Source organism: Hyperolius riggenbachi, chromosome 12, assembly GCF_040937935.1.
Source record: "Hyperolius riggenbachi isolate aHypRig1 chromosome 12, aHypRig1.pri, whole genome shotgun sequence".
NCBI lineage: Eukaryota > Metazoa > Chordata > Amphibia > Anura > Hyperoliidae > Hyperolius > Hyperolius riggenbachi.
Genome location: NC_090657.1, coordinates 219,536,160 through 219,680,338, shown reverse-complemented (window position 1 = coordinate 219,680,338; position 144,179 = coordinate 219,536,160). Strand labels below are relative to the sequence as shown.

General features: G+C 46.1%; 2 protein-coding genes across 4 annotated transcripts; both read right to left on the bottom strand.

Moving 5' to 3' along the window:
* Nucleotides 1-33,002: 33,002 nt before the first annotated feature.
* PCYT2 (phosphate cytidylyltransferase 2, ethanolamine) lies at nucleotides 33,003-105,384 on the bottom strand. 3 transcript variants are annotated; one of them, XM_068262356.1, is made up of 13 exons: nucleotides 105,270-105,384; nucleotides 81,986-82,074; nucleotides 78,943-79,104; nucleotides 71,678-71,744; nucleotides 71,509-71,590; nucleotides 68,421-68,465; nucleotides 64,410-64,548; nucleotides 62,320-62,402; nucleotides 62,165-62,242; nucleotides 57,704-57,769; nucleotides 56,541-56,606; nucleotides 47,270-47,358; nucleotides 33,003-34,669 (listed from the first exon to the last, which is right to left on the bottom strand). In XM_068262356.1, exons 1-13 carry the CDS (start codon nucleotides 105,347-105,349, stop codon nucleotides 34,660-34,662), a joined length of 1,056 nt encoding a protein of 351 aa, XP_068118457.1. In that variant the 5' UTR covers nucleotides 105,350-105,384; the 3' UTR covers nucleotides 33,003-34,659. The 3 variants fall into 3 exon arrangements, with proteins under 3 accessions (XP_068118457.1, XP_068118455.1, XP_068118456.1); XM_068262354.1 differs by lacking the exon at nucleotides 33,003-34,669 and adding an exon at nucleotides 38,549-38,959; XM_068262355.1 differs by lacking the exons at nucleotides 33,003-34,669; nucleotides 68,421-68,465 and adding an exon at nucleotides 38,549-38,959.
* An 867-nt stretch (nucleotides 105,385-106,251) lies between these two features.
* SIRT7 (sirtuin 7) lies at nucleotides 106,252-132,823 on the bottom strand. Its single transcript, XM_068263891.1, has 10 exons — nucleotides 132,681-132,823; nucleotides 132,469-132,606; nucleotides 123,934-124,038; nucleotides 116,416-116,486; nucleotides 116,262-116,334; nucleotides 114,397-114,495; nucleotides 113,122-113,358; nucleotides 109,580-109,660; nucleotides 107,947-108,053; nucleotides 106,252-107,863 (listed from the first exon to the last, which is right to left on the bottom strand). Exons 1-10 carry the CDS (start codon nucleotides 132,756-132,758, stop codon nucleotides 107,668-107,670), a joined length of 1,185 nt encoding a protein of 394 aa, XP_068119992.1. The 5' UTR covers nucleotides 132,759-132,823; the 3' UTR covers nucleotides 106,252-107,667.
* Between the last annotated feature and the right edge of the window lie 11,356 nt (nucleotides 132,824-144,179).

Below are 144,179 nucleotides of genomic sequence, written 5' to 3'. Positions count from 1 at the left end.
TACAAATTGTACCGTATATACTCGAGTATAAGCCACATTTTTTGGCCCAAAAGTCGGAGTCTCGGCTTATACTCGAGTCACTAACTATAAATGTAAAATCCCCCCCCCCCCCCAAGCGCAACCCCACCATATGCACAGCAGAGCTGCGCAGCAACGGTTTTGTCCCCACCTGCCGTTCTTGATACCCGCAATAGCAGTCTTCTCCCCACCGTACATGTTATGGATGTGTGCCCTCGAGTGCATGCCATTCAAACTCACTGATGCGCGCTGTCAGATACTCTAACTTCCGAGCCTGTCAGCCCTGTCTCATCGCTATGACGCCCTCTAGTGGCACCTCATTAGAGGGATCACGTCAGTGATGCGACGGGACTGACAGGCTAAGGAACGGAGTGCAGTGCAGACCGGTAGAATCACTTACCGCTCTGCCTATGTGAAGACCACGGTGCTGCGGTGACCCGGAGTGCGGCTCTGTCAGTGTGAATGGCAAGCATGGCTTTCAATATACAAAGGCCCGCCCCCGCAACACGGAGCTCAGAAGTTAGAGGACCTGACAGAGCAGATCAGTGAGCTTGAATGGCATGCACCCGACGGCACACATCCATAACATGTACGATGGGGAGAAGACCGCTAGTATCACTCACAAGAACAATGGGGAAGACGCTTTACACAGCTGTTGATGCACAGCTCTGCTGTGTCTATGATGGGGGTGTTATATTTGGGCATAGTGGGGGCACACATCCATTACAAGAGGGACGACACAGCCACAGTATTATTCAACCTTACATTATCTCTTATTATATGTAAAGTGACCCGCAATAAACCCAGGAGTAAACTTATAGCATATGGTGATAGAACTGTGTAAATGTAGTGCCAATTCTACGTAGTTGGAATCTGCCTATGATTCACTTTCATTCAGTTGCCTTATACGGCATTTATTTACAGGACTTGTAGGCAAGATTCACCCTGAAATTCCACCTGCCATTTTCTACCCTCGGCTTATACTGGAGCTAATAGCTTTTTCCAGTTTTTTTCGGTAAAAGTTGGGGGGTCGGCCTATACTCGAGTATATACGGTATATCTAAGTCCTCGTGGCTTAGATGAAGTCATGGAGGGCATAGATATACTGTAGTGGTGAATGAAGTGGTTATACGAACCTTGAAGTGAGAGGAAAAATAGTTTGAGAAAAGCTTGTCCAATGATTTTCTTCCGACCATGCTCCCGGGTTTGGATGAGTTCATCTGGACTTGGTGTCCGTGAGTTAGGTCCACACGTGCTCAGTGGAACAAAGTGCTTGTTCATAAGGAAAAAAGGCGTGTTCTGTGTATTCATGCAAAAACGGCACCGGGAAACCAGGCTAACATGGACTCACAGGGTAAGATGTAATTCGTCCACCAGCTATTACTGGCAGCCGAATTACGCTATTTTTAAAGTATAAATCCTCTTTATTTTGAGCTGTGAGAGCTTCTTAGACCAGCCCCACCCCTCCCCCACCATTCAGACATAAGTCAATGATGACACTTTTCAGGCTCCTCCCATGACAAGGCAGTGGGCGTGTCACTGACCATTCCTCTGTGGGCCCTTTTCCACTAGCAATCGCTAGCGTTCACGCTGAACGCTAGCGATTGCTGAATCGCAATTACCGGCGATTCCCCGACGTTCGCGGCCGCGATTTTGCTATGCTATGCACTGCATAGCAAAATCGCGGCAATAATCGCTCCGCCGCGCGATCGCGATCCGGTCAAAAACGAATCGCGGTAGTGGAAATGACCTACCGCGATTCCTATGCTAAAAGCAAACTGTAGCGATTTGACAAATCACTAGCGGTTTGCGGTTTTGCGATTAAGCAATCGCAAACGCTGTAGTGGAAAAGGGCCCTTAGAGTCTACAGCAGTCTGAATTGTAATCCGAGTAAACAGCTCTGTTTGATTGGAAATCTCACTAATATTATAAATGTGAAAGTTTGGATGTTTCTTACTCAATCACACGACAATGGCATAACGGATTTGAATGAAATTTGGCACACACATAGTACATTACCTGGAATACCATATAGCAGTGGTGCCCACACTTTTCCAGCTCGCAAACTACTTAAAAATTCACTGAGGCCAGAAGATCTACCTCAGTATAGATTAGCTGGGTATATGTGCCTCAGTATAGGCTAGCTGGGTATATGTGCCTCAGTATAGGTTAGCTGGGTATATGTGCCCTCAGTATAGGTTAGCTGGCTATATGTGCCTCAGTATAGGTTAGCTGGCTATATGTGCCTCAGTATAGGTTAGCTGGGTATATGTGCCTCAGTATAGGTTAGCTGGGTATATGTGCCTCAGTATAGGTTAGCTGGGTATATGTGCCTCAGTATAGGTTAGCTGGCTATATGTGCCTCAGTATAGGTTAGCTGGGTATATGTGCCTCAGTATAGATTAGCTAGGTATATGGGCCCCAGTATAGATTAGCTGGGTATATGTGCCCCAGTATAGATTAGCTGGGTATATGTGCCCCAGTATAGATTAGCTAGGTATATGTGCCTCAGTATAGGTTAGCTAGGTATATGTGCCTCAGTATAGGTAGGCTGGGTATATGTGCCCCAGTATAGATTAGCTAGGTATATGTGCCCTAGTATAGATTAGCTGGGTATATGTGCCCCAGTATAGATTAGCTGGGTATATGTGCCTCAGTATAGGCTAGCTGGGTATATGTGCCTCAGTATAGGTTAGCTGGGTATATGTGCCTCAGTATAGGCTAGCTGGGTATATGTGCCTCAGTATAGTTTAGCTGGGTATATGTGCCTGTAGTACAGGTTAGCTGGGTATATGTGCCTCAGTACAGGTTAGCTGGGTATATGTGCCTCAGTATAGGTTAGCTGGGTATATGTGCCTCAGTATAGGCTAGCTGGGTATATGTGCCTCAGTATAGTTTAGCTGGGTATATGTGCCTGTAGTACAGGTTAGCTGGGTATATGTGCCTCAGTACAGGTTAGCTGGGTATATGTGCCTAAGTACAGGTTAGCTGGGTATATGTGCCTCAGTATAGGCTAGCTGGGTATTTGTGCCTCAGTATAGGTTAGCTGGGTATATGTGCCTCAGTATAGGTTAGCTGGGTATATGTGCCTCAGTATAGATTAGCTAGGTATATGTGCCCCAGTATAGATTAGCTGGGTATATGTGCCCCAGTATAGATTAGCTGGGTATATGTGCCTCAGTATAGGTAAGCTGGGTATATGTGCCTCAGTATAGGTTAGCTGGGTATATGTGCCTCAGTATAGGTTAGCTGGGTATATGTGCTTCAGTATAGGTAAGCTGGGTATATGTGCCTTCAGTATAGGTAAGCTGGGTATAAGTGCCTCAGCATAGGTTAGCTGGGTATATGTGCCTCAGTATAGGTTAGCTGGGTATATGTGCCCCAGTATAGATTAGCTGGGTATATGTGCCTCAGTATAGGTAAGCTGGGTATATGTGCCTCAGTATAGGTAAGCTGGGTATATGTGCCTCAGTATAGGTTAGCTGGGTATATGTGCCTCAGTATAGGTTAGCTGGGTATATGTGCCCCAGTATAGATTAGCTAGGTATATGTGCCCTAGCAGAGACGGGACAAGGTCCTCCAGCACCCAAGGCTGAGACACCAAAGTACGCCCCTCCATCCCTCCCACCCCAGCTGTCACACACTGATTGCTATTAGACTAAGAGGTGCCACAGGGCCCACAACCTCCCCAACACCTTAATCTCTAGCTATCTGGCTTGCAGTCACTGCTATGTATCCCCTTTTCTTATTTCTTTCTGCTTCATACACAATTAGGAATGACAGCTGAATGAATTTTGCGCCCCCTCCTACTCTGCGCCCTGAGGCTGGAGCCTCTCCAGCCTATGCCTCGGCACGGCCCTGTGCCCTAGTATAGATTAGCTGGGTATATGTGCCCCAGTATAGATTAGCTGGGTATATGTGCCTCAGTATAGGCTAGCTGGGTATATGTGCCTCAGTATAGGTTAGCTGGGTATATGTGCCTCAGTATAGGCTAGCTGGGTATATGTGCCTCAGTACAGATTAGCTGGGCATATGTGCCTGTAGGATAGGTTAGCTGGGCATATGTGCCTGTAGTACAGGCTAGCTGAGTATATGTGCCCCAGTACAGGTTAGCTGGGTATATGTGCCTCAGTACAGGTTAGCTGGGTATATGTGCCTCAGTACAGGTTAGCTGGGTATATGTGCCTCAGTACAGGTTAGCTGGGTATATGTGCCTCAGTACAGGTTAGCTGGGTATATGTGCCTCAGTATAGGTTAGCTGGGTATATGTGCCTCAGTATAGGTTAACTGGGTATATGTGCCTCAGTATAGGTTAGCTGGGTATATGTGCCTCAGTATAGGTTAGCTGGGTATATGTGCCTCAGTATAGGTAAGCTGGGTATATGTGCCTCAGTATAGGTTAGCTGGGTATATGTGCCTCAGTAAAGGTTAGCTGGGTATATGTGCCTCAGTATAGGTTAGCTGGGTATATGTGCCTCAGTATAGGTTAGCTGGGTATATGTGCCTCAGTATAGGTTAGCTGGGTATATGTGCCTCAGCAAAGGTTAGCTGGGTATATGTGCCTCAGTATAGGTTAACTGGGTATATGTGCCCCAGTATAGGTTAGCTGGGTATATGTGCCTCAGTACAGGTTAGCTGGGTATATGTGCCTCAGTACAGGTTAGCTGGGTATATGTGCCTCAGTACAGGTTAGCTGGGTATATGTGCCTCAGTACAGGTTAGCTGGGTATATGTGCCTCAGTACAGGTTAGCTGGGTACATGTGCCTCAGTATAGGTTAGCTGGGTATATGTGCCTGTAGTACAGGTTAGCAGTGTATATGTGCCTCAGTATAGGTTAGCTGGGTATATGTGCCTCAGTACAGGTTAGCTGGGTATATGTGCCTCAGTATAGGTAAGCTGGGTATATGTGCCTCGGTACAGGTTAGCTGGGTATATGTGCCTCGGTACAGGTTAGCTGGGTATATGTGCCTCAGTATAGGTTAGCTGGGTATATGTGCCTCAGTACAGGTTAGCTGGGTATATGTGCCTCAGTACAGGTTAGCTGGGTATATGTGCCTCAGTATAGGTTAGCTGGGTATATGTGCCCCAGTATAGGTTAGCTTGGTATATGTGCCTGTAGTACAGGTTAGCTGGGCATATGTGCCTGTAGTATAGGTTAGCTGGGTATATGTGCCCCAGTATAGGTTAGCTGGGCATATGTGCCTGTAGTACAGGTTAGCTTGGCATATGTTACTGTAGTATAGGTTAACTGGGTATATGTGCCTCAGTACAGGTTAGCTGGGTATATGTGCCTCAGTACAGGTTAGCTGGGTATATGTGCCTCAGTACAGGTTAGCTGGGTATATGTGCCTCAGTATAGGTTAGCTGGGTATATGTGCCTCAGTACAGGTTAGCTGGGTATATGTGCCTCAGTACAGGTTAGCTGGGTATATGTGCCTCAGTATAGGTTAGCTAGGTATATGTGCCTCAGTATAGGTTCGCTGGGTATATGTGCCTCAGTATAGGTTAGCTGGGTATATGTGCCTCGGTATAGGCTAGCTGGGTATATGTGCCTCGGTATAGGCTAGCTGGGTATATGTGCCTCAGTATAGGTTAGCTAGGTATATGTGCCTCAGTATAGGTTCGCTGGGTATATGTGCCTCAGCATAGGTTAGCTGGGTATATGTGCCTCAGTACAGGTTAGCTGGGTATATGTGCCTCAGTATAGGTTAGCTGGGTATATGTGCCTCGGTATAGGCTAGCTGGGTATATGTGCCTCGGTATAGGCTAGCTGGGTATATGTGCCTCAGTATAGGTTAGCTGGGTATATGTGCCTCAGTATAGGTTAGCTGGGTATATGTGCCTCAGTACAGGTTAGCTGGGTATATGTGCCTCAGTATAGGTTAGCTGGGTATATGTGCCTGTAGTACAGGTTAGCTGGGTATATGTGCCTCAGTATAGGTTAGCTGGGTATATGTGCCTCAGTACGGGTTAGCTGGGTATATGTGCCTCAGTACAGGTTAGCTGGGTATATGTGCCTCAGTACAGGTTAGCTGGGTATATGTGCCTCAGTACAGGTTAGCTGGGTATATGTGCCTGTAGTACAGGTTAGCTGGGTATATGTACCTCAGTACAGGTTAGCTGGGTATATGTGCCTCAGTACAGGTTAGCTGGGTATATGTGCCTCAGTATAGGTTAGCTGGGTATATGTGCCTCAGTACAGGTTAGCTGGGTATATGTGCCTCAGTACAGGTTAGCTGGGTATATGTGCTTCAGTATAGGTTAGCTGGGTATATGTGCCTCAGTATAGGTTAGCTGGGTATATGTGCCTCAGTATAGGTTAGCTGGGTATATGTGCCTCAGTATAGGTTAGCTGGGTATATGTGCCTCAGCATAGGTTAGCTGGGTATATGTGCCTCAGTATAGGTTAGCTGGGTATATGTGCCTGTAGTACAGGTTAGCTTGGCATATGTTACTGTAGTATAGGTTAACTGGGTATATGTGCCTCAGTACAGGTTAGCTGGGTATATGTGCCTCAGTACAGGTTAGCTGGGTATATGTGCCTCAGTACAGGTTAGCTGGGTATATGTGCCTCAGTATAGGTTAGCTGGGTATATGTGCCTCAGTACAGGTTAGCTGGGTATATGTGCCTCAGTATAGGTTAGCTGGGTATATGTGCCTGTAGTACAGGTTAGCTGGGTATATGTGCCTCAGTATAGGTTAGCTGGGTATATGTGCCTCAGTACAGGTTAGCTGGGTATATGTGCCTCAGTACAGGTTAGCTGGGTATATGTACCTCAGTATAGGTTAGCTGGGTATATGTGCCTCAGTATAGGTTAGCTGGGTATATGTGCCTCAGTATAGGTTAGCTGGGTATATGTGCCTGTAGTACAGGTTAGCTTGGCATATGTTACTGTAGTATAGGTTAACTGGGTATATGTGCCTCAGTACAGGTTAGCTGGGTATATGTGCCTCAGTATAGATTAGCTGGGTATAAGTGCCTTAGTACAGGTAAGCTGGGTGTATGTGCCTTTAGTATAGGTTAGCTTGGTATATGTGCCTTCAATATAGGTGAGCTTGGTATATGTGCCTCAGTACGGGTTAGCTGGGTATATGTGCCTTCAGTATAGGTAAGCTGGGTATAAGTGCCTCAGCATAGGTTAGCTGGGTATATGTGCCTCAGTATAGGTTAGCTGGGTATATGTGCCCCAGTATAGATTAGCTGGGTATATGTGCCTCAGTATAGGTAAGCTGGGTATATGTGCCTCAGTATAGGTAAGCTGGGTATATGTGCCTCAGTATAGGTTAGCTGGGTATATGTGCCTCAGTATAGGTTAGCTGGGTATATGTGCCCCAGTATAGATTAGCTAGGTATATGTGCCCTACTAGTATAGATTAGCTGGGTATATGTGCTCCAGTATAGATTAGCTGGGTATATGTGCCTCAGTATAGGCTAGCTGGGTATATGTGCCTCAGTATAGGTTAGCTGGGTATATGTGCCTCAGTATAGGCTAGCTGGGTATATGTGCCTCAGTACAGATTAGCTGGGCATATGTGCCTGTAGGATAGGTTAGCTGGGCATATGTGCCTGTAGTACAGGCTAGCTGAGTATATGTGCCCCAGTACAGGTTAGCTGGGTATATGTGCCTCAGTACAGGTTAGCTGGGTATATGTGCCTCAGTACAGGTTAGCTGGGTATATGTGCCTCAGTACAGGTTAGCTGGGTATATGTGCCTCAGTACAGGTTAGCTGGGTATATGTGCCTCAGTATAGGTTAACTGGGTATATGTGCCTCAGTATAGGTTAGCTGGGTATATGTGCCTCAGTACAGGTTAGCTGGGTATATGTGCCTCAGTACAGGTTAGCTGGGTATATGTGCCTCAGTATAGGTTAACTGGGTATATGTGCCTCAGTATAGGTTAGCTGGGTATATGTGCCTCAGTATAGGTTAGCTGGGTATATGTGCCTCAGTATAGGTAAGCTGGGTATATGTGCCTCAGTATAGGTTAGCTGGGTATATGTGCCTCAGTAAAGGTTAGCTGGGTATATGTGCCTCAGTATAGGTTAGCTGGGTATATGTGCCTCAGTATAGGTTAGCTGGGTATATGTGCCTCAGTATAGGTTAGCTGGGTATATGTGCCTCAGCATAGGTTAGCTGGGTATATGTGCCTCAGTATAGGTTAACTGGGTATATGTGCCCCAGTATAGGTTAGCTGGGTATATGTGCCTCAGTACAGGTTAGCTGGGTATATGTGCCTCAGTACAGGTTAGCTGGGTATATGTGCCTCAGTACAGGTTAGCTGGGTATATGTGCCTCAGTACAGGTTAGCTGGGTATATGTGCCTCAGTACAGGTTAGCTGGGTACATGTGCCTCAGTATAGGTTAGCTGGGTATATGTGCCTGTAGTACAGGTTAGCAGTGTATATGTGCCTCAGTATAGGTTAGCTGGGTATATGTGCCTCAGTACAGGTTAGCTGGGTATATGTGCCTCAGTATAGGTAAGCTGGGTATATGTGCCTCGGTACAGGTTAGCTGGGTATATGTGCCTCGGTACAGGTTAGCTGGGTATATGTGCCTCAGTATAGGTTAGCTGGGTATATGTGCCTCAGTACAGGTTAGCTGGGTATATGTGCCTCAGTACAGGTTAGCTGGGTATATGTGCCTCAGTATAGGTTAGCTGGGTATATGTGCCCCAGTATAGGTTAGCTTGGTATATGTGCCTGTAGTACAGGTTAGCTGGGCATATGTGCCTGTAGTATAGGTTAGCTGGGTATATGTGCCCCAGTATAGGTTAGCTGGGCATATGTGCCTGTAGTACAGGTTAGCTTGGCATATGTTACTGTAGTATAGGTTAACTGGGTATATGTGCCTCAGTACAGGTTAGCTGGGTATATGTGCCTCAGTACAGGTTAGCTGGGTATATGTGCCTCAGTACAGGTTAGCTGGGTATATGTGCCTCAGTATAGGTTAGCTGGGTATATGTGCCTCAGTACAGGTTAGCTGGGTATATGTGCCTCAGTACAGGTTAGCTGGGTATATGTGCCTCAGTATAGGTTAGCTAGGTATATGTGCCTCAGTATAGGTTCGCTGGGTATATGTGCCTCAGTATAGGTTAGCTGGGTATATGTGCCTCGGTATAGGCTAGCTGGGTATATGTGCCTCGGTATAGGCTAGCTGGGTATATGTGCCTCAGTATAGGTTAGCTAGGTATATGTGCCTCAGTATAGGTTCGCTGGGTATATGTGCCTCAGCATAGGTTAGCTGGGTATATGTGCCTCAGTACAGGTTAGCTGGGTATATGTGCCTCAGTATAGGTTAGCTGGGTATATGTGCCTCGGTATAGGCTAGCTGGGTATATGTGCCTCAGTATAGGTTAGCTGGGTATATGTGCCTCAGTATAGGTTAGCTGGGTATATGTGCCTCAGTACAGGTTAGCTGGGTATATGTGCCTCAGTATAGGTTAGCTGGGTATATGTGCCTGTAGTACAGGTTAGCTGGGTATATGTGCCTCAGTATAGGTTAGCTGGGTATATGTGCCTCAGTACGGGTTAGCTGGGTATATGTGCCTCAGTACAGGTTAGCTGGGTATATGTGCCTCAGTACAGGTTAGCTGGGTATATGTGCCTCAGTACAGGTTAGCTGGGTATATGTGCCTGTAGTACAGGTTAGCTGGGTATATGTACCTCAGTACAGGTTAGCTGGGTATATGTGCCTCAGTACAGGTTAGCTGGGTATATGTGCCTCAGTATAGGTTAGCTGGGTATATGTGCCTCAGTACAGGTTAGCTGGGTATATGTGCCTCAGTACAGGTTAGCTGGGTATATGTGCCTCAGTACAGGTTAGCTGGGTATATGTGCTTCAGTATAGGTTAGCTGGGTATATGTGCCTCAGTATAGGTTAGCTGGGTATATGTGCCTCAGTATAGGTTAGCTGGGTATATGTGCCTCAGTATAGGTTAGCTGGGTATATGTGCCTCAGCATAGGTTAGCTGGGTATATGTGCCTCAGTATAGGTTAGCTGGGTATATGTGCCTGTAGTACAGGTTAGCTTGGCATATGTTACTGTAGTATAGGTTAACTGGGTATATGTGCCTCAGTACAGGTTAGCTGGGTATATGTGCCTCAGTACAGGTTAGCTGGGTATATGTGCCTCAGTACAGGTTAGCTGGGTATATGTGCCTCAGTATAGGTTAGCTGGGTATATGTGCCTCAGTACAGGTTAGCTGGGTATATGTGCCTCAGTATAGGTTAGCTGAGTATATGTGCCTGTAGTACAGGTTAGCTGGGTATATGTGCCTCAGTATAGGTTAGCTGGGTATATGTGCCTCAGTACAGGTTAGCTGGGTATATGTGCCTCAGTACAGGTTAGCTGGGTATATGTACCTCAGTATAGGTTAGCTGGGTATATGTGCCTCAGTATAGGTTAGCTGGGTATATGTGCCTCAGTATAGGTTAGCTGGGTATATGTGCCTGTAGTACAGGTTAGCTTGGCATATGTTACTGTAGTATAGGTTAACTGGGTATATGTGCCTCAGTACAGGTTAGCTGGGTATATGTGCCTCAGTACAGGTTAGCTGGGTATATGTGCCTCAGTACAGGTTAGCTGGGTATATGTGCCTCAGTATAGGTTAGCTGGGTATATGTGCCTCAGTACAGGTTAGCTAGGTATATGTGCCTCAGTATAGGTTAGCTGGGTATATGTGCCTCAGTATAGGTTAGCTGGGTATATGTGCCTCGGTACAGGTTAGCTGGGTATATGTGCCTCGGTACAGGTTAGCTGGGTATATGTGCCTCGGTACAGGTTAGCTGGGTATATGTGCCTCGGTATAGGTTAGCTGGGTATATGTGCCTCGCTACAGGTTAGCTGGGTATATGTGCCTCAGTACAGGTTAGCTGGGTATATGTGCCTCAGTACAGGTTAGCTGGGTATATGTGCCTCAGTATAGGTTAGATGGGTATATGTGCCTCAGTATAGGTTAGCTGGGTATATGTGCCTCAGTATAGGTGAGCTGGGTATATGTGCCTGTGGTACAGGTTAGCTGGGTATATGTGCCTCAGTATAGGTTAGCTGGGTATATGTGCCTCAGTATAGGTTAGCTGGGTATATGTGCCTCAGTATAGGTTAGCTGGGTATATGTGCCTTAGTATAGGTTAGCTGGGTATATGTGCCTCAGTATAGGTTAGCTGGGTATATGTGCCTCAGTATAGGTTAGCTGGGTATATGTGCCTCAGTATAGGTTAGCTGGGTATATGTGCCTCAGAATAGGTTAGCTGGGTATATGTGCCTCAGTATAGGTAAGCTGGGTATATGTGCCTCAGTATAGGTAAGCTGGGTATATGTGCCTCAGTATAGGTAAGCTGGGTATATGTGGCTCAGTACAGGTAAGCTGGGTATATGTGCCTCAGTATGGGTTAGCTGGGTATATGTGATTTCAGTATAGGTTAGCTGGGTATATGTGCCTCAGTATGGGTTAGCTGGGTATATGTGATTTAGTATAGGTAAGCTGGGTATATGTGCCTCAGTACAGGTTAGCTGGGTATATGTGCCTCAGTATAGATTAGCTGGGTATATGTGCCTCAGTATAGATTAGCTGGGTATATGTGCCTCAGTATAGGTTAGCTGGGTATATGTGCCTCAGTATAGGTTAGCTGGGTATATGTGCCTCAGTATAGGTTAGCTGGGTATATGTGCCTCAGTATAGGTTAGCTGGGTATATGTGCCTTAGTATAGGTTAGCTGGGTGTATGTGCCTCAGTATAGGTTAGCTGGGTATATGTGCCTCAGTATAGGTTAGCTGGGTATATGTGCCTCAGTATAGGTTAGCTGGGTATATGTGCCTCAGTATAGGTTAGCTGGGTATATGTGCCTCAGTATAGGTTAGCTGGGTATATGTGCCTCAGTATAGGTTAGCTGGGTATATGTGCCTCAGTATAGGTAAGCTGGGTATATTTGCCTCAGTATAGGTTAGCTGGGTATATGTGCCTTCAGTATAGGTAAGCTGGGTATATGTGCCTTCAGTATAGGTTAGCTGGGTATATGTGCCTCAGTATAGGTAAGCTGGGTATAAGTGCCTCAGTATGGGTTAGCTGGGTATATGTGCCTCAGTATAGTTTAGCTGGGTATATGTGCCTCAGTATAGTTTAGCTGGGTATATGTGCCTCAGTATAGTTTAGCTGGGTATATGTGCCTCAGTACAGGTAAGCTGGGTATATGTGCCTCAGTACAGGTAAGCTGGGTATATGTGCCTCAGTGTGGGTTAGCTGGGTATATGTGCCTCAGTATGGGTTAGCTGGGTATATGTGCCTCAGTATAGTTTAGCTGGGTATATGTGCCTCAGTACAGGTAAGCTGGGTATATGTGCCTCAGTACGGGTTAGCTGGGTATATGTGATTTCAGTATATTTAGCTGGGTATACGTGCCTTCAATATAGGTTAGCTGGGTATATGTGCCTCAGTATAGGTTAGCTGGGTATATGTGCCTCAGTATAGGTTAGCTGGGTATATGTGCCTCCAGCCTCCAGTATAGGTAAGCCGGGTATATGTGCCTCATTATAGGTAAGCCGGGTATAAGTGCCTCAGTATAGGTTAGCCGGGTATATGTGCCTCCAGTATAGGTTAGCTGGGTATATGTGCCTCAGTACAGGTTAGCTGGGTATATGTGCCTCCAGTATAGGTTAGCTGGGTATATGTGCCTCAGTACAGGTTAGCTGGGTATATGTACCTCAGTATAGGTAAGCTGGGTATATGTGCCTCAGTACAGGTTAGCTGGGTATATGTACCTCAGTATAGGTAAGCTGGGTATATGTGCCTCAGTATAGGTAAGCTGGGTATATGTGCCTCAGTATAGGTAAGCTGGGTATATGTGTCTTCAGTATAGGTTAGCTGGGTATATGTGCCTCAGTATAGGTTAGCTGGGTACATGTGCCTCAGTACAGGTTAGCTGGGTATATGTGCCTCAGTATAGGTAAGCTGAGTATATGTGCCTCAGTATAGGTTAGCTGGGTATATGTGCCTCAGTATAGGTAAGCTGAGTATATGTGCCTTAGTATAGGTTAGCTGGGTATATGTGCCTCCAGCCTCCAGTATAGGTAAGCCGGGTATATGTGCCTCATTATAGGTAAGCCGGGTATAAGTGCCTCAGTATAGGTTAGCTGGGTATATGTGCCTCAGTACAGGTTAGCTGGGTATATGTGCCTCCAGTATAGGTTAGCTGGGTATATGTGCCTCAGTACAGGTTAGCTGGGTATATGTGCCTCAGTATAGGTTAGCTGGGTATATGTGCTTTCAGTATAGGTTAGCTGGGTATATGTGCCTCGGTATAGGTTAGCTGAGTATATGTGCTTTCAGTATAGGTTAGCTGGGTATATGTGCCTCAGTATAGATTAGCTGGGTATAAGTGCCTTAGTACAGGTAAGCTGGGTGTATGTGCCTTTAGTATAGGTTAGCTGGGTATATGTCCCTTCAATATAGGTTAGCTTGGTATATGTGCCTTAGTACGGGTTAGCTGGGTATATGTGCCTCAGTATAGGTAAGCTGGGTATATGTGCCTTCAGTATAGGTAAGCTGGGTATAAGTGCCTCAGTATAGGTTAGCTGGGTATATGTGCCTCAGTATAGGTAAGCTGGGTATATGTGCCTTCAGTATAGGTAAGCTGGGTATAAGTGCCTCAGTATAGGTTAGCTGAGTATATGTGCTTTCAGTATAGGTTAGCTGGGTATATGTGCCTCAGTATAGGTTAGCTGGGTATATGTGCCTCGGCATAGATTAGCTGGGTACATGTGCCTCGGTATAGGTTAGCTGGGTATATGTGCCTTCAGTATAGGTAAGCTGGGTATAAGTGCCTCAGTATGGGTTAGCTGGGTATATGTGCCTCAGTATAGTTTAGCTGGGTATATGTGCCTCAGTACAGGTAAGCTGGGTATATGTGCCTCAGTATGGGTTAGCTTGGGTATATGTGATTTCAGTATATTTAGCTGGGTATACGTGCCTTCAATAGAGGTTAGCTGGGTATATGTGCCTCAGTATAGGTTAGCTGGGTATATGTGCCTCAGTATAGGTTAGCTGGGTATATGTGCCTCAGTATAGATTAGCTGGGTATAAGTGCCTTAGTACAGGTAAGCTGGGTGTATGTGCCTTTAGTATAGGTTAGCTGGGTATATGTGCCTTCAATATAGGTTAGCTTGGTATATGTGCCTCAGTACGGGTTAGCTGGGTATATGTGCCTCAGTACGGGTTAGCTGGGTATATGTGCCTCAGTATAGGTAAGCTGGGTATATGTGCCTTCAGTATAGGTAAGCTGGGTATAAGTGCCTCAGTATAGGTTAGCTGGGTATATGTGCTTCAGTATAGGTAAGCTGGGTATATGTGCCTTCAGTATAGGTAAGCTGGGTATAAGTGCCTCAGTATAGGATAGCTGGGTAGAAGTGCCTCAGTATAGGTTAGCTGGGTATATGTGCTTCAGTATAGGTAAGCTGGGTATATGTGCCTCGGTACAGTTTAGCTGGGTATATGTGCCTTCAGTATAGGTAAGCTGGGTATATGTGCCTTCAGTATAGGTTAGCTGGGTATATGTGCCTCAGTATAGGTAAGCTGGGTATAAGTGCCTCAGTATGGGTTAGCTGGGTATATGTGCCTCAGTATAGTTTAGCTGGGTATATGTGCCTCAGTACAGGTAAGCTGGGTATATGTGCCTCAGTACGGGTTAGCTGGGTATATGTGATTTCAGTATATTTAGCTGGGTATACGTGCCTTCAATACAGGTTAGCTGAGTATATGTGCCTCAGTATAGGTTAGCTGGGTATATGTGCCTCAGTATAGGTTAGCTGGGTATATGTGCCTCCAGTATAGGTAAGCCGGGTATATGTGCCTCATTATAGGTAAGCCGGGTATAAGTGCCTCCAGTATAGGTTAGCTGGGTATATGTGCCTCAGTACAGGTTAGCTGGGTATATGTGCCTCCAGTATAGGTTAGCTGGGTACATGTTCCTCAGTACAGGCTAGCTGGGTACATGTGCCTCAGTACAGGTTAGCTGGGTACATGTGCCTCAGTACAGGTTAGCTGGGTATATGTGCCTCAGTATAGGTAAGCTGAGTATATGTGCCTCAGTATAGGTTAGCTGGGTATATGTGCCTCAGTATAGGTTAGCTGGGTATATGTGCCTCAGTATAGATTAGCTGGGTATAAGTGCCTTAGTACAGGTAAGCTGGGTGTATGTGCCTTTAGTATAGGTTAGCTTGGTATATGTGCCTTCAATATAGGTGAGCTTGGTATATGTGCCTCAGTACGGGTTAGCTGGGTATATGTGCCTTCAGTATAGGTAAGCTGGGTATAAGTGCCTCAGTATAGGTTAGCTGGGTATATGTGCCTCAGTATAGGTAAGCTGGGTATATGTGCCTCAGTACAGGTAAGATGGGTATAAGTGCCTCAGTATAGGTTAGCTGGGTATATGTGCCTCAGTATAGGTAAGCTGGGTATAAGTGCCTCAGTATAGGATAGCTGGGTATATGTGCTTTCAGTATAGGTTAGCTGGGTATATGTGCCTGTAGTACAGGTTAGCTTGGCATATGTTACTGTAGTATAGGTTAACTGGGTATATGTGCCTCAGTACAGGTTAGCTGGGTATATGTGCCTCAGTACAGGTTAGCTGGGTATATGTGCCTCAGTACAGGTTAGCTGGGTATATGTGCCTCAGTATAGGTTACCTGGGTATATGTGCCTCAGTACAGGTTAGCTAGGTATATGTGCCTCAGTATAGGTTAGCTGGGTATATGTGCCTCAGTATAGGTTAGCTGGGTATATGTGCCTCGGTACAGGTTAGCTGGGTATATGTGCCTCGGTACAGGTTAGCTGGGTATATGTGCCTCGGTACAGGTTAGCTGGGTATATGTGCCTCGGTATAGGTTAGCTGGGTATATGTGCCTCGCTACAGGTTAGCTGGGTATATGTGCCTCAGTACAGGTTAGCTGGGTATATGTGCCTCAGTACAGGTTAGCTGGGTATATGTGCCTCAGTATAGGTTAGATGGGTATATGTGCCTCAGTATAGGTTAGCTGGGTATATGTGCCTCAGTATAGGTGAGCTGGGTATATGTGCCTGTGGTACAGGTTAGCTGGGTATATGTGCCTCAGTATAGGTTAGCTGGGTATATGTGCCTCAGTATAGGTTAGCTGGGTATATGTGCCTCAGTATAGGTTAGCTGGGTATATGTGCCTTAGTATAGGTTAGCTGGGTATATGTGCCTCAGTATAGGTTAGCTGGGTATATGTGCCTCAGTATAGGTTAGCTGGGTATATGTGCCTCAGTATAGGTTAGCTGGGTATATGTGCCTCAGAATAGGTTAGCTGGGTATATGTGCCTCAGTATAGGTAAGCTGGGTATATGTGCCTCAGTATAGGTAAGCTGGGTATATGTGCCTCAGTATAGGTAAGCTGGGTATATGTGGCTCAGTACAGGTAAGCTGGGTATATGTGCCTCAGTATGGGTTAGCTGGGTATATGTGATTTAGTATAGGTAAGCTGGGTATATGTGCCTCAGTACAGGTTAGCTGGGTATATGTGCCTCAGTATAGATTAGCTGGGTATATGTGCCTCAGTATAGATTAGCTGGGTATATGTGCCTCAGTATAGGTTAGCTGGGTATATGTGCCTCAGTATAGGTTAGCTGGGTATATGTGCCTCAGTATAGGTTAGCTGGGTATATGTGCCTCAGTATAGGTTAGCTGGGTATATGTGCCTCAGTATAGGTTAGCTGGGTATATGTGCCTCAGTATAGGTTAGCTGGGTATATGTGCCTCAGTATAGGTTAGCTGGGTATATGTGCCTCAGTATAGGTAAGCTGGGTATATTTGCCTCAGTATAGGTTAGCTGGGTATATGTGCCTCAGTATAGGTTAGCTGGGTATATGTGCCTCGGCATAGGATGTACCTCGGTACAGGTTAGCTGGGTATATGTGCCTTCAGTATAGGTAAGCTGGGTATATGTGCCTTCAGTATAGGTTAGCTGGGTATATGTGCCTCAGTATAGGTAAGCTGGGTATAAGTGCCTCAGTATGGGTTAGCTGGGTATATGTGCCTCAGTATAGTTTAGCTGGGTATATGTGCCTCAGTATAGTTTAGCTGGGTATATGTGCCTCAGTATAGTTTAGCTGGGTATATGTGCCTCAGTACAGGTAAGCTGGGTATATGTGCCTCAGTACAGGTAAGCTGGGTATATGTGCCTCAGTGTGGGTTAGCTGGGTATATGTGCCTCAGTATGGGTTAGCTGGGTATATGTGCCTCAGTATAGTTTAGCTGGGTATATGTGCCTCAGTACAGGTAAGCTGGGTATATGTGCCTCAGTACGGGTTAGCTGGGTATATGTGATTTCAGTATATTTAGCTGGGTATACGTGCCTTCAATATAGGTTAGCTGGGTATATGTGCCTCAGTATAGGTTAGCTGGGTATATGTGCCTCAGTATAGGTTAGCTGGGTATATGTGCCTCCAGCCTCCAGTATAGGTAAGCCGGGTATATGTGCCTCATTATAGGTAAGCCGGGTATAAGTGCCTCAGTATAGGTTAGCCGGGTATATGTGCCTCCAGTATAGGTTAGCTGGGTATATGTGCCTCAGTACAGGTTAGCTGGGTATATGTGCCTCCAGTATAGGTTAGCTGGGTATATGTGCCTCAGTACAGGTTAGCTGGGTATATGTGCCTCAGTATAGGTAAGCTGGGTATATGTGCCTCAGTATAGGTAAGCTGGGTATATGTGTCTTCAGTATAGGTTAGCTGGGTATATGTGCCTCAGTATAGGTTAGCTGGGTACATGTGCCTCAGTACAGGTTAGCTGGGTATATGTGCCTCAGTATAGGTAAGCTGAGTATATGTGCCTCAGTATAGGTTAGCTGGGTATATGTGCCTCAGTATAGGTAAGCTGAGTATATGTGCCTCAGTATAGGTTAGCTGGGTATATGTGCCTCCAGCCTCCAGTATAGGTAAGCCGGGTATATGTGCCTCATTATAGGTAAGCCGGGTATAAGTGCCTCAGTATAGGTTAGCCGGGTATATGTGCCTCCAGTATAGGTTAGCTGGGTATATGTGCCTCAGTACAGGTTAGCTGGGTATATGTGCCTCCAGTATAGGTTAGCTGGGTATATGTGCCTCAGTACAGGTTAGCTGGGTATATGTGCCTCAGTATAGGTTAGCTGGGTATATGTGCTTTCAGTATAGGTTAGCTGGGTATATGTGCCTCGGTATAGGTTAGCTGAGTATATGTGCTTTCAGTATAGGTTAGCTGGGTATATGTGCCTCAGTATAGATTAGCTGGGTATAAGTGCCTTAGTACAGGTAAGCTGGGTGTATGTGCCTTAGTACGGGTTAGCTGGGTATATGTGCCTCAGTATAGGTAAGCTGGGTATATGTGCCTTCAGTATAGGTAAGCTGGGTATAAGTGCCTCAGTATAGGTTAGCTGGGTATATGTGCCTCAGTATAGGTAAGCTGGGTATATGTGCCTTCAGTATAGGTAAGCTGGGTATAAGTGCCTCAGTATAGGTTAGCTGAGTATATGTGCTTTCAGTATAGGTTAGCTGGGTATATGTGCCTCAGTATAGGTTAGCTGGGTATATGTGCCTCGGCATAGATTAGCTGGGTACATGTGCCTCGGTATAGGTTAGCTGGGTATACGTGCCTTCAATACAGGTTAGCTGGGTATATGTGCCTCAGTATAGGTTAGCTGGGTATATGTGCCTCAGTATAGGTTAGCTGGGTATATGTGCCTCGGCATAGATTAGCTGGGTACATGTGCCTCGGTATAGGTTAGCTGGGTATATGTGCCTTCAGTATAGGTAAGCTGGGTATAAGTGCCTCAGTATGGGTTAGCTGGGTATATGTGCCTCAGTATAGTTTAGCTGGGTATATGTGCCTCAGTACAGGTAAGCTGGGTATATGTGCCTCAGTATGGGTTAGCTTGGGTATATGTGATTTCAGTATATTTAGCTGGGTATACGTGCCTTCAATATAGGTTAGCTGGGTATATGTGCCTCAGTATAGGTTAGCTGGGTATATGTGCCTCAGTATAGATTAGCTGGGTATATGTGCCTCAGTATAGGTTAGCTGGGTATATGTGCCTCAGTATAGGTTAGCTGGGTATATGTGCCTCAGTATAGGTTAGCTGGGTATATGTGCCTCAGTATAGGTTAGCTGGGTATATGTGCCTCAGTATAGGTTAGCTGGGTATATGTGCCTCAGTATAGGTTAGCTGGGTATATGTGCCTCAGTATAGGTAAGCTGGGTATATTTGCCTCAGTATAGGTTAGCTGGGTATATGTGCCTCAGTATAGGTTAGCTGGGTATATGTGCCTCGGCATAGGATGTACCTCGGTACAGGTTAGCTGGGTATATGTGCCTTCAGTATAGGTAAGCTGGGTATATGTGCCTTCAGTATAGGTTAGCTGGGTATATGTGCCTCAGTATAGGTAAGCTGGGTATAAGTGCCTCAGTATGGGTTAGCTGGGTATATGTGCCTCAGTATAGTTTAGCTGGGTATATGTGCCTCAGTATAGTTTAGCTGGGTATATGTGCCTCAGTACAGGTAAGCTGGGTATATGTGCCTCAGTACAGGTAAGCTGGGTATATGTGCCTCAGTATAGTTTAGCTGGGTATATGTGCCTCAGTACGGGTTAGCTGGGTATATGTGATTTCAGTATATTTAGCTGGGTATACGTGCCTTCAATATAGGTTAGCTGGGTATATGTGCCTCAGTATAGGTTAGCTGGGTATATGTGCCTCAGTATAGGTTAGCTGGGTATATGTGCCTCCAGCCTCCAGTATAGGTAAGCCGGGTATATGTGCCTCATTATAGGTAAGCCGGGTATAAGTGCCTCAGTATAGGTTAGCCGGGTATATGTGCCTCCAGTATAGGTTAGCTGGGTATATGGGCCTCAGTACAGGTTAGCTGGGTATATGTGCCTCCAGTATAGGTTAGCTGGGTATATGTGCCTCAGTACAGGTTAGCTGGGTATATGTGCCTCAGTATAGGTAAGCTGGGTATATGTGCCTCAGTATAGGTAAGCTGGGTATATGTGTCTTCAGTATAGGTTAGCTGGGTATATGTGCCTCAGTATAGGTTAGCTGGGTACATGTGCCTCAGTACAGGTTAGCTGGGTATATGTGCCTCAGTATAGGTAAGCTGAGTATATGTGCCTCAGTATAGGTTAGCTGGGTATATGTGCCTCAGTATAGGTAAGCTGAGTATATGTGCCTCAGTATAGGTTAGCTGGGTATATGTGCCTCCAGCCTCCAGTATAGGTAAGCCGGGTATATGTGCCTCATTATAGGTAAGCCGGGTATAAGTGCCTCAGTATAGGTTAGCCGGGTATATGTGCCTCCAGTATAGGTTAGCTGGGTATATGTGCCTCAGTACAGGTTAGCTGGGTATATGTGCCTCCAGTATAGGTTAGCTGGGTATATGTGCCTCAGTACAGGTTAGCTGGGTATATGTGCCTCAGTATAGGTTAGCTGGGTATATGTGCTTTCAGTATAGGTTAGCTGGGTATATGTGCCTCGGTATAGGTTAGCTGAGTATATGTGCTTTCAGTATAGGTTAGCTGGGTATATGTGCCTCAGTATAGATTAGCTGGGTATAAGTGCCTTAGTACAGGTAAGCTGGGTGTATGTGCCTTAGTACGGGTTAGCTGGGTATATGTGCCTCAGTATAGGTAAGCTGGGTATATGTGCCTTCAGTATAGGTAAGCTGGGTATAAGTGCCTCAGTATAGGTTAGCTGGGTATATGTGCCTCAGTATAGGTAAGCTGGGTATATGTGCCTTCAGTATAGGTAAGCTGGGTATAAGTGCCTCAGTATAGGTTAGCTGAGTATATGTGCTTTCAGTATAGGTTAGCTGGGTATATGTGCCTCAGTATAGGTTAGCTGGGTATATGTGCCTCGGCATAGATTAGCTGGGTACATGTGCCTCGGTATAGGTTAGCTGGGTATACGTGCCTTCAATACAGGTTAGCTGGGTATATGTGCCTCAGTATAGGTTAGCTGGGTATATGTGCCTCAGTATAGGTTAGCTGGGTATATGTGCCTCGGCATAGATTAGCTGGGTACATGTGCCTCGGTATAGGTTAGCTGGGTATATGTGCCTTCAGTATAGGTAAGCTGGGTATAAGTGCCTCAGTATGGGTTAGCTGGGTATATGTGCCTCAGTATAGTTTAGCTGGGTATATGTGCCTCAGTACAGGTAAGCTGGGTATATGTGCCTCAGTATGGGTTAGCTTGGGTATATGTGATTTCAGTATATTTAGCTGGGTATACGTGCCTTCAATATAGGTTAGCTGGGTATATGTGCCTCAGTATAGGTTAGCTGGGTATATGTGCCTCAGTATAGGTTAGCTGGGTATATGTGCCTCAGTATAGATTAGCTGGGTATAAGTGCCTTAGTACAGGTAAGCTGGGTGTATGTGCCTTTAGTATAGGTTAGCTGGGTATATGTGCCTTCAATATAGGTTAGCTTGGTATATGTGCCTCAGTACGGGTTAGCTGGGTATATGTGCCTCAGTACGGGTTAGCTGGGTATATGTGCCTCAGTATAGGTAAGCTGGGTATATGTGCCTTCAGTATAGGATAGCTGGGTAGAAGTGCCTCAGTATAGGTTAGCTGGGTATATGTGCTTCAGTATAGGTAAGCTGGGTATATGTGCCTCGGTACAGTTTAGCTGGGTATATGTGCCTTCAGTATAGGTAAGCTGGGTATATGTGCCTTCAGTATAGGTTAGCTGGGTATATGTGCCTCAGTATAGGTAAGCTGGGTATAAGTGCCTCAGTATGGGTTAGCTGGGTATATGTGCCTCAGTATAGTTTAGCTGGGTATATGTGCCTCAGTACAGGTAAGCTGGGTATATGTGCCTCAGTACGGGTTAGCTGGGTATATGTGATTTCAGTATATTTAGCTGGGTATACGTGCCTTCAATACAGGTTAGCTGGGTATATGTGCCTCAGTATAGGTTAGCTGGGTATATGTGCCTCAGTATAGGTTAGCTGGGTATATGTGCCTCCAGTATAGGTAAGCCGGGTATATGTGCCTCATTAATAGGTTAGCTGGGTATATGTGCCTCAGTACAGGTTAGCTGGGTATATGTGCCTCCAGTATAGGTTAGCTGGGTACATGTGCCTCAGTACAGGTTAGCTGGGTACATGTGCCTCAGTACAGGTTAGCTGGGTATATGTGCCTCAGTATAGGTAAGCTGAGTATATGTGCCTCAGTATAGGTTAGCTGGGTATATGTGCCTCAGTATAGGTTAGCTGGGTATATGTGCCTCAGTATAGATTAGCTGGGTATAAGTGCCTTAGTACAGGTAAGCTGGGTGTATGTGCCTTTAGTATAGGTTAGCTTGGTATATGTGCCTTCAATATAGGTGAGCTTGGTATATGTGCCTCAGTACGGGTTAGCTGGGTATATGTGCCTTCAGTATAGGTAAGCTGGGTATAAGTGCCTCAGTATAGGTTAGCTGGGTATATGTGCCTCAGTATAGGTAAGCTGGGTATATGTGCCTCAGTACAGGTAAGATGGGTATAAGTGCCTCAGTATAGGTTAGCTGGGTATATGTGCCTCAGTATAGGTAAGCTGGGTATAAGTGCCTCAGTATAGGATAGCTGGGTATATGTGCTTTCAGTATAGGTTAGCTGGGTATATGTGCCTCGGTATAGGTTAGCTGAGTATATATGCTTTCAGTATAGGTTAGCTGGGTATATGTGCCTCAGTATAGGTTAGCTGGGTATATGTGCCCCGGCATAGATTAGCTGGGTACATGTGCCTCGGTATAGGTTAGCTGAGTATATATGCTTTCAGTATAGGTTAGCTGGGTATATGTGCCTCAGTATGGGTTAGCTGGGTATACGTGCCTCAGTATAGTTTAGCTGGGTATATGTGCCTCAGTACAGGTAAGCTGGGTATATGTGCCTCAGTATGGGTTAGCTGGGTATATGTGATTTCAGTATATTTAGCTGGGTATACGTGCCTTCAATATAGGTTAGCTTGGTATATGTGCCTCAGTACGGGTTAGCTGGGTATATGTGCCTCAGTATAGATTAGCTGGGTATAAGTGCCTTAGTACAGGTAAGCTGGGTGTATGTGCCTTTAGTATAGGTTAGCTTGGTATATGTGCCTTCAATATAGGTGAGCTTGGTATATGTGCCTCAGTACGGGTTAGCTGGGTATATGTGCCTTCAGTATAGGTAAGCTGGGTATAAGTGCCTCAGTATAGGTTAGCTGGGTATATGTGCCTCAGTATAGGTAAGCTGGGTATATGTGCCTCAGTACAGGTAAGCTGGGTATAAGTGCCTCAGTATAGGTTAGCTGGGTATATGTGCCTCAGTATAGGTAAGCTGGGTATAAGTGCCTCAGTATAGGATAGCTGAGTATATATGCTTTCAGTATAGATTAGCTGGGTACATGTGCCTCGGTATAGGTAAGCTGGGTATAAGTGCCTCAGTATGGGTTAGCTGGGTATATGTGCCTCAGTACAGGTAAGCTGGGTATATGTGCCTCAGTATGGGTTAGCTGGGTATATGTGATTTCAGTATATTTAGCTGGGTATACGTGCCTTCAATATAGGTTAGCTGGGTACATGTGCCTCAGTACAGGTTAGCTGGGTATATGTGCCTCAGTATAGGTAAGCTGAGTATATGTGCCTCAGTATAGGTTAGCTGGGTATATGTGCCTCAGTATAGGTTAGCTGAGTATATGTGCCTTAGTACAGGTAAGCTGGGTATATTTGCCTCAGTATAGATTAGCTGGGTATAAGTGCCTTAGTACAGGTAAGCTGGGTGTATGTGCCTTTAGTATAGGTTAGCTTGGTATATGTGCCTTCAATATAGGTGAGCTTGGTATATGTGCCTCAGTACGGGTTAGCTGGGTATATGTGCCTTCAGTATAGGTAAGCTGGGTATAAGTGCCTCAGTATAGGTTAGCTGGGTATATGTGCCTCAGTATAGGTAAGCTGGGTATATGTGCCTCAGTATAGGTAAGCTGGGTATATGTGCCTCAGTACAGGTAAGCTGGGTATAAGTGCCTCAGTATAGGTTAGCTGGGTATATGTGCCTCAGTATAGGTAAGCTGGGTATAAGTGCCTCAGTATAGGATAGCTGAGTATATATGCTTTCAGTATAGATTAGCTGGGTACATGTGCCTCGGTATAGGTAAGCTGGGTATAAGTGCCTCAGTATGGGTTAGCTGGGTATATGTGCCTCAGTACAGGTAAGCTGGGTATATGTGCCTCAGTATGGGTTAGCTGGGTATATGTGATTTCAGTATATTTAGCTGGGTATACGTGCCTTCAATATAGGTTAGCTGGGTACATGTGCCTCAGTACAGGTTAGCTGGGTATATGTGCCTCAGTATAGGTAAGCTGAGTATATGTGCCTCAGTATAGGTTAGCTGGGTATATGTGCCTCAGTATAGGTTAGCTGAGTATATGTGCCTTAGTACAGGTAAGCTGGGTATATGTGCCTCAGTATAGATTAGCTGGGTATAAGTGCCTTAGTACAGGTAAGCTGGGTATAAGTGCCTTAGTACAGGTAAGCTGGGTGTATGTGCCTTTAGTATAGGTTAGCTGGGTACATGTGCCTCAGTACAGGTTAGCTGGGTATATGTGCCTCAGTATAGGTAAGCTGAGTATATGTGCCTCAGTATAGGTTAGCTGGGTATATGTGCCTCAGTATAGGTTAGCTGAGTATATGTGCCTTAGTACAGGTAAGCTGGTTATATGTGCCTCAGTATAGATTAGCTGGGTATAAGTGCCTTAGTACAGGTAAGCTGGGTGTATGTGCCTTCAATATAGGTTAGCTGGGTATATGTGCCTCAGTATAGGTTAGCTGGGTATATGTGCCTCAGTATAGATTAGCTGGGTATAAGTGCCTTAGTACAGGTAAGCTGGGTGTATGTGCCTTCAGTATAGGTTAGCTGGGTATATGTGCCTCAGTATAGGTTAGCTGGGTATATGTGCCTCAGTATAGGTTAGCTGAGTATATGTGCCTCAGTATAGGTTAGCTGGGTACATGTGCCTCTGTATAGGTTAGCTGGGTACATGTGCCTCAGTATAGGTTAGCTGGGTACATGTGCCTCTGTATAGGTTAGCTGGGTACATGTGCCTCAGTAAAGGTTAGCTGGGTACATGTGCCTCAGTAAAGGTTAGCTGGGTACATGTGCCTCAGTACAGGTTAGCTGGGTATATGTGCCTCAGTATAGGTAAGCTGAGTATGTGCCTCAGTACAGGTTAGCTGGGTATATGTGCCTCAGTATAGGTTAGCTGGGTATATGTGCCTCCAGTACAGGTTAGCTGGGTATATGTGCCTCAGTATAGGTAAGCTGGGTATATGTGCCTTCAGTATAGGTTAGCTGGGTATATGTGCCTCAGTATAGGTTAGCTGGGTATATGTGCCTTCAGTATAGGTTAGCTGGGTACATGTGTCTCAGTATAGGTTAGCTGAGTACATGTGCCTCAGTATAGGTAAGCTGGGTATATGTGCCTTCAGTATAGGTAAGCTGGGTATATGTGCTTCAGTATAGGTAAGCTGGGTATATGTGCCTTCAGTATAGGTAAGCTGGGTATAAGTGCCTCAGTAAAGGATAGCTGGGTATATGTGCTTTCAGTATAGGTTAGCTGGGTACATGTGCTTTCAGTATAGGTTAGCTGGGTACATGTGCCTCGGTATAGGTTAGCTGGGTACATGTGCCTCGGTATAGGTTAGCTGGATACATGTGCCTCGGTATAGGTTAGCTGGGTATATGTGCCTTCAGTATAGGTTAGCTGGGTATATGTGCCTCAGTATAGGTAAGCTGGGTATAAGTGCCTCGGTATAGGTTAGCTGGGTATATGTGCCTTCAGTATAGGTTAGCTGGGTATAGGTGACTCAGTACAGGTTAGCTGGGTATATGTGCCTCGGCATAGGTTAGCTGGGTGTATGTGCCTCGGTATAGGTTAGCTGGGTATATGTGCCTCAGTATAGGTTAGCTGGGTATATGTGCCTCAGTACGGGTTAGCTGGGTATATGTGCCTTCAGTATAGGTAAGCTGGGTACATGTGCCTCAGTATAGGTAAGCTGGGTATATGTGCCTCAGTATAGGTTAGCTGGGTATATGGCGGGCACACGTTATAACTTACCTCCTTCCAGCGGTGGAGTCCTGGTCTCCACTTCCTCAGCCTGGAGGGCAGATATGCAATTTGGCGGCTGAGGGAGCCCTGCCATATAGGCTAAACTGCAGCCATTCTTACACTATTAATGGCAGGGTTCTCGAACTTTGCACAGTTGGTCACTGGGTGACTGGGATTAATATTCAGAAAAGTGGGTGGAGCCTACAAAAGCCAATCAAAATTTACCTATTGATTTTCAAGGGGAATATTTCATTGCTACCATTCTTGCACAGTTAATGGCACAAGCCTCAAACCTGGTACAGTTGGTCATTGGGTGACTGGGGTTCAAATTCAGAAAAGAGGGTGGCGTCACGAACAGCCAATCAGATTTGTTTCTTTTAATTGCAAATTATTGATGCCAATGACCGCAAAGCTCACAAACTGTGTGTGTGTGTTTAGAAAAAGCGGGCGGAGCCAACACCAGCCAAATACACGCCGGGCCATCAGCTAGTGTTAAATAAATGAGCCGTAAGGAAAATGAAATTAAACACTCTTTAAAATTTGTTTATTAAATTATGTTTCATACACTTTATATCTCACATTTCAAGAAGCCGTGCTTCAGACAGTTTTCTAACATTGACACGTAATAATGATCCAGTTTCCGATAAATTCTTTAGGCTCACACAAATAAATAATTAAAAATGACATTGCAAGACTCTATTTATACAGTTTGATCAATATTATTTTACTTTCGTACTGAATTGTATGCTACAAAAAAAAAAAATTGAGATAGAGATTGGTCAATGGATCTGTGAATTGGGCAAATCTTATCTGTTGTGTTGAATCACGTTTATTTAATTTTGCCTGTAGAGATGGAAACAGATTCAATTAGTCAAAATTGGCAAACCTCTATTTGCCCCACGTAGGAGATTCTGCTATAAAGCGTCGATCTACCCAAAATGAATACGTCAGTTTTAGATACCATTGGTTAGACTCAATCAAAACCTTTGCTTTGTTGTGCTCTCAGCTCCGCCCACACGAGTCTCTTTCTCCAAATTAGTCTATTTTATTCCGTTTAAAGAGAGTCTGAAGTCATAAAAAATACCTCTTTTTACTGGCCAGTTTTCTTAAGCAATAAGATCATAGCTGAAACGCTGCATCCCTGAGGCAGAACGAGATATTTATACCCCCAAAATCCTCGGGGCAAAATTCCATGACTTTCCAGGTCGTGGATTTTGCTGCCCAGGGGAGGCAGAGCTTTGCGCTGTAGCTCCGCCTCTAGTTCGGTCAATCTCCGCCTCTACCCGCCCCTTTCAGTGAAAGAAGACTGACGCTAGCAGGGGCATAGCTACTGCGCAAAGCTCTGCCTCTACCCGGAAGGAGCCCCGAATTTTGCCCCAGGGATTTCAGGGGTATAATTGCATCATTCTGCCGCGGGAATGCAGTGTTTCAGCTATGATGTTATTGCTTAAAGAGAACCCGAGGCGTTTGACAAATCATATTAGGACACAGAGGCATGTTTTGTGTACAGTGACCAGCCTCTGTGGCTGTTGTGCCTCCAGCGCCCCCCGGGCTCTGCTGTCCCCTATAAAAGTGCCAGGCTAGCGACAAGCTTGCTATTTACCTCTGCCTGTCAGTCACCGCCGATCCCCCGCCTCCTGTATAGCGTGGCTCCCCGGCCTGTGTCCCTTCCCTCCCCGCCTCTCTGTCCCTTCCCTCCCTGGTGTGGAGACTTCTGATTGGAGGAAGCTTAAGGAGGCAGGGAGGGAAGGGACACAGGCAGGGAGCTGCTCTATACAGGAGGCGGGGGATCGGCAGTGACTGACAGGCGACAATCTGCTTGTCGCTAGCCTGGCACTTTTTTTTAAAGTGAATGGGAACCGCATTTAAAAAAATGAGACAGATCCTTACCCAAGGAGAGGGAAGGCTCTGGGTCATATAGAGCCTTCCCGCTCTTCTCCTGGTCCCCTTGGTCTGGTGCTGGCTCGCCCGGTAGCAGTATTTGACTAAATTAGTCAAATACTGCTTTACCCGGCTGAAGGAGGCTTCCGAAGTCTTCAGGGAGCCAGAGTGCTCCTGAAGAAGGGCGGTCCTGTACTGCGCCTGCGCAAGCACGCTCACGCCTGTGCAGTATGGAGCCGCACGTCTTCGGGAGGACACGGCTCCCGAAGACTTCCAAATACTCTTTCGGCGGGGAATTGAAATGGGGAGGAGCCAGCACAGGATCGAGGGCACCGAGAGAGGAGACAGATGGCTCTATACGACCCAAAACCTTCCCTCTCCTTAGGTAAGTATTTGTTTTAAAAATGCGGTTCCCATTCACTTTAAGGGGGGACAGAAGAGCCCGGGGGTGCCTCTGTGTCCTAATATGATTTGACAAACACACCTCGGGTTCTCTTTAAAGTGGTCTGAAAGCCAGCATTTCTACTTTGCTCTAAAGGATTCCTCACAGCTTGAAAGCTACTATCCCAGATTTTTTTTTTTTTAGCAGAACATCACTGAAATGATTAAACAAACGCTTTTTGTTCTGCTATTCAGCTTCAATCCGCATCCAAATTGTAGATAACAGTATCTTTGTTTACATTCCAACGTTGTTACAATGTGTGTAAAAACAGTGTAACAAGTGAAAAGGAACTCTGTGCTTCAGACACACACATACAGTTCAGAAAAGCTCATTAGAAGATGTTAATATATAATAAAAAGCAGCTGGAATAAAATGCAATGGCAGCTTTTAGGACACGATAAACTACACTTTGGAAACTTGTAATTTGTAAACAGACAATATTACTTGTGCACAAAAGCAAATATGATAACTATATGAGTAATAAACAGTAGGAAAACACATTTTTTATTAAATGTTATGTCGGAGTTCAGACCACTTTAAGATAAATGGCCAGAAAAAAAGAGGGTTTTTGGGGGGGGGGGGGGGGGGGGGCTTCAGACTCTCATTAAACTCCTTGTTAGAGCCTACGTGAGTCAATATAAACTGACGTATGATTCAGCTGTCTCAATAGGACCGGAAACTCAATCAGATATTTGGGGTGGATTATCTTTTTATGGAGAACCAAACACAAAAATGTGTATCTATACTACCGTAGCTAGCATCTCCACTATGAAGCTGATCTAATGGGAAGTGTTATCAACCTGGAACTGCTTTTTATCCTGTTATTATAGTTAGAGTGTTTTTGAAAGGCCCCCAATTCGGCTGTCTATTGCTCTGCCTGAGTTTATCACTATCAACTGAACTCCATCCCCTGTGAAAAACTGGAACATTAAATTTGAGCAGTATAGAACTAACCATTCGATGAGAAAGTAGATAATCAGAAGATAGCGAAAAATCCAATAGATTTCATGATAAAATCAATTTGAAATCTGTCTGCGGTGTGTGGGCAGGTAATAATCTAATCTAATCAACGAGGGATCTATCAGATGGTCGATCTGGTGGCAATCGACAAGAGTATGGTCGTACACCTAAACCGATGCAATTAACATCTAACTGACCTTTATTCAGGACAGTCAATGGCTCACAAGAGGCAAGAAAATGTAAATAAACAGGAGAGACAGCTGTGTTGCACAGTAAGGAAATTGAGAGTTTAGATTCAGATTCATCATTTTTGTGAGCGTCTCTTTAATGAAACGGTCAAATCTCAGAATTATGTATCACATAAATACATCCTTCATTCGCCACAGAAAATATCCTGCGTATAAAGTGCATTGCATCCAATTATACTGTATAATTCCTGTATACAAGGAAATGTCACATAACATCGGAATTAAATTGCTCCGAATGGGAAAAAAAAAAATTAAAAAAAAAATTAAAATACTGTCTTTTAAAACATTTAGAGGTAAAACTACAGATTTGCCTATATATGTATAATTAGTTATTAAAACTGTTATCCATGGCAACCATATATACGCACAACTGCAGGAAATCTCATTGGTTGCTTTGTTTCATGGAGCTAGGCCAATCACCTTTTACTTCCTGCGAATTCAGATTGGCCCAAATCCTAGCCGCATACAATTTGCAACGAAGCTGCAATTAGCATCCATTGGCTTCTCATGCATGATCTGTCATTATCTACCCTGGTAAAACCATACGAGGTCTAAAAAGTGACACACACTGTGCAACCTAATCCTTCAATCGTCTGGTGAAAAATCTGACCTTCGGCTACCCTTCCAGTCCTCACATCCATCAAAATTCTTAAATGTGCTTAGTGCCACAAAAATGCTCAGAAATTACACTTTTATATATCTGACGGCACCTGGTCTGTTGATCCATCAGGGATTCCCTCCTCTACACTTGGTCTCTTCTACCAGACAGTGGCGCCTCTACTGTTAGCAGGGTTGCTGATCCATCAGGGATCCCCCCTATACACTTGGTCTCTTCTACCTGACAGTGGCACCTCGTCTGTTAGCAGGGCTGTTGATCCATCAAGGATCCTCCCTCTACACCTGGTCTCTTCTACCTGATAGCGGCGCCTCATCTGGTAGCAGGGCTGCTGACGTGGACAGGAATCCCCCTCTACACTTGGTCTCTTCTACCTGATAGCCGCACTTCCTCTGTTAGCAGGGCTGCTGATGCGGACAAGAATCCCCCCTCTACACTTGGTCTCTGCTACCTGATAGCGGCGCCTCATCTGGTAGCAGGGCTGCTTATGTGGACAGGAATCCCCCTCTACACTTGGTCTCTTCTACCAGACAGCGGCGCCTCCGCTGTTAGCAGGGCTGCTGATACGGACAGGAATCCCCCTCTACACTTGGTCTCTTCTACCTGATAGTCGCGCCTCCTCTGTTAGCAGGGCTGCTGATGTGGACAGGAATCCCCCTCTACACTTGGTCTCTTCTACCAGACAGCGGCGCCTCCTCTGTTAGCAGGGCTGCTGATACGGACAGGAATACCCCTCTACACTTGGTCTCTTCTACCTGTTAGTGGCGCCTTGATGTCGGGAAATTTGGACATAGGGTAAAGCCAAAAAACATCTCCCCCTGCTCCTGCAAAAGCCCCGGCAGCGTTAATTACTATTTTCCCTGCAGGCCGCCAGGGTTTCATGGGTATGACGCAATTTGTTGACTAAATTACACTGTCTTTAAAGTAATTTGTGCTCCTTTTTTGACGGCACCCAAATTACTGCCTAAGCGCCACTTTAGCTGTTTTTTGGGCCTCCAGGAAATCGCAGGGACACCATAATTAACACTGTAATCGCGGTAGCCTTTTCCACTGCATCAATTGCGTGCGTTGCAACTTTTTACCTGGGAAAAACTGCAGCAGGCAGTTCGATAATGCATAGGTAGTTGTCTATGTGACCGCATGAAAATCGCACAACAAGGTACTATGTCATTTCCATGCGATTTCCCTATGTGTTGCAAAGCCCCACCCCTTGTTTACACCCCTTTATTTGCCTACAAAGAAAAAAAATAAATTTATAAAAGTGCCGCACATAACGATGATCGCATGAACATCGTGTCGCAGCGCCAGGAAACTCGTATTCTAAAATAGCTGTGAATCGTGTTAAAAAGAGCTCTTACTGTCACCTGCAGGGACAAGGACTCCATCCCCCAGGTGACCTTTCAAGGCAGATCTCTCAGCGACACATAAGGACTGTTGTACACAGGCTAGAGACGGCCCCCTTACTGTACAGCATGTGACAGGGTAGCAGCTGTGTGCAGAGCACTCGGGCAGAACGATGCATCTGCCTGACTTATAGCTATTTTACGCAATGCGGTTGTAGCAGCGTTAGTGTAAATCGGTAGATTAAACACCATCTAAAGAAATAAGCATCCGCAATTAAATCGAAGGAATTGTGCGTATGACAATATTGCGTGTGACCTCTAACCCATTGCTAATCATATCTTTACATTTGTTCATTCCACAATTTTGGAGACGCTATAGGGTTGATTCACTATCTACAGGGGTAAGGAACCTTTTTGGCTGAGAGAGCCATAAACCCCACATATTTTAAAATGTAATTCCGTGAGAGCCATACAATATTTTTCAAACTGGGACAGTAGGGCTCACGTCCCTGTTGACATGGTGATGTGTATACAGTTGATCCGCCAGGCAGTGGAAGTGTCAGACACGTCATCAGCTTCTCTTGGGTTTCAGCAACATCAGCAATTTCCCCGAGAGCCAGACAGGAGAAATACTGACTAACAGCTTGTACAATTAGCTAGCTTACTTGGGGGTTGGTTCACTTTGTAGGACGAGATCCCCAAACTTTGATTGGCCCAATGGGCTGCCTGTCACTTGGCAGGCAGCCTCTTGGGCCAAATTGCGGAGATCTCGTCCTACAAAGTCACTGGACCTGACAGGGTCCAGAGTGGGACAATTGGAGCAGCCGTTCGTTTTGGAGTAGGGTGAGTAAGTAAGTAGTGCATGCTACAGCAGTAGAGTGCCTATTTTGAAAATTGTATTTGCGCTGCCACACTAAGCTGCGCTGCTTGTATCGCATTGTAGCTTATTGACTCAACCCTACTGAGCCAGATGTAGCCTTTAAAAGAGCCACATATGGCTCCCGAGCCATAGGTTCCCTACCCCTGCACTATCACTATAGGCTCCCCTTACTGCACGCTTAGCGTGCCTTATCAGAGTTGATGTGCCTTATCAGAGTAGCATAGCGAGCGCTACAAACTTATGCCTGCTAATTGGCAATGACGAGAGCTCCACTCGTCCTGCCCTGAGCCCCTGCGGGTCCAATCACTTTACAGGACATTATCCCCGCACTTTGATTGGCCCAATAGGCTGCCTGTCACTTGACAGGAAACTTGACAGGCAGCCTATTGGGCCAATAAAAATGCGGGGATAATGTCCTTTAACGTGATTGGACCAGCAGAGGCTCAGGGCAGGACGAGTGCAGCTCTCGTCATTGCCAATTAGCAGGCATAAGTTTGTAGTGCTCGCTTTTCACGTTAACTCTGATAAGGCATGTTAACTCTGATAAGTGATTTGTTAAAGTGAATCAACCCCTTTGGAACCCAAATTTAATTAGAAAGGACCATTGTGCGTATCATTCTAAAAAAGATTCTTAGGATAGAAACGTACTGTTCCCGCAGATTAAAAGAATAGTAGAATAAAAGTTAGCATTGAAGGACATCATAATAAATAACACTTTACTTTTTGAATTAAGGCTACAACAAGGAAAAGGTATCTATTCTAGCCAGCTATGAATAACTGAAAGTAAAAGAAGTGATATATGAATTAGGCACACACGTTATGTCCTTCTGAGCTGAGCTCCGTTCAGTACAGTGTGACCAGAAATTCAAAGCACTCTCAAGCTCTTCTAGGGTGTCAAGACACTCAGGTTCTCCTCAGGGGTGGGGATTCCTGCCACACACGCCCATTTCCTTTTATCATGTGCACTCCCCCAAGGATGCACAGTAGCTTTTTTAAGTTTTCTCTTAAGGAAGCCCTGTTATAATGAGGCGTATGCAATCAATTATGCATCACAGGATCAGAGACTGACTCTCAGTTTTACAGCCATCCTCAGAGAGAATAAAAAAAAAATACACAGGACAAGTAACAATCTTCCGCAAGTCAGTCCGCACAGTTATCATACTTGAAGGATAAGCATTTAGGTTGCGGCATAAGCCCAGTTCTATCTTCTATGTAAATTCACAGCTGCTTCTCTATCAATATCAGCAAGCTCTACAAGCGAACAAAACTTAACCTAAACAACACAACGCAGAAAAACATCCCAACTCTCCATCAACCAATGTCAGAAATGCCTTCCCTGGCAACCCCTTTTCTAGGCTGAACCAAGGAACCTGATTGGATGCGACAGGCAACAGAAACATAAATAGTCTCTTTGCTGTCTTTGTCTTCTCCCCCTAGTGGCTACTGTAGGAAACACAGTGCCCACACTGACCTCCTGCAGAGAAGCAGAAACATTGGTATTAAAGCCCAGCTTCAAATCAGAAACCAAGAGATGTCATCATCGTTACATATCTTTTTTCTGCATGTCTTTTCTGCAAAGCATGATGGGAGCTGGCTATCTGGGCAGCAGTGAGTGGGTGGTTCCTTAGCCCTGAAACCTCCCTCAAAGACTAGTGTGCTGACTGACAGTATGCAGCAGCCTGCAGGCCCCGCCCCATTCCCAGCCTGAAGCAGAAGCAGGGCACCCTCCTAGACTAACAGCATTTGAAGGAAGAGCAGGGAACCTGCAATCATGTGACCAGATGGGTATTTGGCTGCTTTATCACAGCTGAAATGTGTCACAAGAGATGAAGGACTTGTCAAGGTACATAAACATGTTTTTTTTCTGACTTGCCCGGATTTAAGACTTTTTAAGTAGCACAGTCATTATCTACAAAGCTCCGCCCCTCTCCCCAAATTGGGGATCATAGGAGTTCTGACACATCAGTCTTGTTCTTCTTCATATTATTGTTCTTCAATTAAATAAATAAAACTTTCAATCAGCAGTAGATCAAGAAGTTACGCTATGTCTGAATTAAAATATTTAACAGGGCAGTGAAAGATTTACATCAAAAGCTTGTCGAGTTCTCCAACCAATCGATCGATCAATCATTTCTATAATCCCTACCTGGGACCCGCCAGAGTTTAACTCCATCTGTAGGACAAGACCAAAATCACTGTGAATTAAGATAAATAAGTGGTCCCAACAATGTGATTTTGGACAGATTGATAAAAAGTTAAAAGTGCCCAAACACAACCGAAAATCCCATATAAAAGCAAACCTGAAGTGTAAATAAACTTGTGATATAATGAATTGTTTGTGTCGTACAGCTAAGTAATAAAACATTAGTAGCAAAGGAAAATGTCTCATTATTTTCCAGTTCAGGAATAGTTAAAAAACTTGAGTTGTTATCTATGCAGAAGAGCTTTTGTGAAATCTTCCACCAACTGGATCGGATACAGTCCTGTTTTCTGACGGACTAAAACAGAAAATAAACAGTGATAGACAGCTTCAGATAAGGTTTTGCTGCAGGAAAGTTCAAAGGGGCATTATTTCTGCGAGTGTGGTTTTAAAACTGTAACAGAATTATGCAAAGTTATAAAAATAAAGCTATATAATTGAAAATAAAAATATGACATTTTCTTTGCTACTAATGTTCCTATTCATTAGCCGTACTACACATACTATTCATTATATCCTAAGGTTTTTTTTCCGCTTCAGGTTTGCTTTAAGGGATGCATGGATATGACACACGCTGGCTGAAGCAATCACTAGTGATAGTTTTGGCTGACAGTCTGACCTTTGTAGACATCCCATGTTCTGTGTTTGAGAAAACCCATGCGCACTGTAAATGGCTGGGTCTGATTGCTGTGTTCCTGTTGAGTGGGAGGAGCCTCCTGCTTATTCTCTCCCTCCCTATGCAGTGGCGCCAGAGTGCAAGATTCTGATTGGCTGCTGGGTAGACTGTCACCCGAAATCATCACAATTGATCATTTTGGGCGAGAAAGTCTAATGTCTGTATGGCCTACGTGAGTTGCAAATTAACCTCCCACAACAGATAAGGGGGACTGAGGTAGTGGGGTGCAGCAGGGAGGCGGTGACTGAGCTGGGAAGGATGAGGGAGGTCAGACCGGAGATTCATGTAAAACAGCAATATGGTGAAATAGGGTACCTGCAGGCCAACTCTCACCCCACAGTCACACAGAATGAACACAGAATGGCAGGTCCTCTTTAGAATGTCTGTCAAGTCAACGTTTGCACCTTCTGGTGTTTGGGCACCGTAACTAACCTGCTTAAAGCATACCACAACTGACATGTGGCATAATGAGATAGACATGGGTATGTACAGTGCCTAGCACACAAATAACTATGCTGTGTTCCTTTTTTTTCCTTTCTCTGCCTGAAAGAGGTAAATATCAGGTATGTAAGTGGCTGACTCAGTCCTGACTCAGACAGGAAGTGACTACAGTGTGACCTTCACTGATAAGAAATTCCAACTATAAAACACTTTCCTAGAAGAAAATGGCTTCTGAGAGCAAGAAAGAGATAAAAAAGGGGGAAATTCTTATCAGTGGGTCACACTGTAGTCACTTCCTGTCTGAGTCAGGACTGAGTCAGCCACTTACACACCTGATATTTACCTCTTTCAGGCAGAGAAAGAAAAAAAGGAACACAGCCTAGTTATTTCTGTGCTGGGCACTGTACATACCCATGTCTATCTCATTATGTCACATGTCAGTTGTGGTATCCTTTAACCACTTGTCACTAAAAGCAGAACTATACAGAGGAAACAGTAAGAAGATTAACATAGAACAAGCGTGAGGATAGACAACAATGATCACCAAGCTATAAGTGTTACCTGCAATAACGAGGACCCTGGCTTACTTGGTGGTCACATGACTCTCTGCTTCAGCATTGGCTGTTTGAGTAATGCACTGGGATGAGTCTTGTGACTGACCACCAGGGGGCATCCGTATCCTTGTTACTGCAGCTAAAAGGGAACTTCAAGTGAGAGGGATATGAAGGCTGCCATATTTGTTTTATTTTAACCCCTTCAGGACCTCAGGCTTACACCCCCCCCTAGTGACCAGGCCATTTTTCACAACACGGGGCTGTGCAGCTTTGTCAGCATGCTGCACAGCCCTACAACTCCGCACACACATGAATATTACCCCCTTTTATTGTCCTTAATAGGACACGCTTTATGGAGGACTCTGATCGCTGCTGCAATCTTTTTTTTTAAATTATTATTATTTTAAAAAGGCAAGGGTCCCTCCCTCCTTCCCCGTACTAAATCGCCATAGGACGGCGCCCGGCGCTGTTCCCCGCCTCTCACAGGCATCAGCCTATGAGAGGGAAACACATTAGAGCCGCTCTGAGGGACAGCCGAGTGTCCTCCGTAAACAAAGGGGATTTCTTTCCCCTTTCGGCTCTGATCGTGGAGCGGAGCTCCATGAGGGAACAATTGCGCATGCGCATTCCCTGGTAAACTGCAGCTCCAGAACTTGACGCCAATCGGCGTTAGGCTGCAGCCGTGGTCACGCCCATTGGCGTGACGCGGTCGATAGGTAGTTAAACACCAGTTGCCTGGCTATCCTGCTGATCCTCTGCCTCTAATACTTTTAGCCATAGACCCTGAACAAGCATGCAGCAGATCAGATGCTTCTGACAAAAATCTGACTGGATTAGCCACATGATTGTTTTAAGTGTGTGATTCAGACACTACTGCAACCAAAGAGATCAGCAGGGCTGCCAGGCAACTGGTATTGTTTAAAAGGAAATACATGTGGCATCCTCCATATCCATCTCAGTTCAGGTTCCCTGTAAGGAGGCCACACATGGGTCCGTTTCCAGATTATCATAAAAATGATAATATCTGATGGTTTTTATGTCAAAACCTACCGCAGAGATCAGTGCAGATATGACAGGATTTGTCCGATGATCCAATCGAAATCTTTGAAATCTGCTGCCTGAAATTCCTCCGTACTGTGCAATGCAGTACAGAACAATCAATTGTAATTCATTTGAAATGAAATTTTCTGACCCGTCCAATCACATTTTCGATTGATCAGATCCTGCAAAATAGGGCCAAGTCACATGGACGACTAACTCACTAGTAATTAGATCTATTGAAGTCTAGTTGCAGTAACTAACTGCTATGACCCATCATCAGGACTGAGTTATCCATGCGATGGGCCTTCATCAATCGATTGATCGATCTTTAGAGCAGAAGCAGATTTCAGGCAGATTCAATCAGTACCATCGACATGGCATACAATCTGTTATTTTATCGAGCCATGTATGGCCAACCTTTCTTTCTCATCTACTTGATAACCATCTCTAACCTCACACATGTTCAATTTTAAAACAACTTTGTTTTAGCACATATTTCTTTATTACTTAAAAGCACACCTGAAGTGAGAGGGATGTGGAGGCTGACATATTTATTTCCTTGTAAATAATACCAGTTCTCTGGCTGTCCTGCTGATCTTTCTGGCATCAGTAGTGTCTGAATCAAATACTTGAAACAAGCATGCAACTAATCCAGTCAGACTTCAGTCAGAAACACCTGATCTGCTGCATGCTTGTTCAGGGGCTGTGGCTGAAAGTATTAGCGGCAGAAGATCAGCAGGACAGCCAGGCAATCTGCATTATTTAAAAGGAAATACATATGGCAGCCTCTTTATCCTTCTCACTTCAGGTGCCCTTTACAGTAAACCTGAGATGTAAATATATATATATATAACATACATACATGAGGCTTCCTCCAGCCCCCTTCAGGCTCATCTGTCGCTCGCCGTCCTCCTGGGCCGTCTGGATCCTCCACTAGGTGGCCCGGTAATTTAGCCAGTCAAGGGAACTAAGCATGCGCGGCTCTGCCACACGCACCCCGTCGCGCTACCACTGCTGGAAGCCTTCTGATCGCTCCTGGCAACGGGAGTGCGACAGGGGAGTGTGATGGACTGCGCTAATTAACCCTAACTGGCTGAATTACTGGGCCATCTAGAGGATGATCTAAGCGGCCTGGGAAGACGGCGAGGGGCCAATGAGCCTGACCGGGGTTGGAGGAAGCCCCAGGTAAGTGTATAAATATATTTTTTTACATCTCTGGTACACTTTAAGATCAAGGCTCTGCTTCGCAGAGAACCAAAGACAGAAGCCGTTTCCCACCAGGCCACGCCCCCTGTAGTTATCTGTGTGTAGTGCAGTCTCTGCACAGAGCCCGGTGTCGGGCGTACTGCAGGCGATTAGATGTTAGGTGCAGGACTGAGGAGGAGTGTGTAGTGTTATTGGTGAGTAAGGAGGCGGGTAAGTATGTATATATAGGGGATGAGGGAGGCCTAGTTGTGCTGTTCCTCTAGGATTTTCCCTCGCCTCTGCTGGGCCTCAAACACCGCCAGTTCCTTGGCCTCCTTCTTCTGGTTCCGAGCCTCATACTCTAACCTGCGGGATGACATCATCACAAGCCTCGTCAGAAAGATGTACACAGGCAGACATACACCTCATGTCAGAGGAACAAACGCCATACGGCAGCAGTGATTGTTTCTAACAACGAAACATTAGTAAAGCGCTTTTCTACCATAGGACACAAAGGGCATAAGCTTGTCTCAGATCAGTACATAGTGATGTGCACAGGGGAAAAAGTGATGTGGTCAGAAATGCTTTTCAGTTCTGATTTAAATGTGTCCAGGGTTGGAGCTGTCTTGATTAAGTTTGGCAAGGCATTCCACAGGGTAGGGGTAGCATGAGTGAAAGCTCCGCCTCCAAAGGTTTCATTAATTTTTCCATTTACTAAAGGTGGTACAAGATTTAGAAAATGATCAGATTTTTTAGATCGTACTGTATGAAAACAGAAAAGCAAGTAGGTCCAACCGATCGTGAACGATCACATTATTTATCAATTCCTTAGGGCGACCATAATTGAAATCTACTCCCCCTATTTGGAAGCCATTCTCTGCCAGGGCATAGTTTTAACCAGTTCCCCACAGCTGCATCGTGTATATCCCCCCCCCCCCACCCCCCCACTGGCAGAGTACTGAGTAGTGTTCCTCATTCACCAATCACAGTGCCAGTAGTGAATGATGATCCGGCATCAATGCCTCGTCATTTAAAGCTCCTCACCACTTCCTGTGTGCTGTTCAGTACACAGGCTAGTATGGGGACATCTAGTGGGCATAAACAATAATACACCTTCAAATTTTAATAAACAACCCCCCCCCCTAATTTTAACCCCTTTTTTCTCCCTCCTATCTATATAACTATAGTTATTGTTAAAAAAAGAAAATAAAAAAAAGAGATATTTCTGTGCAGCAGCCTATCTTTTTCAAGTGTTGCTCCCCATGTGCAGTCTCTCCATTCCATTTCCATCCTCCTCTTCCATATCCAGCTACCTTCTTAGGGCCCTGTTCCAATGAATAGTGATACGAATGCGGCTACCTCTCTACATCACATCACTTCCGCTGCTGTTCGCGTCACTTCCGCATGGGAAGAGTCAGAAGTTTATGGAGGGGACGGCGGGTGGAGGCGGCTGTGCGAGAATCTGCAGCATCGGAAACTGTTCCATTGCCGTGCATTGGTTTTAGGACACCCGTGGTGCGATGCGGCTATGTAGCCCCATTGCACCGCATGTAATGGAAACGGGCCCTTACGCAGCAGCTGCCCTAGGCAGAAGCCCACTCGGCCTTTGCAGAAATAAGGTCTTGATTTTAGGGTATATATATATGTTACTTCTGTTCTACACTTTTCTCAACTAGACTGCCCAGGAAAAAAACCTGATAGTGTGTTTATTTTTAAAAGTGGAATTTTGAAAGTGATGATCTGGATGTAAAAAAGCAATATAAATGTCAACCTAAATAGACCTCTACGTGTCCCACCCTATTAAATACAGCCCCTTATAGCTGGTAAAAATATATTTTAAAGAGTCTCTTAAAATTCCGCTTTTTATTTCAAAAATGTGTTTAACATAATTCCCCCCCCATCCCTCACCTTTGTGCTCCCCTTCCTGCCTCTCCCCTCCAGCGTTTTTAAGTGTCGGGCCCGGCGGCGAAAGTGGGCGGAGACTTTCTGCGTTCCAGTCGCATGGGACGCTCCGCACTGTGTGCGGCTAGTCTGGTCTTCTAGCCGCACACAGAGCGGAGCGTCCCATGCGACTGGAACGAGGTAAGTCTCCGCCCACTTTCGCCGCCGGGCCGACACTTAAAAACGCTGGAGGGGAGAGGCAGGAAGGGGAGCACAAAGGTGAGGGATGGGGGGGGGGGAGATGTCCGCCCATCCCCGCTGTCCCCATAGCTCGCCTTCCCTGCTCTGCTCCCTCCGGGTGGGGGCACACCTGGCTACCTGGGCACATATACCCCTGACTACATATACTGGGGACATATACACCTGCCTACATATACTGGGGACATATACCTCTGACTACATATACTGGGGACATATACACCTGCCTCCATATACTGGGCACATATACACCTGCCTACATATACTGGGCACATATACACCTGCCTACATATACTGGGGACATATACACCTGCCTACATATACTGGGGACATATACCCCTGCCTACATATACTGGGGACATATACACCTGCCTACATATACTGGGCATATATACCGCTCACTACATATACTGGGGACATATACACCTGCCTACATATACTGGGCACATATACCCCTGACTACATATACTGGGGACATATACACCTGCCTACATATACTGGGGACATATACCCCTGCCTACATATACTGGGGACATATACCCCTGCCTACATATACTGGGCACATATACACCTGCCTACATATACTGGGGACATATACCCCTGCCTACATATACTGGGGACATATACCCCTGCCTACATATACTGGGGACATATACCCCTGCCTACATATACTGGGCACATATACACCTGCCTACATATACTGGGGACATATACCCCTGCCTACATATACTGGGGACATATACCCCTGACTACATATACTGGGGACATATACCCCTGACTACATATACTGGGGACATATACCCCTGCCTACATATACTGGGGACATATACACCTGCCTACATATACTGGGCACATATACCCCTGCCTACATATACTGGGGACATATACACCTGCCTACATATACTGGGGACATATACCCCTGCCTACATATACTGGGGACATATACCACTGACTACATAAACTGGGGACATATACCACTGACTACATATACTGGGGACATATACCCCTGCCTACATATACTGGGGACATATACACCTGCCTACATATACTGGGGACATATACCCCTGCCTACATATACTGGGGACATATACACCTGCCTACATATACTGGGGACATATACCCCTGCCTACATATACTGGGGACATATACACCTGCCTACATATACTGGGGACATATACCCCTGCCTACATATACTGGGGACATATACACCTGCCTACATATACTGGGGACATATACACCTGCCTACATATACTGGGGACATATACCCCTGCCTACATATACTGGGGACATATACACCTGCCTACATATACTGGGGACATATACCCCTGCCTACATATACTGGGGACATATACCCCTGCCTACATATACTGGGCATATGTACCCCTCGCTACATATACTGGGGACATATACACCTGCCTACATATACTGGGGACATATACCCCTGCCTACATATACTGGGGACATATACACCTGCCTACATATACTGGGGACATATACCCCTGCCTACATATACTGGGGACATATACACCTGCCTACATATACACCTGCCTACATATACTGGGGACATATACACCTGCCTACATATACTGGGGACATATACCCCTGCCTACATATACTGGGCATATGTACCCCTCGCTACATATACTGGGGACATATACACCTGCCTACATATACTGGGCATATATACCCCTGCCTACATATACTGGGCATATATACCGCTCGCTACATATACTGGGGACATATACACCTGCCTACATATACTGGGGACATATACCCCTGCCTACATATACTGGGGACATATACACCTGCCTACATATACTGGGGACATATACCCCTGCCTACATATACTGGGCATATATACCCCTGGCTACATATACTGGGGACATATACCCCTGCCTACATATACTGGGGACATATACCCCTGCCTACATATACTGGGGACATATACCCCTGCCTACATATACTGGGGACATATCCCACTGGCTACATATACTGGGCACATATACCCCTGGCTACATATACTAGGCATATATACCCCTGGCTACATATACTGGGGACTACTATAATCATGGCTACTTATACTGGGGACACCTATAGACCTGGCTACCTATGCTGGGGGTACCTATTTTGGGGGAACTGCTGTCAGATTATCTGCATTTTTTTGGAATCGCTGTTATGTATTTTGGGGAACAGCTGCCAGATTATGTGTATTTTGGGGAACTGCTGCCAGATTGTGTATGTTTGGGGGACCACTACTGCCAGATTATATGTCCTTTGGGTGTTACGTGTATTTTGGGTGATCCGCTGCCAGGTTTCGCGTATTTTGGGGAACTGCTTCCAGATTATGTGTATGTTGGTGGAACTGCTGCTGCCACATTGTCCATTTTGGGGGAACCACTTCCATATTATCTGTATTTTGGAGGAACTTCTACCAGATTATGTGTCTTTTTGGTGAAATGCTGTCAGATTACATCAATTTTTGGGGGATACACTACGGCAGAGCTCAAACTTCCTTGGCAGACCTTTTACATCACTGCTAAGGTCATGTATATTTGGCCCCACCCATGACCACGCCCACGGTGTGCTTGACCACGCCCATTTTTTGGCGCGCAGAGGTTCTACAGGTGAGTCCACTCACTTCTTTTCCCAGGACTAGACCCCTGGTTAGGGGAATGATGTTATACACATTTTTTTATATAAAAAGCGGAATTTTAAGAGACTTCAGAGTCTCTTTAACCTCCTGGGCGATAATCCCGAGCTCAGCTCGGGCTATACCGCCGCGGAGGATTTCTCAGGCCCTGCTGGGCTGGTTTTGCATTTTTTTTTGTTACTTTTTTTGTTGCTAGCTTGTAACATCCGATCACCGCCAATCCGCCGCTACGTTATAGGCCCCCCCGCCGAGACCCCGTGCACAACCTGGCCAATCAGTGCCAAGCAGCGCTGAGGGGTGGATCGGGACTCCCTTTGACGTCATCACGATCGTCGCCATGGCGACGGGGGAAGCCAAACAGGAAATCCTGTTCTGAACGGGATTTCCTGTTTGCGCTGATCGCCGGAGGCGATCGGAAGGGGTGGGGGATGTACAGCGGCTATCATGTATAGCTAGCGCTAGGCTAGCTACATGATTAAATTAAAAAAAAAAAAAAGTGCTGCCCCCCTGGCGATGTTATTGTATCGCCCAGGAGGTTAAGTGATGTGATGTCAAGAAGGAGAACAGATGGGGGCTGCACAACAGGGATCACAGGTTAAAGTGGACTTAAACTCTTCTGCAGGATAGACTGAACAACATACAGAAATCCACCCTGTATGTATTGAGAGAGTTTAGTCTAATTCCCCCTCACCTGTGACTAATCACAAGCTGTAATTCCATCTTCCAGCTGTGTCAGCCCAGAAATCTCGGCAGAGCAGCTAATATGTAAACACAGGATGTTAACCCTATGCCTGCTTCCATGAAAGCAGGAAGTAAACACACTGCAGATTTATTGCAGGATTTCTATTAGCTGTAACAAAACTCCAGGATGGAGCGCTGGCAGCCCCCGTACAGCAATATTTACAACCTGCACTCCTGCGCAGGATGCGGTATCAGCATTCCGATCAGCTCAGGCAGAAATAGCCGATCAGATCCGCTCTACTGCAAAGACGACTCACACCTGCACAGACGACTCACACCTGCACAGACGACTCACACCTGCACAGACGACTCACACCTGCACAGACGACTCATACCTGCACAGTAGAGCGGACCTGATCGGGCTCGGCTATTTCCACCTGAGACGAACACAAAGCCGCTGCTGCGCCTGCTACTGCGCCTGCGCATAGCTTGTTGGCGGATTGTTGGGGAGCCACTGATGGATCTCCGAAGCTCAAGAGGATGGGGGAAGATTCCTCAAGCTTCACCCTCCCGAGGTAAATATCCCCCAGGGGCAGTTTTTGTTTTCTTACCGATTCGCTTTTTCTGCTGTTGCTTATCTTTTAGAGCAGAGAGGAAGTTCAGAGTTCAAGTCCGCCTTTTACAACATGATATGAGGATGTACAGAGGCGCCAAAAGGATAAAATGTGCTAAAAAGTTTAAAACATTCAGGTGGCGGTGGTGGACCAGCCACACCAAAACATACACGATGCTGTCGCTTAAGGTAGTAATAATTTATTCACATACTCCTAGATAAAACTGCAACGCGTTTCACGGGTACAATCCCGCTTCATCAGGCAATAAACAACCGGAATTTCACACAGCTCTAGGTCCAATAACAGCTTGGCATCTCTGCGACATCCGGTTGTTTATTGCCTGGTGGAAGGGTGGTACACCCTCTTTTCCTCTATCTACAGAGAGCGACATCTTAGTCTTGAGTGAGGACAGGCCTAATCTCCCCACCTGCCTATACAGTGGTTTCCTCGAGGGTAACCCAGGTTTGTAAGTATAATACTTACGATTCATTATTCTTCCCTGTTCCAATACATACTACACTATATTGGGCTCTCGGTTTTCTGCTTTATTTTACAACATGAAAACGCCACTGATCACGTGACTTCACATAGGTTTTAGGCGTCAGCCAGCCAACTGGTTTGCAGCTTGGGAATTGTCCAATCAAATGCACTTCCTGTTCATGTTCATTGGCCCAGCTCCAAACCGCAAACAATCTGCATGTCAGCTGGAATCATAAGCATGTCACTGACCATCTCTGGTCCTGCATGAGTAGAGTGATGTACCTCTAAAGCAGTGCGCATTTCACAAGTGGGTTGTGAAAGGACACCCGAGGTGAAAATAGACTGACAAGATAAACAATTGTATCTATCTTCCTTCTGCTAAAAATTACTTTTTTTTACATATCCCACAGGTTTATTTTATATTTAAATCCACTTTTTTAAGTTTTTACTGTTTGATTGTTTCTGTTCAATGACACATTCATTGAAGTATGCCAGAGCTAAAATCTATTAACTATTGACCCTTTCTATCGCTTTCCTGCTTTCAGAAGCCATTTTCTGCTAGGAAAGTGTTTTATTGCTGTAATTCCTTATCAGTGAGGGTTATGCTATAGTCTGACCCGGACAGAAACTGTCACTTGCATACCTGATATTTAACTCTTTCAGGCAGAGAAAGAAAAAAATGAACACAGCATAGTTATTTGTGTGCTTGGCACTGTACATACACATGTCTATCTCATGGCACATGTCACCTCAGGTATCCTTGAAGCCCCATCCTGTTTATCTGTAGGATTTCCAATATAGCCTCAGTGCTGTAATAATCTCTTCACCCCGAGATTCCACCCACAGATCCTGTGTTCCCTGCAGCAGTCCAGTGCATAAAAAACCTCACAAGTGGCCACCACTACATAAAAATGAGATGGAATCAGGTACTAAAATCTTAAAGTGTACCTGAGATGAAAACAGTCTTGGGTTCCATACTTACCTGGGGCTTCCTCAAGCCTCTTTGAGGCCGCCTGGTCCCCTGCCGTCTCCCTGGGTGGCTCCTGCCCCCCTGCTGGATGGCCCGTAGCCTAGCAGAGTAGCGCTTCATTGCGAATGCATGTCCCAGTCGCGCGCACGTCACTGTTGTGTTCCCGTAGTTACCAGTGCAGATGCAGAACGCTTCCAGCTATGAGGGCATGCGGGCAGACAGGCATGCGCGATGAAGCGTGACTCAGCCAGGCTATCAGGCCGACCAGCAGGGGACAGGAGCTAACCAGGGAGTTGGCGAGGAACAGAGTCGCCTCAAGGGGGCTTGATGAAGGCCCAGGTAAGTATGGAACCTGAGACGTCTTTCGCCTCAGATTCCCTTTAAAAGACAACAAAGGTGACAAGTGACATGATGAGATAGACATGTGTATGTACAGGGCCATGCACACAAATAACTATGCTGTGTTCCTTTTTTTCGTTCTCTGCCTGAAAGAGTTAAAAAACAGGTATGCAAGTGACAGTTTCTGTCTGGGTCGGACTGGGTCAGACTATAGCATTACCCTCACTGATAAGTGATTATAGCCATAAAATATTTTCCTGTCAGTAAATGGCTTCTGAGAGCAAGAAAGAGATAAAAAAGGGTCAATTCATAGATTTGAGCTCTGGCATACTTCAATGAAGGTGTCATTGAGGAGAGACAATGAAACTCAAAAAACTTAAAAACTAGATTTAAACATAAAATAAAACTGTGGGATATCTAAAAAAAAAGTCCTTTTTAGGAGGAGGAGGATGGATACAATTGTTTTTCTCATCAGTTTATTTTCACCTCGGATGTCCTTTAAGCCAAAATGCATTTATTAGTACACACACACACAACACTTGAGGGTAACAGATCACTCACATTGTGGGTCCTTGCAGACAGGACCCTTTTACATCAAATCACATGTAAGTGAACATAAAGTGCCAGTGCAGATCAGTAAAAACTTGCCCACTCTCCAACCCGACCGGTTTCGGCCTTCCAGTATCATCAGGGGTGACACCGGGAGGCCGAAACCTATTGGTTTGGAGAGTGGGTACGTTTTTGCTCTGCTATGTTATTTACACGATTGCCATATTTCCTGTTGTCTTTTCTAGATGCCTGACCTGTTTTTGATGATCCTCTGCACGATGTCGTCAGTCGTCAGGTTATTCTCGCTGTTTATTGTCTGGAAAATGCCGCGGCTCTTCGGCTCCTGAAATACAAAAGAGCGGCTCTAGTGTTATAAAGACACAATATAATTCAACAATAACTTATTGACATTTTTACCCACTTTTCCACTAAATAAAAGCCTGGTGCTCGACACTTCAAAAACAATGGGGATAAGTGACTAAAAGGCTGGGAAACAAACCCTGGGAACATAAGAGATCCAGGAAATCAAGGTGTGAAGGATGTAGTAATAATAGTAGTAATAATAGTAGTAATAATAATAATGGTTTTGGCCCAGACTTTGGCTACGATTTATCCAGTGCTCTCCCTCTTTTCCGGTCAGCAGAGACGGATTATGCTGAAATGGGGCCCTAGGAAGGTGCCCACTTTTGATGGCCACCTGGATTTTTTTGTAAGATTTGGTAGTGGCTAGTGTCAATCGGCTCGTAGTTTCTCTCCAGGCCCTAGGCACCTGCCTTGTGGATAGTGACCACTGTCAGCATGCACACAGCTTATGTTGGTACATGTGGATATATTTTGTTAGCTCCCACGGGGGTTTAGTTTGACGCACTATCTGTCCCAAGAGAGGACGTTAGGATACAAGTTTCTAATCCCTTGATAGGCTTGACATACTAAATGCTTGCATGTTTGTACTATGCATGTTACAGGGCCAGCGTTAGGGCACGTACCAACACTGGAGAACCTATACGTGGTGTATGTGACTATGCAAGAAGCTTTATCCTTGTAACTAAGACCTCGGCTTTTAACTTAGCTGTAGGGATAGCATTGCTTCCTGCATGATTTGTATGAAAAAATTTGCATAAGAGTGTGCGGGGGGTTAAATGACTTTGGGAGAATTCTGCCACGTGGTGTATTGTTGGCACAGGCTTGGGGTCGATTTGGACTCCTATGCCCACCAAATCCAAATGAGGTGCGGGGGGCAGGTTCACAATGTCAGTCATCAGTAGAGATCAATGGGAGACGAAGATCCCCCATCTGGCAGCCCCTCATATGGTAGTGGAAGATTCTGCAAATATTGCGTAGTGCAACCATGGCAACATGGACCAACACCTTCTGGATGATGTCCCATTCTTATTCCAAACCACATCCTGCTCTGTAGACTAACACCGGACAGAAGGTTAGCTCCCCCTTCAGCCAAAACCTCCAGCACCACAGCCGAAAACCGAATCCAAGCAGGCTGGCCACATCCTCATCCAATAGCCACATTCACAACAAGGCGCAATGGTAGGGGGAACTCAGTGGCTGTTACAACTTCCCGGAAGTCAGTGAACTTGGCCCTAGATAGCGCAATAGGTATGCCAGATTTCTACGGTGATGCAGTAACCATTTCTAGAAACATCTAAATGACGTGTGTGTGTGGTGTGTGTGTATGTGTGTGTGTGTGTGTGTATGTGTGTGTGTGTATGCGTGGTGTGTGTATGTGTGGTGTGTGTATATGCGTGGTGTGTGTCTGTGTGGTGTGTGTGGATGTGTGTGTGTGTTGTGTGTGTGTATGTGTCTGTGTGGTGTGTGTATGCGTGGTGTGTGTATGCGTGGTGTGTGTGTGTGTGTGTGTGTATGTGTATGTGTGTGTGTGTATGCGTGGTGTGTGTATGTGTGTGTGTGTGGATGTGTGGTGTGTGTGTGTGTGTGTATATGCGTGGTGTGTGTCTGTGTGGTGTGTGTGGATGTGTGTGTGTGTGTGTTGTGTGTGTGTGTGTATGTGTCTCTGTGGTGTGTGTATGCGTGGTGTGTGTATGTGTGTGTGTGTGGATGTGTGGTGTGTGTGTGTGTGTGTATATGCGTGGTGTGTGTCTGTGTGGTGTGTGTGGATGTGTGTGTGTGTGTGTTGTGTGTGTGTGTGTATGTGTCTCTGTGGTGTGTGTATGCGTGGTGTGTGTATGCGTGGTGTGTGTATGTGTGTGTGGATGTGTAGTGTGTGTGTGTGTGTGTGTGGATGCGTGGTGTGTGTGTGTGTGTATGTGTGGTGTGTGTGCGTGTGTGTATATGCGTGGTGTGTGTATGTGTGTGTGGATGCGTGGTGTGTGTGTGTATGTGTGGTGTGTGTGCGTGTGTGTATATGCGTGGTGTGTGTATGTGTGTGTGTGTCTGTGTGGTGTGTGTGGATGTGTGTGTGTATGTGTCTGTGTGGTGTGTGTATGCGTGGTGTGTGTATGCGTGGTGTGTGTATGTGTGTGTCTGTGGTGTGTGTGTCTGTGTGTGTGGTGTGTGTGGTTTTGTTGCCATTATCACCTCTCCATTATAAAACCTTTTTCTGATGGGAAACAAATGTGATTAAAGCGTTGATTGGACATAGTTTGATCAGTGTATGGATGTCTATCAAAGCACTCTGACTCCCAATCGATTTCAGCATGAATTCTTTCGGGAATCAGCCTAATGACAACGCCACACCCAAGTGAAGATGTACCTCCCCTGAATACTTACCGTCGGTGTCTGCCTCTGTCTCCATCCTCTTCCCCACACGCTTGCGCCCCACGTGGTTGCTAGGGTATACGTGTGAAAGTGTGTGATGTCACACACGCTCCCATGTGTAATACACTGGCAATCACATGGGGTATGTGTGTGTGGAAGAGGGCGGAGACAGTGGCGGACAACAACAGGTTAAGCAATCAGGCATGAGCACAGGATGGGGCACATTTTACACTAGAGGGGACAGCGACAAGGATTCTGTCACATTCGTCCCGATATCACACGCCGTTACCACCGTGCACCCGATCACGACAGCCCAAGATTTTGCAGAATGTCCGACCGATACATGCAACCAATTTTAGCCCGTAATTTGTGACATCGTTGATCGGGCGTGCTCTTGGCAGTACCGATTCTCATTTGATTTGATTACAAATCTCAAATTGGACGGTCATTTGGTCGCCAAGTCGAGTAATGTATGGGCACCTTTAGGGCGTTCAAAGGTGGCGTTTGAACACGCGGCAGCATCTTTGCTAACACAGCCAATAATTCAACAAGTATCAGCAGCAGAGGATCGTCAAAACAGCCAGGAAAGTAGCCACTGTTTTCCAGTCACTCCAACGAGACTCAAGTGACGCTAACCAGCGTTTGATGTAAACACAGACATATTACAATCACAACAATCCAATAAAGCTCCATTCCAACAGCCCCGAGGGGGAGAAATACAGAGATGAGAAATGAAATGAAGTTTTATAAACCTGAGAATAAAAGTGATGTCTAATTGACTCTCCAGCCCCGCAGGCGACGCGTTCACAAAGCAAGCGGAGGAAATGTGACTTTATGAAAATGTATAAGCGGAAGGGAGAGAAACGACGTGAATTATAAAACCGCTGCCGTTCAGCAGGATGGTTACCACTGGGCCGAGACATCTATAAAGACAATATTCTGCAAACCACCTCTGAATTCTTTTGCGGGCAAATTCACTGTCCAATTCGATCATTTTATGGAATCTGTGGAAAATTGACAACACGGCCGCCCAATCAATTTTTCTATTGATTTTGGGCTGGAATCAGTTGAAAGGATCGATCGGGAATGCTGGTAAAATCTTGGTTGAAAGGGCTCAATGGGGTCAGGGCCGGGCCGAGGCATAGGCTGGAGAGGCTCCAGCCTCAGGGCGCAGTGTAGGAGGGGGCGCACAATTCATTCAGCTGTCATTCCCAATTGTGTTTGAAGCAGAAAGAAATAAGAAAATGGGATACATGACAGTGACTGCAAGCCATAACTAGAGATTAAGGGGTTGGGGGCCCTGGGGCATCGATTAGTCTAATAGCAATCAGTGTGTGAAGGCTGGGGTGGGAGGGATGGAGGAGGAGCCTCTTAGTGTAATAGCAATCAGTGTGTGACGGCTGGGGTGGGAGGGATGGAGGAGAGGCCTCTTAGTGTAATAGCAATCAGTGTGTGAAGGCTGGGGTGGGAGGGATGGGGAGGGGCCTCTTAGTGTAATAGCAATCAGTGTGTGGCGGCTGGGGTGGGAGGGATGGAGGGGCCTCTTAGTCTAATAGCAATCAGTGTGTGAAGGCTGGGGTGGGAGGGATGGAGGAGGAGCCTCTTAGTGTAATAGCAATCAGTGTGTGGCGGCTGGGGTGGGAGGGATGGAGGGGCCTCTTAGTCTAATAGCAATCAGTGTGTGAAGGCTGGGGTGGGAGGGATGGAGGAGCCTCTTAGTGTAATAGCAATCAGTGTGTGACAGCTGGGGTGGGAGGGATGGAGGGGCCTCTTAGTGTAATAGCAATCAGTGTGTGAAGGCTGGGGTGGGAGGGATGGAGGAGGAGCCTCTTAGTGTAATAGCAATCAGTGTGTGACAGCTGGGGTGGGAGGGATGGACGAGGGGCCTCTTAGTGTAATAGCAATCAGTGTGTGAAGGCTGGGGTGGGAGGGATGGAGGAGGGGCCTCTTAGTGTAATAGCAATCAGTGTGTGAAGGCTGGGGTGGGAGGGATGGGGAGGGGCCTCTTAGTGTAATAGCAATCAGTGTGTGGCGGCTGGGGTGGGAGGGATGGAGGGGCCTCTTAGTGTAATAGCAATCAGTGTGTGAAGGCTGGGGTGGGAGGGATGGAGGAGGAGCCTCTTAGTGTAATAGCAATCAGTGTGTGAAGGCTGGGGTGGGAGGGATGGAGGGGCCTCTTAGTGTAATAGCAATCAGTGTGTGACAGCTGGGGTGGGAAGGATGGAGGAGGAGCCTCTTAGTGTAATAGCAATCAGTGTGTGACAGCTGGGGTGGGAGGGATGGAGGGGCCTCTTAGTGTAATAGCAATCAGTGTGTGACGGCTGGGGTGGGAGGGATGGAGGGGCGCACTTTGCTGTCTCAGCCTTGGGTGCTGAAGGACCTTGTCCCGCCTCTGAATGGGGTGCATGGCAGTAATGGCGTTTGATATAGCGACGACCTATGGACCCCCAGCCGGTATCCCCCACCATGTGCTCCCTATGCCTATATGCAGTGTATAAAGGCTCCCCTGTCCGCTGGCATGACTCCAGGCTTCCTCCGGTTTACTCCATCATCGAGAGCGCTACAGTACCACATGACTCTGCACATGTGCCAAGTGTTACAGGTGCTCACAGTGATGGCGGACACCTGAAGAGGCCAGGAGCCGTGCACCGGTGGAAGGCGGGCCCTTATGGGCATGGGGAAGGGTGGGAACACACATGTACACTTTGGGGGGGCAGCCAGGTAGGTGGTGGCACTAGTCCAATTTCTGATGGATCGGTGTGCTGTGTGTAGGTAGAGATGGCCCAGCCTTGGAGAACTCATGGAGAAGCACATGATCAGTTTGATCAGCTGATAGATTTGTAAGCATCTGATTTGCTGGTCATGATCATGTGTTAAACCAGGAAGTCATCACAGCAAATCAGAGGCTTACAAATCTATCAGCTGATCAAACTGATCATGTGCTTCTCCATGAGTTCTCCAAGGCTGGGCCATCGCTATATGTAGGCAGGCAAAAGATCTATCTCTGAGGAATCTATTTCATGGTTGACCTCTCCATACATCAAGTACTGTATGAGTACCTTAGGGCCCTGTCACACTAGGGCGGTGCATCAAACTGAAGCACCGCTACCGCAGCTTAATGTAGCCCTATGAGGAAGTTCACACTTCCCACGTTGCGGTACGCTGCGCCTGAAGTACCTAATTTGATGCTGGCGCAGAACTATGTTACTGTGCGGGATCCACGGCGAGCTGCGTCGGCCCGGAATTCATGTTAGTGTATGGGGACGCTGGGTTTTTTAAAATTTGACGTCACAACATCGCAGCGTGCATGCACAGAAGCGTACCTTTACCATGCTCTTCTGTGCAACTTCCGCATACCCCGAAGCAGGAAGTGGCCGCAAGTGTGTGTCACTTCCTGCTTAGCTGCTGGCCAGACAGGGAACTAACTAACGAACTAACTAGTACTAACACAGTGTTCTCTGAAGGCCTGTTTGGTGGTGCGATGCGGTGCTATGGGCGCCACGCACCACATTGCTAAAGCCAGTTTACAGTGTGAAACCAGCCTTAAAGTGAACCAGAGATGAAGCACCTTCATGTATTTTACCATATATATCAGTGGGAAGATTAGAGAAAACACCTACCCTGCTTTCTGTTTCATTCTTTACTGCTCAGCTTGCTTGTTATCAGCCCTGATAAAATCCCTGGATGAGCATTCAGCCTGGCTTTGCTCAGGAATCATTATAGCTGAGTCATTATAGCAGAGCCAGAAGGGGGCAGGCTTGAGCTTGAAAAGACATCAGAGAAGACAAACTCGACTATAATGATTCCTGAGCAAAGCCAGACTGAATGCTCAGTTGGGGATTTTATCAGGGCTAATTAGAAGGAAGCTGAGCAGTGAAGGATGAAACAGAGAGCAGGGTCGGTATTTTCTCTAATGTTCCCACTGATCTATATGGTGAAATACATAAGGATGCTTCGTCTCTGGTTCACTTTAAGGGTTTACTCCAGTTTCGTACAAAAATCTCTTTATTGTGAACCAAAGTACAAAACCGTACATTTTCTTATGTGAAAACTGCTTGGGAATGTGATTGTTTGCTCCATAGCTATTTTCAAGAGAAATATATGCAAATCACAACTGTTCCTAAGCATGTCAGGAGGAAATCCATTGGTGTCTGGAGGAATGTCCTCCCCTTTGTCCTTTCAAGACTCCCTATTGGTACTTTCCTGTGATCGATGGCTAAACTGACAAAAAAGGTACCTCATGTCACTTTACTAACTTCCACTTTGCCTTATTACATCTTACTAAACTGTAAGCGTAAGAGCTCAATTCAAGGGAAAAAATAGTTTAGGAGAGGGTGGTGGTGAAAGGTGAGAACCTCTTCTGGATTTCCTATTGTAACAAGGAGGAAAGATGGGTTGACAGACGCCGCCTGCCACCTTTTCAGGATTTTTATTGCCATCTGGCATCCTCATCTGTGAGAATTCTGCGTGGGTTTCCTCCAGGCACTCCAGATTTCTCCCACATCCCAAAAACATACAGATAAGTTAATTGGCTTTCCACTAAATTGGGCATAGACTCACTGGAGATAGGACTATGACTACGGTAAGGTTAGACAGTGAGCTCCTTTGAGGACAGTCAGTGACATGACTATGTACTCTGTACAGTACTGTGGAAGATGTCAGTGCTATTTAAATACACACCTTATTTACTCGCGTATAAGCCTAATTTTTTCAGCACAACTAATGTGATGAAAAGTTACACCTGTAACGACTGGTGTCAGCTAAACAGATTTTCTGATTATTGGTGATCTGCAGTATCACCAATAATACAGACGCTATACCTGATTATGTGGTGATCTGCAGAATCACCAATAATGCTAGTATAGCCAGACACAGGACTACCAAGGTGAGATAGTGTTTGTTGCAACAGTAATGAGGAAGATAAGGTCTCCCAAGGAGCGGGAGACTACAGACAATACTGCAGCCAAGGATCATCTGAAGAGCAGGTGAGTCTGGCTGTACAACAGTAAAGGAGCCCCTGAGGAGCAGGAGCTACTGGGGTGCTGCAATGTTGATCGCCTGAGAAGCAGGCGATTCAGACAGTACTGAAGCCAGTGGACACCTGAGGAGCAGGTGCCACCGGTAGCTGCAAGGTAATCACCTGAGGAGCAGGTATTTGCCAACAGTACTACAATAAAGCTTCACCTGAGGAGCAGGTGACTGCTACACATCCCTCACCAGTGGCTAGGCCCACTGGCGAGGATAGCGAGGTCAGACAAGCAGAGTAGGCAATGTAAATCAGATAGGCAGAGGTACAGAGTCAGCAAGCAGGAGAATAGTCAAGGAAGGCAGAAGGTCATAACAGATAATACAATGTAATTAGTACTTTAAGCTATCAACAGAATCTGGCTAAGTGTGGATTCCCAGCTCCGGCTGGTTCTGGCACACTTTGGGATCTGAATAAGGTCTGAGCGCTCACACGTAAGCATTCGCAACAGTAGACACCGGGCAACTGACAGTCTGGTACTATATATACTAAGTTGCTCCGCAGCGCCGCCCCAGCCACTCAGCCAATCCGAAGTACTGTTGGAGTCAGCTGACTTGACAGATCAGCTGACTCCCCTTCTACTCGCATAAAGGTCCTGTTGCCTGGCGCACGCGTGCGCGTAGCCCTCAATCTATGTGCAATGGAAGGACCAGGCAGATCACTAGCATGAAACTGCACGGCAGAGGCCACCGGCTGATACGCGGAGACAGCCGCCATGCCGCCTGTCTCCGCGGCGGCATCTCCGCTATTCCTTACAACACCCCCCCACCTCCCCTTCGGCTTCAATGCGAGTCAGTGGAGCAGAACGGATGGTGGAGCAGGGTTTGTTACTGGCAGAGGAGTGTAAGGATTGTGCACTAGTGATCCTGCTCTTGCCAGCTGGCTCCCTGCTGTGTCCGTGCCCCCCCCATCCCCCGCAACATGGTGTGCAGAGTGTGCTGCTGAAGACTACCTGTGTCCCCTGGCTTGTGGAGCGGAGCGTGCAAACATCGTGTCAGCGGTGCAATGATTGGGGATTCTTCCTGTGTGGCAATTGCTGTGTCTCATATCTTAAGACACATCTGTATCATCCTTGGAGTACATCTGACTACTGTGGAGGGGGCTTATACATGAGTCAATGACTTTTTCCTGGGATTTGGGAGGAAAGTGGGTACCTCGGCTTATATGTGAGTATATACAGGTAATAATAATATTGTAGTAGTATATAAGACTGTGACTATGGTAGGGATTAGATTGTGAGCTCCTCTGAGGACAGTCAGTGACATGACTATGTACTCTGTACAGTGCGGCAGAAGTTGACAGTGCTATATAAATACATTATAATATGGTATGACTGTGACTATGGTAGGATTAGATTGTGAGCTCCTCTCAGGACATCAGAGACATGACTATGTACTCTGTAATGTGCTGCAGAAAATGGCAGTGCTATATAAGTATCAAAAAATAATAATTACCATAATTTCCTGTCCAGACAGGAAGTGGGGAAATCTCTCAGAGCGTGACAGAGACAGAAACATTTTTGATAATGTGGGGAAAGTTCAAACCACCTACTACTACTACTCCAAGGTAGTCCCAAGGTTAGGACTGAGCAAACATCTCCTTTAACAGGGACACAAACAGCATTAAAACTGTGAGAAGTTCTGAGTTACCTTTCATGCTATCCTAAACTATGTTTAGAAAGTTCCTGCAAATGGACATACCAAAAAGTCTTTTATTTTATTACGGTACATAGGTAACATTTTCAGAGCATCGTCACATCTGAGACTCACCGCATAGGGGTCAGACCCATCCCGGTCTGGTAGTACTTCCGTCTTCCCATGACACACCAGATCAACCTGAAGAGAGGAATATATTAGTGATGCAGATGACTGAATCAGGCTGTATCCACCTCTGACCCACCTGGGTTCTCATATATAATGAAGCACCCTATGCAATCTGCTTAAAATGGAAGTACTTATGACATTTACTCCCATTCTCCCCTTTTGGTATTTATGATGATGGGTGTATTAATGATGGGTGTATTTTTTAAAAAATAATAATAAGGAATCTTTTTTTGCTGCTGAGGCAAGGTATCAGGTGCAGTGCTAGTCATGCTGGGAGCCGATAAGCATCTCTCTCTATAGGGTATCAGGTGCAGTGCTAGTCATGCTGGGAGCCAATAAGCCTTCCTGATAAGAACAAGGGTTCCAGGGGGAAACACAAGACTCATGTAGCAGAGCCCTGAGACAGCTCACAGTAGTATGCACATACCCCCCTGGAGCCCCCTCCAGGATGATAATTTTTTTCTTGTAAAGGATAAAAATGCTCAGGGTCACACAGTGTCATGCAGAGACAAACACTTGCATAGGTGTGCACTCCCACAGCTAATGAGCATATTCAGGAGGGAGGGGCTGGAGGAAGGAGCTGGCTGGCAATTGACACATGCCAACCAGCATATGGAGGCAAGACATAAAAATGGCGACATCTGAAAACGAAAATTATAATTTTATTTCTTTATTTTAGAGTACTAACATGTATGTTTTATGTACTGTAACATTGTAGAACTCAGGTCCACTTTACAATTCTCAGCTGGTATGTAATGTACAAAGTTTGCCTCTTGGTGGCAGTGTGGAGATATTTGCCAATTTGTTTGGGGCCTGTAGGTAGCCACTAAAGTGCAGTCATATTCATAAGCATTTACCAGTGATCTCCACAATGGGCAATAATCACTAGCCATTGCCATAGCCATAAAGTGGTGATCAGCATGAGGTGAAAAGTCCAGTTTTGTTTTTTTGCCCTCTGAAGGAGCTAAGAGATAACTTATGTGTGCAAGTACAGTAATCTGTTCCCCCAACTGTGTTTCCAGCACCAATCAGGCTTGGTCTGTTTGTAGAAGTCCCCAACGCCACCAATGTCTTCTGCTCACACTAGATTCCAGAGAACCAGGACTTACCTTGAAATGGTCCAGTAGATCGGCAGTGACTGAATAGGGCGCACCAATGACAACTTCAGAAACATACTGCATGAGTAAAAGAAAGGGGGACATTTTAGGAACAGGAGACTAGGAGGTTGATTCACACAGCTTTTCTCATTAATTATCTCAACTTATGCCCAGTACACACCATATCATTTTCTGTTAGATTTTTCTGTTAAGGTGCTCTTACATCAGGCGACTTGGCGGCCGATCGACCATCCAATTCGATTATTATAATTGGATGAAAGTCGTTGCTGCCAAGTGCATACCCGACCGACAAAGCCACCAATTTCGGCACAGAAATTGGTCGCTTTGTCTATTGCGCATGCTGCAAGATGTCGGGACGAAGTTGCTTGGTCGGGTGTGCGGCGGTACGGCGGCAATTTCCGAGTGAGCGATGAGACGACGAAACCCCCGCCGCACTGCATAAATGTGCCCCCTTCTCCGTGCTCGGCTCCTCCAGCTTCACTGAACTTCCTGTCCCGGCAGGAAGTTTAAAAAGTAGAGCGCCCTCTACTGTTTAAACTTCCCCAGCAGGAATTTCAGTGAAGCTGGAGCCCTGGAGCTGAGCACGGAGAAGAAGACAGCGGAGACCGGGGGAGTCGCGCCGGCCGGATCAGGTAATGTATGCGGGGGGTTGTGGAGGCGGCAGCACCACCACAGATTGTGATTGGTTACATGTGGAAATCGATTCACAATCTGTTTGCAGTAAAGGCAGCCATACGATCCCTCTCTGATCAGATTTGATCACAGAGGGATCTATCTGTTGGTCGGATCTGATGGCAAATCGACCAGTGTATGGCCACCTTTAGCTTTTCGGTAAGATTTTCTATAATTAGATTATTTTCTGTAAAGTACTGGTAGACACTGGTCATTGTCTCTGGTGCATTGTCTTCTGGTTATCTCCTGCTGAGTAGAACAATGCTTAATTGCTAGGCAGATAGACGGTTATCCCTAGTACACACCATACAATTTTCTGTAAGATTTAAGGCCCATACACACGTCGGATTTTTCCGAACGACGGGTCGTTTGAACGTCCCGTCGTTCAGTCGTCCGCACGCCAAATCGGGTGTGTGTACAGTCTGTCGTTCGGGTGATAAGACTGGCCTTTAGCGATCCGCCTGTCGTTCGGAAAAATCCGACGTGTGTATGGGCCTTTACCTGCCATATAGATAATATCCAGCATGTTGGAAATGATCTATCTAACCATCTATCTGCTGTGCAATTAGGCATTGTTCTACTCAGCAGGAGACAATGCACCCGAGACAATGACCAGTCTCTACAGAAAATAATCTAATTACAGAAAATCTTAAAGAGAATCTGTATTGTTAAAATCGCACAAAAGTAAACATACCAGTGCGTTAGGGGACATCTCCTATTACCCTCTGTCACAATTTCGACGCTCCCCGCCGCATTAAAAGTGGTTAAAAGCAGTTTTAAAAAGTTTGTTTATAAACAAACAAAATGGCCACCAAAACAGGAAGTAGGTTGATGTACAGTATGTCCACACATAGAAAATACATCCATACACAAGCAGGCTGTATACACCCTTCCTTTTGAATCTCAAGAGATCATTGTGTGTTTCTTTCCCCCTGCAGTTCTCATGCACTGAAGTTTCAGGCTGCTCTTTTCTTCCTGCAAACAGCTTTGCCCTTGTCTGAATTTCCTCAGTATGTGAAAGCCCAGCCAGCTCAGAGGACGATTTATCCAGCTTGTAAAAGATAAGAGAGAAGCTGCCCTAATCTAAATAAAGCACAGGCAGTGTGCATAGAGGGGCCTGGAAGGGGGAGTTCATAGCAGAACCACAACACTGAAGAACTTGGCAGCCTTCCAGACACAGGCTGACAAGTCTGACAAGGGAAAGATACATTGATGTATTACAGAGACTGATAGCAGAAAGTGCTGCAGTAAGCCAGAACACATTAGAATAGCTTTTGGAACTTGTAGGATGATAAAAAACAGGATGCAATTTTTGTTACGGAGTCTCTTTAAGCCCAATCTACACGATACGATTCTTTATACGATTTAATTACGATTCTATTTACGATCCGATTAAATCCAACATGTCCGATCAGGATTCGATTCAATTCGATTCGCCATTGCAAACCAATAGCAAATCGAATTGTATCGAATCGAATCCTGATCGGACATGTCGGATTTAATCGGATCGTAAATAGAATCGTACTCGAATCGTATAAAGAATTGTATCGTGTAGATTGAGCTTAACAGAAAATCTAACAGAAAATGGTATGGTGGAAAACATGTTGGAAATGATCTATCTGGCAGGTAAAACAGAAAATGGTATGGTGTGTACTAGGCATTACTTATTTTCCACCTAAACTGTAAGGAGAGCTAATACATGAGATAAACAGATAAGGTGAGGATGCATGAGATGAACAGACCAGGGCCCAAATGCAATTTACTCTCTCCCGAGTTTTCTCAGAGGAGATCATTTTTCAACTTCTTTTTTTTTAAATTACTTTTCAGTTTTTTTTAAATCAAAAAAGTGCCAAAACGTTGGCGACAAAGCGTCATCAAAATTATTTGGAGTATATTCTTGCTTGCTGGGGGCTTAAAAGGCATTTCGTTGGCAAGGTGTGAAAATATCACTGAGGAGAAAATGTGCGAGATAAACAGTTAAAGGAGTCATCAAGCAAGTAATAGTACCCAGAGAACTACTTACCTGGGGCTTCCTCCAGCCCCGGCAGCCGCTATGTCCCTCGCTGCAGCTCTGCTCTCGGTGTGCAGGACGACCTCCAGGTCATCATCTGCTGCCCCTGCACGAGCACCCCTGTCCATCACCTCCATGTGGTCCAGAGTGTACTGCGCAGGTGCAGGAGAAGACACCTGGCGGGGCACCGTCGGGAACCGGAGAGCAGAGCTGCAGCGAGGGACATAGCGGCTGCCGGGGCTGGAGGAAGCCCCAGTTAAGTAGTTCTCTGGGTACGATTACTTGCTTGATGACTCTTTTAAGGAGAGATCATTCATGAGATAAACAGATGAGAGATATACAGAGAGATATATCATGAGTAAAGTCAAATAAGGATAGATTAACCATGAGTTAAAGAGAATCTGAAGCCATATTAAAAATGGCTTTTTACTTTATACACATGTGAGGCATGTTTGCCTCAGCAAAAACGCCGCTATCGCGCTGCATAACGAGGGGTCTTCACCCCCCAGTGCTGCCCCTGTGCGCTTCCGTGTGAGGCAGGGCTATGAGCTGCAGCCCTGCCTCACACGTGTCTGTCAGCGGCGGATCTCCGCCTCTCCCCGCCCCTCTCAGTCTTCCTTCACCGAGAGGGGCGGGGGAGAGGCGGAGATACGCGCTGACAGACGCGTGTGAGGCAGGGCTGCAGCTCATAGCCCCGCCTCACACGGAAGCGCACAGGGGCAGCAAAATCCACGACCAAGAAAGTCGTGGATTTTGCAGGGGGGATTTGGGGTGTAAAGACCCCTCGTTATACCGCATGATAGTGGCGTTTTAACAGGGGCAAACATGCCTCACATGTGTATAAGGTAAAAAGCCATTTTTAATATGGCTTCAAATTCTCTTTAAAGGGTTATATAAGCAGAAAACAAAATGAGTTGAACTGACCTGGTGCTTCTTGCACCCCCCTGGAGTCATGCTGTGTACACCCACCCAGTCCTTCAAATTCCCTCCAGCAAGCAGTGGCGACCCCCTTTAAAGCTGGCCGGTTGCAGGCTACTGCGAATGTGCCCTCCCGAGCCGTGCACACCCTGATTGCGCTGTCAGGAGCATTCTGCCCATGTGCAGTAGTGATTTTCCCATACTGCTCATGCGCAGAACGCTGTCATGCCACGGAGACGCAGTGAGAAGGGTCCCGGAAGGATGACTCCACCTGGAGCAAGAAGCCTCAGGTAAGAAACTTTTTTTTTATTTTGCTTAAATAACTCTTTAACTCATGTTTCTTTTTCCTCTTTATATTTCCTTTAAAGTGAAGGTCCAAGGTGAATGAAAATAAAAAATCTACTTACCTCGGACTTCCTCCAGCCCCCACTGAGCGGATCGTTCAGAAACAGCCTTATCAGTCTGCCGATAGACTGTACACACGCACTGCTGTCGCTGGAACGCCCACCCAGCGGGAGGGTCTGACGGATCCGTCGTTCATTGCCGTAGTGCGTGTGTACGCACCTTTACCTGGGGCTTCCTCCAGCCCCAAGGCCACGGGCTCCCTCACCGTCCTTTGGGACGCTTTTTTCCAGCAGAACGGTGAGGGAGCCCACAGCCCATAGGGGGCTGGAGGAAGCCCCCAGGTAAGTATACATTCTTGCTCTTCAATCATCTCTGGTTTTCTGTAAATACTGTATAGTTTGTTCTAACATCCCTTGTTGGGATTTTTACATCCTGATACACTCATCTTACTAGAGCTTGCTTTGCATGGACAGCTTTGTGAAATGATAGAAGGGACAGAGGCTCACCCTGCAGGCCAGGACGCTCAGTGTCCTCTCGTGGATGTTCATGATGGGGTAATTCTTTCTCTTGTAGTGATTGACCTCCTGCAGAGAGACAGAGTCAGCGCTCAGGGCGGGAAGCAGCGGGACACAGAGCGGAAATCGCACAGATCTCTACTGACCTGGTCGAAGTGGAGGCCCACAATGACATACGGCTTGGGAGCCAAGCTGTGAACCTTGTCCAGGAAGTCTATATGACCGATGTCTGCAGCTCTTCCGTGAAGGAATGTTTTGGGTGAAAACAATTCTAGTCATTGTTATAAAGAACTTTACTTGTACTGCACAGATGCCCAAACATCTAGCGATTCTGGCGGCCGATCGACCAATAGACAGGGATCTCTGATTGAAATCGGCAGACTGATTGGATTGATTTCAGCATTAAAGCGGGCCTGAACTCAGAACTTCCTCTCTGCTCTAAAAGATACGCAACAGCATAATAACCATTACAGAAAAACATTTCTTTGTTACAGCAGATACAAATCCTGCAATACATCGGCACTGTTTCTACTTCCTGCATTCATGGAAACAGACAAATTGATAACATCCTGTGCTTTCAAATGAGCGTATCTGCCATCTCTGCCATAGGCAGTCATGTGACATGAGGAGAGATCAAATTACAAGTTGTGATTAGACACAGACGAGGGGGAATTAGACAGGCTATACCAAGCATGGTCAAACTAGGCCCTCCAGCTGTTACAGAACTACAAGTCCCACAATGCATTTGCCTTTATGAGTCATGACTGTGGCTGTCAGAGTCCTGCAATGCATTGTGGGACTTGTAGTTCCGTAACAGCTGGAGGGCCAAGTTTGCCCATGCCTGGGCTATATTATCTCTAAATACATACAGGGTGCATTTCTCTATGTTTATCTTATGTCCTGGGCAAGAGTTCATGTCCACTTTAAATCTTTCAGGAATTGACCTTGTGAGGCCGCCTAGTCACCCCCATGCCCACTAATGTAGATGCGCCCCCCCAGTGCCCCAGCATTATTATTTTACCTGTCCAGCGTCCACACTCCTCTTCTGCATTCGCTCCCCATGTGGTTGCCAATGTACTGCGCGAGAGGCGGGTGTGTGACATCATACAAGCATGGCAGGTGCAATACATCGGCAACCACGTGGGGCGCAAATCTGGAAGCAGAGTTGTTTGTGATTATGCGCACAGCTGGCCACAAGCTTGTCGACGGACCTTCCGAAGGTGCCAGCGATAGTTCGGGGCTACACAGGAGGACTGCGGAGGTCTCATCAGTATCCAGAGACTTCCCCCTCCCAAGGTAAGTACCCCATAGGGGCATTTTTTTTTCCTTACAGGATCTCGTTAAAGGGGAACTTCAGCCTAAACAAACATACTGTCATCAAGTTACATTAGTTATGTTAATTAGAATAGATAGATAATATAATCTCTTACCCACCCTGTTTTAAAAGAACAGGCAAATGTTTGTGATTCATGGGGACTGCCATCTTTGTCATGGGGCAGCCATCTTTTTGGTCGAAAGGAGGTGACAAGGAGCAGGAGACACAGTTCCAACTGTCCTGTGTCCTGATAACCCCTCCCAGCTGCATGCGCTAGGCTTCAAATGTCAAATTCAAAATGTAAAAAAAAAAAATTGCCACAAAACAGCAGAATGAGAACAACAAAATCAGAAATCCCATCATGCTTTGCACAGCATCAGGGGAAAAAAGCCCGGGCAGTTTTCTTCTGTGCAGCTAAAAATGAGACTTGTATAAGAGAAACAAAGTTCTGATGCTGTGAATCTGTTAAAGAAACCCAAAGCCTTTTCAGTGATGTTGAGTCGATTTTTAGTCCGGAGGTTCACTTTAACTTGGTTTCACTTTTGCAGACAGCACTGAAAGGCTAGTGCTGGGAATACACCATGAGATTTTTTTGACAGATAGATGGTTCGGTAGATAATTTCCGACATGTCCGATTTGATTTTCCATCTTTTTTTCTGATCGAAATACGATCGGAAAATCGATCGGAGAGTAAATCTGCAGCAAAATCTCATTGTGTATTCCCAGCATTAAGCCTCAGTGTTTCATTTATGGGGAGACAACTGAGGGCAGAGCTCCTGCAGTCTATTCACAGCTACTGATAAGATCTAATTAGACTCTTTGATCTGGCTAAACAAACACAGAGAAGAGAAATTCTTCATCAACTATATGTGGAATAAAAACTTCTCAATGTGTGCTGTGCAAGAGTTCGTAAAAGGATACGGAAAAGGTCAAAGGCTCCGGCCACATATATGATAGTGTCTCCGGGTGCTGGCTCCTTCCCAGAGGCAAACTGCATAATCTTCTGAGACGTCTGCAGGAACTGGGAGACTCCAGTCCAGGGACTGTGGCCTCTGGGGTCCTGTATGGAACAAGAGGCATTACGATGGACAGCTAAACAATTTACTAACAAACAGGTGACACTGAGCAACATTAGTGAATGGTCACTGCAACACTGCAAGCAACCCAGGCAACACATCAGTCTTTAAACAGGAAGTTGTTAAAATACAAATGCCACTCAGTGTTCTTAAGCCCCTCTGGACCATTTGTTTTTGTACATGTATTTAATGTTTATGCATAGTTACATAGTAGGGTTGAAAAAGACATCCATCTGTCCTGAGGAAGTGGGCACACACCCACGAAACACGTTGCCAGTGCATATTAAGAAATATTAATTATATGAATTTGTCTTCATTGAGGTAAGTTACCTTTGTTTTATTGATACCTTGGGTGCCTCTTTCCCCCTTTCATCCATCCATTGAGTTCAACCAGAAAATACAGTACAAGACTTCCCTGCACCCTCATATATCTCAGTTGATCCAAAGGAAGGCAAAAAATCCTTGAGGTGCCCATACGCCTCTCCAGCCACCATATCGACCATCAGATAGAGGCCTCCAGGGCGGGGCCGAGGCGAGAGAGGCTCCAGCCTCAGGGCGCAGAGTAGGAGGGGGCGCACAACTCACTCAGCTATCATTCCCCTATTGTGTTTGAAGCAGAGAGAAGTAATAAAAGGAGATACATGGCAGTGACTGCAAGCCAGATAACTAGACATTAAGGTGTTGGGGGCCCTGGGGCGTCTTAGTCTAATCAGCATGAAATCTACTGGAAATCATCCTAGCACTGCCATCTCCGTCCTGCTGGCCTGAATCCTTCCCTCCTCCAGTGTTTATTTGAATTGCCGCCGGGGTCCCTGTACCACGTGACATCATGTAGTGACGTGACGTGCATGTGGCAGTGCCAAAAGTCATGCCTGCAGACAGGTGAGCTTGTAACGCCCACCATAGGGGTAAATATACACCTAGGGGGGAACCGGCTTGGGGCTCCGTCGGGCGTCAGAAAATCTAACACTGTCATGGCCGCACACTTGATCGAGGCCTTGCCTAATCGATCCCTTTGTTCGATTCTACCCAGAAATCGATTAGAGCGATTGGTTGGGTGGCCATGTTGCGGCATCAATCTCTACCAAAGTCGATCATTATGATCGAATAGGCCGGATATTAATGCTGAAAGTCAAGTAATGTATGGGCACCCTTACAAAGCTTGGACCAACTAGTCCTAGAGTGGAAAAAAAAATCCTTCCCGACTCTAGATAGCAATCCAATAAAATCCCTGGATCAACCTCGCCGGGAATGCTGTGTGTGTAACTCAGAAGTCAATACGATTCTTAATCCAGCAGTTATACATTACATTCCCCGATTAGTCGCCTTTTCCATCAAATGGGGCTTCCTGTTTAGCTGACATGCAATGCCCTGCTGACATCATTCCAGCCCCACCTGTCAGAACTCCTCCCACTACCAGTCTGAGCCAGAACTCCTCCCACTACCAGTCTGAGCCAGAACTCCTCCCACTACCAGTCTGAGCCAGAACTCCTCCCACTACCAGTCTGAGCCATTACTGTATCCCTAAAAAAAGGGGGAGGGCACAGCACCTTGAACCACATGTACATAAATTGATTTACCAACGTAAGTCATATAGCATGCAATTTTTTTTCAAATCGTTTTAACATCTGATGTGGAAAAAATGGAACATAGATAAAATTAGGACCTCAGCTGATTGAAATTTAATTGCAAATGGCAGCAATTTATATTGCTGGTGTGTGGGGAGGATCGTGCTCAGGTGACAGCAGAACGGCTTTATAGCGCATCAAGCAGCATGCTAGCGGCGCTTTATCGATTTTCAAACATATTCCGCTTTAGACCTGACCAACACTGAAAATAGTGCAAGTAAAAACAAAAAAAGATTATTGCTCCCTAGTAGGGGGGAAGTAATCAATCTTTTGCCGGGCTGTCGTTGCATAGCAACCATGATGCTGACCCTCATCAGGGATCCGCCCATTATCCAAGCAAAAAAAAAAAAATGGATTCTATGTAGGAGCCAGAACACAGTTCTGATGCTGTGAAACTGTTAAAGAAACACTGAGCCTTTTCAGGGCTGCTGAGTAGATTTTTAGTCTGGAGGTTCACTTTAAAGAGACTCTGTAACAACAAAAACCTCCCCTGGGGGGTACTCACCTCGGGTGGGGGAAGCCTCCGGATCCTAATGAGGCTTCCCACGCCGTCCTCTGTCCCACGGGGGTCTCGCTGCAGCCCTCCGAACAGCCGGCCACAGAGCCGACTGTAGCTTCAATATTTACCTTTGCTGGCTCCAGCGGGGGCGCTGTGGCGACTTTCGGCACGGAAATAGACGGAAATACCCGATCTCCGTCGGGTCCGCTCTACTGCGCAGGCGCCGGAGACTTGCGCCTGCGCAGTAGAGCAGACCCGACGGCGATCGGGTATTTCCGCCTACTTCGGAGCCGACAGCCGTCAGAGCGCCTGCGCAGGAGCCAGGAAGGTAAATATTACGTCACCGCTGCACGGAGGGCTACAGCGAGACCCCTGAGGGATGCAAGACGGCGTGGGAAGCCTCATTAGGATCCGGAGGCTTCCCCCACCCGAGGTGAGTACCCCCCAGGGGACGTTTTGTCGTTACAGTTCCTCTTTAAGTGTGTCAATACAGTTATCATAGAATACCAGCTGGTACCAAAATAATAAACATAACCACTGTCACAAAAAATGTAAAATGTAAAATATATTCATATAAAATGTAGATTTCTTCCAGAAAGAAAATGCACTATACATTATGTTTTACCTATGTTGCTATCCCTTACAGTAGATAGTAAAACGCTGACAGATTTGACAGGTTTTGGACTAGTCCTTCTCCTCATGGGAGATTCTAAGTATTAACTTTATTCATTACAACAGCATTCTCTGGAAAAGATTTATACAAAACTGTCAGCCGACTTTCCTATTTCGTTGCACACTATTTTGGCAGTTGAACTGATGAATTGCAGTTTAGCAAGTGCTTATTGTAACTAAAGAAATAACAGAGAACCCCCCATGAGGAGACAGACCAGTCCAAAACCTGTCGGAACGGTCAGATTTTATCTACCTGCTGGAAGGGAAAACAACATAGGAGAAAAATAATGTTTAGTGTTTTACTCTGAGAGAAATTTACATTTTCAAAGGACCTCTGTCGTGAAAATGTTAAAATATAAAATACATGTAAACACATACAAATAAAAAGTACGTTTCTTCCAGAGTAAAATGAGCTATACATTACTTTTCTCCTATGTTGCTGTCACTTACAGTAAGTAGTAGAAATCTGACATTATCGACAGATTTTGGACTAGCCCATTTTCTCATGGGGGTTTCTCGTGGGTTTTCTTTATTTTTAAAAGCACTTAGTGAATGTCAGTTGCTCCGTCCAACTGCCATAAAAGTGTGCAGCGAGCAGGGAGGCTGGCCAGCATCTGTGTATAAATCCTTTTCAGGGAATGTCTTTATACAGAATAAAGGCCATGCTGAGAATCCCCCATGAGGAGATGGGCTAACCCAACACCTGTCGGTAATGTCAGATATCTACTACCTACTGTAAATGACAGCAACATAGGAGAAAAGAAATGTATGGCTCATTTTACTCTGGAAGAAATGTACTTCTTATTTGTACGTGTTGTAAATTTTAAGATTTTCGCGACAGTGCCTCTTTAAGTGTGCAATTGAAATTTTACAACTTTTAGTGACATTTGTCCGGTAACTAAGTGTAATGATGGCTATATAGCTTCTGCGACCTCTTTTATCTCTATTTCATTTTTTGCTAAGTAAACGTAGTACTGTAATCTTCAGCCCTGTGTGGATAGCAAGATGCCCTCGGCAATGCAGACAATTCTAGGCTCCTATAGTGGAATCCACTCACCTTCCCAAAGTTGTCTTGATGTCTTTTATAATCTTGAGTAGCTTCCTGAAATTAGAACAGTAAACTAGCCACATAATGACGGCAAGGGCAATTATTCATTCACAGCATAATAGTGCGTGCGCTTATAGGTAAGTGTGCTTAAAAGACCTTAAAACTAGGCTCTAATCAGTAATATTATGAGCTTACATGACTGATTTTAGCCTTGTTATAAAATACATCAATTGTCAGATCCACTGTTTACATGATGATAATAAGCTATAGGTAGCTTGTACTTCTGTGATCAGTGCTTGTAGATGCTATCAGCACTTTAGTAAAAGGGACGATGATCAGCACAGAGAGTCAAAAAATCGGGGAACAGATTCAAAGCACTATATTCAGGCAGGGATCGGTACACACGGCAGCTAGTTTACTATTACATTATAAGCACAGAGTAACAGTTTATACTGCAAATAATGGGGTTGACATGTCCGTATCTTAGAAAGGAACTGTATTGAACATAATAACATAATGAATAAAATTGCTTATTGTTTACAATATTAATTTACAGATTATTTAGTCAGTGTTTGCCCCACTGTAAAATCTTTCCTCTCCCTTATTTACACTCTGAAATGTATCACTGGTGGTGATGTGTTTAGTTCTTGCAGGTGATCTGTATGGAATGTTCGTTACTGAGAGTTCTATGCGCAGAGGGAGATACTGCTTGCTTGGCAGTTGGAGACAAGAAATACGTTTTGAATCAGGATGATACCATTTATTGGTTAATGCCTTTTCTGCTAAGTTAGCCAATAAATGGTATCATCCTGATTTTACTGTTGGCTAACACGGTACAATACTCCACTGCTACTACTTGGCAGGTGGAAAAAGCTGCTATTTCTCACAATGCAATGAGGTTCACAGTCAGCAAACTGTCAGGACCTAGGTCATGACATCACACTGTGGGAGGGGTTTCACCACAATATCAGCCATACAGACCCCCCTGATGATCTATTCGAGGAAAGATTAAGATTTCTTCTGGGAAAGGGGGTCTCGGCTACTGATTGGGATGAAATTCAATCCTTGGTTTTAAAGTTTACCCGATGCAAACATTGAGTCAAAAACTGAATACTTACCCAACAAAAAGGTAGTCTCTGGATCCTATAGAGGTTTCCCACGCTGTCCTCATTGCCGCATGCAGACCCCCCCTCCCCCCAAAGAAATCTTGTGGGGTTTCTGATCTGGGCTGTGCTCAGGCAGCTACTGCACAGGCACACCTGGACTCGCACAGGTGCATCACGGCCAAGCTCATGCATGAAGAGGAGTGCGACCCGAATCTTCCAGAGGGTCCCGACAAGGGGCGGCAGGAGTGAGGAGGAGGACACCAAAAGCCCCAACAGAATCCAGAGGCTCGCCTCTCCTCTTAGGTAAATATGTGTTTTTGACTTGAAGTTCGGGTTTATTTTAACATTTTTAAAAACAAAAAAGCTACATGCCTGTGCCAGTGATTTGGGCACACCGGTCCTTTAGGCGTTTCCAAATGTCTGCCTCCAAGGCATATCTTCGCCAAGACGACTTCCAAGTATATGCCTTAAGAGGTCCGCAATGTGTGCAGATGAACATTCAGAAACCCCTGAAGACCTTTGTAGCTTGCAAATTAAGTTTTGCCCAAAAACGTCTTAAAGGGACACTTAAGTCAAACAAAAAAAATGAGTTTTACTCACCTGGGGCTTCCAATAGCCCCCTGCAGCTGTCTGGTGCCCTCGCTGTCTCCCTCCGATCCTCCTGGCCCCGCCGGCAGCCACTTCCTGTTTCGGTGACAGGAGCTGACAGGCTGGGGACGCGAGTGATTCTTTGCGTTCCTGGCCACAATAGCGCCATCTATGCTGCTATAGCATATATCATATACCATATAGCAGCATAGAGGGTGCTAATGTGTCTGGGAACGCGAAGAATCACTCGCGTCCCCAGCCTGTCAGCTCCTGTCACCGAAACAGGAAGTGGCTGCCACCGGGGCCAGGAGGATCGGAGGGAGACGGCGTGGGCACTGGACAGCTGCAGGGGGCTATTGGAAGCCCTAAGTGAGTAAAACTCATTTTTTTTTGTTTGACTTAAGTGTCCCTTTAAGACGTCTGCAGCAAAATTCTGAAACGTCTAAAGAGGTTGACGCCAGTCTAAGGGTTAAAAAGAAGATAAGATCAATAAAACAAGCAATGCATTATTGAGCTGTCTATAGAAAGGATGTCCCCCATGACCGATGTTTGGTGCTCGGTCTCGCCACTGTCCAGCTGCATCTCTGATCCAATATGCTGGGAGACAGATCCCGCATAAACAGAGGACGGTGGGTTCTCCCAGCATGCATCTGAGCCAGCAGCTTCCTGTAGGCATAATCATGTGACCATATTAGGCGCAGATTACCTGGTGACTGTACTTCTGCCATAAGGCCAAATCCTCACAGGTAGAAGGGATCCAAGAAAAATGAAAAGAGCAGTGATTAGGTCAGGTCTGCTATGACAGCTGCTCCGATGGTTATAGTTACATCCCAGCCCACAGTGTTTCAAGGTAAGCAAGTCCGAACCAGAGGACTGTATTTATTTCCAGACACAGCAAAGTCCTCGTTATCCGGAACGCAGGCAACCAGAAGTCTCAACCAGTGGATAATGGGGACTGTTTTTTGAGGGGTTTGCCGGCCACAATATACTCACCGAGCCTTCCGTGATGTCCAGTAGCTCCTGTCGGCTTTCTGGCATCCGTGCACGGTTCCCGGCTAGTCATGTGTCCTGACGAAGGTCAGGTGACACCCGCGGGAGCCGTACACTGAGGGTACCGGAAAGCCGCCAGGAGCTATAGGACGTCCCAGGAGGCCCGGCGAGTATTTTATCCTACCCGAGGAGGGAGGTGTGTGCTTTTTTTGGCCTGTTGCTCAAGTAACCCGGCAAGCACATGTATCTGGCCTCAGGGTTCCCTGCTAGTGCCAGACACTGAGGACGTTGCTTTATATGAATAGAGAAGAGGCAGGGAGTGAAAGGTTTCCTGATTTCAGCCTAGATGAGACTTCTCTCACCTCTCACACAATTAATGTCACCCTTGCAGACTTGTGATGTCCAATACTCACCACAGTGTGATGGGTCTTTGTCATGAGCAGCATACGGCCCACCAGATCTGTCGTGGACACGCCCTGAGTGCGCTGGCATTCCCTAAAGGTCGGAAGTCAGAAATCGTCAGTGCTTCCTGTGCAAGCTCCCGCCTAGCTGTATTAATACGATTTAAAGACGTCAACTGACCTGTATCTCCCAGCCTGCTTCACTTCCTCATAGGTATCCTTACCGTCCACCGTCAGAGTGATATCGTCTGTGGAAGAGACAGGAAGTTGCTAAGGAGGCAATATAGAGTAATTTCTTAAAGTGAATGGGAACCGCATTTAAAAAAATTAGACATATACTTACCCAAGGAGATGGACGGCTCTGGGTCCTATAGAGCCTTCCGGCTCCTCTTCTGGTCCCCTCGTTCCAGTGCTGGCTCGCCCGGTAGCAGTATTTGACTAAATTAGTCAAATACTGCTTTACCCGGCCGAAGGAGGCTTCAGAAGTCTTCAGGGAGCCCGAATGCTCCTGAAGAAGGGCGGTCCTGTACTGCACCTGCGCAAGCACGCTCACTCCTGTGCAGTATGGAGTCGCACGTCTTCGGGAGGACACAACTCCCAAAGACTTCCAAATACCCTTTCGGCAGGGGATTGAAACGGGGGGGGGTTTGGAGGGGGGAGCCAGCACAGCATAGAGAGCACAGAGAGAGGAGACGGAAGGCTCTATACGACCCAGAGCCTTCCCTCTCCTTAGGTAAGTATTTGCTTCATTTTTTAAAAAATTCGGTTCCCATTCACTTTAAAGGACAACTCCAACGAAAAAAGTAAGCAATTAAAATCTGACACGAACCTACAGGTTTTGGACTTGTCCATCTCCTCATGGGGGATTGTCAGGCTATTCTTTGTTTTCAAATGCATTTCCTGAACGGCAGTTTAACTGTAAAAATAGTAAGATACCAGCCAACCTCCCTACTCACTTGCACACTATTTTGCTAGGTAAACCTAGCAACTGCTGTTCAGGAAATGCTTTGGAAAACAAAGAAATCCCCGAGAATCCCCCATGAGGAGATGGGCTAGTCCAAAACCTGTCCGTTCTGTCAGATTTTAACTGCTTACTTGTTTCGCTGGAGTGGTCCTTTAGCAGATCAGTGGAGGAAATATTATAAAGATCTCTTCTAGGCGCTGAGGGATGGCAACTGTAACATGTGTCTGATGTAGTTGCACAGTTTGAAAAAAGACACACTTTAAACAAGATGAACTATTAAGGCTCATTCACACTAGAAACGCTTTTCTGAGCGTTTTGCGATTGATTAGAGTTGTTTAAAATAGCTCCCATTCACTTTCATTAATATTGTGTTAAAAATCACGGCTATTTTCGCAAACGCGATTGCGTAATCCTATCGATTTTTACAGCGATTTTAATGAAAGTGAATGGGAGCGATTTTTAAAAACGCTAATCAATCGCAAAACGCTCAGAAAAGCGCTTCTAATGGCATCAGATACTGGTCACATTAAAATTCCAAGCATTTATTTAATACTGTACCCGACTGGTTTGGGCCTTCCACCTTTATCAGGAGTATTTTACCCCTGCCAACGACAGAAGGCCCAAAACCGGTTGGGTCTAGTGTGAATGGGCCCTGAGAGCCCTTTTCCACAGACTAAGCTTTGGTTTGATTTTTGGATCAGGCACGATTTTCCGATCGATAGAGTACCATGACTGACATAGTTATTCCAGAGACAGAAGATGCATGAGCTCTCACACACAAGTGGATGTCACATATGCCAGCCAGCTGCCACAGGATCCAATTTCCTCAAGTGGTTCAATGTAAAATGCAGCAATTCCTCAGCACTACACTATTGTTGTATTTATCCAGAATTTCTGACTGCCTGTGGCCTGGGTGGCCACAGGCAGTCAGAAATTCTGGTTGAATAGAACAATAGTAAGTGCTGAGGAATTGGTGCTCAAGGACACAAAAAACACAATAAAATTTCAAGTATTTATTTAATACTGTACCCGACTGGTTTGGGCCTTCCACCTTTGTCAGGAGTATTTTACCCCTGCTGATGACAGCAGGCCCAAACCAGTTGGGTTGGAGAGTGGGCAAGTTTTCTATTACACCATGTGAGAAGCTCAAGAGGCAGGGGAAATTAACTCACATACAGCGAAAGAGGAGCAGCCAGTTAGGAGAGGGAGCGAGAGTAAACTCCCACATAGATGTTTTCTAAATACTGCTGAGCAGTAGCGTCCCTACCATAGGGCGGCAGGGGGCGCCCCGCACCGGGTGTCGGGCGCCCCAGGGGGTGTCATCAAGGCCTCCCACAGAGGCCTGTGCAAGACAGGAGGGGAAGCAGCACGGAAAGGAGGGGTGGCGGGGAAAGCGGCGGGGAGGGGGGCCGGACCCCCCACCTCCCTCACCTGGGTCCCCTCCTTCTGGCGCTTCCCCCTCCTAATTAGTCGCAGCGGGCAGCAGCGGGCAAGAGACTCACCTTCCTGCGTTCCAGGCGATGGCAAATAGCGTCATCGTCACGTGACGCTGGTCTCCGCCTTCTCCACCGCTCACTGTGCTTCCTGATTGGCGGAAGCACAGTGAGCGACAGAGAGGTCGGAGACCAGCGTCGCGTGAGGATGACGCTATGCGCCGCCGCCATCGCCAGGAGCAGGTGAGTGAGTCTTCTTCGCCGCTCCTGCCCGCTGCTGTTAATTAGGAGAGGGAAGCGCCAGAAGGAGGGGACCCAGGTGAGGGAGGTGGGGGGTCCGGCCCCCCTCCCCGCCACCCCTCCTTCCAGGCTTTCCTCACACTGGGGGCAATTGTACTAGCTATTCTGGGGGCAACTAAATTAGCTATACTGGGGGCACCTAAACTAGCTATACTGGGGGCAGCTATACTGGGGGGCAGCTATACTAGCTATACTGGGGGGCAGCTATACTAGCTATACTGGGGGCAGCTACACTGGGGGAAGCTATACTAGCTATACTGGGGGCAGCTGTACTGGGGGCAACTAAACTAGCTATACTGGGGGCAACTATACTAGCTATACTGGGGGCAGCTATACTGGGGGGCAGCTATACTAGCTATACTGGGGGCAGCTGTACTGGGGGCAGCTATACTGGGGGCAACTAAACTAGCTATACTGGGGACACCTAAACTAGCTATACTGGGGGCAGCTATACTGGGGGGCAGCTATACTAGCTATACTGGGGGCAGCTATACTGGGGGCAGCTATACTGGGGGCAACTAAACTAGCTACACTGGGGGCAGCTATACTAGCTACACTGGGGGCAGCTATACTAGCTATACTGGGGGGCAGCTATACTAGCTATACTGGGTGGGGGGCAGCTATACTAGCTATACTGGGGGGCAGCTATACTAGCTATACTGGGGGCAGCTATACTAGCTATACTGGGGGCAGCTATACTGGGGGCAACTAAACTAGCTATACTGGGGGCAGCTATACTAGCTATACCTGGGGGCAGCTATACTAGCTATACCTGGGGGCAGCTATACTAGCTATACTGAGGGGCAGCTATACTAGCTATACTGGGGGCAGCTACACTGGGGGCAGCTATACTAGCTATACTGGGGGCAGCTGTACTGGGGGCAACTATACTAGCTATACTGGGGGCAGCTATACTGGGGGACAGCTATACTAGCTACACTGTGGGCAGCTACACTGGGGGCAGCTATACTGGGGGCAACTAAACTAGCTATACTGGGGGCAACTATACTAGCTATACTGGGGACAGCTATACTGGGGGGCAGCTGTACTGGGGGCAGCTATACTGGGGGCAACTAAACTATCTATACTGGGGGCAACTAAACTATCTATACTGGGGGCAGCTATACTAGCTATACTGGGGGCAGCTATACTGGGGGGCAGCTATACTAGCTATACTGGGGGCAGCTATACTGGGGGCAGCTATACTAGCTACACTGGGGGGAGCTATACTAGCTATACTGGGGGGCAGCTATACTAGCTATACTGGGGGGCAGCTATACTAGCTATACTGGGGGCAGCTATACTAGCTATACTGGGGGCAGCTATACTGGGGGCAGCTATACTAGCTATACTGGGGGCAGCTATACTGGGGGCAACTAAACTAGCTATACTGGGGGCAGCTATACTAGCTATACCTGGGGGCAGCTATACTAGCTATACCTGGGGGCAGCTATACTAGCTATACTGAGGGGCAGCTATACTAGCTATACTGGGGCCAGCTATACTAGCTATACTGGGGCCAGCTATACTGGGGGGGGGGGGGGGGCAGCTATACTAGCTATACTGGGGGGGCAGCTATACTAGCTATACTGGGGGGCAGCTATACTAGCTATACTGGGGGCAGCTATACTGGGGCCAGCGATACTGGGGGCAGCTATACTAGCGATACTGGGGGCAGCTATACTAGCTATACTGGGGGCAACTAAACTAGCTATACTGGGGGCAACTAAACTAGCTATACTGGGGGCAACTAAACTAGTTATACTGGGGGCAACTAAACTAGCTATACTGGGGGCAGCTATACTGGGGGCAAATATACTAGCTACACTGGGGGCAAATATACTAGCTATACTGGGGGCAACTATACTAGCTCCACTGGGGGCAGCTATACTGGGGGAAACTGTACTAGCTATACTGGGGGCAACTATACTAGCTAATACTTTAAAATACAGTTAGCTCCGCCCTCATCTGGTCATGACCACGCCCATTTTTTTGCTGCGAAGCACGCCGCAGGTTGTGGCCACGCCCATTTTTAGGAGGGGGGGGGGGTGTCTTTTAATACCCAGCACCGGGTGCCAAATGCCCTAGGTACGCCACTGCTGCTGAGATCACGCAGCTGTGATGTGGTGAACATTTTCTTTTTTTATCTTAAATCTAGTTAGTTTGCATTATGCTCAGGGGTGGGGGAGGTTCAGTGGTAGAAAAATCTGAGAAACACAAGCTAATTATGCCACAACCTCAATCCCTCCAGACGCAGCTCATATCTCTGTGTTCTAAATATTGCACTTGGAATAAAAAGATCAAGTGACTAATTGTGGAATTTTAATCATTTTAATTAAGACACCTCCTAGTCATCTTTTTCCTAGTAAACAAATCCAGTTTCTCTCACCCTTAATTACAGGTTAGCTCTCCCATCCCTTTAATTAGATGAGTCATGCACCTCTGAAGTCTATCCAAATCTACGTCCTTCTCATAGCCTAGAGCCCAGATCCAATCTCAGTATTGTGGAGTTATTTCTATAGTAGCAGTATGACACTGGGATCCTGTATGTTTATCTTCTTGTTTATACAGCTCAGGACTTCATTCTTTTTTGAATCCGGTGTTTTGTTTAGTGTTAAAGGGGCACTATGCACATATTTTAAATGTTACAATTTTTCGCCAAACATATACAAATAAGAAGTACGTTTTTTTTCCAGAGTAAAATGAGCCATAAATTACTTTTTCCTATGTTGCTGTCACTTACAGTAGGTAGTAGAAATCAGACAGAAGCGACAGGTTTTGGACTAGTCCATCTCTTTATAGGGGATTCTCAGCAAGGCTTTTATTCTTTATAAAGATATTGCCTAAAGATTTAAACAATGATGCTGGCCAGCTTCCCTGCTCGCTACACAGTTTTTTGGCAGTTGGACAGAGGAACTGCCATTCACCAAGTGCTTTTGAAAACAAATAAATCCCTGAGAATCCCCTATGAAGAGATGGACTAGTCCAAAACCTGTCGCTTCTGTCAGATTTCTACTACCTACTGTAAGTGACAGCAACATAGGAGAAAAGTCATTTATGGCTCATTTTACTCTGGAAAAAACGTACTTCTTATTTGTCTTTTTGCACATATTTAAAATTTTCTCGCCATAGTGCCCCTTTAACCAGAAATAAGCGAGTTCTTTTTAAGATTAGTTTTAAATAACTATTCCCCAGGGTATCCCATTCTGCAGTGTACTTCCGCATTTGCGCCCCCACATGGTTGCCGGCATTATAGCACAAAGCACACGCACCTCATGTACTATATGACGGTAGCCACGTGGGTCCCGTATGCGAAAATAGGGCATGGACACTCAGCGCGGACGGCGGATAGATAAAGTATAACTGCACGGGGGCATAAAATATTAGGGGGGGGCGTCATTTGTGATTACTGCACAACGTTACTGCTGCGTACCCGATTGAGCATGCTGGCCCAACGTTTTCCAGCATGTCCGATAGATACATGTGGCCAATTTTGGCTCAAATTGTTGATCGGACATGCTCTTGGCGGCACCGATTTTCATCAGATTCGATAAATATTATCGAATCTGATGGTCGATCGGCCATCAAGTCTACAGATGTATGGCCACCTTAATTGTTCTGACAGAAGAGTAGTGAAATATGATTGGTTCATAAGAGTTACATCACCACCATCTATTGCACTAGGTGTGGTCGCAACCCGCGGTCCGGTTTTCTAAATCAGAACGTAAACGGATCAAAAACAGATCCGTGCTGCCCTTTTGCTATTAGTAATCAGTGAGTGGGGAAGCAATTCCCTTCCTTCCTCTGCTTGCCGCGTGACTTCCTGCAATGCTGTCCACTAGAGGGCGGCATTGCAGGAAGTCACGCGACAAGCAGAGGAAGGAAGGGAATTGCTTCCCCACTCGCCGATTACTATAGCGCACATAGCTGGAGGGGGAGCGGGGACACAGGTAAGGTGGCCGCTGCCCCCTCAGGCTACCTGGGGACACCTATTGGGGTGACATGAAGGGGAGGAGCTGGCAGTAGGAAATCCAGCTCTCCCTCCATTTTCTGTGTGCAAAATAGCCTGTGTAGAGGGAGATCTGTTTTTGTATTGCCCTCCACTACCCCTCCGTGTATCCGGGGTCCGTAAAGTCCTGACAAACCCAGTATCTCCATTTAGTTTTTCAAAACGTATCCATTTTTGAAGTGCGTGAAGACGGACGCTATTTTCAACATTGGTATCCGTGGCTCTGGTTTTGGTCGGGCCCAAAAAACGGACCCACGATACGTGTTCTTAAAGAGGAACTTCAGGAACATACTGTCATTAAGTTACATTAGTTATGTTAATTAAAATAAATAGATAATATAATCTCTTACCCACACTGTTTCAAAAGAGCAGGCAAAGGTTTGTTATTTCATAGGGGCAGCCATCTTTTTGGTTGAAAGGAGGTGACAGGGAGTATGAGACACAGTTCCAACTGCCCTGTGTCCTGATCACCCCTCCCAGTTGCTAGGCAACGTGAACAACATAGGAAATCCCCTCATCCTTTGCACAGCATCAGGGGAAAAATGACCGGGCAGTATTCTTTGATGGGGCGGAGCTTAGCTTCTTTTCAGCTAAAAATAAGGCTTACGTAAGAAAAACAAAGTTCTGATGGTGTGAACCTGTTAAAGAAACACCAAGCCTTTTCAGTGCTGCTGAGTAGATTTTTAGTCTGGAGGTTCCCTTTAAGAAATGATGGAGAAGGTCAGTAGTGGAATACTCACTTCCATGGACACAGAAGTCACAGTTATATTTGTCCAGTGTGTCCAGTGTGGTGACATAAGGAGCTCCAGGAACGATCTCGTCCACCCACTTAATGGCGCGCACCATCTTGTACCGCTCCTCTTGTGTGAAGACTGGCGGCCCCTTGTGGCGGGAAATCTCCTCTGCGGAAAGAGTGAGGGTATTGGTGCATTATTACTGAGCACTCGAAATATTTGATCAGATTTTACCTCATAAGCATGCAGGAAACAGGAAGTGGGTGAAATTCTCTGCTACATGGATACAGACAACAATAAAATCCTAGCAGAAGTTCCCGTAATCCTTTTCCTTACTTTATCTAAAAACTCCCCCCCTTTTTTTTTTTTTTTTTTACAATATTCATTTATAAAATACTGCGTCAGTGTTTGCCCATTGTAAAATCTTTCCTCTCCCTGATTTACATGCTGAAATGTATCACATGGCGACATGTTGCAGTTCTGCCAGGCGATCTGTACAGAATGTTAGTAAGGCCTTGTTCACATCATAAATCGCAATTCCGGCGCTTACCTGCTTGTTAGGTTTTATTTTAAGCTTTGTAAACATCTAAAATCGCAATCGCAAATGCCAGAATTTTGCGAGTGATGTTTTTTCCCCTCCTGGCGCTTACCTGCGTGCTACGATTTTTTGTAAAGCGATTTTCAAAGCTCTTTTGCAGAGCGATTTTTTTTTTTTTTACTTCCTGACGCTCGGGAAATCACTATACTTTTCAAGCGCTTTGCGATTTCCCTATACCTTCTATTGAGGCAAATCGCCTCAGAAATGGTACAGGCAGCGCTTTGGTGAGCGGATCGAAATCGAACTGCTCAATTCTGGACACTTTCAGAAGGAATCATTGCACAGGTGCTTCTAAGGGCCCTTTTTCACTAGTGGCGTTTGCGATGCTGAATCGCAAAATCACAAACCGCTAGTGATTTTTCAAATCGCTACGGTTTGTTAAATAACATAGGAATCGCGGTAGTTTATTTCCACTACCGCGATTCGCTTTTGCCTCAAACGCAATTGCGCTGTGGAGCGATATTTGCCGCGATTTTGCTATGTACACTACAGCATAGCAAAATCGTGAACGTAATCGCCGGAACTTTCCTGCATTTTGCGATTCAGAAATCGCTAGCGTTCAGCATGAACGCTAGCGATTGCTAGTGGAAAAGGGCCCGGGCGATTTTAAAAAATCACCGGCACAAAAGGAGATATTGCTTGCTTAGGAATTGAAAAAAAGCCATTATTTCCCACAATGCAACAAGGTTCACAGACAGCAAGTTGTCAGTACCATGGTCATGACATCAGACTGTGGGAGGGGTTTCACCCCAATATCAGCCATTCAGACGCCCCAGATGATATATTCAAGAAAGGAAAAGATTTCCCATGGGAAAGGGGGTATCAGCTACTGATTGGGATAAAGTTCAATCCTGGATTAAAGCCTTGTACACACCTGACAGGTATCGCAACTCGAACCCTCGTGTGACATTGCTGACATTGTACAGAATAAAAGAAAAGCGGAAAGCTGTGTGATTTAAAAATGTGCAGAAAATCAGTCATAAAGAACGTTTCCTGAGCAAGACTATTGACTTCAACACACTGTGGAATCGTGAATGTTTTGCCATCCACAGCAAAACACGCACAATTCCACCTAGTGTGTTCAGTGCCTCACGGGAAGGTCCTTTTTATATATTTTCATTTTTAGATGTTGAGTTGCCTTTAAAGTATACCAGAGGTGACATGTAACATGACGAGATAGACATGTGTATGTAGAGTGCCAAGCATACAAATAACAATGCTGTGTTCCTTTTTTTCTTTCTCTGCCTGAAAGAGTTAAATATCAGGTATGTAAGTGGCTGACTCAGACAGGAAGTGACTACAGTGTGACCCTCACTGATAAGTAATTCCAACTATCAAACACGTTCCTAGCAGAAAATGTCTTCTGAGAGCAGGAAAGAGATAAAAAGGGTTAATAGTGCATAGATTTTAGCTCTGGCATACTTCAATGATTGTGTCATTGAGCAAAAACAATAAAACAGTTAAAACTTAAAAAGTGGATATAAACATAAACTAAAACTGTGGAATATCTTAAAAAGTCATTTTTAGGAGAAGGAAGATGAATACAATCGTTTATTTCATTAGTTTATTTTCGTCTCGGGTGTCCTTTAAGAAGACAAAATTATATTTAGTGTTGCTTCCCGTAAGAAGGATTTGTGGTCTCTTTTAGCCAATTTCCTAGTGGTTCTGGGCCAACATGAGATAATTGGGTATTCTGTAGTATCAGCATAGCTGTGAACAAGTTTAATAGACACCAGACACCGCTCCCACCCCCTGACATCACAGCATCCCGCAGGACACAAGGGGAGGAGCTACATGCAGCGCCGGATTTACCATAAGGCACTATAGGCGCGTGCCTATAAGCGCCTGACGAGGGAAAGGTGGCTCACTCCCCTTCCTTAGCACCTCCCTCCCTGCTTTCCTATGCATGAGTCCCGGGCGGAGCATAAATCTCAGCCAGCTCTTGGCATTCCACTGAAAAGATCTCCCTTCAGTCGGAGGCACCATTGACTACTTAATACTGAGGATAGTTCTGGCTAACTAATGCTATTGCTGGGAATACACGGTTCGTTTTTGAGCCATTTAGATGACTCGATAGATAATTTCCGACATGTCCGATCTCCCGCCCCCCGATTCCGCATTGAACACAATGGGAAAAGATAAGAAAAACGAGTGGAAGGTAAGAGAATCGCCTGCGGAATTGGGTGGGGAATCGATCGAGCGGGAGAATCGAGCCGTGTATGCCCAGCATAAAGAGACACCTGTAGCTACCTATGATGGGCAAGGGAAGTAAGGGACGAGTGACAGCTGGGACAGTCAGCACACTTGCTGTAAGGTTCGGCGGGTGTTTGTAGGTTCATGGAGGGCGGAGTCTAGGGTGCCAGGACATCTGTGCTTATAGGCTCCTGTGAGGTAAATCCGGGCCTGGCTACACGTCAGCCCACAGCGCAGTGGTACGATCCAGTCACTTACCGTCAGTGTGCACGCCAACGATCAGGTAATCCCCCATGGCACGCGCCTGCCGCAGCTGGTTGGAGTGGCCGTAGTGAACCATGTCATAGCTATAGAAGAAAGCAGAGGATGTTATTCAGACAAGGCCAGGAATAGCTGTGTGGTGAGGAGGCTATAGGAACACAAGCACAGCACTGTCCCAGCAGCCTCCAGTCATGTGGTAATAATGCCTAAATACTCTCTACACATCCAGCCAGGAATGTTTTCCTACATCTGGGTGAACACAGAGCCACAGAGCGTGATTCTATCTGTTCAGAAGATCCCGAGACAAATTGTACATTTATATCGCGCTTTTCTCCTGGCAGACTCAAAGCGCCAGAGCTGCAGCCACTAGGACGCACTCTATAGGCAGTAGCAGTGTTAGGGAAACTTGCCTAACGTCTCCTACTGTATAGGTGCTGGCTTACTAAACAGGCAGAGCAGAGATTTGAACCCGGGTCTCCTGTTTCAGAGGCAGAGCCCTTAACCATTACACTATCCAGCCATCTAGCCATGATGGGCAGATTTGATCAAGAGACAAATTTCTCTCTGATTAAGTCTGATTAGATAGAGATCTGTGGACTACCCATACACCGCAAGCCGATTCCCGAATGATTTCATGTGCATTCACGTGCCCCGTGCAGTTGCCAGGATATACGTGGGAGCATGTAAGGGTCACAAATGCGCCCACATTACTCCGGCACCCTCGTGGGGTATGTATATGCGCATTGCGGACAGAGCCCAGAGCCAGTGGCGGACACAGACAGGTAAAGTATACTGCATTGCGGACAGAGCCCAGAGCCAGTGGCGGACACAGACAGGTAAAGTATACTGCATTGCGGACAGAGCCCAGAGCCAGTGGCGGACACAGACAGGTAAAGTATACTGCACGGGGGGTCGCACATTGTACACTTGGGGGGAAAGCACCAGGGGTTTTGTCGCACTCAACACTTGTTCCAATATCGCTTGCAATTACCGCTGCGCACCCAATCAACCATGACAGCCCCGCATCTTGCATGTCCAATGGATAGCTGCGGCCGATTTTGTCCCAAAATTGGTTGCATCTTGGGCATTGGGCATGCTCTTGGCGGCACTGATATTCATCCGATTTGATAATTATTATGGAATTGCAAGGTCGTTCGTCCGCCTAATCAATATATGTATGGCCACCCGCCAGCCTCTTCCTGCAGCTCCAGGGACTTTCCAGAGCTTCATGCTGTCCTCTTCTCTCGAGGGTGCTGTATAGGGAGTGCAATGCTTAGGAGAACTCACTGAGCAGCATGTGATCAGTTTGATCAGCTGATAGATGTGCAAGGCTCTGATTTGCTGGTCATTATGCATTAAACCAGGAAGTCCTCACAGCAAATCAGAGTCTTACAATTCTATCAGCTGATCAAACTAATCACATGCTTCTCCATGAGTTCTCCTAAGCATTGCCATCCCTAGTGCTGTAAGTCTTTGACTCTCCTTACAATAACAACAGCATGGATGATGCTAGGCCAAGCAGCAGCTAAGCCTGCTGTTAACACCTTCATCTGGGCTGCTCTCAGGGTAAGCCAGCCATACACTGCATTTTTTGTGTGTCCCAATTAGACATTTGATAAGACAAATTATCTAATGGATTGTAAATGGAGGTAGATTTATTAAACATTAGATATTAACTGCTTCTGGACCAGTGCGGTTGAAATCTAAGTCCTGCAGGTGGCTGCAAGGCTCTGAAAGGACGTAGATTTCAACTTCCCCGCTACAGTCGATCGTGTCGCTCTCTGCCCACCGGAGTTCACTCGCCCTGCCGTCTATATGACGGAAGAGCTCTGTGAGCAGGTCAGGAGGCGCTTTCATTGGCTTCTGACCGCGTGATCACTGTGAGCCAATCACATTGATGGACAGGGCCACGAGCCAATGAAAGCAGCTCCTGACTGACGCACAGAGCTCTGCTGTCATAGCGACGGCAGAGAGAGGGGCCTGCGGTGATGGGAGAATGGCGAGTATGTGCGGCGATTCATCAGGAGGTGACGTTTTGTGGTGCCAGCAGTCTCTGCTCCGTAAGGGGCCAGAGACTGCTGCTACGCAAGGGGCTGAGGTCTAAAATTGCATTATGGATGGATGATCACATGGATTACCACCGCTCGGTCACATCGGCACAGGGTGAGCCGATTGACGGCTCACCATGCTGCTGCTGAAACTCCCAGCGGCGTTAAATACCTTTCCCCGTCCCAGTCGTCGCAATTCAGAGGGAGAAGGAATTCCGGGTCCAACTATCGCCAGCACCAGAATTACACCGATGCTCAGCCATAGACATAACATCATGGGCTCAATTCACTAAAGCATGATAACTCAGTTATCATGTGTAGAGGCTTTGCACATGCAAACTCGAGTGTAAAGGCTTCGCACGTGCTAATTCGAGTGTATAGGCTTTGCACGTGCAAACTTGGGTGCTAGTTTGCACATGCAAATCGGCTTTGCACTGCCATGCTAACACTTAGCACCCTTTAGTGAATCGAGCCCCATGTCTGTGGCGAAGCCCCGGCCAGGTACAGCCGGGGGAAGAGCGCGCCAAAATGACCCGCCTCGCTAAAATCGATCTGAAGACTGATCCGCAATGCTGATCTTTAGTCTGTGGTATATAATGATGATTCTGGAGTTGATCATAATATCAGTCGCAAACAAAATTGAATAGCGTATGGCCAGCTTTAGATGTACATGTGTATTCAAAAAGGATTTTAGCTCTAGCAACTTCACGGAGAAGCAAAAAAGGAAAAAAAAAAAGGAAAAGTTTGGCCGTAATAAATCTCCCCACCGATGATATTTGCCATACAATAAAAACAAGCATGTATTGGGAATCACTCCATAGGCCCAGTGCACACCAAAAACCGCTAGCAGATCTGCAAAACGCTAGAGGTTTTTGGCGCAGATTTCAGAGCGAGACGTTTTCTAAACATGCCTAGCGGTTTTTGCAGCATTTTTGTGTAGCAGATTACAAATATTGTTACAGTAAAGCTGTTACAGAACAGCTTCTGTAACAAAAACGCCTGAAAAACAGCTCTGATCTGGTGTTTTTCAGAGCGGTTTTCCACTTTCCTATACTTTAACATTGAGGCAGAAATGCCTCAGAAATCTAACAAATGCTGCAGCCCCCGAGTTTGCGTTTGTGGGAAAAACGACCCGCTCTGGTGTGCACCATCCCATTCACTTCCATTAGCCAAGCGGTTTTCCCCCTGCAAGCAGAACCGCTCTGGTGTGCACCAGCACATACACGGCAGCCACGCCTTATCTCCTGCCCCTGGTATTAGCACACTGCAACCTATCTTAGCATGTTGCGACCGCACCTCATTCACCTGAAGCAACCCCACATCTCACCACACTGCTGAGCATCTCAGATCACCTCACAGAAAGGAAGATAATATCACTCTTTCTAAACCGCATTAGAGTCTGCTGCTAACCTCACACGACCCGCAAGCCACATCTGCTGCAATTCCCACCTCACATGACGCAAGGCTGTCCTTTGCTTTGGCAATGAAGATCGTATCCTTCTGACTTGCAGCAGATTACATTGTGCACGGGGGCAACAGATCCAGGTGTAGATACTAAAGAGACCACTTCCTGGTTCATAATAAAGCCGTCTACACACACACACACACACACACACACACTGTACACACACACACACACTGTACACAAACACACACACTGTACACACACACACACACTGTACACACACACACACACACTGTACACACACACACACACACACACACACACACACTGTACACACACACACACTGTACACACACACACACTGTACACACACACACACACTGTACACACACACACACACTGTACACACACACACACACTGTACACACACACACACACTGTACACACACACACTGTACACACTCACACACATACACTCACACACTGTACACACACACACACACACACTGTACACACACACTGTACACATACACACACACACACACACACACACACTATACACACACTGTACACATACACACACTGTACACACACACACACACACACACACACACACTGTACACACACACACACACACACACACACACTGTACACATACACACACACACACTATACACACACTGTACACATACACACACACACACTGTACACATACACACACACTGTACACACACACACAGTATGAGGACTGCACAGATGCAATGCTAGCCTGAAATCTAGCAATGCATTCTGTCGCTATGCAGGGGGAGGAGGGCCAATAGAGCAACACAAGAGAAATGGCACAGAGTTGGCGGGGTGAGTGAGACGAACAAACGTCCAGCCAGCGCTCCACAGAGTTTGTCCACAAGGTGGATCTCCCGCGGACGTGCCGAGGGGATCGGTGCACCCATGCTAGGTTCTCGGCAGAAGCAGTGATTATCCCCCTCAATCCCATCTCAAAGTCCAGGCTTCACCCAAAAGTGCATTCACCCCACCCACCCCACGCACTCCTGGTGTTCCTGTATTTAAAGGGAACCTGAAGTGAGAGGAATACAGAGGAGCCATCTTCATTTCCTTATAAACAATGCCGTTTCCCTGACTTCTGTGCTGCCTTAAGCTCTCAAATGTAAGTGAGCAGTACAGGCGGGGTCCTAAACACTCACATGGCCTGGGACTCCCACCAGCAAAGGGGTGCATGTAGCGACCCCCCCCCACCACCAGGAAGACCACCCACTCCTACCCTCTAAATACAGAACTCAGAGCACATGCCATTCTTTACACCTAAAACACTGCGCTGACCAAACTGAGAGTATTTATATATACACGGTGGTGCGCGCCTTTCAAATGTCCAGTCATTTAAAATCTATATAAGGCAATAGCGTTCCTGCTATGGACACAGTCCCCTATAGATAACACAAAGTTCTATGATTGCGCTTTATCCACTTCTGTCCCAGACTTGTATCCCAGGTTCACTACGAGTGGCCACCACCACCTCACCCTCAGAAGATGACCCCCGGCTAGATGGGTCATTATCGTCTCTGGGACAATTTTCAGGCCATCCCCACCTATTCTGGCTCCTCTTAGTGTCTCCACTAACAGTGTGTCCACAGCAATCACCTCAAATAAAACAAATAGTCCTTTCCATAGCGTAAAACCGTATGACAATTTTATTAAAATTAGCAGTGCACCCTCACATTCAGGTAGAGGACATTCAGCATAGAGTTTTTGAGGGCTCTACCCTGTCACGTTGGCCACCCAGGGCTGTGGAGTCGGTGCAAAAATCTTCGGACTCCAACTCCGACTCCTCAGTTTATGAAACCACCGACTCAGACTCCAGGTACCCAAAATGGCTCTGACTCCTTAGTCTAATACTTAACAGGGCTGTGGATTTTGTACAAAAATCATCCGACTCAGACTCCTCAGTTTATGAAATCAACGACTTCAACTCCGCCGACTCCGGGTGCCCAAAATTGCCCCGACTCCTCGACTCCACAGCCCTGTGGCCACCTAGCTGGCTCCTCTAGTTTTGTCAAAATTGATTAATCAGGAGCTGCACAGATGTTTTAGCAATGCGTGTATGTTGCCGCGTATTCCCCCGACCTCAACCCTCTCACTGTAATCTGATTGGCTCGCCTGCCGCTTCTGCTTCATAGTCGCCTTGGAGCGCAAATAGCCACTTCCTTAGTGACGCGTCCATCCTCCTAAAAGAGCCAACGGGAGGAAGACACACGCCACCCATATACCTACGTACGGTCCCGAGGGTCATCTTGTAAGGGTGAGTACCCACTTCTGAGGGTGAGGTGGTGGTGGCTACTCATAGTGAACCAGGGATACAAGTCTGGCACGGAAGTGGATAAAGCGCAATCATAGAATTTTGTGTTGACTATGAGACTGTGTCCATAGCAGGAGCGCTATTGCCTTATATAGATTTTAGATCACATGCCATTCTTTATCTGATGCTTCACCTCTGATACTACAAGTCACTGGCCCACAATGAGCAAATCACATGCTGTGACTCCACTGGCTGCATGTCTCTTACAGAGGTGTGACAAACACGACTTAAAAGGAAACTGAAGCGAGTTAAATTATTTAGAATAAACACATGACGTAGCTGCAAATGAATATTACATACTAACCTCCCTGCCAGTTCCTCTCAGAAGCTCACCATTCTCTTCTTACAGTGATCCCTTCCAGTTCTGACAAGATTTTGTCAGAACTGAAATATACCAGTTGCTGACAGTTATATATCAAGCAGCTGTCAGTTACAACTGAATGTGCAAGGTAATGTCCATGTTTCCCTATGGCTCAGGTGGGTAATATTACAGTTTAGCAGTGTGCGGACCAGGAAGCTGTAATGGGGTAATGACCATTTTTAAAATGGAGGATGTAGAAATCCATTGATTGCAGTGGACAAACGGGACACAGGATAGGAGAAAGAGATTGAAGAGTAGACTACACAGGAGGCAAGTATGACCTGTGTATGGTTATTTTGACTTTCTATGTTCAGTTCAGGTTCTCTTTACGTACACACGTCTGATATTTCTGAACGACTTCACTTTAACAGGGATGAAATGATGATAATGATGTAACTTTAGATTGTAAGCTCGCAAGGGCAGAGCTCTCTCACCCTTTTGCGTCTTGGACTTTGTTACACACTTTATTCATCATGTCACTTTTGTCACTGTAATTACCAATTCTGTATTTTGTATATTGGTGTATACCAGTCTCTGTATTTTTTAACCACTATTGTGTCTTATGCCCGGTACACACCATGCAATTTCCAGGCAGATAGAGGGGCCACATTTTAAGCCCCATCTACACCATACAATTTTTTGTCCGATTCGATTCAATCCAACATGTCCGATCGGCATTCGATTCGATTAAATTTGCCAATGTTTTGCAGTGGAAAATTGAATCGAATCGAGTCCCGATTGGACATGTCGGATTGAATCAAATCAAATCAATGAATCAAATTGATGTAGATGGGGCTTAAGGATTATAAAATGAATATTTCTGACAGATCCAATCAGTTCTGAAGAATGATTGGAAATTAGATTGGACCTGTCGGAAATAAACTATTTGACCCCTCTTAATGGCAAATTGCATGATGTGTACCAGGTTTTGGGCTAGTCCATCTCCTCATGGGGGATTCTCAGGGTTTTCTTTGTTTCCAACAGCATTTCCTGAACAGCAGTTTAACTGCCAAAATAATTAGATACCAGCCAGCAGGGATGCTCTCAAATTCGAATGAAATTGGAATAGGGTTAATCGAATTTCATCCTGCTAATTACAGCAGCTGTGCGGGTGGCCGAGGGGGGTTAATCTTACACATCAGGCGTCTTCTTCGCTCGTCCCTCGGCGCCTCCCACGCTGCGTTCCAATCCGGCGGTCACGTGATTACATACACTTCCTCCTTCCGGGTTGAAGGAGGAAGTGTATAGTCACGTGACGCCGGAATGGAACACAGCGTGGGAGGCGCTGAGGGTCGGAGCAAGAAGACGCCTGATGGGTAAGATTAACCCCTCTCGGCCACCCGCACAGCTGCTGTAATTAGCAAGATGAAATTCGATTAACCCTATTCCAATTTCATCCGAATTCGAAAGCATCCCTGCCAGCCGGCCTCCCTACTCACTTGCACACTATTTTGTCAGTTAGACTTTGCAACTGCTGTTCAGGGAATGCTGTTGAAAACAAAGAAAACTCTAAGAATCCCCCATGAGGAGATGGACTGACCCAAAACCTGTCAGTTCTGTCAGATTTTAACTGCCTGCTTTTTTTCGCGATAGCGGTCCTTTAAGCCTAATACACAAAATGAGATTTTCTGACAGATTTACTGCCAGATCGATTATTACTTACATGACCAATCTGATTTCCGATCGATTTTCCGTTCACTTCTATGGAAAATTGATCAGAAATCAGATCGGACGTGTTGGAAATAATCGATCTGGCAGTAAATCTGTCTGAAAAGGTCATCGTGTGTACCTAGCATTACTTTGTACAGCCGCACTGAATATTTTGGCACTTTATAAATCAATAATAGTTACACTACACTATGTTTTAGATCAATCACCACATCAATAAAAACAAAATATTTTATTTCTCCTAAATAGACTAACAAGGCCTGCATATCCCACAATGGAAACGTCAATATCGGAGTGTAAACACAGCGTAAAAAATAATGACAGATCTCTCCATGAAACAACCCGTAACACTTGGATATAAATATCGCTGGCGCATGTGATGTCCAAAGTCCATATGACTCACACAGACACGTAATACTCCAAAACAGATGAGCCACGTGGACTTGGCTGGGGTCACCACACTACAGCGCATCACAAAAACAAACAAGATAACTAAATATACACTTGGTGAAACATTTCCACGATGTGTTTCATGACACAAAAGCTCCCTTCCTCAGGAAGATACCGGCCTGTGTTACAGTGACAAATGCCAGGGAGAGCTCATATGAGCAACACAAGAGCTCTTAGGCCTTGTTCGCATCTAAAATTGCAAATCGCTGTGTTTTGCAATTTTTTAGCGCCTCCCGCTTTTCTAAGCGTTTTGCAGAGCGATTTCTTTTTTCACTTCCAGACGCTAGTAAGGAAGTGAACTCTTTGACCCGAAAATGTATAAAAGCGCTCGGGAAATCGCTATACAAAGCGCTTTTTCAAGTGTTTTGCGATTCCCTATACCTTCCATTGAGGCAAATCGCCACAAAAAAAATGGTCCAGGCAGCGCTCTGGTGAGCGGATCGGAATCGAATCGCTCAGAAGTGAACACTCTCATAGGGAATCATTGCACAAAATCTTTTAGGCGATTTTGAAAATCACTGGTGCTTATAAAAACCCAAAAGCGCCCTTAGGCCCAGTGCACACCGAGCGGTTTTTGAAGCGTTCCGCAAACCGCTTCCACCAGTGAAAACGCTTGGCTAATGTATCTCAATGGGATGGTGCACAGCAGCGTTTTGAGGTTTTTAGCAAACCGCAAACATGCCTCCTGCTGCACGTTTACGGTTTGCAGAAGCGTTTCTGCCTCAATGTAAAGTATAGCAAAAACGCAAACCGCTCTGAAAAACGCTACATCAAAGCTGTTTTCCAGGCGTTTTTGTTACAGAAGCTGTTCAGTAACAGCTTTTACTGTAACAATATATGAAATCTACTACACCAAAAACACTCCAAAAAACGCTAGGCATGTTAACAAAACGTCTCTAAACATGCCCAGAATCGCTCTGAAATCTGCTCCAAAAACCTCTAGCGTTTTGCAGATCTGCTAGCGGTTTTGGTGTGCACTGGGCCTCAGTGTGGACAAGCCCTAACTGGAGTAAAGATAATAAGACTCTAAGCATAAAGGCCAATCCCATTGGTTTGAGAGGAGAGTGCATTCAATCAGGATTGGGCAGCACAAGGTGTGGTATTTGGGCTACAATCTCAGGATTTAGAGATCACATTAAAATTAGAATAGGCCATAAAATGTAAAGAGGAACTTTATTTCTGCTGATTGGCTTATAATTGGTCAGGATATTACTTGAACCTTTTCTATGATGGGCTGATATCCATTCTCATTGATAGTCTCTTGTATGGATAGATTTTCTCCTTATGCTCTCGGTAATTCAACTTTTTTGTTAATGCAAATTCCTACTTGCTTTGAAAAAACGCCAATAAAAAGATAATATATAAAAAACAAAAAACAAACTAGGAACTTCAACCCAGGATTGAACTTCATTCCAATCAGTAGCTGATACCCCCTTTCCCATGAGAAATCTTTACCTTTTCTCAAATAGATCATCAGAAAGGGGGTGTCTATAATGGCTGATATTGTATATATTGTAGGAACACCCCTCCCACAGTGTGATGTCACGACCATGGTCCTGACAGTTTGCTTCATTCATTGCATTGTGGGAAACAACAGCTTTTTCCAACGGCCAAGCAAGCAGTCTCTCCCTCGGTGCATAGACCTCTCGGTAACGAACATTCCGTACAGATCACCTGGCAGAACTAAAGATGTCACCACCGGTGATGAGTTTCAGAATGTAAGAATCAGGAGAGGAAAAATTTTCCAACGGACAAACACTGACTAATCTATAAATGAATATTGTGGAAAAAAATTTGCAATTGTATTCATTATGTTATTTTCTATACAGTTCCTCTATATATTTCTGAGATCAGAGTAACCTTATATTGTTTTTCTCTAACTACAGGACCATTATAATAATGTGAAGGCCAATCATGCTATTTACAAATATTGCTATATTTTTATATTCATTATGCTGTTTGTTTTCATTGCTATTTTACTGTAAGAACTTGAGAAAAATAACAATGTGAAGACCAAGTCAAAACAAATACCAGATGTAACCAACACAGTAATCTGTTGTGTTCTCTTTATTAAAGAACGTCAAATTGAGAGGGATATGGAGGCTGCCATATGTATTTTGCTTTTAAAGGGATACTGTAGGGGGGTCGGGGGAAAATGAGTTGAAGTTACCCGGCGCTTCTAATGGTCCCCCACAGACAGCCTGTGTATGCTCCGGCCCCGCCTCCAGGTCACTTCTGGAATTTCAGACTTTAAAGTCTGAAAACCACTGCGCCTGCGTTGCCGTGTCCTCGCTCCCACTGATGGCACCAGGAGCGTACTGCGAAGTCCCAGTATGGTCTGTGCCTGCGCCGTGCGCTCCTGGTGACATCAGAGGAAGCGAGGACACGGCAACGCAGGCGCAGTGGTTTTCAGACTTTAAAGTCTGAAATTGCAGAAGTGAACCGGAGGCGGGGCCGGAGCATTGGGGAGTGGCTGCGCGGGCACAGGACGTCTGCGAGGGACAATTAGAAGCCCCGGGTAAGTTCAACTCATTTTCCCCCGACCCCCCTACAGTATCCCTTTAACCTCCTTGGCGGTATGAAAAATGCCGCCAGGAGGGAGCGCAGCAGTTTTTTTTTTAAAAAAATTTTTTTTAATCATGTAGCGAGCCGAGGGCTCGCTACATGATAGCCGCTGCTGAGCGGCACCCCCCCGCCCGCTTCGATCGCCTTCGGCGATCTCCGATCAGGAAATCCCGTTCATAGAACGGGATTTCCTGGAGGGCTTCCCCCGTCGCCATGGCGGGATGACGTCACCGACGTCACTGACGTCGGGACGTCATTGGGAGTCCCGGGCCACCCCTCGGCGCTGCCTGGCACTGATTGGCCAGGCAGCGCTGGGGTCTGGAGGGGGGGGCCCGCGCCGCAGCAGATAGCGGCGATCGGGCAGGGGCCGGCGGCGATCAGAGTGCTGGCGCAGCTAGCAAAGTGCTAGCTGCGTCCAGCAAAAAAAAAATTATTAAAATCGGCCCAGCAGGGCCTGAGCGGCACCCTCCGGCGGCTTACCCCGTGTCACACACGGGGTTACCGCCAAGGAGGTTAAACAATATCAGTTGCCTGGCAGTCGTCCTGATCCTCTGCCTCTAATACTTTTAGCTATATACCCTGAACAAGCATGCAGCGAATCAGGTACTCTGACTTAGGTTTTACTGGGTTAGCTGTATGCTTGTTCCAGGGTTTTGACATACTACGTATGTCAGAAGATCAACAGGACTGTCAGGCAACTGGCATTGTTTACAAGGAAATAAATGTGGCACACTCTACATGTTACGGACACGCAGGTCCTTCATCAGATGTTTTGCACCTGATGAAGGACCTGTGTGTCTGTAACATGTAGTGTGTCACTTTCCGCAATACAGCCAGTGGTGTGCCGCCTCCTTTCTACCTCTGGCTGTTCCATGACCGTTAGAGCAATCCGCACGAGGCCAGGCACCGGCTTCCTCCCAGGCAGCTATACCTGCATGCCGTCTCCCTGGATTGTTACTTTGTATTTTTTTCAGAAACACCTGATCTGCTGCATGCTTGTTCAGAGTCTATGGCTGAGTATTAGAGGCAGAGGATTATCAGGACAGCCAGGCAACTTGCAGGAAATAAATATGTCAACCTCCATAGCCCTCTCACTTCAGATGACCTGTAAAGGATACATCCAGGCTCAAAAAACAAAATCCACTTACCTGGGGCTTCCTCCAGCCCCTGGCTGCCGTCCTGTGCCCTCGCCGCAGCTCAAGTGGCTCCCGTTGTCCCACGCTGCAGAAGCCGACCTCGCCAGGTTGGCTTCTTGTGCGTTCCACAGTGCGGGTCACGTGGTCCGGCCGACGTCATCAGGATTGTACTTCTGCGCCCGTGCAATATAATGCTTTTTGTTTTTTAGCCTGGAGCTTCCCTTTAACTTCAAATGACATGAAAACATCCAGTGAGCAGAGATTATGTGGACAGAAAGGCTTTTTTCATAACAGGTCAGAGGACAATGGTCAGACTGGCTTGAGCTGACAGAAAAGCTTTGGTAACTCAGATAATCGCTTTATGCAGCTGTGATGTGCAGAAAAGCATCTCAGAATGCCCAACATGTCAGCTTCTGCCAACACTGGATACATCGACCTATGTCACAGTGGTGCCAGATAGAGACCTGCAACAGCATCTGTTTCAGATCAGTCCCAAACCCCCAGCGTACAAAAACTTGCCATGGTTTAACCTCCTTGGCGGTAATCCCGAGCTAGGGTCAGGGTGGAAAACCGCAGCTCAGAGCGGTAATCCCGACCTCTGCTCGGGGTAGCCGCTGGAGGCTGTGTGCAGCGTAGAGCGTGCAGCGGGCGTTTCTACATACCTCCCGGGGGGTCCCGATGTCGGCTGCCATCCTTCTTCCTCTCCTCCGGAGCTCTGCTTCCTGCAGGTGAGATCGCTGGCTGTCATGACGACAGCCGGCAATTTCACTTTAGAGTTGCAGCGCCACCCGGAGGACGGAGGCATAACTGCTGCACTGGAGCCCAGGGAGGTGAGTGATTGTGGAACTGCTGCAGATCTCCCGGGCAGCATGATTTTTTCCAGGTTTTAGAATCTGAAAGGGTGAAAAAAAATTGCAGCACTTTTAGACCCTAAAATCCTGAAAGAATCATACCGCCAATGGGGTTAAAAGGAAACATCCATATCCCTCTCAGTTTAGGTTCCCTTTAGCTCTAGACAATAGTGTGAGTGAGAATTCCAGAATATCAGCAGCTACAGAAATACTCTAACCAGACAGAGCGGCACAAACAATCATGAAATGGTCAGAATTCCAGAGATCACATTTCATCTCCATTTCGCTGTATGAAGGACTTGTTGCAACTGCATCACACCCCCCACAATCTTAGATCAAAAGGACGTAACACCATGGTCACCCCCAGAGTCCACCTCAAAACCTTTGGAGACAGAGCCTTTTGTCATGCTGCCCCTACACTTTGGAACTCCCTGCCACACCCAATCAGGACAGCTCCATCCCTGGAAGCATTTAAGTCTAAACTGAAAACCTACTTCTTTAGTCTGGCACTCATGAACATCTGACTATCTCCTCTGTAACACAACCCAGCCTGCAACCCTGTATTAATCTGAGACACAGCTATGCGCTTTGAGTCCTATGGGAGAAAAGCGCTTTACAAATGTTATTGTATTGTATCATTAACTGGAGCTCCTATCCTGCATCTGCATGATTCAATGCCCAGCACTGCAGCCACCTGATTAGCTGATATAATTCCTACATCAATGAGCAGCTGTACAGAAAGTGCTCAGTAAGTTTATGTCCTAGTCTGAGTGCAGGGGGTAGAGAGGGTACAAGAGCTCAGAATTATCTGTGAATGGGGTACATCAGACAGAGGATGGGAAACACATTCCTATCCCACATCAGATTCAGGTCTGGGGCCCACGTCACCAATCGCTGTAGCAAATGCTTAGAGGTCATAGACCTTCTCTAAAGAAACAATGATGACTTCTTGTGCTAAGGGGTGGGGCTACGTGCAGAAGCCGGACCTTGGGAGCCTCGGCAAGTAGTTTAAGCTTCATTTAAATAATTATTAGCTTCAAAGGAATTATCTCATTTGAGATAAGTGCACTGCAGAACTTGTGCTGTAAATTCTTGGAATGCTTTTATCTCTCTCTACTAGCAGAGAATATAGAAACTGAAAGCAGAAGTCCTCTGTTATCGTCTCACACTGCCCCCTAGTGACAAGTGGCCATAAATACCAGGGCTGTGGAGTCGGAGTCGTGGAGTCGGGCAATTTTGGGTGCCTGGAGTCAGAGTTGGAGTCGGGAAAAAATGCACCGACTCCGACTCCTAATGAATTTGTAACTGTAATTAAAATAGAAAATATGATAAAATGTTCTATTTCTTAGATAATAGTCATTAAAAATAATGTATATATACAGTAATAGCTGTGCTTAGTCCACAAAAATGAAATAAACTAATCAAAATTAGTTACTTGTGCTGCTTCAATAAAGCAGTCCCCGTATTTTTAAGGTCAGATATACATATCTGATTGTGACTTTATATATGATGTGTACACAGGAATCTCTTATATATACTAAATAACATCTATGCTGTAAGAATAAAGCCTGATGTGTAGCCGTGTCACTAATAGAGATGGTCAATGAGATAGAAATAATTCTGTACTGATGCTGATTTATGCAAATGTATGCACTCCCTTTGCTGATGAAATCAAATAATTTGATATGTTGTTAAAATTTGGTTTGGTGACTACAAATTAAAGGGTACCTGAGACGGATAAAAAGTAAAGTTTTATACATACCTGGGGCTTCCTCCAGCCCCCTTCAGGCTAATCAGTCCCTCGCTGTCCTCCACCACCCGGATCTTCTGATATGAGTCCTGGTAATTCAGCCAGTCAGCGCTGTCCGGCCGCATGCCGCTCCCACAGCCAGGAACATTCTGCACCTGCGCAATAGTGCTGCACAGGTGTAGTATGCTCCTGGCGGCGGAGTGTGTGCATGCGCACTACGCCCGACTGGCTCAAGTACCTGGACTCATAGCAGAAGATCCAGGTGGTGGAGGAGGACAACGAGGGACTGATTATCCTGAAGGAGGCTGGAGGAAGCCCCAGGTATGTATAAAACTTTAATTTCATCTGTCTCAGGTTTACTTTGTTACACAGTAGTACTGTACTCTACATATGCACTCCCCACAGAGCTGCAGGGAATCCACTGAGAATGCTGTGCACATTGAACACAGAGGTGTTGTCTTGTTTACAATCTCCTCATTCCCCTGCAGAGTACCTGCACATCATTCTTACATGTACCCACACTTACATTGCCTAGGGCCTGATAGATGTTCTTTGTTCCGGTTTGTACCTTTTACAAGTACTCTTACCAAGGACTAGTTTTAGTCTAAAGGGAATAAATATAGTAGTCTACATATCCTTCTCACTTCAGTTGTCTTGTAAAATTCCTAAGCGTTGGCAGTTAAGAGACGAATTTCATGTTACATACTTTTAATCAACAAAATTGTAATATGCAAATTAGAGGAGTCGGAGTCGGTGGATTTTTGGACCGACTCCACAGCCCACAGATAAATACACATTACGGCAGTACTAATAAGCAGCAAGGAAATGCAACAAATGGGCTAAAATAAATTGGCCTGGAGGACTTACAAGCACTCTAAATAAATTGGCAGATAAAGGGTTAAACCGTAAATGCGCCCACAAAGTTGCTGCAAAGCTGCTTTTGAAAATCATTTTGCAGCGCTTCTGTTTCGCTGGAGGATTCGCAATTGCGATCTGTCCAAATCGCAATCGCGTCTGTGGGTTCACTTGCATCCTGGGGATTGCTGGCTGTGGTGGGCCCCAGGCCTTACAAATATTCATATATAGAGAGATGCTTGTTGGGCCAGTTGGCGTCTGTCTCTCAGGAGATAATCCAGGAACTGGTGAGGCACAAAGTTCACTTTCCTGGGACACGCTGCTCTCCTGCTAATCGGCCAGAGGTTCTGCAGATAACCCACTTTATAAACTTTACTTCCATGGCGTGTTTTCTGGGAGGGGCGGAGCAGTCAGAGGCGCTCAAATAATCTCTGCTAATTAAAGGAGAACCTCCCCATCTACAATGATGTGCTTCAAATAGACCAGAAGATCCCAGATGCTATCCAGGAGAATACATTCCATTGTGTAGAAAGGAATCCTCATACCTCTCAAGCTACATGATAAACAAGACCTGAGATTGCTTTAGGCGATAGTTTATCCCTGATCAACCTACAGATGGGATGCTAGACTCTCTGCCGAGGAGGAGGGGGGGGACAAGCACGAGGCATCCCCTGCTATGGCAGAGCGACACGACTATTACTATGGCGAAAGGGGGAGGGGCTGACGTGAGTCACATGATGGAGCAGCTTCCTGCAGGTGGGATAGGTAGGAGAAAAATGCACTTGGAGGATACTGTTATCAAAACAGCATTCCAGATCTTTCAAAGAGGATGGGTGACACCTGTACGATTATCAGTCAGGGTGGCCGAGTTTAATATACAGAGTGTGTACATACCTTAATCCTCTGAAAACATTTGCACGTAATTTATCTTTTCTGTTGCTGTGTGTACACAACACCCTCATCAAGTGAAATTAACAGGTTGCGCAGCAACTGGGGGAAGGAATTATAACACACAACAGAAATCTAGCAAAAAAGGAGGGGCATTATGCAGTGCTCATGTATCAGCTATAATTATGGATTTAAAAACTGCTGGCTACAGATCACATGATTTGTATTTGGGGGTTAAAAAGTATTATGTAAACAAATACATAATAATACTATGGTAGGACATTAGAATATGACTATGGTAGAGATTAGCTTGTGAGAATTGTGATTGATGAGGACAGTCATGACTCTAAAAATCGGTGGATGAAGTCAGCCAATATACATGCAAAAGTATTGGTTAACAATAGCAAATAGTTGTTCAGAAATGTTTAACTGAAGGCCAGTTAGGCATTATTCCTCATAGGTTTTCCTAGTTCCTCCGAATATGAAATAAGATCATGCTACAACACTTAATCCCTTGATTTCTCCACCTCTGTGACATTGACAGGACTGTAACTGAAGCATGTAACGTGAGCTGTGTGATAATAGCCTGTGTGACAGCACAGCATGCTACCAGTACCCGCTCTCAATGCTCTTACATGACATTCACACTCACAGGCCTCTGTACAGTGCAGCGCTAAAGTGCAAAAACACACCACACACACCACACTGTACACACACACCACACTGTACACACACACTGTACACACACACTGTACACACACACTGTACACACACACTGTACACACACACTGTACACACACATACATATATACACACTGTACACACACTGTACACACACTGTACACACACACTGTACACACACACACACACTGTACACACACACACACACTGTACACACACACACACACACACATTTTATAAAGTGGACCTAAAGTCAGAACACAAGAAAACAGAGAGAAATGCACCCGGTGTTTTTTTTTTTTTTAGAGAGAAGAGCCTGTCTAATTCTCCCTCATCTATAAGTAATCACACGTGTAATTTTAGCTCTCAGCCATGTCAGCACTGAAATTCAGCCGGCCTCGGCAGACAACTGATATGTAAACACAGAATGTTAACCATTTGTCTGCTTCCATGAAAGCAGGATTTAGAGTCCCTGTATATTAATTGCAGGAGTTCTGTAAGCTGTAACAAGGAAATGTTTTTCTTTAAAGTGGCTGGATAGTGTACTGGTTAAAGGACAACTGAAGTTAGAGGGATATGGAGGCTGCCATATTTATTTCCTTTTAAATAACACCAGATGCCTGGCAGCCCTGCTGATCCCCTGCCTCTAATGCTTTTAGCCATAACCCCTGAACAAGCATGCAGCAGATCAGGTGTTTCTGACATTATTGTCAGATCTGACAAGATTAGCTGCATGCTTGTTTCTGGTGTTATTCAGACACTACTGCAGCCAAATAGATCAGCAGGACAGCTAGGCAACTGGTATTGTTTAAAAGGAAATAACTATGGCAGCCTCCATATTCTTCTCACTACAGTTGTCCTTTAAGGGCTCTGCCTCTGACACGGGAGACCAGGGTTTGAATCTCAGCTCTTCCTGTTCAGTAAGCCAGTATCTATTTTAGTAGGAGACCTTGGGCAAGGCTCCCTAACACTGCTACTGCCTATAGAGCGCACCCTAGTGGCTGCGGCTCTGGCGTCCGCCAGGAGAAAAGTGCAATATAAATGTTATTTGTTGTATTTGAGGGCTATTATGCTGTTGCTTATCTTTTAGAGCAGCGAGGAAGTTCTGAATTGAGGCCCGCTTTATTGCTCATTGCCATGCCACCCTGCTGGCCAGACTTGCAGAGTGTGTAAAGGAAGATTTCCTGCATCTAATGCTCTTTTCCTGTTCATTTCTGCCACTGAGATAAACATGTTTACATTAGCAGGCCACAACCAGGATAAGGGTATTGACGTTGTAACTGTCATCTTCTCAAAAGCAAACAACAAGGCATGGGTGAAAGGAAGTCACACATTGTTTCTGCTTGCAGACTGAGCCTATGTACGCTCTATACTAGCTGGGTTACACATTGCTTCTGCTTACAGACTGAGCCTATGTACGCTCTATACTAGCTGGGTTACACATTGCTTCTGCTTACAGACTGAGCCTATGTACGCTCTATACTAGCTGGGTTACACATTGCTTCTGCTTGCAGACTGAGCCTATGTACGCTCTATACTAGCTGGGTTACACATTGCTTCTGCTTACAGACTGAGCCTATGTACGCTCTATACTAGCTGGGTTACACATTGCTTCTGCTTACAGACTGAGCCTATGTACGCTCTATACTAGCTGGGTTACACATTGCTTCTGCTTACAGACTGAGCCTATGTACGCTCTATACTAGCTGGGTTACACATGGAGGCTGCTTACAGACTGAGCCTATGTACGCTCTATACTAGCTGGGTTACACATTGCTTCTGCTTACAGACTGAGCCTATGTACGCTCTATACTAGCTGGGTTACACATTGCTTCTGCTTACAGACTGAGCCTATGTACGCTCTATACTAGCTGGGTTACACATTGCTTCTGCTTACAGACTGAGCCTATGTACGCTCTATACTAGCTGGGTTACACATTGCTTCTGCTTACAGACTGAGCCTATGTACGCTCTATACTAGCTGGGTTACACATTGCTTCTGCTTACAGACTGAGCCTATGTACGCTCTATACTAGCTGGGTTACACATTGCTTCTGCTTACAGACTGAGCCTATGTACGCTCTATACTAGCTGGGTTACACATTGCTTCTGCTTACAGACTGAGCCTATGTACGCTCTATACTAGCTGGGTTACACATTGCTTCTGCTTACAGACTGAGCCTATGTACGCTCTATACTAGCTGGGTTACACATTGCTTCTGCTTACAGACTGAGCCTATGTACGCTCTATACTAGCTGGGTTACACATTGCTTCTGCTTACAGACTGAGCCTATGTACGCTCTATACTAGCTGGGTTACACATTGCTTCTGCTTACAGACTGAGCCTATGTACGCTCTATACTAGCTGGGTTACACATTGCTTCTGCTTACAGACTGAGCCTATGTACGCTCTATACTAGCTGGGTTACACATGGAGGCTGCTTACAGACTGAGCCTATGTACGCTCTATACTAGCTGGGTTACACATTGCTTCTGCTTACAGACTGAGCCTATGTACGCTCTATACTAGCTGGGTTACACATTGCTTCTGCTTACAGACTGAGCCTATGTACGCTCTATACTAGCTGGGTTACACATTGCTTCTGCTTACAGACTGAGCCTATGTACGCTCTATACTAGCTGGGTTACACATTGCTTCTGCTTACAGACTGAGCCTATGTACGCTCTATACTAGCTGGGTTACACATTGCTTCTGCTTACAGACTGAGCCTATGTACGCTCTATACTAGCTGGGTTACACATGGAGGCTGCAGAACAGTCCTGTACATCTCTCAACTGTCAGGTAACAAAAAGCCTCCACCTGTTTAATTGAAGCCTACAGGCCCATACACACGTCTGATTTTTGCAAACGACGGGTCGTTTGAACGTCCCGTCGTTCGCCCGCTAAATGGGGCGTGTGTATAGACTGTCGTTCGCGTGATAAGACTGAGTTTGAGCGATCCGCCCGGCGGATCGCTCAAACTCAGTCTTATCACGCGAACGATAGTCTGTACACTCGCCCCATTTAGCGGGCGAACGACTGAACGTTCAAACGACCAGTCGTTCTCAAAAATCAGACGTGTGTATGGGCCTTAAGTGGTTAGAAGTAGAGATAGACAATAGTCCTAGCTAACATGCAAATTATACACAGGATGGAAGTGAGAGGACCCAATGCACTTCTTGATTTTTCCCAGTAGTACATTACATACAAATTTGCAAGCAGGCCAAATCACTATTATCCTGAAAACAAAAACAGAACTGAAATGACAGCCCATCAATAGCAATAGGCTGCTTCCAATTAGTGTGCGGGGAAAACAAAAAAAAAGGTGTGGCTGCATTTTTCCGCACATCGCCGCCTAATCCTCATTGTCAAGACAGGAATTTGGATGAGATTTTGCAGCAGCACTCCAGTGGAAATGGCACACTGGCATCTCGTCATGCTGCACCTACCCTACGCCTTGCCACACCCAAAACGGATACGACCCCTGGAGGCGTTTAAATTAAAAATGAAAAGCAACCTGTTTAGTCTGGCATTTATGATCACATAACCCTTTTTACTGATACGAGAGATTTCTGCAGCAGGACAGGAGCCGCGGCCAAATTGCATATGACCGTGGCCCCCAGTGGAAATAAGCCCTTATACTTTTAGTCACAGTCCATTAAACATTCAGATCAGATGTTGGACTGATTTTGCTGCATGCTTGTTTGACCAGCACCCCGTAGTCCGCAAGGTACCCAGGCCTCCTCTTGCTCCCTGGCGGCTCCGGTAATCCAGTGACTTCGGATAAATGGAAGTCTTTAGAGAACTGCGCATGCCCAGGATGCTTACGGCGACCGGTGTGATGACGTACTGGGGGCACAAGTGACCTCAGCTGAAGTCGCTGGATTATGGGAGCTGACAGCAGGACCATGGAAGGGAGCAAGAGGATGCTGGGGACCTCACGGGCTACGAGGGGATGGAGAAAGCCCCAGGTGAGTCCAGATTTTCAATTTAGACCACTGCTCAGGGTCCCTAAAGAAATGAATATGGCAGCTTCCGTACCCTTCTCAAGTCACCTGGCCACTGGCATTCACAAACCAGTTTGTCCTGATGGGAAAGCAGGTTCTGGGGTGCAGTTGCAGAACTCCATTCCAGATGAGCTGGTAACCTTGTCCCTCCCATCAGCAAACAAAACGGACCCTAGACCAGGGCTGTGGAGTCGGAGCAATTATGGGTACCTGGATTCGGAGTCTGTGGTTTCAATAAAGTGAGGAGTCAGAGTCAGATAATTTTTGAACCAAATCCATAGCTTTTGCAAAGATTAGACTGAGAGTCAGGGTAATTTTGGGTACCTGGAGGTGGAGGTTTCATAAACTGAGGAGTCGGAGTATTTTTGTACCGACTCCACAGCTCTGCCCTAGACTATGGTAAGGCAGTGTTCTCCCCAGGCTCTTTTAGTTTTGGTGAGCACCCGTCTGTCATCTGCTCACCTCCTCCTATGCTGGAAGCAGTTGCACACAGAAGCACCAGCCCCGCATTCTCTCATCACGCTCCATCCGGCTAATTTTTCATGCCACCCAGCTAGAAAAAAATTCTGGAGAGAACACTGGTAGGTAATAGATAGGAGTACTTCTCAATCATTAGTCAGTGCTATGTACCATTAACACAAAAAATATGCGCTTAGGAAAATCGGCACTCCGTGGCTCGCGTTAGCAGAATGTCAATGTGCAGACATATATGAAACCCAGATTTTTTTATTTTAAAAAACACACACACTTGTCTCAAAGACACAAAAGATCAAAGTCTCACAGTTCCGCCGTATGGATGGACTCCACAAAGATCCAATCGCAGACGCAATAGGCCTGCCCCTTTGATTGTTGTCCCCGGACAATCACATGCAATAAAAACAGAGCAGATACATAGTGTAAAACTGTGACCACTAGGGAACTCTTCCAAAAGGAAACCGTCACCAAAGTAATCAGGGTGTGTGTATACTAAAGGCCACCTCTGACCAGCACCAGGACCCTCCCTATGTGGCCGCACTCACCGCACTGGCCTCCCGAATCTCCGGAGGTGGGATTGAGAGTAGGAGGTGGTAGCGATCATCCACAGCTTCCTATTGCAGGTCGGCCCAAATCATAGTGCAACTAAAAACACTGGACATAGCGCAATTCTGTAAATTTAATAAAAGGTTTAAAATCAATTGCACTCACAAGCCTCGCAGGGTCAAAGTGAGGCTTTGAGGAAATGCATTGGGCGGAGCTTTAACGCACGTGACTGGATAAGGAAGTAGTGCCGGTGGGGAGATCAAGCGAGCCAGGATCTGACGCGGCAACAGCTGAGCGGTTCCCGGGACTGTTATGCTATGGGCATTGACCCTGCGAGGCTTGTGAGTGCAATTGATTTTCAACCTTTTATTAAATTTACGGAATTGCGCAATGTCCAGTGTTTTTAGTTGCAGTAGGATTTGGGCCAACCTGCAATAGGAAGCTGTGGATGATCGCTACCCCCTCCTACTCTCACTCCCACCTCCGGAGATTTGGGAGGCCGGCGCGGTGAGTGCGGCCACATAGGGGGGTGTCCTGGCGCTGGTCAGAGGTGGCCTTTAGTATACACACACCCTGATTACTTTAATGACGGTTTCCTTTTGGAAGAGTTCCCTAGTGGTCTCAGTTTTACGCTATGTATCTGCTCTATTTTTATTGCATGTGATTGTCCGGGGACATCGATCAAAGGGGCAGCCTATTGCGTCTACAATTGGATCCTTGTGGAGTCCATCCATACGGCGGAACTGGGAGACTTTGATCTTTTGTGTCTTTGAGACAAGTGTGCGCGTTTAAAAAAAATAAATAATAATCTGGGTACCATGAATAAAATATTAGCTGCTCTGGGAAAGTCATAAAATCAGCCCCATTATTAGGTTTACTGTGACATTTTTCTTTTTATGACCATACATTTCACCCCATGAATGCCAGGATTAGATGCATTAATATCTCAGTAGTCACTGAAGATCAGCAAGCTGTGGTGAGGCAGATCACCCTGCAGAAAGCCTGGGCACATCTCTGCAACAGGCTAATCCGTGCCAGCTGCCGGATCACCCATCTGTACAGATCAGCTGGAGTGGCAGGCTGGGACTTGTAGTCCCCCCAGCAGCTGGGTGGCACCGGAAGTCCCCGATCACGCCACAAGGCGCAGAGGATACATTGTAACCGCTGGGAAGGGAAATCAAGCGCGCGGCACGCAGGGGAGAAGTCAGCCAATCAGGTCTCACCAGCCATCGCACCACACCCGCACCGTCCTCCGGGATCCGTCCCGCTCCGGGGCCAGCTCTGCGTGACCGTTCCTGATCATCCTGCATGGAGTGAGGTGTCAGCCAACCGGAAACTGCCCGCAGGCGCGCCCCCGGACGTGACGCCACGCGCTGCCATGGCAACGCCAGACGCCTGATCAGCAGGCGGACATCTTTACTGTGGGCACAGTACAAATCATCCACACACCACAAATCCAGTTATAACTTGTTTTTCCTTTTATTCATACTTAAAACACCAGTTTAAAAACCAACATAGTGCAAATGTTAAGGAATGGTGGGAATGATTTATAAAAACTAGGAAAGGGAAAAAATAAATATAAAAATCAATATTAGTGTTGAGCAATGAGCATGAACAGCCATTTATTTCTAGGCACAATGTGGCCCTGGGCAAAAATGAGATGGAGTCTTCCTAAAGCCCCCCCCCCCCCCTTAGAGGGCATTAGGCCCCTTTATTTTCACCCTATCCATGGAACACCAGGGGCCTCCAGGACCACAATACACAATACAGGGAATGTTCAGGGAGGGAGGGGGAAAAAAATCCATATCCACTCACCTGGGGCTTCCTCCAGCCCGTGGAAGGCAGGAGGTGCCCTTGCCGCCGCTCCGCAGGCTCCCGGTCGCCGACCCGACCAGGCTGGCTGCCAGGTCGGGCTCTTCTGCGCTCCAACGGCGGGCTCTTCTGCGGTCCATGCGGGTGCGCTGACGTCATCGGACGTCCTCTGGGCTGTACTGCGCAGGCGCAGAACTACTGTGCCTGCGCAGTACAGCCCGGAGGACGTTCGATGACGTCAGCGCGCCCCCGTGAGGCAAAGATTGGAGCGCAGAAGAGCCCGACCTGGCAGCCGGGCCTGGCCAGGTCGGGTCGGCCACCGGAAGCCTCAGGAGCGGCGGCGAGGGCACCTCCTGCCTGCCACGGGCTGGAGGAAGCCCCAGGTAAGTGGATATGGATTTTTTTTTCTCCCTCCCTGAACCTTCACTTTAAAAGGACCTCTGTTGCGAAAATCTTAAAATTTAAAATACATGTAAACATATAAAATAAGAAGTATGTTTCTTCCAGAGTAAAATGAGCCATAAATTACTTTTCTATGTTGCTGTCACTTACAATAAGTAGTAGAAATCTGACAGAACCGACAGATTTTGGGCTAGCCCATCTTCTCATGGGGGGTTCTCAGGGTTTTCTTTATTTTTAAAAGCACTTAGTGAATGGCAGTTGCTCCGTCCAACTGCCAAAAAAGTGTGCAGCGAGCAGCTGGCCAGCATCTTTGTATAAATCATTTTCAGGGAAGGTCTTTATACAGAATAAAGGCCATGCTGAGAATCCCCCATGAAGAGATGGACTAACCTAAAACCTGTCAGTAATGTCAGATTTCAATCTTCTCAGGGTAATAAAGATAAGGAGGATTAGCAATCAGCAGAAGATGTTAGTCCGGCAGTTTAAGGATAGTAGGTGTGATGGTTGTGCCTCCAGAACCAGCATCGAAGGATAAAAAGCATACAAAGGAAGCAGTAAGGAAAAATAGATCCGGGCACCAACCAGCTTTGCAGAACATCACCTTTTATTTAATCCTCACACTAACAAGTATGGCCTGCTTCCTCAGAGGCAACAAGTCAAATAAAATATCTGACGAAGCAGGACTATCCTGCGAAACGGCTGTCAGACCATACAATTGGCCGCGTGCCGACTCCGACTGGCCGAAACTACGGGACCCAGTACCGGCGGATCCAGGCAGCGGAGGACAGCGGCGTGGGAGCGATCCAGGCTTATGGGGCTGGAGGAAGCCCCAGGTATGTATAAAAGCTTTTTAATGGTTCAGCTCTGGTTCTCTTTAAATAGTAATCTAGCCCACCATGGGCTTCCATCACTTTTTTTGAACTTCAGTTCAGGGGAACTGTAAGGGAAGTGCGGAATCCTCTTGTTATAAAAAGGACCACACTGATTGGTCTCCCCTGGGTCACTAGAGAGTGAAAGAAAACCCTATAAAACGGTAGAGGACCGTCCACAGCTATCCGACACCTAGGCTGGAGTATGGTCAATGCGATGCAAATGATTTGTAGCTCAGAATTGGGCCAATCAAAAATGCCATGAAATGCTGAATACCAGAGTGACTCCTCCCACTCTCCCAGTGCAGAGGAAGTCATGTGCTCAACACTAAGGACAAAAAAATAGCACGTGGTCCTTGCACACAGCGACCAATCAGGTTCCAACCTTTAAATGGTGGCCAACCCAAATGAACTGTTAGGGCAATAATTCCAGTTTTTATAGATCAATCCCACAGGAGGTTTTTCTTTCTTTTTGCAGGATAAAAGGGCAGTTCTAGAGGTAAAAGGACGTAAAAACTATATTAAAAAAAATATAAAATTATCGTTTCATTTTTGTCTTTCTTCCTTTTGTGCAGCCTTTACCGAACCATCCCCCGCTGAGAGGCTGCTGGAGGCTCTGCCTCGTCTGTTCCTGAGACTTCTGGATTTCGCACGCCTTGATGGGTTTGCGGGAATGGCTGTTTTCTTCTCCGGGTTTCAGGGGGACGGCCAGAGAAAATATGGGGTCTGAGGATCTGGAAGTCAAGAGAGATGGAGGGGTGATCAGTGTACGGCAGAGGAGGAGGAGCTAGGTGCGCTGCGATTCTAAGCCAATCACCTGTCATATTCCGGAACATCCAGCTTCAGCTGATCCATCAGCAGCCTCATGACATCATCACACTTCCCATGGATCTTCAGGGTAGAGATTGTATCCTTTGGCGTCCACTGCGGAGACAGACATTGGGTTTAGTGATATATAGGACGGCCTTATTGCTGGTTTTTAAAGAGAACCTGAGGCGGATTTTTTAAAAATCTTAATAGGATACAGAGGCATGCTCTGTGCACAATGACATGCCCCTGTGTCCTTCTATAGTGCCGCTGTCAGTCCCCCTGGGCTCTGCTGTCCCCCCTGAAAATAGCGCCAGGCTAGCGACAATCTGCTTGTCACCAACCTTCAGTTTACCCGCAACTTGTCAGTGTCTCCTCCATTCCATGGCTCTCCCCGCCTCCGCTAGCATCCTCCAATCAGAAGCTAAGCTGCGACCCAGGAAGCACTCAGGGGCACACCCTGGGGCATGTAGGATGGTGGCTAAACATGAAGGCTGTTACAATGAAGAGACTGTAACCACATCCACTCAAAGTAAACCTGAACTGAGTAAAATTAATTAAAATAAACACATGATGTACCTGATGTACCCGCAAATGAATATTACATACTTACCTTGTCATCAGTTCCTCTTGCTTCTAACAACAATTCCTTCCAGTTCTGAATTTTTTTTGTCAGAACTGAAATATATCAGCCGCTGTCAGTTAAATGGGAAGGACAACTGATGAGCAAGGTAATCTCCATGTTTCCCTATGCTTCAAGTGGGCGATATTACAGTTTCGCAGTGTGCTGCCCAGGAAGCGGTTATGGGGTAAGGGCCATTTTCAAAATGAAGAACAGAGAATTCCATTGATCACAGTGGACAAACAGGATGCAGGAGAGGAGAAAGAGATTGAGGAGTACACTATACAGGAGGTAAGTATAACCTGTGTATGTTTATTATGACTTAATTTTCAGTTCAGGTTCTCTTTAAGACCACTAGAAATATATTGCCATGTTAACCCTTTGGGGACCGGCCGCCTAACCCCCTATCCCCCCCCCCCCCTTTAAGGACCAGGTGTTTTTGCATGGGGGCTGGATCCCTCTTAGGGCTTGCTGGGCTGTGTCCCCCCGTGTGGCCAGGTGTGCCCCCCCCCTTTCTAGCTGGCAGCCTTTACTCACCTCCCAGGCTCCAGCGATAAGCCACAGTAGACCCCCTCCGCTCTGGCCGGCATCCCTGCTTGTACTGACTCTCAGTTCCGGGTCGCGGCTCGATGACGTCTTCAAGCCTGGACATGGCACGGATGTCATAGATGCCAGAGTGGAGGGGAGTGCCGATCGTCGTGGGAAGATCAGGGAGGTGAGTGAATCCTCTTCTTTCCCCTCCCGACCGGCGCAGCTGTCACAGTGATCACTATGATCTGCTGGCAATCATAGTGATCACGTGATCAAAAGCCATACGCGATGGATGCTAATCACTGAGGGGAATGTCAGCTGTCATATGACAGCTTAATTTCCCCTGTCGGGTGCGTGCGATCGCGGCGGGAGCGGAAACGGCTGGCGGCATAAATCCTACACCACATCAGGCCAGAACAGCCACAAGTGCGGCATAGGATCTCAAATAGGCAGTCTCCAAAAGGTTAAGTAAAGAAAAAAAAAATCCTACCTGTAAATTTACAATGTAAAGTTTGGGACGCCGACTGACAGGCTTGTTCATGCCCCACAAGCAATGGTATTTCTTCAGCACCTGAAAAAATATTGGAAGACCAATAAGGAGTTCTGTTGTACACATTCCAAATGCCCTTCAAAAATCTTGTGTTTAAAATATACATTTATATGCATTTCAGATGTGCTGCAAAAACGGTTTGAAAAATAATGCAGTCATCCAACTACAGATTCAACCTTCCCAGATCCTCATAAGCAACACCCTGATGCCTCCTCGTTAGGGGCGGCAATGCTTGGGAGAACTCATGTGATCAGTTTGATCAGCTGATTAGTAAGCTTCTGATTTGGTTAAACACATGATCATGACCAGCAAATCAGAGCCTTACATATCTGTCAGCTGATCAAACTGATCACATACGTCCTCGCTTCCCCTGAGCAGTCAAACCTCAAGTCATGGACACCGCCCACGGCAACATCCAGCCACACCCCCACAGTGACTAACAGCCCAAACTTATAGAGAAGCCGTAACCAAGAATTGAACTTCATCCCAATCAGTAGCTGATACCCCCTTTCCCATGAGAAATCTATTCCTTTTCACAAACACATCATCAGGGAGCTCTGTATGGCTGATATTGTGGTAAAACCCCTCCCACAGTGTGATGTCAGGACCATGGTTCTGACATCACACTGTGGGAGCCTTGTTGCATTGTGGGAAATAACAGCTGTTTACAGCTGGGTCCAACTGCAAAAAAAGCAAGCAGCATCTCCTTCCACTGACATCAGTTGCCAACAGTAAAAATGTCACCATGTGATAAATGTCAGAATGTAAATCAGGGAGAGGAAAGATTTTACAATGGGCAAACACTGACTAAATCATAATTATTGTAAAAAGTGAAGCAGTTATATTACATTATTTTCACTGAAGTTTCTTGTTAAAGTACCCCAGCGGCGGGGAAAAATAAATAAATAAATAAAACCCAAGGTGGGCTACATCAGCGATTTCATGGGTATGTACCCCTTCTGAAAGCCTGTGCTGGCCAATTACCCCCCTAATACCATCTCAAGTACCCCTTGATACAGATACACTTAGTAGTACATGATAATCTTTTCTCAACAGTTTCCAAGCATTTGCTATTGTTTTGAATTCGCTGAAATCCTAGTTTGGCTGTTGTTTATATTGGACTTATTTTCTGAAACTATTACAATTATTAAACACATCAAGGCCAAGTACTCCCTGGACCCATCAGAAGTACCCCCTGGGGTACGTGTGCCACATGCTGAGAACCTAGGGGCTAGATTACCTACCCCTGAGTATCCTTGCGCTGCTCATTGTCCCTGGGGGCCCCCCCCCCCTACCCATTCCCAGCCCTCTTCATATTCAACGGAATCCTCCAGTCGAGTACTGAAACCAGAAAGCTCCCCCTAGTGGCGGCACGCGACTGAATTGCACAGGTACAAGTTCCAAACCGTGTAAGCACAGCTAAAGCAAACTCTCATCTAAGGAAGCTATCTTTCACTGGGGGGGGGGGGGGGGGGGGGGGGGGGGAGCAGGGTGAACCAAAGGACGACGATCAGCACCAAGACACTTTGTAAGATGGTAAGGAGGCCACAGGCCTGGTTAAAGTGGACCTGAACTCATGCACAGGACACAAGGAAAACACAAATGAATCAACCCTGTTTTTGTTTAGAGTGGAGAGCCTGTCTAATTCCCCCTCAGCTGCTAGTGATCACAATTGAAACTCCTGTGCTGACACAGCTGAGAGATCGAATGACATCAGCCTCAGCTGATTTGTAAACACAGGATATTAACCCTGTGTCTGCTTCCGTGAAAGCAGGAAGTAGACACTCTGCAGATTTACCGCAGTTCTGCAAGTAGTAACAATGAAATGTTTTTCTTTAAAGGTTATTATTATTTAGTATTTATATAGCACCGACATATTACACATCGCTGTACAGAGTATATATTGTCTTGTCACTAACTGTCCCTCAGAGAAGCTCACAATCTAATCCCTACCATAGTCGTATGTATGTATGTATGTATGTATGTATGTATGTATGTATGTATGTATGTATGTATGTATGTATGTATGTATGTATGTATGTATATATATATTCTAGGGCCAATTTAGGGGGAAGCCAATTAACATCTGTATGTTTTTGGGATGTGGGAGGAGACCAAAGTACATGGAGGAAACCCACACAGACACGGGGAGAACATACAAACTCCTTGCAGATGTTGACCTGGCTGGGATTTGAACCAGGGACCCAGCGCTGCAAGGCGAGAGTGCTAACCACTACGCCACCGCGCTGTTTATCTTTTTGAACTGAAAGGAAGCCCTGAGTTCAGGTCCGCTTTAAAGGATACCGGAAGTGACATGTGACATGATGAGATAGACATGTGTATGTACAGTGCCTAGCACACTAATACCTAGGCTGTGTTCTTTTTTTTCTTTCTCTGCCTGAAAGAGTTAAATATCAGGTATGTAAGTGGCTGACTCAGTTCTGACTCAGACAGTTAAACTTACCCAGCAGGCATCTTCTTTAACCCGACTCTGCGTTCCAAGCCGCGGTCACGTGATTACAAATACTTCCTCCATCCGGGTTGGAGGAGGAAGCGTAGTAGTCACATGATGCAGCTTGGAACACAGAGTGGGACGGGTTAAAGAAGATGCCTGCTGGGTAAGTTTTACCCCCCCCCCCCCCCCCCCCCCCCCGCACACCCGCTCAGGTTCTTTAATTACCTGGATGAAATCCGAATGAAACTCATTTAGATTTCATCCGGTGAGCATCCCTGGTTACTACTCTGGCTTTGTGGACAAGCTTCCTGAATCACGTGACTTCAGGTGGCTTTTGAGACAGACTGTATGCAGCTTGGAATAGTCAGAGAGTGCATTGGATTGGCCCGATTCCACGATGCAGCCAATCTGCACAGCAGCTGGAATTATTAGCAGAGCGTCTGATTGGATGAAATGTGGAACAGAACTCACCCAGACCCATGGTCAGCACTATTCAATAGGCCCCATCCTCACCTGTCCAAACACCAGAACAAACTTTTGGGACAAATCTGCAATGCGGCCAAAGCACTTTTGGCCAAAACTTGGAAGTCTCTTCGGCCTCCTAGGGATGCTCTGATAAACAGGATACAATATGTATACGCACTGGAAAAATTTACTTCCACAATACAGGAGTCTACCTCCCAGTTTGATGCAGTCTGGGATCCCTGGTCTACATGGAAGGCCTTAAACACCACCACCAGATAAAGTATACACCTTATTCGATTTTTCTGCATTCAATAGATAATATGCATATTATATGTCACTTTAGCATTACCGTTGATGCATTCCTACTGTTTCTTGAGTATACTTGCTGTTGCTGTACTATACATGTTGTTATATGTTTAATGTTTTTCTCATATTTTGACAATAAAAATAATTGAAAAAAGAAATGGGGAACAGAACAGCTGTGTGCTCCAGGTGCGCTCTGTGCTGAGGAAGGCAGCTTATCAGGCTTCAGATACACTGGCCATCAGTCAGATCACATTACCTTCAGACTGGATCCCAGGCAGAGTATGATATTGGCCTTCTCAGCCGCCTTCACAGCCCCGGCCCAGTTCAGCGGCTGCGCCAGCTTCCCCCGCTCTCCAAAGTGCACAATAGAGTCTCTCAGCTCTCCCCCGCACTTGTGACAATGCCGCCCAGTGTTGTGCTTGTGCAGAGCTGTGCGTTCCGTCACATCGAACAATCGCACGTATTCTCTGTGCGGGGAACACGAGGTGCACACCTAGAGGAAACAGAGAAAAGGGCTTAACACCATGGAGAACAGCTCCCGTCCAATGCAAAACAAGTACACTGGGGCAGAGTTATCAAACCCAGAGCAAGGAGAAGGAACAGCTCCCGTCTAATGCAAAACAAGTACACTGGGGCAGAGTTATCAAACCCAGAGCAAGGAGAAGGAACAGCTTCCGTCCAATGCAAAACAAGTACACTGGGGCAGAGTTATCAAACCCAGAGCAAGGAGAAGGAACAGCTCCCGTCCAATGCAAAACAAGTACACTGGGGCAGAGTTATCAAACCCAGAGCAAGGAGAAGGAACAGCTCCCGTCCAATGCATAAACAAGTACACTGGGCCAGAGTTATCAAACCCAGAGCAAGGAGAATAAGGGCAAAGATACTCCTGATCTGGACATCTGCTCTACTTCTACGCCAGTTCTCCTAGTTCTGAAATATACACCGACTGTCGTGTTATGTGCTTTGAAGGCTGGCATAACTTTCTACAGGGTCAGTGTCCTGTTGCAGCCACCACTGGTCCCCGTAAGCCACCAGTAATATCTCAGACATTATTGTCTGAGATAATGACACAGGAAGAGGCGGAGCTCTTCCCCACTTCTCTGCCATGTTGCCGCCCATCTCTCCCCTTTCTTACATAACACCGCCCCTCTGTGCGCTCTCCTGTGTGGCCGTCCCAGCTCACAGTTCAGAGGACGAGCCAGGAAGCACTAAAGTGTCGCAATACATATGTATATGCTCAGTGTGACACCCCTGACCTGATTTGTGTGAGTTTTTCAGCAATTTTCATGGTTTTTTTTTAATTCATTTATTTAAAAAATTGGCTTTTTTTTGTCAATATGGCCGCGACCCCAGAAGTAGTTCCAGAGTCACGGCCACACTGGAAAAAAAGGGAGCTAGATTCTTGGCAGAGGTGGTCACAACCAGTAGCCTTGGCCTAAATGATACCCGAGGTGAGGGGCAGGCGGTCAGTAACCGCAGGTATCAGAGCTGTCCCACTAGATAGCTCACATGGGCACACAGACTTTCCTACCTCGATGTACATATTCCCGTGTACTTCAGAAGTGGCCTCTCGCGGTAATCCACTGCGGAGATGCAGCCCATCGCAATTCTGGGACACAACATGCTGCACCTGCAATACATGATATACAACAAGATTTTCTAACATTGACAGTCTAATTACCATGGCTGGTAAAGGTGCACACACAGTATTAATGGCACCAGCAGGGATAGGGACTCTATGCCTTGGGCAACAGCTCAATGGATTCTGATTGGATGCAATTATATCTTGCACTCTAGCCTATTTCAAAAATTCTTAAACGACCGCTGTCACAAAAATCTTAAAATGTAAAATACATGTTAACACATACAAATAAGAAGTATGTTTCTTCCAGAGTAAAATGAGCCATAAATTACTTTTCTCCTATGTTGCTGTCACTTACAATATGTAGTAGAAATCTGACAGAAGTGACAGGTTTTGGACTAGCCCATCTTTTCATAGGGGGGGTTCTCAGGGTTTACTTTATTTTTACAAGCACTTATTGAATAGCAGTTGCTCCGTCCAACTGCCAAAAAAAAGTGTACGGTGAGCAGGGAAGCTAACCAGCATCATTGTATAAATCTTTTTCAGGGAATGTCTTTATAAAGAATAAAGGCCATGCTGAGAATCCCCCATGAAGAGATGGACTAGCCCAAAACCTGTCGGTAATGTCACATTTCTACTACCTACTGTAAGTGACAGCAACATAGGAGAAAAGTAATTTATGGCTCATTTTACTCTGGAAAAAAATGCACTGTACTTATTTGTATGTGTTTTACATTTTAAGATTTTCGCAACAGTTCCTCTTTAAAAAGACCCCGAAGTGACCGTATTAAAGAGGTAATTCTCTGGATCAAACAGCCTTCCTGGTCCTCTCTCGGTCCCCTCCTTCCACCGATGTCCTCCTGGTTAAATTACTTAGCCTGGAGCTCAAATATGACTTCTGCCCTCCTCAGGCAGCCTTGGGAAGTACTTATATCCTGGAGCACAGCCCAAGCTGAGAGCACGAGTCCACAATCGCACGTGCGCAGTACAGATCCGCCCATCTCCGGGAAACACGCGAGGACTCTTCTGAAGCCTTCCAGGAACACCCAAAAGCAAGATGCAAGAGACAGCGGAGAAACGAGGAGGCCGAGGGAGGACTGGGTAGGCTCTAGGAGATCCAGAGCCTCTTAGAAGAGTATCCAAGATTTTTTCTTTTTTTTAGGTAATTTCAGGTTTGCTTTAAAGAAAATGTATTAAAAATTACGCCCCTGTCCGCCCGGCCCCGTCCTGCTCCTGTCCCAACGGCTGTCCGTGCTGCACATGCGCAGTAGCGCAAACGCACAGGGACAGGGGACGCAGGGACACGTCAGGATTATTATATAGGATGTACCCAAATTACATGCATATCAAGGGAGATCGAAAAAGTAACTGCCACCCGTCTATGATTGAGCAGAGAATATCAGTCTCCTGAATTTCCTTTTCTTAGTATACTTGAAAATAAATGTTGGTTCCCCCGAATTGTTTGTCCTGTTTACAACGTTATTAATAAAGTGCTGAACTTGCAAACAAAACAAACACTGTAGGATGCTGTGGGCAACAAGCACAAGTAAATGCTGCAGTTTTACCTCTCTCTCAATAAGAACTGTTAGTGCTAGTGCCCACTTATCCTGTCACCAGTATCACGTGACTAGTAATAGTGACATTTGGACAATCGAAGAATGATTTGTGACAGAGGTTGAAGTCTCAGAATCAGGCAATTTTGGAGCACAGAAAAAGAACACTAAACCACACATGAAAGAGATATCAGATACTTTCAGATTTATTTCACAGACTCTGGACTCAGGTTCACCTTGAGATGGAAGTTCTGTGCTTACCAGTCCTGCTTTGTGTAGCCGGGAGATACACATGTGCGTGAAGGTCGGTTCAGCTTCACTTAACTCGCCAGTGCTAGAGAAACAAAGAGAATTGTGTGTGTAGAAAACATCAAGCTATCTGCTAACAAGCCAATGGCAATGTGTGTTCACCTACCTCACTCCTCTGCCCTTGTTCAGAAGGGTCCACACCCCACTTGGCCCTCGATAATCTGGAATAGCAGCAGCCTATCAGATGCAAGATGACACGTGTCAATCACAGCACAAGTTCATGCAAGGAAACCGTCATTAAAGTTAACCTGTGAAATAAAGAAAAAAAAAAACCCTCCCCTAGGGTTACCCTGCCTTGGGGGGGGGGGGGGGGGGGGGGGGGAGGGGGGAGGGGGGAAGGGTGAGGCCCTGGATCCTAAAGAGGCTTTCCGCTCTGTCCTTTCGATTCTGTGCGGTGATCCCAGAAGTGTGGCCTCCCTGCGCAAGCCTGATAGCTCCGCCCTGCTCGGGCTCCAGTAGAAATAGCTGAGCCTGATCGGGTCTTTTTCAGGGGTCCCTGCGCTGGGACAGAGGATGACTGGAAAGCCTCTTTAGAATCCAGATGCTTCCCCCTTCCAAGGCTGTACCCCATAGGGGCACTTTTCGTTACAGGTACACTTTAAAACGGGATTGTCACCATAAAAATCAAATTTCAACAGCAACTGGTCTGAGTGTATTAAGTGATAAAGATGCTAATCCTGCATTCAAAACCTTTTCTGCTGTTATGGTTTGGAGTTATCACATACCTTCAAAGCATTGGCCCTTTAACCATTTCAGCCCGTGGGGATTTTTCACCTTATGCATCAGAGCAATTTTCACCTCCCATTCATTCGCTAATAACTTTATCACTACTTAACACAATTTATTGATCTATATCTTGTTTTTTCCACCACGAATTAGGCTTTCTTTGGGTGGTACATTTTGCTAAGAATTATTTTTTTATAAATGCATTTTAACAGGATTAATAAGAAAAAAAAATAGAAAAAAAATCATTATTTCTCAGTTTTCGTCCATTATAGCTTTAAAATAATCCACGCTACCATAATTAACCACCCTGGCGTTCTATTAAGATCGCCAGGGAGGCTGCGGGAGGTTTTTTTTTTTAATAAAAAAAAAAACTATTTCATGCAGCCAACTGAAAGTTGGCTGCATGAAAGCCCACTAGAGGGCGCTCCGGAGGCGTTCTTCCGATCGCCTCCGGCGCCCAGAATAAACAAGGAAGGCCGCAATGAGCAGCCTTCCTTGTTTTGCTTACATCGTCGCCATAGCGACGAGCGGAGTGACGTCATGGACGTCCTGACGTCAGCCGCCTCCGATCCAGCCCTTAGCGCTGGCCGGAACTTTTTGTTCCGGCTACGCTGGGCTCAGGCGGCTGGGGGGACCCTCTTTCGCCGCAGAGCGGCGGCGATCAGGCAGCACATGCGGCTGGCAAAGTGCCGGCTGCGTGTGCTGCTTTTTATTTGAGCCAAATCGGCCCAGCAGGGCCTGAGCGGCAGGCTCCGGCGGTACTGGACGAGCTGAGCTCGTCCAGACCGCTCAGCAGGTTAAAACCTATGTATTTTATTTGCCCGTTTGTCTCGGTTATGACACCATTTAAATTTTGACCCTATCACAATGTATGGCGCCAATATTTTATTTGGAAATAAAGGTGCATTTTTCCTGTTTTGCGTCCATCACTATTTACAAGCTTATAATTTAAAAAATGTTCGTAGTATACCCCCCTTCAATTGCATATTTATTTATTATTTATTTATTGTATTTATAAAGCGCCAACATATTACGCAGCGCTGAACATTAATTTAGGTTACAGACAATATTTAGGGGTGACATACAGCAATATGACAATACAGGAATACAAGAAAACCAGATCACACAGCACAGTATTAGTACAAGGTAATGCTTAGTCACTGGATGAAGCATGGAGATTAGGCAAGTTAGGTTCACTCAGATGCATAGCATCGGTTCACAGTAATGGAGGTGCAGGATCAGGTAGGACACAAAAGGAGGAGGACCCTGCCCAAAGGCTTACAATCTAGAGGGAGAGGTAAGGACACGAATGGTAGGGGACCAGAGTTCAGCTGTAGGTTTAGAGCACTTGTGAGGGGTAGTAGGCCAGAGTGAAAAGGTGAGTTTTGAGGGCTTTCTTGAAGATGTTGAAGGAGGGGCTGCCCTAATGGGTGGAGGTAGGGAGTTCCATAGTGTTGGAGCAGCTCTTGAGAAGTCCTGGAGGCGTGCATGGGACTGGGTGATGCGGGGGGAGGTTAGGCGAAGTTCATTGGAAGAGCGGAGTGAGCGGCTAGGTGTGTACCTCTGAGTAAGATCGGAAATGTAGGTTGGACAGGTTTTGTGGACAGATTTGTAGGTCAGACACAGTATCTTGAATCTGATTCTGGACTGGATAGGAAGCCAGTGGAGGGATTCTAGAAGGGGATCTGCCGTGGTGGAGCGATGGGAGCAGTGGATAATTCTGGCTGCCGCATTCATGATGGACTGCAGTGGGGCTGTTCGGGTCATAGGGAGACCAGACAGCAGGGCATTGCAGTAGTCAAGGCGGGAAATTATGAGGGCATGGATGAGGAGTTTGGTGGTGGCAGAGGTCAGGAAAGGGCGAATCTTACAGATGTTATGAAGGTGGAAGTTGCAGGACTTTGTGAGGTTTTGGATGTGGGAAGTGAAGGAGAGTGCGGAGTCCAGGGTGACACCCAGACAGCGGGCTTGAGAGGTAGGGCGAATGGTAGTGTGGTTAACAGTGACATGCACATCTGGGAGGTTCGTGGATGGCCGGGGTGGGAAGATCATAAATTCCGTTTTGTCTAGATTTAGTTTCAGGAACCTAGCAGACATCCAGGAGGAGATGGCTGATAGGCAGGAGGAGACCTTGTCCATGGTAGTGGTGGATATGTCAGGGGTGTGGAGGTAGATCTGGGTGTCATTTGCATACAGATGATAGTTAAAACCCATGGAGGAGATAACCTTGCCAATGGAGGATGTGTATAGGGTGAACAGTAGGGGGCCAAGGACCGAACCTTGGGGGACTCCCACCGAGAGGTGGTTGGGGGTGGACGAGGACTTTAATATTTAAAAAGTTCACACCCTTAGGTAACTATTTATGTCTTTACATTAATACACTTATTTGGGTAATATTTTGGTGTGGGAAATTATTATATGTGTAAATTGTAATGTAAAAAAATATGTAGATGCAGTTTTACTATTTGGCCACAAGATGGCCACCGTGAGTTTTTTTCCTCCTTGTGCTTCTCGCTAACCAGAAGCACAAGGATGACGTGGAAAATTTTACGCGCAGAAAGACTGAAGCCTCTTGTAATAGCGCTTTGGTTTTTGTGCTGGGGACACGGATCGGTGATCGGGAACCCTGTTCCCGTTCACCGATCCCAGGGCGATCGCGCTGAAGCACGGCACCGCAGCAGAGCAGCTTCACGTCCGGGTGGCAGAAATGGTTAATTGTCATTGCCAAACAGTTGCATGGGGGGGGGGGGGGAGGGGAAGGGTCTTTTTATCTATAATATATTCCTCCTCTTCCCTTTATTTCCCCCTCCTAATGAGTATAAGACAGTATAGTATAGACCTCAGTCGGAGTGTCTGAAGACTCTGGGAGGAGGGCAGGTAACGAATACACAATTAGCAAGAGGAGTGTAAAAAAAAAAAAAAAAAACAAGTGTGAGGGAGGAAATGATGTCAGGAGGTCAAAGGTAACCAAGATGGAAGCTGTGTAGAATAGGATTCTCTGCTTTTCCTTTATAAAATTCACAGGAATCCTAACATGGACAGTGCAATGCATATGTTATGTAAGTAGAACTAGTATTTATCTGCTTATACATGTGTTTCTAGGTAAGCATGGGTGTCTTTAAAAAAAGAATTTGGACTAATTTAGCTGTGTTTTTCAGAGCCCCATAACTGACATCTACTAGAGTTAGGGTGCATACACACATCCAACTTAGATTGGCAGTAAGCTTATAGCTCACTCCTCCTCAGACGCTTTGCAAAGACTGATGTGTCATTCGTAAATGGACCTGAACTGTGCGGCTTTCCCCTGGCCCGATACCGCTGTCTGTCAAATGTCTCGGGAGAATTTACCAAGCACTAGGTACAAGAGCTTGCGGTTTTATCCCACTTTAAGCCTGGTACATACAACCAATTTTGATTGGCCAATTTTACTACTTCCATGTAATATGGGAGCTTACTTAGGGCTCGTTCACACCTAGGGCGTTTTTGCCCTTTTTTTAAGCGCCGGTGATTTTGAACATCGCCCTCAAAAGCTTGTGCAATGATTCCCTATGAGAGAGTTCACATCGGAGCGTTTCGTTTCTGATCCACTCAGCAAAGCGCTGCCTGGACCATTTTGATCGTTTTTGCTGAATGGCAGGTGTAGGGAAATCGCAAAGTGCTTGAAAAAGCGCTTTGTATAACAATTTCCTCAGCGCTTTCAGGAATAAATACATCGTATTTATTGTTTTCCGGGTCAAAGAGTTCACTTCCTGACTTGTGTTAGGAAGTGAAAAAACAAAATCGCTCTGCAAAAGCGTTTAGAAAAGCACTTTATACAAAATCACAGCGGGCAGGTAAGTGCGCGCCAGAAGGAGAAAATAAATAAATAAATAGCTGCCGTCCACAATTTCGATTTTATATGTGAACTAAGCCTTACACATGGTTAATAGTATTCAAAATCAGTTGGTCCTCATGCTACAAGGAAGTAGTAAAGTTGGCCAATCAAAATTGAAAGTATGTATGCATCCTAAAGGTGGCCATACATGGAACAATTTTTCAATAAGATAATTTAGTTCGATTTTTCTATTAGATCGAATATAAAGATTTTTCCAGCATGTCCGATCATTTTTCCCGAAAAAACATGACAATCGTTCGAATTTCTTGATCGAAAAAAAAAATAATTTTCAACTTTCATTCAATTCGATCATTTAGATCGAATAAACGGGAAAAATCAAACGTTTTTATTGTACCGTGTATGGCCACCATTAGTCTAAACTCTGATCAGTGGCCATGCTCACTGGAGAAGGTTGCATCATGTAACCCAATGAGCTACAGCTTCTAGTTACTTTCAGGCTGCATTTCCACTTGTGCGGTGCGAATCGCCGCGGTAAAAATTTGCACGCAGATGCGAAATTCGCATGCGGGTCCATGTGAATTTTCATGCGAATTCGCACGGATGAAGTTGTATGCGAATTTAACCATGGCAGTGCTGGTGTGCTTTTCCATTGTTTCTATGCTAATTCGCATTGTATGCGATTCGCATAGCGGTATGCGAATTCTGATGGCTCTGCCATGCGAATTTTTTCTGCACAGAAAAACGCAAAGGAATCCTGACAAGTGGAAACAGTCCCATTCACTTGTATTGATATGCGAATTTGCATGCGAAAAACGCATGCGAATTCGCGATAGTGGAAATGAGCCCTCAGTGGTGTTTATACATGACAGTGTTCTCCTGTGGGAACCTCTGCTTCAAACTCTACATCAGTTTTTGCAAAGCAAGTGTGGAACATACCAGCTGCACTAATCTGTAGGGCCCATTTCTACTGAGCCTGAATGTGGCCGAATCTGCAGCGTTTCCTCGCCCCACTCGTATACAGGGAAACGCTGCCCATCTATGTGACCTGCTGTCCAGATCGCACTGCGGCGAGAATCTGGACGGCATGATGCAGATTTCTGCAGATGAATCTCTATAGGCTGCCATACACCGGTCGATTGCCACCAGATCGACCAGCAGATAGATCCCTCTGTGATCAAATCTGATCAAAGAGGGATCTATTGGCTGCCTACACTGCAAACAGATTTTGAATCGATTTCACTATGAAACCGATTCTCAATCTGTGGAGCTGCCGCCCCCCCACCCATACATTACCTGCTCCGGCCGGCGCGAGTCCCCCGGTCTCCGCTGCCTCTTCTCTGCTGCACTTTACTTCCTCTCGGGGGAAGTTTAAACAGTAGAGGGCGCTCTGTTTAAACTTCCTGTCGGGACAGGAAGTAAGTGAAGCCAGCCGAAGCCCAGTGCGGAGAAGGGACAGCAAGGAGACGCCCCGGCGGAACAGGTAATGTATTGCCGCTAGCATCGGTCGTCGGACATTCGAACACCACTATTGACGCACTCCCAACCCGCCGGCGATCGAGCGAAATCTTCCGCGAGGACAGATCAACGGGATCGATTTTGGACAGAAATCGATCGTTCCGTCAGTGTTTGCGCAACGATTTCACAGCAGATTCGATCACAGTGATCGAATCTGCTGTATATCGGCGAGAAATCGTGTAAGTGTATGGGCCCCTTATAGCTTTGAAAGGCACAGCTTAGCAATTCAGGCTGCGGCTTTGCAGTAGAACAGCAGCCGCAGCGTAATGGGAATCAGCTGCACCTCCCAGTGGAACTGAGCCCTATACCCCCATCTTATCTTCAGTGGCCTCCAGCTATGGAGCTAACAGATGGGGAGATATAAAGTACATCTATCTCCATTCCCCCAGTAAAGGTGTGTACACATGTCACATGTCGGGCAGGGGAGTGGCGCGAACAATGGGATCTGCATCGCTGGAAGGGAATAGATCCGCTGGGCGGATTGCTGGCGGGTTGGGGGCTGTCGTACACACGCTTATATATGAGGCAATCAACAACGACTGCCTCAGCTGACTACGTCTCATGATTCCTGTCACCTCCTTTCAACCAAAAAGATGGCTGCCCCCATGAAATCACAAACATTTGCCTGTTCTTTTAAAACAGTGTTGGTAAGAGATTATATTACCTATCTATTTTAATTAACATAACTAATGTAACTTAATGACAGTATGTTTGTTTATCCTGACGTTCCCCTTTAAGGCCCATACATACGCTAGGCTTCAAATCTCAAATTCAAAATAAGAAAAAAAGCAGAACGAGAACAACGTCGTCAGAAATCCCATCATGCTTTGCACAGCATCAGGGGGAAAATGCCCGGGAAGTTTTCTTCTGTGCAGCTAAAAATGAGGCTTTGGTAAGAAAAACAAAGTTCTGATGCCGTAAAACTGTAAGGCTGCTTCCACACAGGGACGTTACAGGCGCACGTTAGTGCAGCCTGTAACGCTCCCCAACTCACAGCAATACAAAGTCAATGGGGCTGTTCACACTGCCCACGTTGTGTTACATGTAACGCTGCACGTTCTTGAGAACGTGCAGTATACTATAGCGTTACAGCGGCTTAAGCCGCGTTAGACTGTTTGCACATGCTCAGTGTTGGGGCGGAGAGGAGGCGGGGAGAGGCCGCTACGTAGCCGCGCACATGGCTACTCAATATGCACTGCACTGCTGGCCGCTGATTGGCTGGCGGTACCACATGGACTGTTTCATATTGCATCACGTGGTCCCGCCGGCCAATCAGCGCCACTTTCACTGCCCTAATGCGGAAAGAGCCGATTAACGCCGCTCACTCAACGTCCTCTACCAACACCGGCAGGCGTTGCGTTAGGGGACGTTATGCGACCATAACGTCCACTATAACGCAACGTCCCGGTGTGTAACTAGCCTTAAAGAAACACCAAGGCTTTTCAGTGCTGCGGAGTAGATTTTTAGTCTGGAGGTTCACTTTAAGACACCCACAATGATAGTCAACAAGAATCCCCTTTCACTCTAAAGCTCCCTCGCCCTCCTTACCGTACTGATCCCGGCTCCAGTGTAGATGACTAGATTCTGCGCCCCCCGCACTGCATCCGCCAGTTCCCCCACCTTCTCCAGCAGCACCTCCTCCTCATCCACAACCTGAATAAACAAGACATCTCAATGTAATACTTATACCACTGGCAGAGGAGTTTATTGTAAATACTGCAGAAAGTGAACTGTGTAACCCCCCCCCCCCCCCCCCCCCCACCACCACCAAACACACTCTCTCTCTCTCTCTCAAAAATTGCCTGCTATTAAAGTGGACCTGAACTCTTGCACAGGACAGAAGGAAGACATAGAGAAATGTACTCTGTATGTATTTAGAGAGTTTAACCTGTCTAATCCCCCCTCATTAGTGTCCAAGCACAATTTGTAATTTGATCTCTCCCCTGTGCCATCCGACTGCCGTGGCAGAAAAGCTTATCTGAAAGCACAGGGTGTTAACAATATGTCTGCTTCCATGAAAGCAGGAAGTAGACAGAATGCATATTTATTGCAGAATTTGTATCAGCGAAATGTTTTTCTTTTAGCGTTTTCTTTGTTTAAAGGACCTCTGTCGCAAAAAACTTAAAATTTAAAATACATGTAAGCATATACAATGAATAAGTACGATTCTTCCAGAGTAAAATGAGCCATAAATGACTTTTCTCCTATGTTGCTGTCACTTACAGTAGGTAGTAGAAATCTGACAGGATTTGGACTAGCACATCTCCTCACGGGGAGTTCACAGGGATCTCTTTATTTTCAAAATGCACTTAGTGAATGGCAGTTGCTCCATCCAACTGCCAAAAAAAAAAAAGTGTACAGTGAGCAGGGAGGCTGGCCAGCATCTTTGTATAAATCTTTTTCAGGAAGTGTCTTTATAAAGGGGGCCATACATTAGCCGACCAACCAACCAATCGCCCATCCAACTCGGTTATAATCAAATGGATGAAAATTGGTGCTGCCAAGTGCATGCTCGACCGACAAAGCGACCAGTTTCAGGACAGAAATTGGCCGCACGGTCGATCGCGCATGCTGGAAAATTTCGGGCCGAAGTTGGTTGGTCGGGTGCGCGGCGGTACGGCGGCCGAATTGCGCTCGAGCGACAAGACGCCGAAACCCCAGCCGCCGCAATGTATAAATGTATGTAGTGTGTGTGCATTTATACATTACCTGTCCAGTGTCAGCCTCCACGCGGTCTCCGTCCATCTCGCCAGGTTCCACATACACGCCGGCGGCGCATAGCGTCTGACGTCAGGTGCTATGCGCCGCTAGCGTTTATGCGGCTGTTACCCGGCGAGATGGACGGACACCGTGCGGAAGCTGCTACAGGACAGGTAATGTATAAATGCACACACTACATACCTTTATACATTTTGGGGGCAGCAGCCGGGTGGACGCAGCAGCTCAGCCGATTCCCTGATGATTTCATGCTGAAAGCGGACGGGAATCGGCCTGTAGTGTATGGGCAGATTTGACTAGAGACAAATTTATCTCTAATCAGATTAAATTAGAGATAAATTTGTCTGTTGGTCGAATCTGCCCATAATGGTTCTAATGTATGGGCACCTTAAAGAATAAAGGCCATGCTGAGAGTCCCCTATGGAGAGACAGTGATGGGCCGAACCGGTCGCCTGGCGAACCTCTCTGGGCCTCTTACTACTTCCGGGTCGCAATGACCCGGAGTAGTACGCCTGCGCTGCCCGGTGGAGCGTGTCCTAGATCGCACTCCTGTTGCTGGGCACTCTCTGCGCATGAGAGTGATGTCGTTCATGACGTTACGCACATGCGCAGAAAGGGCCCGGCAACAGGAGCGCGATCTAGTAGTAAGAGGCCCAGGGAATAAGAGATGTTCGCCGGCGAACGGTTCGGGAACCGTTCGCCTCATCTCTATGGAGAGATGGACTAACCCAAAACCTGTCGGTTATGTCAGATTTAGAATCCTCTGCTCATCCATCCTAGTCTGGTTTGCTGGCTCTTCCACCAGAGACAGATACAAACTTCAGAGAGTCATCATTGGAAGACCTCTACCATGACTGGAACAACTCCACAACTCCAGACTGCGCTCCAGAGCTCTGAGGATTGCTGGAGACAGCACCCACCCACCCTGGTAAACGCTTTTTCAGTTGGCTCTCTTTAGGCCGCAGGTTTCGAGCTATCGCCACTAGAACTATGAGGCATAGGAACGCCTTTTTCCCCTCTCCTGTCAGCCTCCTGAATTCCCTTCCGGCCATTCCACCTTGGGTGCCCACCCACTTCACACACCATCTAATTGCTGCCGCCGCTGACTCTACCTAGCAAACCAATGTGTTGGGAATGAGACTGTATTGGGAACTGGAATGTTTTTACTTAATTTTAAACTGCACTCCTGTCATACTGAATGACCGTATGCGACTGTGCTGGAACTGTATCCTGTTAACTTTAACTAATTGCACTCCTGCTCTTTCATTTTATTTGTACTCCTGCTTAGCCTTGATTCTGTTACCTATACTTCCTATCCCTTCTCGGAGCATTCGTATCTGTATGTGCCAAACTCAACTCTGGGCACAACTCCGTTGTGCTTGGAGAATAAAAGGATTCTGATTCTGAAATGCCAGCAACATAGGAAAGTAGTAATTTATGGCTCATTTTACTCAGAAAGAAACATACTTCTTATTTGATTGTGTTTTAAATTAAGATTTTCGCAAGAGATCTTCAACAGCATTTCCTGAACAGCAGTTAACTGCCAAAATAGTAAGATACCAGCAGCCAGCCTCCCTAATCACTTGCACACTATTTTGTCAGTTAAACTTTGCAACTGCTGTACAGGAAATGCTGTTAAAAACAAAGAAAACCCTGAGAATCCCCCATGAGGAGATGGACTGGCCCAAAACCTGTTGGTTCTGTCAGATTTTAACTGCCTACTTGTTTTGTGATATGTTCAAGGTGGGACGTTATTGTCCTGTGTTATAAAGTCATAATAATGCAGGTTACCGCACTGCAATGTTAAGCCTATGCGACGCTCACAGTGTGACGTTTAAGAACAACTATCAAACTACACATATGTATAGAGCGTTTAACTAGAAATATTAAAATGCTTTTCTGAGGTTTCTCAGCTCAGCCTGTGTAAAGAAATAGTTGCATTCAGCTGCTAATTTGTGTCGGCAATGGGGGAGGGGCAGGCAAAGCAGAACTGTAACCTGGCTGAAAACTGTTTACTTGACACTGTGTGGTAGAGAGTGACACACACAGGTACATAGACAGAACTGCAGCTGATGTTATTTACACACATTTAAAGCTATATTTTTGCAATAGCGGGTGGGAACGCGTTGAAAGCTATGCATGGCCCGGGGCGCGCAGGCGCCGTTGCCATCAACTTACAAGTCGACGGTAACAAAACTAGCTGGCGGCGAGAGAACGGAGGATTGTGGAGGGCCAGCGCAGGACAGGAAGGCTGCAAGGGGCTGGCAGAAGCACCAGGTAAGTGAATCCCTTTGATTTTTTATAGTTCTTCAGTTCCGCCTTAAAGGGGCACTATGGCAAAAAAAATAATTTAAAATATGTGCAAACATAAACAAATAAGAAGTACGTTTTTTCCAGAGTAAAATGAGCCATAAATGACTTTTCTCCTACGTTGCTGTCACTTACAGTAGGTAGTGGAAATCTGACAGAAGCGACAGGTTTTGGATTAGCCCATATCCTCATGGGGGATTCTCAGGGATTTATTTATTTTCAAAAGCACTTAGTGAATGGCAGTTGCTCTTTCCAACTGCCAAAAAATGTGTAGCAAGCTGGGAAGCAGGCCAGCATCATTGTTTACATCGTTTTTGGGGAATATCTTTATAAAGAATAAAAGCCTTGCTGACAATCCCCTATGAAGAGATGGATTAATCCAAAATCTCTCGCTTCTGTCAGATTTCTACTACCTACTGTAGGTGACAGCAACATAGGAGAAAAGTAACTTATGGCTCATTTTACTCTGGAAAAAATTGCACTTTTTATTTGTCTATGTTTGCACATATTTTAAATTTTACAATTTTTCGGCATAGTGCCCCTTTAAGTCAGAAGAGGCGGCCAATAACGACCACCTCAGCCGATAAACAGGCGTGTGCAAGGTGACTCAAAAGACATATCCAAAAAAGCACAGCGCACAGGCAGTGTCAATACTGGTCAATAGATGCACTCCAGAGCTGCAATCTGTTTAATAAAGGGGAGCGCTCTATAGTGAATTAAAAGATTAATTTATTTCTCCGCAAAATACATTTAAAAACTATCTGACGAAGGTGGAGGCTCCGCCTGCAAATATCTGACGAAGGCTAGGCCCCGCCAGCAAGTCCCGGCTGTTACCACCCTTGTCCACGAAGATCTGGAGTCCGCACTGCATGAGGAGGAGGGTAACCTGCCTACCATGTTATACGCTTATTACTACTGACCTCTAGTAAGTTTTTAAATGTATTTTGCCGAGAAATAAATTAATCATTTAATGCACTATAGAGCGATCCAATTATTACACAGATGTGTAATGGTGACCCCCAACCAACAAGCGATCTGCTGGGCGGAACTAATCAATTCCAGCAACGCCGATCCCATAGTTCTCGCAGCTCCCCTGCCTGTCGCGTGACATCACACATGCTCTGCTCGTTGTCCCTCTGTTCTCCTGCATAGAAATACAGCACACCATCAGCTACACAGCACAGCGATGTCACCGGAAGGGATCAGCCACACTGCTGCTATCCAATTCAACAAGATTAATAGACTGGATCTGTTTTTCAATTGATTCCATCAATCTGATTGGATTGGTTAGATGCTTTCCTTCTATTCGTGGGCCAAAACAATTGTTTTCAATCAATATTACAATCGAATCAGACGACCGATCAAATGGAAAACTGTATCGTTAATGGCCACCTTTAGGGTGCGCAAACATATTCAATTTTGATTGGCCAATCACTGACCAATTTTCCACTTCTATGGGCCAACAGATTTGGCCAATTTTACCACTAACATATAGCATTACTGGTTGGTCCTCATTGTTAGCCCCTCACACATTCCTAGGAGTTCTGGTTCCCCATGAGGTTGCTGGGCAAACTGTAACTCTGGGTACTTCCAAGTCCTACCCCATGCTACCATATTCATCCATGCCATGCACTGATGAGGACTAACCAGTCTTAAGGTACGTAAACGTCTGATTTTTCCGAATGACTTGTCGTTCAAACCGGGCATTTGGGCGACAGTTGGACATGTGTACGTTCAATCAGATTGATAGCAGCAGTTTTGACTGATCCGCCTAGCGGATCCGTTGGACTAACTGTCGTTCAAATGACTACTACTACTTTTTGTATTAAATGTCCAACTAATAGACATATTCAAATGACAAGTCGTTTGGTCATTTAATCTAGTCCATTGTTCTATCCAGTCCATTGTCCATTATGAAGTTGGTTAAACAACATGTAAATTAGCATATCAGCCGCATTGTTGGTCAGTGTGTACATGAAGTAGTTCAAACGACAAGTTGTTTGAAAAGTTAAACAGTGTGTATCCATGTTGGATTATTGTAGCTTTGTACAATTAACAAGCTGACACATCATTGCATTCCAGCACTTCTGGAGGTGTGTTTAGTGTTCAGGGACAATAAAGGGAATATTTGTATATTCAGCAGTGACACATTGTGGGAGACATATGCTCACTCCAACCTGAATAATCACAAAAACCTTCTGTTTAAAAAAAGGCAAACGTCTGTTTTGCATAACTCTGTTCATTGATACCGTTTCAGCCCCAGCTATAACCCAATGTAACCCACGTTTAGTATCACAACCACCAGCAGCCATACAGCATGTCCAGTTTCCCACTCTACACCATAATTCTATAGCACCTCCTGTATCAATGTCGCCATTTCACTTGTTTTCCATACATCTATGACATTTCCACGTTTAGCCAGAGCCAACCCCTCATGCATATAACTAAACAATTATCTGTGGCCTGAACCATCCCGCATGTTCAGTCACTGTCACCCAAACCCAACAGCGCTGTTAGTGTTCAGTCATCCCACTCTCTTAGCTCTATAGCACCCTATATTCTAGTGTCACCCCACTGTCAATAGCCCAGTAGCGGCCCTGTGATCAGTGTCACCCCCACTGTCTATAGCTCAATATTCAGTCTCACCCCACATTCCTATAACGCCCCTATAATTAGTGTCACCCCACTCTCCATAGCATCCCTACATTCAGTGTCACCCCACACCCCATATCCCTATAGCACCCCTATATTCAGTGTCACCCCACACTCCATATCCCAATAGCACCCCTATATTCAGTGTCACCCAATCTCTGTAACTCTATAGCACCCCCCTATATCTAGTGTGACCCCACTCTCCATAGCCCTACAGGACCCCCCATATCCAGTGTCACCCCACTCTCCATAGGCATATAACAGCCCCCTACATTCAGAGTCACCCCTCTCTCCATAGCACCACCTTTATCCAGTTTCATACCACTCTCCATAGCACCCCCTACATTTAGAATCACCCCACTCTCCATAGCACCTGTACATTCAGAGTCACCCCACTCTCCATAGCACCCCCTACATTCAGTCACCCCACTCTCCATAGTACCCTTATATTCAGTGTCAACACACTCTCCATAGCACCCTTATATTCAGTATCACCTCACTCTCCATAGCCCTATAACACCCCCTATATTCAGTGTCACCCCACTCTCCATAGCACCCTTATATTCAGAGTCACCCTACTCTCCATAGCGCCCTTATATTCAGTATCACCCCACTCTCCATAGCACCCCCTCAGTGTTCTCCCCAGACATTTTTTCCAGCCGGGTTGCATGAAAAAGTAGCCGGGTGGGACGCGTACATTTGAAATCGGCGCCGGTAGACTTGGGCGCAGGATACAGCGGTATATGGCTGATCCTGCTTCTGCACAAGTCCGGGCCGATTTAATTACTATTCCCCCTCCAGGCCGACATGGATAGTGGGGGAATGAAATAATTCGGCTTCCAGCGATTGCTGGAGGCCGAATTATTATGTTTTTAAGCAACTTCGGCTCTGTCTTCTGACGGAGCCGACGTTACTCACTGAGCGCTTCAATAGGAATGATTCCTATTGAAGTCTATGGAGGCGCCGGCTGCGCCCAAATCTAGCAGCGCTGAAAAGCACTGCTCCGGGGTGGGACATGACAGAGAATTGTAGGGGTGGTGCTTCTCTGTACAACTCTGATTACAGCATAGGAAGAGGAGGCAAACTGATGGTAGCCAGGTGCTCATAAAAATTAGCCGTGTGGAGCACCCAGCTAAAAAGAGCCTGGGGAGAACACTGCCCCTACATTCAGAGTCACCCTACTCTCCATAGCACCCTTATATACAGTATCACACCACTCTCCATAGCACCCCCTACATTCAGAGTCTCCCCACTCTCCATAGCACCCCCTACATTCAGAGTCTCCCCACTCTCCATAGCACCCCCTATATCCAGTGTCACCCCACTCTCCATAGCACCCTTATATTCAGTGTCACTCCACTCCCCATAGCGCCTTTATATTCAGTATCACCCCACTCTCCATAGCACCCTTAGTCAGTGTCACCCCACTCTCCATAGCGCCCCCTATATCCAGTGTCACCCCACTCTCCATAGCGCCTTTATATTCAGCATCTCCCAACTCTCCATAGCGCCCTTATAGTCAGTGGCACCCCACTCCCCATAGCGCCTTTATATTCAGTATCACCCCACTCTCCATAGCGCCTTTATATTCAGTATCACCCCACTCTCCATAGCGCCCTTATAGTCAGTGTCACCCCACTCTCCATAGCACCCCCTATATCCAGTGTCACCCCACTCTCCATAGCGCCTTTATATTCAGTATCACCCCACTCTCCATAGCGCCTTTATATTCAGTATCACCCCACTCTCCATAGCGCCTTTATATTCAGTATCACCCCACTCTCCATAGCACCTTTATATTCAGTATCACCCCACTCTCCATAGCACCTTTATATTCAGTATCACCCCACTCTCCATAGTGCCTTTATATTCAGTATCAACCCACTCTCCATAGCACCCCCTATATCCAGTGTCACCCCACTCTCCATAGCACCCCCTATATCCAGTGTCACCCCACTCTCCATAGCACCCCCTATATTCAGTGTCACCCCACTCTCCATAGCACCCCCTATATCCAGTGTCACCCCACTCTCCATAGCACCCCCTATATCCAGTGTCACCCCACTCTCCATAGCACCCCCTATATTCAGTGTCACCCCACTCTCCATAGCGCCCTTATATTCAGTGTCACCCCACTCTCCATAGCACCCCATATATCCAGTGTCACCCTACTCTCCATAGCACCCCCTATATTCAGTATAGCGCCTTTATAGTCAGTGTCACCCCACTCTCCATAGCACCCTTATAGTCACCCCACTCTCCATAGCACCCTTATAGTCACCCCACTCTCCATAGCACCCTTATAGTCACCCCACTCTCCATAGCACCCTTATAGTCACCCCACTTTGCCTGCAGTTGTCAGTGTCACACACAGCCCCACAGCGCCCCCTTGTGTTGCCAGACCTCCAGCTCTCGGTGCAGCCTGCTCTCCCGCCGCTGCCGGTGTCTCTCCAGCTCCCGCACCAGCTCGGTGTAGGTCTCCAGCAGCTGCCGCTCCCCCGGGCTCCGCTCCGCCGCCGGCTTATGCAGAATCCGGGTGATCTGCAGGGAAACCAACACAGCATCAGCGAGATCCTCCCCCTTCCTCCACACCGCCCACTGCAGACCACGCCCACCTGCCGGCGGCGCTCCCGCTGCTGCTCTCTCCGCACAATCTCCTCCTTGATCTCCGCTTTCCGTTCCGCACGGCCCATTTCACCGGCAACTTCAGTGCTAGCAGAGTGCAGGGACTTCCGCTTCCGGCAGCGGCTATTGCCGGATGTGCCGTCACGTGATGTGCTCATCACTGATTGGTGCAGCGCCCTCAGCAACAGTTAGGGAGGGCATAGCAACCAATCAGAGAGAGGTCTGGCTTTAGGAAGCTGATTCTCATTGGTTGGTAGAAGTTATAGCGCTGTTCCTGTTTAGCTTAGGAGGGACAGGTGGTGATTAGTAACAAGCAGGAGGCGCTGTCATTGGTTGCTATGGCAAACTCTGTCCATTACAACTTAGAATTGAAAGGGGGTTGTAACATCAAAAAATGAAACAAATGCTTGGGTCCATTTATATATATATATATATATATATATATATATATATAAAACACCTGTACCTTGCTGAACTGTGCCGATTGCAGAACAATGCGGGATTGCTACGTTTTGGAGGGAGGGTTTTGTAGCTACAGTACCAAGCTTATCTCAAAACGCAAATAACAGAAACTTCCCATTTCAGATAAGATAAGGGCACTATGACCAAAAGGTAATTGATTCCCCCACTCCTCCCTCCATTTAAAGCAGGACTCCCCAAACTTTTTCGGTCAAGGGCCGAGGTCAACATACTTTAGACTGCTGAGGGCCAGAACCAGGGCTGTGGAGCCGGTACAAAAATATTCCAACTCCGACTCCTCAGTTGATGAAACTCCGACTCCGGGTACTCAAAATAGCTCAGACTTCTCGACTCCGACTCCTTAGTCTAATACTTAGTCTAATACTTACCAGGGCTGTGGATTTTGTACAAAAATCATCCAACTCCGACTCCTCAGTTTATGAAATCAACGACTCCGACTCCGGGTTCCCAAAATTGCCCCGACTCCGACTCCACAACCCTGGCCAGAACATACATAAAATGATGTTGAAAAACATTACATTGAATCTACATATGGATTTACCCCCCAATCTTGCACGGAGGAGACCTACCAGCAGCAGCCATTCAGCCATGAGGCTCCTGAAGAACGTCTTTGTGCACCAGACAGTGAAGCATACCTAAGTGACAGCCTGCTGTCCAACCTGATTGGAAGCCAGGGAATTACTGCTTCTACAGTATGTGGATGGGTGGTGCCAGCACTGCTATTCTATATGCGGGCCACCAAAATAAAATAAGTTATACATTTGGTGTTTGGGGGGGGCCTGTGAAAAAGCGTCAGGGGGCCGCATTCAACCCGCGGGTCTTAGTTTGAGAACCACTGATTTAAAGAGTTTACACAGTGATGCAAGCATGTTACCTAGGCGATGTTTGCTGCGGAAAGATCAGTAAGCTGTAAAGGCCCGTACACACACACACTAAAACTACCTGATTGTTGTCTAACTTTAGTCTGTTTGACGACAATAAGGTATGTGTACGTGTGCAACCACTAGACAACCAACTGGTAACAGGCGGTTTGCCCGATCCAACCGTGGGATGTACTTAAACAGCTGTTGTGCTGATATCGTGCAGTTTGCCACGTGTGTTCAAGTCGTTTGAACAACTCGTGCTTGTTTTGAATAGGGCCATATTGTGCAGCCTGTTTTTCTGCTTGAGTGTGCAGTATGTAAATGAGTTGGTTGTTTAGTTGGTTTGGACGTATGGGACATACAGGTTGTGTCAACGAGTTGACATGTGGTTGGTCATGTCATCCTGTTGGTTGTGCAGTTGTTGGATGTGTGTACAATGCTTAACCACTTCCCGACCGCCGTATGTACAATTGGCGGCCGGGAAGTGCACCCCGCAAGGACCGCCGTATTGACAATTGGCGGCGGTCCTTGTAGGGGCATGGGCGGAGCGATCGCGTCATCAGTGACGCGATCCTCCGCCTCTGCCTGGCGCCGCTCACCCGCCGCAACATCCCGCCGGCCATACGGAAGCGCCGGCGGGATGTTAACCCCGCGATCGCCGCATACAAAGTGTATAATACACTTTGTAATGTTTACAAAGTGTATTATACAGGCTGCCTCCTGCCCTGGTGGTCCCAGTGTCCGAGGGACCACCAGGGCAGGCTGCAGCCACCCTAGTCTGCACCAAGCACACTGATTTTTCCCCCCCCCTGCCCCAGATCGCCCACAGCACCCATCAGACCCCCCCCTGCCCACCCCCCAGACCCCTGTTTGCACCCAATCACCCCCCTAATCACCCATCAATCACTCCCTGTCACTATCTGTCAACGCTATTTTTTTTTTTATCCCCCACCCTGCTCCCTGCCCCCTCCTGATCACCCCCCACCCCTCAGATTCTCCCCAGACCCCCCCCCCAGACCACCCCCCCTGTTTACTGTATGCATCTATCCCCCTGATCACCTGTCAATCACCTGTCAATCACCTGTCAATCACCTGTCAATCACCCATCAATCACCCGTCAATCACCCCCTGTCACTGCCACCCATCAGCCAGCCCCTAACCTGCCCCTTGCGGGCAATCTGATCACCCCCCCACACCAATAGATCGCCCGCAGATCCGACATCAGATCACCTCCCAAATCCATTGTTTACATCTATTCTCTCCTCTAAACACACACTAATTACCCATCAATCACCCATCAATCACCCCCTATCACCACCTGTCACTTTTACCTATCAGATCAGACCCTAATCTGCCCCTTGCGGGCACCCAATCACCCGCCCACACGCTCAGATTGCCCTCTGACCCCCCCTTATCAATTCACCAGTGCATTAATTACATCTGTTCTTCCCTGTAATAACCCACTGATCACCTGTCAATCACCTGCCAATCACCTATCACCCATCAATCACCCCCTGTCACTGCCCCCATCAATCAGCCCCTAACCTGCCCCTTGCGGGCAATCTGATCACCCACCCACACCATTAGATCGCCCGCAAACCCGCCGTCAGATTACCTCCCAAATGTATTGTTTACATCTGTTATCTTCTCTAAACACCCACTAATTACCCATCAATCACCCATCAATCACCCCCTATCACCACCTGTCACTGTTACCTATCAGATCAGACCCTAATCTGCCCCTTGCGGGCACCCAATCACCCGCCCACACGCTCAGATTGCCCTCAGACCCCCCCCTTATCAATTCGCCAGTGCATTAATTACATCTGTCCTTCCCTGTAATAACCCACTGACCACCTGTCAATCACCTGCCAATCACCTATCACCCATCAATCACCCCGTCACTGCCACCCAACAATCAGCCCCTAACCTGCCCCTTGCGGGCAATCTGATCACCCACCCACACCAATAGATCGCCCGCAGATCCGACATCAGATCACCACCCAAGCGCAGCGTTTACATCTATTCTCTCCTCTAAACACCCACTAATTACCCATCAATCACCCCCTATCACCACCTGTCACTGTTACCCATCAGATCAGACCCTAATCTGCCCCTTGCGGGCACCCAATCGCCCGCCTACACGCTCAGATTGCCCTCAGACCCCCCCTTATCAATTCGCCAGTGCAATATTTACATCTGTTCTCCCCTGTAATAACCCACTGATTACCTGTCAATCACCTATCAATCACCCATCAATCACCCCCTGTCACTGCCACCCATCAATCACCCCCTGTCACTTCCACCCATCAATCACCCGCTGTCACTGCCACCCATCAATCAGCCCCTAACCTGCCCCTTGCGGGCAAACTGATCACCCACCCACACCAATAGATCGCCCGCAGATCCGACATCAGATCACCACCCAAGCGCAGTGTTTCCATCTATTCTCTACCCTAAACACCCACTAATTACCCATCAATCACCCCCTGTCACTGCTACCTATCAGATTAGACCCCTATCTGCCCCTAGGGCACTCAATCACCCGCCCACACCCTCAGAATGCCCTCAGACCCCAGCCCTGATCACCTCGCCAGTGCATTGCTTGCATCTATTCCCCCCTCTAATCACACCTTGAGACACCCATCAATCACCTCCTGTCACCCCCTAGCACACCTACCCATCAGATCAGGCCCCAATTTGCCCCGTGTGGGCTCCTGATCACTCGGCCAATCCCTCAGATCCCCCTCAGACCCCCTTCCGATCACCTCCCCAGTGCATTGATTGCATCTATTTTCCCCTCTAACCACCCCCTGAGACACCCATCAATCACCTCCTGTCACCCCCCTAGCACTCCTATCCATCAGATCAGGCCCAATACAACCTGTCATCTAAAAGGCCACCCTGCTTATGACCGGTTCCACAAAATTCGCCCCCTCATAGACCACCTGTCATCAAAATTTGCAGATGCTTATACCCCTGAACAGTCATTTTGAGACATTTGGTTTCCAGACTACTCACGGTTTTGGGCCTGTAAAATGCCAGGGCGGTATAGGAACCCCACAAGTGACCCTATTTTAGAAAAAAAGACACCCCAAGGTATTCTGTTAGGTGTATGACGAGTTCATAGAAGATTTTATTTTTGTCAAAAGTTAGCGGAAATTAATTTTTATTGGTTTTTTTTCACAAAGTGTCATTTTTCACTAACTTGTGACAAAAAATAAAATCTTCTATGAACTCGCCATACACCTAACGGAATACCTTGGGGTGTCTTCTTTCTAAAATGGGGTCACTTGTGGGGTTCCTATACTGCCCTGGCATTTTAGGGGCCCTAAACCGCGAGGAGTAGTCTAGAAAACAAATGCTTCAAAATGACCTGTGAATAGGACGTTGGGCCCCTTAGCGCACCTAGGCTGCAAAAAATTGTCACACATGTGGTACCGCTGTACTCAGGAAAAGTAGTATAATGTGTTTTGGGGTGTATTTTTACACATACCCATGCTGGATGGGAGAAATTTCTATGTAAATGGACAATTGTGTGTAAAAAAATCAAACAATTGTCATTTACAGAGATATTTCTCCCACTTAGCATGGGTATGTGTAAAAATACACCCCAAAACGCATTATACTACTTCTCCTGAGTACGGCGGTACCACATGTGTGACACTTTTTTACACCCTAAGTACGCTAAGGGGCCCAAAGTCCAATGAGTACCTTTAGGATTTCACAGGTCATTTTGCGACATTTGGTTTCAAGACTACTCCTCACGGTTTAGGGCCCCTAAAATGCCAGGGCAGTATAGGAACCCCACAAATGACCCCATTCTAGAAAGAAGACACCCAAAGGTATTCCGTACGGAGTATGGTGAGTTCATAGAAGATTTTATTTTTTGTCACAAGTTAGCGGAAAATGACACTTTGTGAAAAAAAACTATTAAAATCAATTTCCGCTAACTTGTGACAAAAAAATAAAAACTTCTATGAACTCACCATACTCCTAACGGAATACCTTGGGGTGTCTTCTTTCTAAAATGGGGTCATTAGTGGGGTTCCTATACTGCCCTGGCATTTTAGGGGCCCTAAACCGTGAGGAGTAGTCTTGAAACAAAAATGACCTGTGAAATCCTAAAGGTACTCATTGCACTTTGGGCCCCTTAGTGCAGTTAGGGTGCAAAAAAGTGCCACACATGTGGTATCGCCGTACTCGGGAGAAGTAGTATAATGTGTTTTGGGGTGTATTTTTACACATACCCATGCTGGGTGGGAGAAATACCTCTGTAAATGACAATCTTTTGATTTTTTTACACACAATTGTCCATTTACAGAGGTATTTCTCCCACCCAGCATGGGTATGTGTAAAAATACACCCCAAAACACATTATACTACTTCTCCCGAGTACGGCGATACCACATGTGTGGCACTTTTTTGCACCCTAACTGCGCTAAAGGGCCCAAAGTCCAATGAGTACCTTTAGAATTTCACAGGTCATTTTGAGAAATTTCGTTCCAAGACTACTCCTCACGGTTTAGGGCCCCTAAAATGCCAGGGCAGTATAGGAACCCCACAAATGACCCCATTTTAGAAAGAAGACACCCCAAGGTATTCCGTTAGGAGTATGGTGAGTTCATAGAAGATTTTATTTTTTGTCAAAAGTTAGTGGAAAATGACACTTTGTGAAAAAACACAATTAAAATCAATTTCCGCTAACTTTTGACAAAAAAATAAAATCTTCTATGAACTCACTATACTCCTAACGGAATACCTTGGGGTGTCTTCTTTCTAAAATGGGGTCATTTGTGGGGTTCCTATACTGCCCTGGCATTTTAGGGGCCCTAAACCGTGAGGAGTAGTCTTGAAACGAAATTTCTCAAAATGACCTGTGAAATTCTAAAGGTACTCATTGGACTTTGGGCCCTTTAGCGCAGTTAGGGTGCAAAAAAGTGCCACACATGTGGTATCGCCGTACTCAGGAGAAGTAGTATAATGTGTTTTGTGGTGTATTTTTACACATACCCATGCTGAGTGGGAGAAAGATCTCTGTAAATGGACAATTGTGTGTAAAAAAAATTAACAAATTGTCATTTACAGAGATATTTCTCCCACCCAGCATGGGTATGTGTAAAAATACACCCCAAAACACATTATACTACTTCTCCTGAGTACGGCAATACCACATGTGTGGCACTTTTTTGCACCCTAACTGCGCTAAGGGGTCCAAAGTCCAATGAGCACCTTCAGGCTTTACAGGGGTGCTTACAATTTAGCACCCCCCAAAATGTCAGGACAGTAAACACACCCCACAAATGACCCCATTTTGGAAAGTAGACACTTCAAGGTATTCAGAGAGGAGCATGGTGAGTCCGTGGCAGATTTCATTTTTTTTTGTCGCAAGTTAGAAGAAATGGAAACTTTTTTTTTTTTTTTTTTTTTTCACAAAGTGTCATTTTCCGCTTACTTGTGACAAAAAATAATATCTTCTATGAACTCACTATGCCTCTCAGTGAATACTTTGGGATGTCTTCTTTCCAAAATGGGGTCATTTGGGGGGTATTTATACTATCCTGGAATTCTAGCCCCTCATGAAACATGACAGAGGGTCAGAAAAGTCAGAGATGCTTGAAAATGGGAAAATTCACTTTTTGCACCATAGTTTGTAAACGCTATAACTTTTACCCAAACCAATAAATATACACTGAATGGGTTTTTTTGTATCAAAAACATGTTTGTCCACATTTTTCGCGCTGCATGTATACAGAAATTTTACTTTATTTGAAAACTGTCAGCACAGAAAGTTAAAAAAATCATTTTTTTGCCAAAATTCATGTCTTTTTTGCTGAATATAATAAAAAGTAAAAATCGCAGGAGCAATCAAATAGCACTAAAAGAAAGCTTTATTAGTGACAAGAAAAGGAGCCAAAATTCATTTAGGTGGTAGGTTGTATGAGCGAGCAATAAACCGTGAAAGCTGCAGTGGTCTGAATGGAAAAAAAGTGGCCGGTCCTTAAGGGGTAGAAAGCCCTAGGTCCTCAAGTGGTTAAAAAGGAGTACATTAATACTGAGCTGGGTTAAAATGAAAAGGGCAGAAGTGGTGTTACTTTTAGCATCACAGAGGTTAACAGTACCCCCCCTGTGTTGACATCATCACACTCTACTCAGCTCCACAAGCATATAAGGGGCATACCGGTGCCTTGACTTCAGATACATAAAAGCCCAGCAGTCTCCAGACAGATATTACAATCCGTTTCTGGTTTTACTGAAAACAGTGGTCCTGAAAAGATGCTTCAATGCCAAATTTATACTTTTTGATGCCCTAGGCCACTTCCCTATGCAGCCCCCTTTTTTCAGTCCATCCCCTTAGTTGTAGTTGTCTTTTTTTCCACGCAGCCCCCTCTTCTATTCCCACTCCAAGCAGCAGTTCCCTTACACCATGGTCTACGTGGCATTCAAGTAAAAACAACCCTGGCTGTTTTAGGACACAATCCAAATCCTGCAAAGTAGGATACGTAGAAGTGATCTGACCAAAACACAGCTTTTTAAAAGATATTTATTGGCAATATACAATATAAAATAGATAGACCTTATATCAAACATACATAATATACAATAAGAAGAATCCCAGTTTTCCAGCATATCAGGTAGGTCTAGAAGTAATCCAGTGAGGCCGATTTGAGAAAATTGGAAGAAAAATAGACCCACATATTACCCACAAAAAAAACAAAAAATGAAATCCCTGGTAGGTGACCACAAAGGATACAATAAAAAATATTCAATCTTCCATTTCTTTTATAAAAACGATCAGTTGTTCTGAAGGTTTGAAAGTTGATTTTTGTTTTTTATTTGACTCAGAAATCTGATCACATTTTCTACTTTTTTTTTTTTTAAATATAAGTAGATCAGGCATGGCGGATATGTCAGATCCAAACGTCTAGATTTAGGCTGGATTTACGTTGCGTCCCATTTTAGCAATGGGATGCACCACAACGCAACAAATATGGCCTTAAAGACCCAAGCAATTTTTTTCTGAGTTTTTAATCTTTTTTTTTTCCCTAATTGGTGGAAAATTGAACACACCGGTGTAATACATTGGTAAGATTTTTCAAAAGGTTACAGTCAATCAGAAAAATCGATTGTAATTTGCGAATTAAAAAGAAACATAAGAGAAATATACAAAATTGTATTATGTGTGGCCACCTTTGGACTGACCAGTTCCAGGAACTCGAGGGGATGTAAACAGAGCTGAGAGTAAAGTCAGGGAAGCCGCCCATCACATTAAAGTCCCACTTCAGCCACAAAGGTATTTTTCGGTGCAACACTCAGTTGCAGAGTTTGTAGTCTATGTAGTAGTGCCTTGATCAGCTCATGTCAAATAAATCACTTTTTTTTAAAGTAAATGGTCAGGAGCCCAAACACAGGCCATTTCCTGCCCCACAGACTATTGCTGCTATAGGCTGCAATAACCTTGCAAAATTCAGTCTGTGCCCAACCCCCTTGTAATGACGCAATCCAGGAAGCAGCTGCAGTAGCCCCACCCACAGAGCCTAAGGGCTAGTTCACAGTGCTCATCTGCATTGCAAAATAATTCTGCACGTCAACTTACTGCCCACTACAATTCTATAGGCCTGTTCACGGTACTGCGTTGTACCTGATCGCGTTATTCTATCTCGCTGCATGCAGCTTTGTATTACAGTCTATGGCCAGTCTCCATTGCAGTTGTACTTCTACTCGCCCTGCCAGCCCCATTGTGTTCCGTGCCGAGGGTCCTCCTCCCCCTCCATAGCAACAGAACGCATCGTAGCCTAGCCTGTAGGTCAGCGACGTGTCTGTTCAGGCTCTGGCCCAAACTGACGCCCAGGGAATTGAGTAGGGCGACAGTCCTTGTAGGTGTACAAGATACTTTATATCATCATGCTGCTTAGACAGTAAGGGTAAGGGGGTGGGGCCCAGACAAAAATCTGTGAGTCATTGCAAGCTACATCAGCGGAGGTCCATTCTCCAGGAAGTGACTGGTGAGAAGATAATGAACAGAAACTTTCAAATTCAATCGGACATCAACTAATTAAGGAGCTTCGACACAAATAAGAACAAGCTAACCAGGGAAATGTCATAACCAGAAGCGAGGCCTTTGTTTATATAGATATTATAGGCAACAGGTCCATCGTATTTTGCTACAGTTTTTAATAGATCAGCCCTTAAAAGAGATCCATTTTTTGTACCACCCCTGTGCTGAACTGAGTACTTTAAAATATACAGAAATAAATAAAACATCATATACAACTCATAATATCTACAAGGTGCTGATGCTACAATAATTTAGCAATAACAACAAGAATACACTTTGTGATACAACCTGTATCAGTAACTGAACACATGGAGGCGTAATACAAAGCACAAACAGCAAGGAAGGCGTGTGAACCTGCAGCAACCAATGAGAGCAGGCTGAATACTAGACAGGAATTCTGATTGGTTGCGATGGCTTACCGAGCCCCACTGTTTGCTTTGTTATATAATAAGGGTTATACCCTTTCAAGAAGGCGAGCTGACGCAGCCTGCAGCACACCCAACAGGCAGGACTGCCAGTCCAACAGGCAGCATAACAGTGTGAAATGCAGCAGGTCTCTAATGGACTATGAGCAGATACGTACATTTAATTCTTATTTCCCACCTTAAAGGACACCTGAAGTGAGAAGGATATGGAAGCTGCCATGCTTATTTCCTTTTGAAGTGGACCTGAACTCTTGCACAGGACACAAGGAAACCAGAAAGAAATGCACTTGGTGTGTTTTTAGAAAGAAGAGCCTGTCCAATTCCCCCTCATTATCAAGTAATCACATGGTAATGTGATCTCTCAGCTGTGTCAGCACAGAAATTCGGCAGTCCTCAGCGACACAGCTAATGTGTAAACACTGGATGTTAACCCTTTGTCTGCTTCCATGAAAGCAGGAAGTAGACACACAGGAGTATGTAAGCTGTAACTAATAAATGTTTTTCTTTTAAGGTTATTATGCCGGTGCGTATCTTTTAGAGCAGAGAGGAAGTTCTGAGTTCAGGTACACTTTAAATAATGCACCTTCCCTGGCTGCCTTGTGGATCCTTTGCCTCTAATAGACCCCGAACATGCATGCAGACCAGATGTTTGACTGAATTTGCAACATGCTTGTTGCAGGGTTGTGATTCAGATTCTACTGATGCATGAAGGGTCAGCAGGACAACCAGGTAACTGGTATTGTTTCAAAGGAAATAAATATGGCGGCCTCCATATCCCTCTCACTTCAAGTGTCCTTTAACCTCCAAAAAAAAACCAAACAAAAAAGTCCTTAGGGCCCAGTAAACCTACAATTGAAGTTGAATTCTGTTTAGAGTCATTTATAAGTAGTACTTTTACTATTAAATTTCAACTGTAAAAATGTGTTTTATAGTTGTCCATACAGATGGTTCTCCATCCAGATGGAAGATTCCTGCTCTGGCTGTACACCTATCCATATGGACGTGTAGGCAGAGAAGAGGAAGTGGCTGTGCGGTTGTGAGCATGACATGTTCCTGCTAACAACTATCCAATGACAAGAGAGAGGAGGGACACCAACCCACCAAATCAGCACCTTTATTCACACTACTGTCAGCACATAACCAGAAGTGTAAGGGTTAACAGGCTCCAGCCTGACAGCAGTTTCAATCTCTGCTTCAGAGGCCACAAAATGTAACGTTACATCTTGTGGGGTCTCTCTGTAAAGTACATGTCTACAGCAGTTTAGTGACTGACAAAAAGCTCCACCCCCTCTCTTGTGCATAAAATCTAATATACATGAAGTGGGTGGAGACCTGTACTGCTAAAGTAAACACATGCACAAACTATTGCCATGCTCCGCCCCTTGCCACCACCTTCAGCCACATGTTCTATTGTAATGCTGGGAAATACAGTCTCGCCTCTATTGGGCTTGATACTTTTGCAGTCACATGGCCACTCCTGATTGACCAACCTAGCAACTAAATCTGGGGCAGGAAACCAGCTGTACTGCATCTTCGAGCACATCTGAGTCACTTTACTAGTAAACTTTACTAGTAGTAATTTATTGTTTATTGTTTATCGTTGGGTTGGGTTTAAATCCAGGCCTGGTGCTAATGTATACTAACAGCAATGAGAAAAATAAT

Coding starts and splice junctions, on each gene's coding strand:
- PCYT2 (XM_068262354.1), bottom strand. CDS start 105,349: ATGATCAGGAACGGTCACGCAGAGCTGGCCCCGGAGCGGGACGGATCC. Junction 71,745..78,942: donor TGACTTCTGTGTCCATGGAA/GTGAGTATTCCA, acceptor TCTCTTCCACAG/ACGATATCACTCTGACGGTG. Junction 57,770..62,164: donor TGAGCGTCCTGGCCTGCAGG/GTGAGCCTCTGT, acceptor TTACTCATGCAG/TATGTTTCTGAAGTTGTCAT.
- SIRT7 (XM_068263891.1), bottom strand. CDS start 132,758: ATGGGCCGTGCGGAACGGAAAGCGGAGATCAAGGAGGAGATTGTGCGG. Junction 113,359..114,396: donor ACGGGAATATGTACATCGAG/GTAGGAAAGTCT, acceptor TGTTTCCTCTAG/GTGTGCACCTCGTGTTCCCC. Junction 109,661..113,121: donor GCCTGGGATCCAGTCTGAAG/GTAATGTGATCT, acceptor ATATTTTTTCAG/GTGCTGAAGAAATACCATTG.